We start from the raw sequence: 144,179 nt of genomic DNA on the forward strand, positions 1-144,179 counted from the left end.
TGAAGGGGAATATTTTCCGAATGCATTGTACATGCCCTTATACAAGTTATTAATAAAAAAACAGTGTGTCTTGTTCTGCTTCTATTAACTGCTCCTGCATTCGTCCCTTGTCATCAGCAACAGAGCATTAAAAAATTTTTTTAAATTCAACTACGCAAGTCAGTTAAGCTCTAATTGATTGGTGTCCCTATACCGGACAGTTGTTGTTAACGTGCGCCAATGTGACTAGATGTTGTTAATGTGCGCTAATGTGACTTGAATGATGTTGTAAGTAACTTTCCAGGGCTTATATGTGCAAAACGCTTAAATTATTGTTAATCCTACTGCATTGTCCAATTTACAATAGCTATTACAGTGAAAAAATACCATGGTGTTGTTTGAGGAGAGCATAACAACAAAAGCATTTTATCGCGGCAACTGGTTTGATACATTCACCTCTGAAGGTAAATCATGTATTTACATTCAGGGGCGGCAAGTGGTTAGAGTGTTGGACTAGTAACTTAAAGAATTAGTTCTTAACTGACTTGTCTAGTTAAATAAAGGAATAAATATTCTTGCTCTGATTTGTCATCCTGGGGGTCCCAGAGATAAAATGTACCACAGTTTTGTTTGATAAAATCCATTTTTATATTCAAATGTAGGAACTGGGTTCTACAGTGTGAACCCCTGCTGTTTCTGGACCCACAGCCACTGCGCCCGTCCATCTAGATGTGTGAAGGTTAGTGTCTTTTCTTGTAGAGAAGCTAATTATCCATCATGTATGTTCTTCCTGGTAGTGTGTAAACTTACATTTTTTATTACCATATAATTTTTGTATTTTCTCTGTAGTTATGTACTTGAAAATGCATCAATTGACCAATTCGGGACATTTGGGCAGACTTGATTTGTCAAGTTCTGACCTTAGTTCCTTTGTTTTGTAATAAATAGGCCACTATGTCTGAAGCCCATATGAAATCAAATCAAAATCAAATCAAATCAAATATATTTATATAGCCCTTCGTACATCAGCTGATATCTCAAAGTGCTGTACAGAAACCCAGCCTAAAACCCCAAACAGCAAGCAATGCAGGTGTAGAAGCACAAGCATATGATTTGATTATGTAAGGTGAGAGTCAGCCCTGGCAGGTGGATGGGTTAACCTGTGGCTGGGACAAACAGGTGCTGAGTGATATGAGTAATGGTGTTTCCCTTTATGCTCAGCCAAAATGCAAATCCCTGAGCAGGCTGAAATTGCATATTTACATGTGCATGATCGCATGTAAAAGGGTAGAATTTCTAGCCAAATAAAATGACTTCATGTAAACTCAACATAAAATTTGTGCTCAATGCACAAAGATTTGTGTATGTTAACTTAAGCTGCATTACTTGTTCAGCATTATAGGGTATGTAATTTTGTATACAACGTACAGTTGAAGTCGGAAGTTTACTTACACTTAGCTTGGAGTCATTAAAACTTTTTTTTCAACCACTCCACAAAATCTTCTTAACAAACTACAGTTGTGGCAAGTCGGTTAGGACATCTACTTTGTGCACAAGTCATTTGTCCAACAATTGTTTACAGACAGATTATTTCACTTATAATTCACTGTATCACAATTCCAGTGGGTCAGAAGTTTACATACACTAAGCTGACTGTGCCTTTCAAACAGCTTGGAAAATTCCAGAAAATTATGTCATGGCTTTAGAAGCTTCTGATAGGCTAATTGACATAATTTGAGTCAATCGGGGTGTACCTGTGGATGTATTTCAAGGCCTACCTTCAAACTCAGAGCCTCTTTGCTTGACATCATGGGAAAAATCAAAAAGAAATCAGCCAAGACCTCAGAAAAAAATTGTAGACCTCCACAAGTCTGGTTCATCCCTGGGAGCAATTTCCAAATATCTGAAGGTACCACGTTCATCCGTACAAACAATAGTACGCAAGTAGAAACACCATGTGACCACGCAGCCATCATACCACTCAGGAAGGAGATGCGTTCTGTCTCCTAGCGAAGAACATTCTTTGGTGGGAAAAGTGCAAATCAATCCCAGAACAACAGCAAAGCACCTTGTGAAGATGCTGGAGGAAATGGGTACAAAAGTATCTATATCCACTGTAAAACGAGTCCTATATCGACAAAACGTGAAAGGCCCCTCAGCAAGGAAGAAGCCACTGCTCCAAAACTGCCATAAAAAAGCCAGACTATGGTTTGCAACTGCACAAGGGGACAAAGATCATACTTTTGGAGGAATGTCCTGATGTCTGATGAAACAAAAATAGAATTGTTTGGCCAAAATGACCATTGTTATGTTTGGAGGAAAAGGGGGAGGCTTGCAAGCCAAAGAAAATCCTCACAACTGTGAAGCACGGGGTGGCAGCATCATGTTGTGGGGGTGCTTTGCAGCAGGAGGGACTGGTTCACTTCACAAAATAGATGGCATCATGAGGTTGGAAAATTATGTGGATATATTGATGCAACATCTCAAGACATCAGTCAGGAAGTTAAAGCTTGGTCGCAAATGGGTCTTCCAAATGGACAATGACCACAAGCAATCTTCCAAAGTTATGGAAAAATGGCTTTAGGACAGCAATGTCAAGGTATTGGAGTGGTCATCACAAAGCCCTGACCTCAATCCCATAGAAAATGTGGGCAGAACTGAAAAAGCATGTGCGAGCAAGGAGGCCTACAAACCTGATTCAGTTACACCAGCTCTGTCAGGAGGAATGGGCCAAAATTCACACAACTTATTGTGGGAAGCTTGTGGAAGGCTACCTGAAACGTTTGACCCAAGTTAAATAATTTAAAAGCAATGCTACAACATACTAATTGTGTGTATGTAAACTTCTGACCCACTGGGAATTTGATGAAATAAATAAAAGCTGATTAAATGACAGGAATTGTGAAAAACTGAGTTTAAATGTATTTGGCTGAGGTGCATGTAAACTTCCAACTTCAACTGTATGTATAATATTAGCACAGGTTGTCTAGATATGGGATTGGACCTATTCATTTTGCATCAGCATAATGGAATGTCTTTTTCTTCATGTTATATTGTACTTTTGAACTTAGATCCTTGTCTGTCACTTAGATTGCACAATGTTGTTCAAATATATGGGGGCTTGACTGTGGACAATCGTCTTAACTTGGCTAATAGTGTCATCTTTATGCAACATTCTGGCCCTGACAGTTCACACAAAAAAAACGTGGACCCACCTGATGTAAACTTTGGCTATTTGAAAGGCAGATTCATGTCAATTCAAAAGTCAATAAGGTTGTCGAATATAGGCTACTCTAGATGAGTGTCATCTTGTTTTGAGCACTCTTCACACCATAATGTTGGAGCCAAATCAGAATCCCTGGACAAAGGCACAGACGCTCATTCCTCCCAGATAACAACAAGCCACAGCAGGTACAATGACAACTCAATATCTTACCTTGTCTTGAAAATCCTCAGTCAATGTTATCATTTTGTAATAATAACATTGTCTATCCATGAGTATCAGCTTGCTTCCTGTGAGGATAAACTTATTTTACACTGTGTTAAACCTCTCTAGAGGTTACTACTTACCTCTTCTCTTGATTTTCTACTCTCCCCCTCTTTGTCTTAGAACACAGGTCTTCCTATTCTTCAGAGAATAAAGTAACAGAGGATATGCGGCAATGAAGGAACCAAACTCCTATTTTCACGACTCCCAGACTTAAATGAATATGATGGTCCTGGGTGTGTCCCACCTGTCTGCCAGTCTAACTGGGAACAGAGGTGTTCAACTGCCTCCTGGCCTGGTCACCAACAACTGGTACCTGTGGCTAGTGGCTGGCGGCCCTTCGGTCCAGGTGAAACAGGAGCTCTTCAACGTCAACCAGTCTGTCATGAATCTTCTACACACCACTATTGGTCACCAATGTCCTCTTCATCAAAAGTTTGATCATTCATTCGGACAGGGTACACTTTTGTCTTTGCTGAGTTTGGACCTGTTCCAGTGCTGCATCTGTGTGGAGCTCTACCTGGCGGGGATCTACCCTGTGGCCTCCTCAAGTACAGACCCCTGAGGTACAGGGATGCATGTGTGTGGAGCTCTACCTGGAGGTGATCTACCCTGTGGTCTCTCTCAAGTAGACCCCTGAGGTACAGGGCTGCATCTGTGTGGAGCTCTACCTGGCGGTGATCTACCCTGTGGTCTCCCTCAAGTACAGACCCCTGAGGTACAGGGCAGCATCTGTGTGGAGCTCTACCTGGCGGTGATCTACCCTGTGGTCTCCTCAAGTACAGACCCCTGAGGTACAGGGCAGCATCTGTGTGGAGCTCTACCTGGCAGTGATCTACCCTGTGGTCTCCCTCAAGTACAGACCCCTGAGGTACAGGGCAGCGTGTGTGATCATGGCATGGTTGATGACACTCGGCCTCTTCGGTTCAATGGGCGCTACCGAAGGCTGCATCGAGTTCAACGCTGGTATCTTCGCTGTGATTCTGTTCACTGATGTGTTCTGCAGTGTCTTCATACTGAGCGTGCGGTAAAAAAATTACTGTCACCTCATGCTCACAATTACGACCTATTCCTGACTGTTTTGCTTGGTTTCACAAGATCTAACCATAAAATATATATAACACAATTTTAACTTTGCAATGTCATCTCTTAACTTGTATTACATGCTGTATAGCCAGCCTGGTCTCATAGACTAGCCATAATGTAGTAAATAGGGCACACTCACATTAGTATGATATTTTACATTTTGTATAGTTACATAAGACAGAAGGTTACTTGATGGGACATTTGAGAAGTGTCTAACTTCATATTCATCATTGCCAGCATCAACATACTGTATGTGAAATTACTTATTTTTTTACATTTAAACCTTATTTAACTAGGCAAGCGCTACCAATGACATCGTCAGTGTGAATCACATGATTTTTACTTTACTTTAACTAGGCAAGTCAGTTAATTAAGTACAAATTCTTACTTATAATGACAGACCACCCCTGTCAACTGGGACAAAGCTGGGCTAACTGTGTACCACCCTACAAGACTCCCAATCATGGCAGGATGTGATACAGCCTGGACTCGAACCAGGCACTGTAATGATGCCTCTTGCACTGAGATGCAGAGGCGTTGCGCCACTCAGGAGCTGAATCACTTATGATTGGCATTGCCTACTAATTGGATACTAATTGTGTACTAAATACCTGATGATGTCATTGGAAATGCTTTTCTTCCTATATATTTCTTACTACAAAACAGAAACTCACAATTTTCACAATTAGAAATTTGGAGGTACTCTATACACTTCACAGCCTCTCATAATGAACCGTCCGTCCATTATCGAGAACCACATAGCAGATGTTTTAACAGGGTCATGAGCAATTGAGTTTTACAGGTATTTCCTGCACCTATCTAGCTCAAATTCTAGACTTGGGATTAAAACGAGTCTATAGAGTCCATAATGTGACACTGGACATTGTTTGGAGCATTTCCGACAACGCTAACACCTTTGTTGGCCGAAACTCAGATTTCTAACACCAGTTCGGGTTGCTCGGCAACAACACAGCAGCTTGCACCATACCATCAGTCATAATAAGTGTATGGAACAAACCTAGGCTACTGTATATAGCTAGCTATATGGTGGTATTCAAGCTGAGGTTAATCAAGAAAGACAAACTAATAATTGTATTAAATAGGTAGATAACATTACCTTTTAACCTATGGCAGAGGTTAAAAAGCCATAACACACACATTTTCTCAACAACAGGTTATTGTCAATAATATCAAAGGCTGCACTGAAATCTAACAGTACAGCTCCCACAATCTTCCTATTATCAATTTCTTTCAGCCAATCAACAGTCATTTGTGTCAGTGCAGTACATGTTGACTGCATTTTCTCTATAAGTATGCTGAAAGTCTGTTGTTAATTTGTTTACAGAGATATAGCAATGCATTTGGTCAAACACCATTGTTTCCCAAGAGTTTGCGAAGAGCTGGCAGCAAGCTGATAGGTCTGCTGTTACAGCCAATAAAGACTGCTTCCCTCCAGAGCTGAGGACAAACACTTTCCTATAGGCTCAGATTAAAGATATGACAGATAGGAGTGGCTATAGAGTCAGCCACCATCCTCAGTAGGATGGTAACTGACGTCTTTTTCCACCCATCTTTTAACCTATATCCAATGACATAGTTAACCGTTTTTGTTGATTGCACTTTGGATACACGTTAACGGACAACACCCAACTTTAAATCAAAACTAGACTTTGAACTGTGCCCAGTGGGAATGCCTAATTCTGGAGTTGATTCTGATCTTCAATATTTTTGTGTTTTAAAGGAAAACTACACAGAGAAAAAAAAAAGATTTTACTCAACATGTCAGTGGTTCTGGGACCCTTCAAAAATCAAAAAATCAAAAAGGATGTGGTTGTCAGAATTTCAAACATTATGTCCCTCCATATTATGGCTAATCCTTATACATGTCTATAAACATATGAATATTATTCAATAATCATTACCATGACTGAATGACAAGCTACTCCTTACTAGCCTACATAATATTACTTTATTACTGAATTATAACATACTATTAAAACAAACTACACATTTCACACATCAACTCTCTATATAGTATTATAACGCTAGCATTATTAACACTACAGATATGTAAATATAGTTTAGATCTTGATTAATGCATTTAATAAAAAACATTTCACTCTTTTGAAAAAGGGCGTGTGTGTAACGCTCAATGAGTGAAGAGGTGTGGAGTCAGGCGCAGAGAGCAAAAGGATGCGGGGAAAAACACGCTTTAATGTCCAGGGAAAAATAACATGAACAAAAATGGTAACAAAATAAGAAAATAAAGGACAGCGAGAAACCCGAAATACAAACATAAATCACTAACACAATACAGACGAACAAGCCCGCACAAACAGAAGCGGGCTGAACGAACTTAAATAACCCCACCCAACCAACCAAACAAGAAACAGGTGATACCAATAGACAAAACTAAACGAACACAGAACAAAGGATCGGTGGCAGCTAGTAGACCGGCGACGACGACCGCCGAGCGCCACCCGAACCAGAAGGGGAGCCACCTTCGGTAATATTCGTGACAGTGTGTTTAAACATAGAATGTATGTTTTTTAAATGAACATATCACATAGAGTTTACATGTATGTGAAAATCTATACTGTATTCACTGTGTGATTAGAGCTCCAGAATCCAAACAACAGACTAATACTATGTATGGCTGAAGTCCATATGATTTCATTATGGAAGGTGAAAGTGTCAGCACTTGCAGGTGGCTGGGTTAACCTGTGGCTGGGTTAGACAGGTGCTGAGGGATGATGCTTATTCAAAATGCAAATCCCTGAGCATGTTGAAATGTAATCTGTGTGTGTGTGTGTGCGTGCGTGTGTGTGTGTAACATATGCATTTAGGTCATCTGCGTTTTGTTCATGACTAGCTTGCTGTAAACGAATCATACAATGGTGCTCAATGTATCAATGCCCACAGATGTGTTTATGTAAAGAATGCAACACGTGACCTGTTAGGAAGATCACAGGACATTGGCTGAAATCACTCATACATGTAGCTGATGTTCCATCAGGTTGGACACAGCCTTCTGAAGGAGAGAGAAACACAAATATTGTGAATCAGGGTCTGACTTACCAAAACAATTAGGGTAGGTAATTTTACATTTTAACATCTCTGAGTATGTTTTCTCAGGCTAAATGTTTTACATCTCCTCTTCATGTTTCCGTTCAAACCTCCTGAGACAATGCACAATGCTTTGACTGACAAGAGACATCACAGTATGTTTTATGTATCTTTGCAACAGTATATTGCTTCAGTATTTTGCCAACAATATATTAAAACAAGTCATTCTGATCTTCAATATTTCTGTGTTTTACAAATAATCTACACACAGACACAAATAAACTAGATTTTACTCAACATGTTAGTGTTTTGGGGATCATTGGAAGCCTAAAGCATGTGGAAGTCAGAATTTAAAATCTAATGCTTTTCTCTCTATTTACTGACAACTCCTTATACATGTAAACTGAACAGAAACCATGACTGAATGACAAGTTACTACTTACTGGCAACTCCTTATACATGTAAACTGAACAGAAACCATGACTGAATGACAAGTTACTACTTACTGGCAACTCCTTATACATGTAAACTGAACAGAAACCATGACTGAATGACAAGTTACTACTTACTGAAACAACTCCTTATACATGTAAACTGAACAGAAACCATGACTGAATGACAAGTTACTACTTACTGGCAACTCCTTATACATGTAAACTGAACAGAAACCATGACTGAATGACAAGTTACTACTTACTGACAACTCCTTATGCAACTCCATGTAAACTGAACAGAAACCATGACTGAATGACAAATTACTACTAACTGGCAACTCCTTATACATGTAAACTGAACAGAAACCATGACTGAATGACAAGTTACTACTTACTGGCAACTCCTTATGCATGTAAACTGAACAGAAACCATGACTGAATGACAAGTTACTACTTACTAGCCTACATAATATTACTTACTATTACTGCAAATACATGTAACATAGCATCATAGCACATTACTATTAAAACTAACTACACATTTCACACATGTAAATTAACACTGAATGACTATATAGTATTATCACTCTAGTATTAACACTACAGATATGTAAACATAGAATGTATGGTTTTAAATGTATATATCACAAATGGTTTACCAGTAAGTTGAACAGAAACCTATACTGTGTTCATTGTGCAATAAACTGAACAGAAACCATGACTGAATGACAAGTTATCCAGCAAATCCAAACAACAGAAACTACTAATGTGTATGTCTGAGGACAGACTCCTATGATTTGATTATTTAAAGTGAAAGAAAAACCTCGAGTCCTTTCATGTAAAAGGTGTCTGACAAGTTAACCTGTGGAAACCTGGGACAGTAAACTACAGAAACAAGTTACTATTATCAACTCCTTATATGTAAAACTGAACAGAAACCATGACTGAATGACAAGTTAGGACAAAATGCACATCTCTGAACAGAAACCATGACTGAATGGTTACTAAGTTCCTTTTGTAAACTGAAACAGTGACTGTGTTTGTGTGCATGTGCATGTAAACTGAACAGAAACCATGACTGAATGACAAGTTACTATACTGGCAACCTTATGCATTTGAAAATCTGAATGTTACTACTTTTTGTTAATATGTAAATACGTACTGTAATACTGATTCCTTGCAAAATAATGTAATACTAATTAAAACATATTTAACTTGTTTGATGTAAACTGTAAGCAATCACATGAAAAAAATTAGTACTGTGATGATGGACAAATTCATAAATGTGGCTGGGAAACAGGTGCTGAATGACAGCTCTGCGGGTTGAAGTTCCTTTTTTGTGTGTGTGTGTTTGTGTGCATTATATGCAAAACTGAATCTGTGTTTTGTGTGTGTGTGTTGTTGTGTGTGTGTGTGTGTGTGTGTGTGTGTGTGTGTGTGTGTGTGTGTGTGTGTGTGTGTGTGTGTGTGTGTGTGTGTGTGTGTGTGTTTATGTAAATAATACAAATATGATATGTTAGGAAGAACAAAGGACTGAGAGTGCTGCTGAAACATGTAGATGATGTTCTACCACAGGTCGGACACAGCCTTCTGCAGGAGGACAACCACGAAAATAATAAGGAAAGGCTCTATTTTACCGTAAAAACAAGTCGGGTAGGTTATTTTACATTTTAACATGTTATGTTCAGCTAACCATTTTACTTCTCCTCTTCATGTTTTCATTCAGACTTTCTGAGACAATGCACAATACTTTGACTGACATAACAGTAGACATACGTATATCTAAGTGTTTTATGTATGTTTACATCACTATATTGCATCAGTTTTTTCAATATATTAAAACCTAAAGTGATGAGTCTTGTAATCTGCCCTCTCTCATTTCTCAGTGGGCCCAGATATTGTTTCACAAGGATGAATGACTCCTTCAGGAAATCACACTGACCTTGACAGATGGGATGTTTGCATAGACCAGGGCTATGTTGTGCCAAAGCTGTCCGGTGCTGTCCAGGCCCTGTGCTTCCTCCTGGGGATACCAGCTCTGGTCTGGTGCCTCTGGCTCTCTCTGAGTGGAAGTCTCTCTGGAGGTCTCAAACCCACCCAGGTCTTCCTATAAACCTCTTCACAGTGGAGCTGGTGTTCTGTGTCCAGGGTCTCCTTGAGGTGATCAGCTACCTATTCATCCCGAAGGCTACAATGTTACGTCAGACTGTGTATGTCCTGTATTACATCTCCTGGATCTGCAGGCCCCTGATCCAGAGCTGCATCTGTGTGGAGAGATACCTGGCGGTGGCACAACCTGTGGCTTTCCTCAAGTACAGACTCCGGAGGTACAGGGTGGCGTGTTCAACCATGGTCTGGGTGCTGTCTCTCGCTTTGCATGTTCTTTCTATCTCTTTATTTGGTTATGAAGAAACCTCAGGTTATGTGATCGGTAGTGTCTATTGCCTTGGAGTGGCTGTCATTTCTCTCTGCTGCTTCTTCATCCTGCGTGTGCTGAAGCAGCCTGGTCCAGGAGAGGTAGAGGGGGAAGAGGGAGAGAAGAATCAGGGGACAACAGACCCACATAAGAAGAGAGCTTTTGGGATCATCTTAACCAACCTTTGTGGTTATCTTGGCGAGCTCCATCCCAGTTGTCGTTGGTTACGCCACCCTGTCATATAGTCTTGACTACAACTGCAATGTCATCCCCATGTTGCAGATTGTCAACGTCTTCAGTGTCCTGGTCTCACCCCTGATGCACCTCTACAGAGAGGGAAGGCTGTCATGTCGAAGAGGGCCAGAGACACATTAGACTTACAGTTGCGGGCACTAAAAGCACAGGTTTTTTTGTGACCAACGAATGCTAGGACACGACAGAGCATTGTGTTAAATATGCATTGAATTATGACATTTCTGTCAATTCCGCTGCTCAGCAGTCTAACATCTTAGTTCCTGCAGCCGTTGTGAAAAAGAAGTAGATGTGGAAGACGTAGAATAATGTGTCATTTCTTATTTGATGAAGTTCTTGTTTTAACAACATTAGAGTTGTTGTTAACTAAAGCTGCATCACTTGTTTATCATTTATAGTGAATATTGTTTGTTTTATGTTCTATTAATTATACAAGTAGTATTAGGACAGGGTGGTTTGATAGGGGATTAGACCTCTTCATTTAGCATCAGCATTAAGTCATGACTTGTGTTCTTCTTAATGTTATATTCTACTTTGAACTGAGGGTCCTTGTCTGTCACTAAGATTACATAATGATATTTAAATGTATGGGGACTGACTGTGCATGAGACTTGGCTGATGGTGTCATTGTGACTTAACATTCTAACCCAGACAGTGTACACTCCTAGAAATACATTTGGGCTCCATCTACTCTGGAGATAAAATAAAGTGTGGACCCCCTGATGTAAACATTGGCTTTTTGAATGGCTGATGCATTTCAATTTAAATGTCTATACATTACTCAAATACAGTGTAGTCTAGTCTAGATGAGTTTCATCTTGTTATGAGAACTTAGCATACTGTAGATGCCAGATCATAACGCCTGGACAGAAGTATAGATGTCCATTCTTCCCTGATAAGAACAAGTTGCAGAAGGTACAGTGAAAACTATTGTATTGAAATGCCACAGTAACTTCAGTCAATAATGTAATAATGACATTGGCCAGTTCTATTCATTGACCTGTTTTCATACTGAGGGTACTAAGAAGGTCCACGGGATGGAGAGAAGGAGAGAAAGGTTGAAAAAGAGGAGGGAAGGAACCTGAGGAAGAGAAGAGCCTCCTGTAGCGTCCAGATCATCCTACGGACCTTGATACCATCCTACGATCGTCAGGGAAATCATTCAGGATCATATTTCTTAAAGACCACTCAGGTGTATTCTGACTCCAATTACTTTCTCGTTCAACATGTTGGTTAGCTTTACTCAGCCCCTCCTCTACCTCCACAGGACTGGGAAACTGACCTGCCATCTGGGGTTAAAAGAGAAGGATTACTGCACTGTAGGGGAATGTTTGTCTTGCATATATCAGGTTATCATTCTGTTCTATTTCCTTTAATCACATTGTTCCTGCTATCTAGAGGTTTTGACATGTGTAAGAAGTGGTTAATCATTCAAATAAACAGTGTGTGTAGAGAGAGCAGGGCAGAGCGGCTGATTGGTGCGTCTGTGAAATGTTGTATTTGTCGTATAGCTGTTAATTCATGTAAGTGGAAATTAGGGAGCTACATTGTGAGAATTTACTATCACCTCATGCTCACAATTCCAACCGATTCCTAAACTTTTTGCTTGGTTTGACAAATTGTAACCCCAAAAATATATACTACTATTGTTACTTCTATACTATTGAGTGGTGTTCTCTATCAAATTGTATTGCTGTTTGTTTTATAAGAAGTGTGGAATAAAGGAAATCTGATTGATTCAACAGTTCAGGTCCCTGTCTGTCACATACGATTACAGCATCTCATCAAACATGTATCGCCCGTCAGTGATGAATGCACCTGTATTGGCTCATAGCAGGATTTTAACAAAACATATGCTGAACAAAAAAATATAAACGCAACATGCAACAACTGCAAAGATTTGAGTGAGTTACAGTTGATAATGGGCTCCCGAGTGGCGCAGCAGTTTAAGGCATTGCATCTCAGTGTTAGAGAAGTCATTACAGACCCTGGATCGATTCCAGGCTGTATCACAACTGGCTGTGATTGGCAGTCCCATAGAGCGGCGCACAATTGGCCCAGCGTCGCCTGGGTTATGTTTTGGCCGGGTGGACAATCCTGCTGGTGGACATTCCTGCTGTCAGCATGCCAATTGCCAAATACTCCCTCAAAACATGAAACATCTGTGGCAATGTGTTGTGTCATGCTGTTTAAATCATCGTCTTGATATGCCACACCTGTCAGGTGGATGAATTATCTTGGCAAATGAGAAATGCTCACAGGGATGTAAACATATTTGTGCACAAAATTTGAGCTAAATAAGTTTTTGTGCATCTGGAACATTTCTGTGATCTTTGATTTCATTTCATGAAACATTGGACCATCACGTTACATGTTGCGTTTATATTTTTGCTCAATGTACAAACCCAGACAGGTGGTTAGTGTTGGACTAGTAACTTAAAGAATTAGTTCTTAACTGACTTGTCTAGTTAAATAAAGGAATAAATATTCTTGCTCTGATTTGTCATCCTGGGGTCCCAGAGATAAAATGTACCACAGTTTTGTTTGATAAAATCCATTTTTATATTCAAATGTAGGAACTGGGTTCTACAGTGTGAACCCCTGCTGTTTCTGGACCCACAGCCACTGCGCCCGGCCATCTAGATGTGTGAAGGTTAGTGTCTTTTCTTGTAGAGAAGCTAATTATCCATCATGTATGTTCTTCCTGGTAGTGTGTAAACTTACATTTTTTATTACCATATCATTTTTGGTATGTTCTCTATAGTTATGTACTTGAAAATGCATCAATTGACCAATTCGGGACATTTGGGCAGACTTGATTTGTCAAGTTCTGACCTTAGTTCCTTTGTTTTGTAATAAATAGGCCACTATGTCTGAAGCCCATATCAAATCAAATCAAAATCAAATCAAATGTATTTATATAGCCTTTTGTACATCAGCTGATATCTCAAAGTGCTGTACAGAAACCCAGCCTAAAACCCCAAACAGCAAGCAATGCAGGTGTAGAAGCACAAGCATATGATTTGATTATGTAAAGTGAGAGTCAGCCCTGGCAGGTGGATGGGTTAACCTGTGGCTGGGACAAACAGGTGCTGAGTGATATGAGTAATGGTGTTTCCCTTTATGCTCAGCCAAATGCAAATCCCTGAGCAGGCTGAAATTGCATATGTACGTGTGCATGATTGCATGTAAAAGGGTAGAATTTCTAGCCAAATAAAATGACTTAATGTAAACTAATCATAACATTTGTGCTCAATGGACAAAGATTTGTGTATGTTAACTTAAGCTGCATTACTTGTTCAGCATTATAGGGTATGTAATTTTGTATACAACGTACAGTTGAAGTCGGAAGTTTACTTACACTTAGCTTGGAGTCATTAAAACTTTTTTTCAACCACTCCACAAATTCTTCTTAACAAACTACAGTTGTGGCAAGTCGGTTAGGACATCTACTTGGTGCATGACAGTCATTTTGTCCAACAATTGTTTACAGACAGATTATTTCACTTATAATTCACTGTATCACAATTCCAGTGGGTCAGAAGTTTACATACACTAGGCTGACTGTTCCTTTAAACAGCTTGGAAAAGTCCATAAAATTATGTCATGGCTTTAGAAGCTTCTGATAGGCTAATTGACATAATTTGAGTCAATCGGAGGTGTACCTGTGGATGTATTTCAAGGCCTACCTTCAAACTCAGTGCCTATTTGCTTGACATCAATGGAAAATCTAAAGAAATCAGCCAAGACCTCAGAAAAAAATTGTAGACCTCCACAAGTCTGGTTCATCCTGGGAGCAATTTCCAAATGTCTGAAGGTACCACGTTCATCCGTACAAACAATAGTACCCAAGTAGAAACACCATGTGACCACGCAGCCATCATACCACTCAAGAAGGAGATGCGTTCTGTCTCCTAGAGAAGAATGTTCTTTGGTGGAAAAAGTGCAAATCATTCCCAGAACAACAGCAAAGAACCTTGTGAAGATGCTGGAGGAAACAGGTACAAAAGTATCTATATCCACTGTAAAACGAGTCTTATATTGACAAAACGTGAATGGCCCCTCAGCAAGGAGGAAGCCACTGCTCCAAAACTGCCATAAAAAAAGCCAGACTACGGTTTGCAACTGCACATGGGGACAAATATCGTACTTTTTGGAGGAATGTCCTCTTGTCTGATGAAACAAAAATAGAATTGTTTGGCCAAAATGACCATTGTTATGTTTGGAGGAAAAGGAAGGAGGCTGGCAAGCCAAAGAAAATCCTCACAACCGTGAAGCACGGGGGTGGCAGCATCATGTTGTGGGGGTGCTTTGCAGCAGGAGGGACTGGTTCACTTCACAAAATAGATGGCATCATGAGGTTGGAAAATTATGTGGATATATATAGCGGCCCTTCTGTCCAGCTGAAACAGGAGCTCTTCAACGTCAACCAGTCTGTCATGAATCTTCTACACACCACTATTGGTCACCAATGTCCTCTTCATCAAAACTCTTCATCTACCTGGTGGTGATCTACCCTGTTTTCCTCTCTCAAGTACAGACCCCTGAGGTACAGGGAGGCATCTGTGTGGAGCTCTACCTGGTGGTGATCTACCCTGTGGTCTCTCTCAAGTACAGACCCCTGAGGTGCAGGGCAGCATCTGTGTGGAGCTCTACCTGGCGGTGATCTACCCTGTGGTCTCTCTCAAGTACAGACCCCTGAGGTACAGGGCAGCATCTGTGTGGAGCTCTACCTGGCGGTGATCTACCCTGTGGTCTCCCTCAAGTACATACCCCTGAGGTACAGGGCAGCGTGTGTGATCATGGCATTGGTTGATGACACTCAGCCTCTTCGGTTCAATGGGCGCTACCGAAGGCTGCATAGAGTTCAACGCTGGTATCTTCGCTGTGATTCTGTTCACTGATGTGTTCTGCAGTGTCTTCATACTGAGCGTGCGGTAAAAAATTACTGTCACCTCATGCTCACAATTACGACCTATTCCTGACTGTTTTGCTTGGTTTCACAAGATCTAACCATAAAATATATAACACACTTTGCAATGTCATCTCTTAACTTGTATTACATGCTGTATAGCCAGCCTGGTCTCATAGACTAGCCATAACATAGTAAATAGGGCACACTCACATTAGTATGATATTTTACATTTTGTATAGTTACATAAGACAGAAGGTTACTTGAAGGGACATTTGAGAAGTGTTTAACTTCATATTCATCATTGCCAGCATCAACATACTGTATGTGAAATTACTTATTTTTTTACATTTAAACTTTATTTAACTAGGCAAGCGCTACCAATGACATCGTCAGTGTGAATCACATGATTTTTTACTTTTATTTAACTAGGCAAGTCAGTTAATTAAGTACAAATTCTTACTTATAATGACAGACCACCCCTGTCAACTGGGACAAAGCTGGGCTAACTGTGTACCACCCTACAAGACTCCCAATCATGGCAGGATGTGATACAGCCTGGACTCGAACCAGGCACTGTAATGATGCCTCTTGCACTGAGATGCAGAGGCGCTGCGCCACTCAGGAGCTGAATCACTTATGATTGGCATTGCTTACTAATTGGATACTAATTGTGCACTAATTACCTGATGATGTCATTGGAAATGCTTATCTTCCTATATATTTCTTACTACAAAACCGAAACTCACAATTTTCACAATTAGAAATTTGGAGGTACTGAACACACTTCACAGCCTCTCTAATGAACCGTCCGTCCATTATCGAGAACCACATAGCAGATGTTTTAACAGGGTCATTAGCAATTGAGTTTTACAGGTATTTCCTGCACCTACCTAGCTCAAATTCTAGACTTCGGATTAAAACGAGTCTATAGAGTCCATAATGTGACCATTGGACATTTTTTTGGAGCTTTTCCGACAATGCTAACACCTTTGTTGGCCGAAACTCAGATTTCTAACACCAGTTCAAATCAAATCAAATCAAATCAAATTTTATTTGTCACATACACATGGTTAGCAGATGTTAATGCGAGTGTAGCGAAATGCTTGTGCTTCTAGTTCCGACAATGCAGTAATAACGAACAAGTAATCTAACTAACAATTCCAAAAAAACTACTGTCTTATACACAGTGTAAGGGGATAAAGAATATGTACATAAGGATATATGAATGAGTGATGGTACAGAGCAGCATAGGCAAGATACAGTAGATGATATCGAGTACAGTATATACATATGAGATGAGTATGTAAACCAAGTGGCATAGTTAAAGTGGCTAGTGATACATGTATTACATAAGGATGCAGTCGATGATATAGAGTACAGTATCTACGCATGCATATGAGATGAATAATGTAGGGTAAGTAACATTATATTAGGTAGCATTGTTTAAAGTGGCTAGTGATATATTTACATCATTTCCCATCAATTCCCATGATTAAAGTGGCTGGAGTAGAGTCAGTGTCATTGACAGTGTGTTGGCAGTAGCCACTCAATGTTAGTGGTGGCTGTTTAACAGTCTGGCCTTGAGATAGAAGCTGTTTTTCAGTCTCTCGGTCCCAGCTTTGATGCACCTGTACTGACCTCGCCTTCTGGATGATAGCGGTGTGAACAGGCAGTGGCTCGGGTGGTTGATGTCCTTGATGATCTTTATGGCCTTCCTGTGACATCGGGTGGTGTAGGTGTCCTGGAGGGCAGGTAGCTTGCCCCCGGTGATGCTTTGTGCAGACCTCACTACCCTCTGGAGAGCCTTACGGTTGAGGGCGGAGCAGTTGCCGTACCAGGCGGTGATACAGAATGCTCTCGATTGTGCATCTGTAGAAGTTTGTGAGTGCTTTTGGTGACAAGCCGAATTTCTTCAGCCTCCTGAGGTTGAAGAGGCGCTGCTGCACCTTCTTCACGATGCTGTCTGTGTGAGTGGACCAATTCAGTTTGTCTGTGATGTGTATGCCGAGGAACTTAAAACTTGCTACCCTCTCCACTACTGTTCCATCGATGTGGATAGGGGGGTGTTCCCTCTGCTGTTTCCTGAAGTCCACAATCATCTCCTTAGTTTTGTTGACGTTGAGTGTGAGGTTATTTTTCCTGACACCACACTCCGAGGGCCCTCACCTCCTCCCTGTAGGCCGTCTCGTCATTGTTGGTAATCAAGCCTACCACTGTTGTGTCGTCCGCAAACTTGATGATTGAGTTGGAGGCGTGCGTGGCCACGCAGTCGTGGGTGAACAGGGAGTACAGGAGAGGGCTCAGAACGCACCCTTGTGGGGCCCCAGTGTTGAGGATCAGCGGGGAGGAGATGTTGTTGCCTTCCCTCACCACCTGGGGGCGGCCTGTCAGGAAGTCCAGTACCCAGTTGCACAGGGCGGGGCGAGACCCAGGGTCTCGAGCTTGATGACGAGCTTGGAGGGTACTATGGTGTTGAATGCCGAGCTGTAGTCGATGAACAGCATTCTCACATAGGTATTCCTCTTGTCCAGATGGGTTAGGGCAGTGTGCAGTGTGGTTGAGATTGCATCGTCTGTGGACCTATTTGGGCAGTAAGCAAATTGGAGTGGGTCTAGGGTGTCAGGTAGGGTGGAGGTGATATGGTCCTTGACTAGTCTCTCAAAGCACTTCATGATGACGGATGTGAGTGAGGGCGCGGCTGGGGATGCCGTCTGGGCCTGCAGCCTTGCGAGGGTTAACACGTTTAAATGTCTTACTCACCTCGGCTGCAGTGAAGGAGAGACCGCATGTTTTCATTGCAGGCCGTGTCAGTGGCACTGTATTGTCCTCAAAGCGGGCAAAAAAGTTATTTAGTCTGCCTGGGAGCAAGACATCCTGGTCCGTGACTGGGCTGGATTTCTTCCTGTAGTCCGTGATTGACTGTAGACCCTGCCACATGCCTCTTGTGTCTGAGCCGTTAAATTGAGATTCTACTTTGTCTCTGTACTGACGCTTAACTTGTTTGATAGCCTTGCGGAGGGAATAGCTGCACTGTTTGTATTCAGTCATGTTACCAGACACCTTGCCCTGATTAAAAGCAGTGGTTCGCGCTTTCAGTTTCACACGAATGCTGCCATCAATCCACGGTTTCTGGTTAGGGAATGTTTTAATCGTTGCTATGGGAACGACATCTTCAACGCACGTTCTAATGAACTCGCACACCGAATCAGCGTATTCGTCAATATTGTTATCTGACGCAATACGAAACATCTCCCAGTCCACGTGATGGAAGCAGGCTTGGAGTGTGGAGTCAGCTTGGTCGGACCAGCGTTGGACAGACCTCAGCGTGGGAGCCTCTTGTTTTAGTTTCTGTCTGTAGGCAGGGATCAACAAAATGGAGTCGTGGTCAGCTTTTCCGAAAGGGGGCGGGGCAGGGCCTTATATGCGTCGCGGAAGTTAGAGTAACAATGATCCAAGGTCTTTCCACCCCTGGTTGCGCAATCGATATGCTGATAAAATTTAGGGAGTCTTGTTTTCAGATTAGCCTTGTTAAAATCCCCAGCTACAATGAATGCAGCCTCTGGATAAATCGTTTCCAGTTTGCAGAGAGTTAAGAGCCATCGATGTGTCTGCTTGGGGGGGGATATATACGGCTGTGATTATAATCGAAGAGAATTCTCTTGGTAGATAATGCGGTCTACATTTGATTGTGAGGAATTCTAAATCAGGTGAACAGAAGGATTTGAGTTCCTGTATGTTTCTTTCATCACACCATGTCACGTTAGTCATAAGGCATACGCCCCCGCCCCTCTTCTTACCAGAAATATGTTTGTTTCTGTCGGCGCGATGCGTGGAGAAACCTGCTGGCTGCACCGCCTCGGATAGCGTCTCTCCAGTGAGCCATGTTTCCGTGAAGCAAAGAACGTTACAGTCTCTGATGTCCCTCTGGAATGCTACCCTTGCTCGGATTTCATATAACGCTAGTATTATTAACACTACAGATATGTAAATATATTTTAGATCGTGATTAATACATTTAATAAAAAACATTTCACTCTTATGAAAAAGGGCGTGTGTGTAACGCTCAATGAGTGAAGAGGTGTGGAGTCAGGCGCAGAGAGCAAAAGGATGTGGGGAAAAACACGCTTTAATGTCCAGGGAAAAATAACATGAACAAAAATGGTAACAAAATAAGAAAATAAAGGACAGCGAGAAACCCGAAATACAAACATAAATCACTAACACAATACAGACGAACAAGCCCGCACAAACAGAAGCGGGCTGAACGAACTTAAATAACCCCACCCAACCAACCAAACAAGAAACAGGTGATACCAATAGACAAAACTAAACGAACACAGAACAAAGGATCGGTGGCAGCTAATAGACCGGCGGCGACGACCGCCGAGCGCCACCCGAACCAGAAGGGGAGCCACCTTCGGTAATATTCGTGACAGTGTGTTTAAACATAGAATGTATGTTTTTTAAATGAACATATCACATATAGTTTACATGTATGTGAAAATCTATACTGTATTCACTGTGTGATTAGAGCTCCAGAATCCAAACAACAGACTAATACTATGTATGGCTGAAGTCCATATGATTTCATTATGGAAGGTGAAAGTGTCAGCCCTTGCAGGTGGCTGGGTTAAACTGTGGCTGGGTTAGACAGGTGCTGAGGGATGATGCTTATTCAAAATGCAAATCCCTGAGCATGTTGAAATGTAATCTGTGTGTGTGTGTGTGCGTGCGTTTGTGTGTGTAACATATGCATTTAGGTCATCTGCGTTTTGTTCATGACTAGCTTGCTGTAAACGATTCATACAATGGTGCTCAATGTATCAATGCAAACAGATGTGTTTATGTAAAGAATGCAACACGTGACCTGTTAGGAAGATCACAGGACATTGGCTGAAATCACTCATACATGTAGCTGATGTTCGACCGGGTTGGACACAGCCTTCTGAAGGAGAGAGAAACACAAATATTGTGAATCAGGGTCTGACTTACCAAAACAATTAGGGTAGGTAATTTTACATTTTAACATCTCTGAGTATGTTTTCTCAGGCTAATTGTTTTACATCTCCTCTTCATGTTTCCGTTCAAACCTCCTGAGACAATGCACAATGTTTTGACTGACAAGAGACATCACAGTATATTTTATGTATCTTTGCAACAGTATATTGCTTCAGTATTTTGCCAACAATATATTAAAACAAGTCATTCTGATCTTCAATATTTCCGTGTTTTACAAATAATCTACACACAGACACAAATAAACTAGATTTTACTCAACATGTTAGGGTTTTGGGGATCATTGGAAGCCTAAAGCATGTGGAAGTCAGAATTTAAAATCTAATGCTTTTCTCTCTATTTACTGACAACTGAATGACAAGTTACTACTTACTGGCAACTCCTTATCCTGAATGACAAGTTATACATGTAAACTGTAAACTGAACAGAAACCATGACTGAATGACAAGTTACTACTTACTGGCAACTCCTTATACATGTAAACTGAACAGAAACCATGACTGAATGACAAGTTACTACTTACTGGCAACTCCTTATACATGTAAACTGAACAGAAACCATGACTGAATGACAAGTTACTACTTACTGGCAACTCCTTATACATGTAAACTGAACAGAAACCATGACTGAATGACAAGTTACTACTTACTGGCAACTCCTTATACATGTAAACTGAACAGAAACCATGACTGAATGACAAGTTACTACTTACTAGCCTACATAATATTACTTTAATACTGAATTATAATACCATACTGTTAAAACTAACCACACATTTCACACATTAACACTATATAGTATTATCACTCTAGTATTATTAACACTACCGACATGTAGATCTTGATTAATACATTTAATTAAAAAATATTTAACTTGTTTGATTTCTGGTGTTTAAACATAGAATGTATGGTTTTAAATGAATATATCACATATGGTTTACCTGTAAGTACAAGCCTATATTGTATTCACTATGTGATTAGAGAGACATCCAGAATCCAAACGACAGACTAGTACTGTGTATGTCTGAGGCCCATATTATTTGATTATGTAAAGTGACAGACTCAGTCCTTTCAGGTGTCTGGATTAACCTGTGGCTGGGACAGACAGGTGCTGAGTGATGATGCTTAGGACAAAATGCACATCTCTGAGCGGGTTGAAGTTCCTTTTGTGTGTGTGTTTGTGTGCATGTATGTGCTTGCGTGCAACATACACGTTTTTGAATCTGTGTTTTGTTTATGATACGTTGTAATCTGATTCCTTGCAAAATAACGACTTGATGTAAACTAATCACACAATTGTGATCAATTCATAAATGCGCACAGCTCTGTTTATGGGTGTGTGTGTGTGTTGTGTGTGTGTGTGTGTGTGTGTGTGTGTGTGTGTGTGTGTGTGTGTGTGTGTGTGTGTGTGTGTGTGTGTGTGTGTGTGTGTGTGTGTGTGTAAATAATGCAACATATGATATGTTAGGAAGAACAAAGGACTGAGAGTGCTGGCTGAAACATGTAGATGATGTTCTACCAGGTCGGACACAGCCTTCTGCAGGAGGACAACCACGAAAATAATAAGGAAAGGCCTCTATTTTACCGAAACAAGTCAGGTAGGTTATTTTACATTTTAACATGTTATGTTCAGCTAACCATTTTACTTCTCCTCTTTATGTTTTCATTCAGACTTTCTGAGACAATGCACAATACTTTGACTGACATAACAGTAGACATACGTATATCTAAGTGTTTTATGTATGTTTATATCACTATATTGCATCAGTTTTTTCAATATATGAAAACCTAAAGTGATGAGTCTTGTAATCTGCCCTCTCTCATTTCTCAGTGGGCTCATATATTGTTTCACAAGGATGAATGACTCTTCAGGAAACCACACTGACCTTGAAAAATGGGATGTTTGCGTTGACCAGGGCTACGTTGTGCCAAAGCTGTCCGGTGCTGTCCAGGCCCTGTGCTCCTTACTCGGGATACCAGCTCTGGTCTGGTGTCTCTGGCTCTCTCTGAGTGGAAGTCTCTCTGGAGGTCTCAAACCCACCCAGGTCTTCCCTATTAACCTGTTTGCAGTGGAACTGGTGTTCTGTGTCCATGGTCTCCTTGAGGTGATCAGCTACCTATTCATCCCGAAGGCTATAATGTTACGTCAGACTGTGTATGTCCTGTATTACATCTCCTGGATCTGCAGGCCCCTGATCCAGAGCTGCATCTGTGTGGAGAGATACCTGGCGGTGGCACAACCTGTGTCTTTCCTCAAGTACAGACTCCGGAGGTACAGGGTGGCGTGTTCAACCATGGTCTGGCTGCTGTCGCTCGCTTTTGCATGTTCTATCATCTCTTTATTTGGTTATGAAGAAACCTCAGGTTATGTGATCGGTAGTGTCTATTGCCTTGGGTTGGCTGTCATTTCTCTCTGCTGCTTCTTCATCCTGCGTGTGCTGAAGCAGCCTGGTCCAGGAGAGGTGGAGGGGGGCAGAGAGGGAGAGAAGAATCAGGGGACAACAGACCCACATAAGAAGAGAGCTTTTGGGATCATCTTAACCAACCTTGTGGTTATCTTGGCGAGCTCCATCCCAGTTGTCGTTGGTTACGCCACCCTGTCATATAGTCTTGACTACAACTGCAATGTCATCCCCATGTTGCAGATTGTCAACGTCTTCAGTGTCCTGGTCTCACCCCTGATGCACCTCTACAGAGAGGGACGGCTGTCATGCCGTAGAGGGCCAGAGACACATTAGACTTGCAGTTGCGGGCACTAAAAGCATGTTTTATTTTGACCAACTAATGCTAGGACACGACAGAGCATTGTGTTAAATATGCATTGAATTATAACATTTCTGTCAGTTCCGCTGCTCAGTCTAACATCTTAGTTCCTGCAGCCGTTGGTGAAAAAGAAGTAGATGCGGCGAAGACGTAGAATCCATGTCTCTTATCTCTTATTTGATGAAGCTCTTCTTGTTTTAACAGCCCGTTATCATTAGAGTTGTTGTTAACTAAAGCTGCATCACTTGTTTATCTTTTATAGTGAATGTTGGTTTGTTTTATGAATTATTAATTTGTATTAATTATTAATGATACAGTTAGTACGGGGTGGCTTGATAGTGGATTAGACCTATTCATTTAACATCAGCATTAAGTCATGACTTGTGTTCTTCTTAATGTTATGTTCTACTTTCAACTGAGGGTCCTTGTCTCCCACTAAGATGACATAATGATATTTAAATGTACGGGGACTGACTGTGCATGAGACTTGGCTGATGGTGTTATTGTGACTTAACATTCTAACCCAGACAGTGTACACTCCTAGAAATACATTTGGGCTCCATCTACTCTGGAGATAAAATAAAGTGTGGACCCCCCTGATGTAAACATTGGCTTTTTGAATGGCTGATGCATTTCATTTCAATTTAAATGTCTATACATTACTCAAATACAGTCTAGTCTAGATGAGTGTCATCTTGTTATGAGAACTTAGCATACTGTAGATGCCAAATCATAACGCCTGGACAGAAGTATAGATGTCCATTCTTCCCCGATAAGAACAAGTTGCAGAAGGTACAGTGAAAACTATTGTCTTGAAATGCCACAGTAACTTCAGACAATAATGTAATAATGACATTGGCCAGTTCTATTCATTGACCTGTTTTCATACTGAGGGTACTAAGAAGGTCCACGGGATGGCAGGAAGGAGAGAAAGGTTGAAAAAGAGGAGGAAAGGAACCTGAGGAAGAGGAGAGCCTTCTGTAGCGTCCAGATCATCCTACAGACCTTGATACCATCCTACAATCGTCGGGGAAATCCTTCAGGATCATATTTCTTTGAGATCATTCAGGTGTATTCTGACTCCAATTACTTTCTCGTTCAACATGTTGGTTAGCTTTACTCAGCCCCTCCTCTACCTCCACAGGACTGGGAAACTGACCTGCCATCTGGGGTTAAAGAGAAGGATTACTGCACTGTAGGGGAATGTTTGTCTTGCATGTATCAGGTTATCATTCTGTTCTATTTCCTTTAATCACATTTTTCCTGCTATCTAGAGGTTTTGGCATGTGTAAGAAGTGGTTAATCATTCAAATAAACAGTGTGTGTAGAGAGAGCAGGGCAGAGCGGCTGATTGGTGCGTCTGTGAAATGTTGTATTTGTCGTATAGCTGTTAATTCATGTAAGTGGAAATTAGGGAGCTACATTGTGAGAATTTACTATCACCTCATGCTCACAATTCCAACCGAATCCTAACTTTTTTGCTTGGTTTGACAAATTGTAACCCCAAAAATACATACTACTATTGTTACTGCTATACTATTGAGTGGTGTTCTCTATTAAATTGTATTGCTGTTTGTTTCATAAGAAGTGTGGAATAAAGGAAATCTGATTGATTCAACAGTTCAGGTCCCTGTCTGTCACATACGATTACAGCATCTCATCAAACATGTATCGCCCGTCAGTGATGAATGCACCTGTATTGGCTCATAGCAGGATTTTAACAAAACATATGCTGAACAAAAATATAAACGCAACATGCAACAACTGCAAAGATTTGAGTGAGTTACAGTTCATAATGGGCTCCCGAGTGGTGCAGCAGTCTACTAAGGCACTGCATGGTGGTCACATACAGCGGCGCACAATTGGCCCAGCGTCGTCCGGGTTATGTTTTGGCCGGGTTAGGCCGTCATTCAACCGCTGGTGGACATTCCTGCTGTCAGCATGCCAATTGCATGGATCTGGAGAAGGTCTCAATGGAGGAGTGGGCCAACATCCCTGCTGCAGTGTGTGCAAACCTGGTCAAGAACTACAGGAAACGTATGATCTCTGTAATTGCAAACAAAGGTTTCTGTACCAAATATTAAGTTCTGCTTTTCTGATGTATCAAATACATATGTTATGCAATAAAATGCAAATGAATTACTTAAAAATCATACAATGTGATTTTCTGGATTTTTGTTTTAGATTCCGTCTCTCACAGTTGAAGTGTACCTATGATAAAAATGACAGACCTCTACATGCTTTGTAAGTAGGAAAACCTGCAAAATTGGCAGTGTATCAAATACTTGTTCTCCCCACTGTATATACCATTTTTTATTTTTTTATCCCCTTTTTCTCCCCAATTTCGTGGTATCCAATTGTTAGTAGTTACTGTCTTGTCTCATCGCTACAACTCTGGTACGGACTCGGGAGAGGCGAAGGTCAAGAGCCATGCGTCCTCCGAAACACAACCCAACCAAGCCGCACTGCTTCTTAACAGAGCGCGCATCCAACCCGGAAGCCAGCCGCACCAATGTGTCGGAGGAAAAGAGGAAACACCGTAAACCTAACCCAGAGTTTCTGGTGGCACAGCTAGCACTGTGATGCAGTACCTTAGGCCACTGTGCCACCCGGGAGGCCCATCCCAACCATTTCTATGTTATAAAGCACCTTTAGGTCAGTTTAAAAAAGTATTATTTGTACAGCATAAGTGTTAAGGTTTGATGTGATGTGTTTTAGAGCTCTAATGTTTTCTGTGTTGTGAGTTAAGTAGCCTACACCATAATGCAAATGTTTCTATCAATCACGAAAGCCCTACTGTAACTTCAGGGATAATAATGTTTGCTGTAATAATGATGTTATTAATCAGTTTAACATTGATATGGTAGCGTATGTAATGCTAGAGCAGCCCCTCCCCCTTGCATGTGTCACATCTATTTCTATGGGTACTGTTCATGACACAAACTGTTCACACACCTCTTGTTGGCTGAGAGAGACAACATTTTGCAGGTTTAAAACATTTCCTGCACTTTTACTCATTTTGCCATGCCTAATGTGTATACATGTGATACTTGAGTGTGTCAAACATTACAACAAACTCTATGGGCTAAATAACATAGCTAAAAACGTTAGCGTGGGGATTGAAAATGATTAAATTAAGTTAGAAAACGTAGGCATTTACATTTTTTGTCTCTTCATTAAACAGTTAGTGATGCTTAAAAGTTTTTTAAAAAATAATTTCAGTCAGTAGTTTTGAAAGTAACGCTCACAAGTTAAAACGGGTCTCTGAAAACTGTGCAGAATTGTGTGCAACGTCATGTATTTGGTATGATGCTAATCCTACGTCCTTCTGAAATGGTCCTGTCAAGGGGATGGAGAGAGAGGGGAGGAGGAGGAGAGAATTCAAATAAAGGGGTGGTGGAAGAAGAGAGCCTTCATCACCATGTTATAAATACAGAGCTCTGTACTTCAGCCCTTTGGATGGTTAAAGTGGATGGTTAAAGTGCAGACTGTCAGCTTTAATTTTAGGGTAAATTTCCCAATGAACAATGTGTCACTGTTCCAATACTTTTGGAGCTCACTGTATTTCCTGAATACGGTTACTCTCACCAAACATGTGTCTTTTTTCATCGGATTGTCTATGTCGAGGCGGACCCTGTTCTAGTGCTTAATAATGGCCCAATCGGCCATTATTCACATGTCTAAAACGGGATCCTGAACTAATAATGTGGGTGGTTATGTGTTGTTTTGGCATTTTGTTTTTCTTTTGAGTACTTTTGGGAAGTTTTGGGTAATTGCTTATGATATTTTTTTCTGGTTCTTTGAGGTTCTTTTGGGTATCTTTTTGGGGTTGTTTAAGGTACTTCTGGGTTGTTATGGGTACCCATTTGTGTTTGTTTGTGGTTGTTTTGGGAACTTTTAGGTTGTTTGGGCTTGTTTTGGGTGATTAGTAGAACCCAGGGAGGGTTCAAATAACAAAGCAAAAGGAATTCAGAATCATTTTGTCTTTCATGCTGTCTATGGCTGTAAACTACAGTATATCCCATTACTATTAGTTTTCCTCCTGAAAGATCATTTGCCTTCTATGGACTACCTCAGACATCAGTATGTCTGTTAGTTAGCATCAACATAACTATGATCTGTGGGTTGGTGCAGCCCCTCACCTACCTCCACAGAGCTGGAAAACTACCCGGCTGCCTAAGGGGTCAACGAGATGCTAACTGATATAGAACCTCCCCCACCCCCCTCTCTCTCCGTCTCCATTCCAGTTGCTAAAATCACAAATCCACATATCATCACAGAGGGATAAATAAACACCCACACACAGGTGTTCAGGCTGTTGATGGATTTGCCTAATAGACATGTGACTCCTCTCCGTCAGAAAGATGTAAAGTAAATGTGACACACCTCACAGGAGGGACAGGTTCCCACAACACAGGTATGACACACCTCACAGGAGGGACAGGTTCCCACAACACAGGTATGACACACCTCACAGGAGGGACAGGTTCCCACAACACAGGTATGACACACCTCACAGGAGGGACAGGTTCCCACAACACAGGTATGACACACCACACAGGAGGGACAGGTTCCCACAACACAGGTATGACACACCTCACAGGAGGGACAGGTTCCCACAACACAGGTATGACACACCTCACAGGAGGGACAGGTTCCCACAACACAGGTATGACACACCTCACAGGAGGGACAGGTTCCCACAACACAGGTATGACACACCTCACAGGAGGGACAGGTTCCCACAACACAGGTATGACACACCTCACAGGAGGGACAGGTTCCAGGAGGGACAGGTTCCCAACACAGGTATGACACACCTCACAGGAGGGACAGGTTCCCACAACACAGGTATGACACACCTCACAGGAGGGACAGGTTCCCACAACACAGGTATGACACACCTCACAGGAGGGACAGGTTGACACACCCCAGGAGGGACAACACAGGTATGACACACCTCACAGGAGGGACAGGTTCCCACAACACAGGTATGACACACCTCACAGGAGAGACAGGTTCCCACAACACAGGTATGACACACCTCACAGGAGGGACAGGTTCCCACAACACAGGTATGACACACCTCACAGGAGGGACAGGTTCCCACAACACAGGTATGACACACCTCACAGGAGGGACAGGTTCCCACAACACAGGTATGACACACCTCACAGGAGGGACAGGTTCCCACAACACAGGTATGACACACCTCACAGGAGGGACAGGTTCCCACAACACAGGTATGACACACCACACAGGAGGGACAGGTTCCCACAACACAGGTATGACACACCTCACAGGAGGGACAGGTTCCCACAACACAGGTATGACACACCTCACAGGAGGGACAGGTTCCCACAACACAGGTATGACACACCTCACAGGAGGGACAGGTTCCCACAACACAGGTATGACACACCTCACAGGAGGGACAGGTTCCCACAACACAGGTATGACACACCTCACAGGAGGGACAGGTTCCCACAACACAGGTATGACACATTTTGGTCTTGTTAATATCATGATATTAAGCTGTATGTTGTAATATGAATAGTTGATTTGTTGTACATGACTTGTGATTTAGTACACCCTGTTGAAGAGAAACTCGTATTGCGTTGTAGACTGTTTTTGGTACAATATCTACTTAAGCTGACTGTATGATGTTACGTTTATAATGTACCATTTTTTGCTGATACATTTAATATTATTACATTACTATTGTTACAAACTGCTAAAGATGACCTATTCTCATGTGTGGATTGGGTCTAGTATACAAAACTGTATGTCTTTGCAACATATATACAGTTTGTTTGTAGTTGAAAAGTTGTAAGAATATTAATTGAAAGGCAATGTTTTTATATTTTGTCATAATGTTGTACATTTCAGTTGAGAAAGATCACAGATCGAGGGGTGCTGTTGGCTCTTAGAAATTTGAAGCAGGGATACATGGGTCATTAGCCCGGTGAAAATGTTTCTCAGTAAATCATTTTCTGTATGAGAAGACAGTGTTTACATGTGATTAATGTACATTACATGACGGTGGTCCACCCTGTGGTTTTCCTGAAGTACAAACCCCTGAGATACAGAGTGGGGTGTTGTGGTGTAGTCTGGCTCTTAGTTCTGGTGTTCGGTGTAATAAACTACAAAATATTATCTGTATACAATAACTTGGGCATATTCCTGCCCGTACTGTCAATGGACTTGTTCTGCAGCCTCTCCATTCTCAGGGTTCTTAAGAAGCCCGGCCCGGGAGATGGAGGGAAGGAGAAAGCGGAGGGAAACCTGCAGAAGACGAGAGCTTTCAGGATCGTCTCCATCATGCTGGTGATGCTGCTGGTCAACTATGTACCAACGATCATCATGGCACCAATGATGCATCTATTTTCAGAGAAGGAAAACCTGTGTGAAATTAGCCCCACCCCTTGTCTCCTTCTCCATTATGGGAAGTTCTGTCCAGGCCCTCCTCTTCCTCCGCAGGGCTGGGAAGGTGCCATGTCTCTGTGCAGGCAGGGGTAGCGGGGAGAACAACTAGGATTGTAATAAAGGTAGACTTAGCATATTTGGCCAAATTCCACAGAATGACCCAATCGAGAGGCTTATCTTCTCAGCCCTTGTTGTCACGCAACTATCACATTGAGTGAAGCGAACGTGCATGCGTTCTGAGTGGGTACAACACAAGTTGTACCCATCGTGCCAACTCTGTAATATCTGTGGTTCCCATCGCTGCTCATATCACTGAGTCTACTTAACGTAAACAGCAGGAAACAGATGTAACTTTAACAGTAGCATGTTTCTGTGGATAACTACAGGGGAATAACATGATTATATGTGACGTTATGTAATTCATTATGAATGTAGAACATTATAATAATCACTTGATTATATGTAGCGACACTGGTGTTTGATAAGATGGCTATACTTTATTAACTGGTTTTGTTATCATTGTTTTATAATTTTACGTTAAATGATTTGACAGTTTAAGTCTATACAATCTAAATGAATCATTTCCTCACTACATGAGGTCTTCTTTATCGTAAGTAGTCTCATTATTCATGTTTGAACTACTCATGTCATGCTGATGTTTGGTGTATGTTTGATAATGATGAAATTAAATTGTGAGCTAGAGAAAGATCTAGAATCTGTCTCTTTTGTATTCCCTTTTGGAGCCTTTCTTCCTCAAGTTTCTTGTATGTTATTGTGGTAGTAACGTCCAGCACAGTATAATATAATAATACCGTGTTAAATATCACTGCCCTTTAGGCTACACTATATGATTACTAACAATACTGAATGATGACACGTGTATTTCAGGGTTAATATGGCATGAATTATTAACTAATACGCCTATTTACACACTTGTTTAAGTACTTCACTTGAATCTATTGCATGAGGATACTGTATCTTTACAAACACACACAAGTTTTTTTCTAGCAGTGATTTGCTTATTTGGCATCAATCTTTACTCAGTCAGAGAGATGCAAAATCTACACCTCTCACTCAGAAAGTCCTCCTGTGACATCGTTACTATATTTGTCTGGACACAACGATACTGAATGCTGATTGGTTAAAACCGTATACATGTATGCAACATGATGGTTTTATGAATGAATGTGTGAAGACAAAGATCAGCCTCAATATCTGTCTATATCAGTCTGGATGAGCCCCACAACTATTCCTGCTGTTATCCTTCTCTATTCAAAGTATTGTAGTAGTAGTACTAACAATCACAGGTAGATGGCGCCTAACGTCACACACCAAAACAGCAAGTTGTACCTCATCACTCAAAGTAAAAACAACTGAAACTCCTGACTGTAGGCCTATATTGTCTAATTCCATTGGGTTTGGTGATGTCAGCCCTTTAGTCACTGCACATTAGCCTAATAATATCAGCCTGACAAGTTGTCAGAAGGGGAAAATATATATTTGCATGGGATCGATCACACAGTGCTCTCTGCCGACTAGGCCAAAAGGCAGTATGCTTTAGTCCTTTTGATTAATGAGTAGTTCCTCCCTTTGCCTAATGGGTCAGTCCTCCCTTTGCCTAATGGGTCAGTCCTCCCTTTTCCTAATGGGTCGGTCCTCCCTTTTCCTAATGGGTCAGTCCTCCCTTTTCCTAATGAGTAGTTCCTCCCTTTTCCTAATGGGTCGGTCCTCCCTTTGTCTAATGGGTCAGTCCTCCCTTTTCCTAATGAGTAGTTCTCCCTTTGCCTAATGAGTCAGTCCTCCTTTTGTCTAATGAGTCAGTGTTCCTTTTGCCTAATGAGTCAGTCCTCCCTTTGCCTAATGGGTCAGTCCTCCCTTTGCCTAATGAGTCAGTCCTCTCTTTGCCTAATGGGTCAGTCCTCCCTTTTCCTAATGGGTCAGTCCTCCCTTTTCCTAATGGGTCAGTCCTCCCTTTTCCTAATGGGTCAGTCCTCCCTTTGCCTAATGGGTCAGTTCTCCCTTTGCCTAATGGGTCAGTTCTCCCTTTGCCTAATGGGTCAGTTCTCCCTGTGCCTAATGGGTCAGTTATCGCTTTGCCTAATGGGTCAGTTATCCCTTTGCCTAATGAGTCAGTGTGTCTTTTGCCTAATGAGTCAGTGTTCCTTTTACCTAATGAGTCTGTGTTCCTTTTGCCTAATGAGTCAGTGTTCCTTTTGCCTAATGAGTCAGTGTTCCTTTTGTCTAATGAGTCAGTGTTCCTTTTGCCTAATGAGTCAGTGTTCCTTTTGCCTAATGAGTCAGTCCTCTCTTTTGCCTAATGAGTCAGTCCTCCTTTTGTCTAATGAGTCAGTGTTCCTTTTGGCTAATGAGTCAGTGTTCCTTTTGCCTAATGAGTCAGTGTTCCTTTTGCCTAATGAGTCAGTCCTCCCTTTTCCTAATGGGTCAGTTCTCCCTTTGCCTAATGGGTCAGTCCTCCCTTTTCCTAATGAGTAGTTCCTCCCTTTTCCTAATGGGTCGGTCCTCCCTTTTCCTAATGGGTCAGTCCTCCTTTTGCCTAATGGGTCAGTCCTCCCTTTTCCTAATGAGTAGTTCTCCCTTTGCCTAATGAGTCAGTCCTCCTTTTGTCTAATGAGTCAGTGTTCCTTTTGCCTAATGAGTCAGTCCACCCTTTGCCTAATGGGTCAGTCCTCCCTTTGCCTAATGAGTCAGTCCTCTCTTTGCCTAATGGGTCAGTCCTCCCTTTTCCTAATGGGTCAGTCCTCCCTTTTCCTAATGGGTCAGTCCTCCCTTTTCCTAATGGGTCAGTCCTCCCTTTGCCTAATGGGTCAGTTCTCCCTTTGCCTAATGGGTCAGTTCTCCTTTTGCCTAATGAGTCAGTCCTCCTTTTGCCTAATGAGTCTGTGTTCCTTTTGCCTAATGAGTCGGTGTTCCTTTTGCCTAATGAGTCAGTCCTCTCTTTTGCCTAATGAGTCAGTCCTCCTTTTGTCTAATGAGTCAGTGTTCCTTTTGGCTAATGAGTCAGTGTTCCTTTTGCCTAATGAGTCAGTGTTCCTTTTGCCTAATGAGTCAGTCCTCCCTTTTCCTAATGGGTCAGTTCTCCCTTTGCCTAATGGGTCAGTTATCCCTTTGCCTAATGAGTCAGTGTTCCTTTTGCCTAATGAGTCTGTGTTCCTTTTGCCTAATGAGTCGGTGTTCCTTTTGCCTAATGAGTCAGTCCTCCTTTTGTCTAATGAGTCAGTGTTCCTTTTGCCTAATGAGTCAGTGTTCCTTTTGCCTAATGAGTCAGTCCTCTCTTTTGCCTAATGAGTCAGTCCTCCTTTTGTCTAATGAGTAAGTGTTCCTTTTGGCTAATGAGTCAGTGTTCCTTTTGCCTAATGACTCAGTCCTCTCTTTTGCCTAATGAGTCAGTCCTCTCTTTTGCCTAATGAGTCAGTCCTCTCTTTTGTCTAATGAGTCAGTGTTCCTTTTGGCTAATGACTCAGTCCTCTCTTTTGCCTAATGACTCAGTCCTCTCTTTGCCTAATGAGTCAGTCCTCTCTTTTGCCTAATGAGTCAGTCCTCCCAGAAAGCCATGAACAAACACACACCATTCTCTAAATGACTTCACGTTTTGTTATTAAGTTCATGCAGTTTTATGTTCTCAAAAAAATTGAAAGTTGCATGATGTTTCCACTTACCTGTGCTCTTGTCGATCAACCCAAACATTTTTTAAGTGCATATTTGGTTTATTCAGGTCTAGTTAGATGCAGCACCTTCTAGCTATTGTCATAATGTCATAGCAGCTTAAAAACAGGTGACAGTGCAAGAGAACACACCCATGGGACAAGCTGTAGGCCTACTTGCTGGGTCAACCAGGCTTCTTATGTAGACAATGTGTATGAATAAAACCACAAATGTTGCCGTATTCCACATTAAAACAAATCTAGCCTACTTTCAAATAACACACTTGAAATTGTCAGTCAATGTCAGTTGATCTGCTGCACCACATTCACACACAAGGCACGTCACTCACGTCACTCACGTCACTCACGTCACTCACGTCACTCACGTCACTCACGTCACTCACGTCACTCACGTCACTCACGTCACTCACGTCACTCACGTCACTCACGTCACTCACGTCACTCACGTCACTCACGTCACTCACGTCACTCACGTCACTCACGTCACTCACGTCACTCACGTCACTCACAGCTGCTGAGCTAACAATCCTCTCCTTCTAATTGTGTCTGTATGGTGTCTGTGTGGCAACTAGAATTCTTCAAAGACTTACAAATCATTAACTCTTTATTTGCACACTCAAGGAATAGTATACAGTTACAGCACTTAGACTTTATGTTTAACAGCATAACCGTGAGGCGGATCCTGAAGGGGACTTGAATAGGAGAACCAGTAAAACGGGTGGTAAGATCTGTCTACCTACATGTACGTATTACCTCAACTACCTTGACTAACCTGTGCCCCCGCACATTGACTCTGAACCGGTACCCCCTGTATATAGCCCCGCTATTGTTATTTTACTGCTGCTCTTTAATTATTTGTTATTCTTATCTCTTACTGTTTTGGGGGTATTTTCTTAAAACTGCATTTTTGGTTAAGAGCTCGTAAGTAAGCATTTCACTGTAAGGTCAAATCAAATACCTGTTGTATTCGGCGCATGTGACAATTACAACTTGATTTGATTACATTTTTCAAGCTCTGTGTACTTTTCCTCCAAGACAGGACACCAATTGTAGTTGAATGTGCTCGGAACCACAAAAGCCTTACCTCTCGTGATAACATTTAACAGGTGTAGCCTGTGTCTCGCAAGCCTAATGATATGTTATTAGACCTACACCGCCCGCCACTCTCTCAGTCAAGAGTAAACACATGTAATACGGTTGTGTGCGTCAAGGGGCCACCATCTCTGGGAAAATGCTACCTCAGTTATGGGAGTTTAGGCGAGAGAGTAAAGTGAGGTACTGCTAGAACAGTGCCATGAGTTAATCCTTACAAATCCTTTAGAGGATGTCAGACAGGTGTGGAAAAGGAGAGAGAGAGAAGAGAGAGAGAGGAGAGAGAGAGAGAGAGAGAGAGAGAGAGAGAGAGAGAGAAAGAGAGAGAGAGAGAGAGAGAGAGAGAGAGAGAGAGAGAGAGCGAGAGAGAGAAAGAGAGAGAAAGAGAGAGAATTAAACGCATACCTGAACCTGGTCGGCACACCTGTCTGGCTGGTTGGATTGGCTGAGGGAGGGAGGAAGGAACCAACTGTAAAGTCTGCAGTTACTCCATCATGATGACAACAACCTCAGTCTAACTCTGGATACCTGTTGTGAGCAGTGAGGAAAAGACAGAAAGTGAGAAAAGGGGAAAAGTGTGTAACAAGGAACAACAAGATAGAGGAGGGGAAGACTGACAGAAGACAGGACACTGGACATTATCCACTTGGAAGTCTCAAGGACCACAGAACAGGTACTAGGTCCATCTCAAAATGATAAAGTCCTAGCTAATAAGCAAGCGTTTTGCATATATTTTTATGTGGGCCAGTGCATTGTGTGTGTGTGTTTCTTCAATACTAGCCTATTGTACACCTGTCACATGATGGATCACAAGTGGGTTTGTCAGTGGTGCTTAGTTTGTAGAATTGCTACACTTTATCAGACTTGGTATGATAATATTACATTGGAGCTAGCTCATTTCCATTCTCTAAATATACACCAGGAGGAGCCATGTGAATCTGTGAAGAAAGCCTAAGCATATGTAAATGTGGGGAAAGTCTCAGGTGGAGACCCAAACTTAGTCCTGAAAAATGTAGAAGTACTGAGACCAGGAAGACGTAGCTACTTTGCATGTGTCACCTTCAATATCTAATTACATTAGGCCTCAACATAGATGTCACTTAAATATCTAGCTAACAATAGCTAGCAGTAGAGTAAACTCAAAAACACTGACTATTTCCTAGTACTATTCCACAGTAGGCCTAGCTCCTTCTAGCCAGCTAGATATTTCTCCCGTAGGTAGCTAAGTACAGTATATAGGCAGGGCTCCGAAATGAAGGGTGTCCTGTTGTCCCGGCGATGATAAAATGTCTGGAATGTCTGGGAAGATTCAAACACTCTGGGACAGTTCTGGGAGGATATATCTAAATTCATACAACTACTGTACATACAAAACACATAACAATAATACGCTGTCAATTAAAGCTAACGCAAGAGATTAGAACGTTCAGCTTAAAATGTTAATGAGCTGTTACTTCTGCACATTTTAAGCACAGCAATGCGCACTCAGCAGTAGGTTATGTGTCAATGTTCCAAAATGCAATTCATGGGAACACACTGTTCTAAAGAGCTACATTCAGGCTACACAGAATAGAAAAAAAAGGACTTCCGACTTCAGTGCTTTCAAATGAGTTCCGACATTGAGCGCGGCCTCCTGTGGTCGGATAAAAACAAATAATAATAAATAAAAAAAGAACATCATTTTTATTTAAAAAGATGTGCCTCTTGGGCCCCCTTATAGGCTCGATCCCAGCCCCTGACTCACAATTGATCAGTCACAATAATTTATTATGCAGTTTATTTGAATGTTAATAATCAGTTACCCAATCAAGGCAGGGCCAACCCCCTACCTCTTCTCCTCCCCCATCTGATGATTATCAGAGTGGCAGCAGGCAGCAGCAGGCTGTCTACACTCACTGAGAGCTCCTGAGTCTTCCTGTGGTTGGCGGTTGCAGTAAAAAAGTACTAATTATATACCACATACATACTGTACATATAATATATAACCCTTGAACTCAACTCTGGATCTCAAAGCCAGTTCCACTGCATTTGTTCATTGATCCCCTATAATTTATTGATTGTGGCTGGATCCGGCACCGACAGAGATGGCCGCCTCGCTTCGCGTTCCTAGGAAACTATGCAGTACTTAGTTTTTTAATGTATTATTTCTTACACTGTTACCCCAGGAAATCTTAAGTTTTATTACATACAGCCGGGAGGAACTATTGGATATAAGAGCAACATCAACTTACCAACATTACCACCAGGAATACGACTTTCCCGAAGCGGATCCTCTGTTTGGTCCACCTCCCAGGACAATGGGCCGCAGAAGGGGCAGACGGAGCGGTCTTCTGGTCAGGCTCCGTAGACAGACACATCGCCCACCAATCCCGAGTATACTACTCGCCAATGTCCAGACTCTTGACAACAAGGTAGACGAAATCCGAGCAAGGGTTACCTTCCAGAGAGACATCAGAGATTGTAACATTCTCTGTTTCACGGAAACGTGGCTCACTAAGGATATGTTATCGGAGTCGGTACAGCCACCTGGTTTCTTCACGCAGCGCGCCGACAGAAACAAACATCTCTCTGGTAAGAAGAGAGAAGGGGTGTATGCCTTCTGATTAACGAGTCGTGGTGTCATCATAACAACATACAGGAACTCAAGTCCTTTTGTTCACCTGACCTAGAATTCCTTACAATTAAATGCCGATCGCATTATCTACCAAGAGAATTCTCTTCAAGTATAATCACAGTCGTGTATATCCCCGCAGACACCTTGACGGCCCTGAAAGAACTTCAATGGACTCTATGTAAACTGGAAACCACATATCCCGAGGCTGCATTTATTATAGCTGGGGATTTTAATAAGGCTAATCTTAAAACAATGAATGAGCAACCCGGGCTGGCACATTTCTGGATCATTGTTACTCTAACTTCCGCGACGCAAGCAAAGCCCTCCCTCGCCCTCCTTTCAGAAAATCTGACCACGACTCCATTTTTGTTGCTCCCAGCCAGGTCTGCTCAGGTCTGTTCAACGCTGGTCAGACCAATCTGATTCCACACTTCAAGATTGCTTCGATCACGTGGACTGGGATATGTTCCGGATAGCGTCGGACAATAACATTGATGTAATTGCTGATTCGGTGAGCGAGTTTATTAGCAAGTGCATCGGTGACGTTTTACCCCCATCGACTATTAAAAGCTTCCCCAACCAGAAACTGTGGATTGATGGCAGCATTCGCGCAAAACTGAAAGTGCAAACTACTGCTTTAACTCAGGGCAAGGCGACCGAAAACATGACCAAATACAAACAGTGTAGCTATTCCCTCCGCAAGGCAATCAAACAAGATCAGCGTCAGTATAGAGACAAAGTAGAGTCACAATTCAACGGCTCAGACAAGAGAGGTATGTGGCAGGGTCTACAGTCAATCACGGACTACAAAAAGAAAACCAGTCCCGTCGCGGACCTCGATGTCTTGCTCCCAGGCAAACTAAATAACTTCTTTGCTCGCTTTGAGGACAATACAGTGCCACCGACACGGCCTGCTTCCAAAACCTGTGGGCTCTCCTTCACAGCAGCCAACGTGAGTAAAACATTTAAATGTGTTAACCCTCACAAGGCTGCCAGACCAGACGGCATTCCCAGCCGCGTCCTCAGAGCATGCGCAGACCAGCTGGCTGGTGTGTTTACTGACATATTCAATCAATCTCTATCCCAGTCTACTGTTCCCACATGCTTCAAGAGGGCCACCATTGTTCCTGTTCCCATGAAAGCTACGGTAACTGAGCTAAACCACTATCGCCCCATAGCACTCACTTCTGTCATCATGAAGTGCTTTGAGAGACTAGTCAAGGATCATATCACCTCCACCCTATCTGACACCCTAGACCCACTCCAATTTGCTTCCCGCCCCAATAGGTCCACAGACAACGCAATCAATCACACTGCACACTGCCCTAACTCATTTCAGCCCTCTCCTGTACTCCCTGTTCACCCATGACTGCACGGCTATGCACTCCTCCAACTCAAATATCAAGTTTGCAGACGACACTACAGTGGTAGGCTTGATTACCAACAATGACGAGACGGTCTACAGGGAGGAGGTGAGGCCCGCAGAGGGTGGTGTAAGGAAAATTATCTCACACTTAACGTCAACAAAACAAAGGAGATGATCGTGGACTTCAGGAAACAGCAGAGGGAGCTGCTCCCTATCCACATCAACGGGACAGTAGTGGAGAAGGTTGAAAGTTTTAAGTTCCTCGGCGTACACATCACGGACAAACTGAAATGGTCAACCCACATAGACAGTGTGGTGAAGAAGGCGCAACAGCGCCTCGTCAACCGCAGGAGGCTGAAGAAATGTGGCTTGTCACCAAAAACACTCACAAACTTTTACAGAGGCACAATCGAGAGCATCCTGTCGGGCTGTATCACCACCTGGTATGGCAACTGCTCGCCCACAACCGTAAGGCTCTCCAGAGGGTAGTGAGGTCTGCACAACGCACCACCGGGGGCAAACTACCTCCAGGACACCTACACCACCTCTCACAGGATGGCCAAAAAGATCATCAAGGACAACAACCACCCGAGCCACTGCATGTTCACCCCGCTATCATCCAGAAGGCGAGGTCAGTACAGGTGCATCAAAGCTGGGACTGAGAGACTGAAAAACAGCTTCTATCTCAAGGCCATCAAGACTGTTAAACAGCCATCACTAACAATGAGTGGCTGCTGCCAACATACTGATTCAAATCTCAAACCACTTTAATAATAACAAATTGGATGTAGTAAATGTATCACTAGTCACTTTAAACAATAGCACTTTATATAATGTTTACATATCCTACATTACTCATCTCATATGTATATACTGTATTCTATACCATCTACTGCATCTTGCTTATGCCGTTCGGCCATCACTCATCCATATATTTATATGTACATATTCTTATTCATTCCTTTACACTTGTGTGTATAAGGTAGTGGTTGTGAAATGGTTAGATTTCTTGTTAGATATTACTGCATGGTTGGAACTAGAAGCACAGGCATTTCACTACACTCGCATTAACATCTGCTAACCATGTGTATGTGACCAATAACATTTGATTTGATTTGATTTAGACCTGGGACACCAGGAAGGTGCAATTAATTATTAGGTCGAACAGAAAACCAGCAGGCTCCGGGCCTCGAAGGGTAAGAGCTAAGTACCCCTGATATGTAATATTAAGATAAATAATAGATACATAATATATTTCCTTTATTATTATATATATTTTTTTAAAGTATATTAAAAAAATCTCTGTCTTGGTCCCACCACAGCCTGGGCCCACCACTGGCCTGGGACCCCCAGGGGCTTCTGCCCTGGTAATCTCCTGCATTAATCTGGCCCTGGTCCCTTGTGTGTTGGCCTATATAGTAGTCTACCACATTTTGAGTTCTATCAACTTTAAGTCCTGTGTGACTGCGAGTCTTGTCCCACAAAATACGTGTCTTTGATAGCCAGCTCTGTACATTTATCTGCATCCAATAGATGATGGAAATGGAAGTATTATGTCATTGATTTCACGTTGCCTAGTCACCTGATAGTTGATGATAAGTAGTACTCAAGGTACAGATGCATGATAAGTGAGATGGCAAGTACCTGTGGATTTTCCTGCAAGAGAACATTAGTATGAGATAACACAGTGAAGGAAGTGAAGAAGTGCATTCTATTTAATTAAACCATGGAACCAATGGAAGTATTATGTCATTGATTTCACGTATGGCTTTGGGTGACCAAAGCCAATCATGTCATTCATGTCATGCATTTTATCAACAAATTCAAACACTACTAACTTATAAAACAAAAGGGCTGATTTGTCCCAAATTTTGATCAAATATTCTGACCTGTCACTTGCGATCACATTGCGCTTATGAAAATATATATAATATCGTGAGGATGTGGTAGCCTAAACCTACTGGTGATGGTAAACACATGTTCTTCAGTCATGTTTAAGATCTGACATGCCATGCAGCCCAGTGCAGCGCAAGACATGTCATAGGCCAATGGTTAACCAATCATATTTTTCAAATCCTGAAAGGCAAAATTCCAGGTAACCTTGGAGTGGAAAGTTATGCCTTACCAGTTTGCTTCTGAGGAAGAGCTGCAAAAGAAAGTAAGTAGCTGTATTAGGTGGAAATATAGAAGGTCATTTCGTCCAACTTCATTCAAAATATAGATGTTTTTCTTGAGACAATATGTGTGGGTATAGGCAGATGTTGTAATTGGAGGATGCATTTGGGCATATTCTATAATGAGATTCAATAGACTACATCTGTCCGTACAAACGTTGAGAAATGATGACGTAATTTAAATTTGTATTGCTCTCTTCCACCTTAAACCCCATGAGCTCTCTCTCTCTGTGTGTGTATGTGTGTGTGTGTGTGTGTGTGTGTGTGTGTGTGTGTGTGTGTGTGTGTGTGTGTGTGTGTGTGTGTGTGTGTGTGTGTGTGTGTGTGTGTATGAGTGAGTGAGTGAGTGCATATGGATATTTTACATGTGGCACCCCTAGTATTGCTACTGACATTAACCATAAACAAATGAAAGATAATAATAAGTACTAAGAACATGATTTACCCTGGGTGGTCATGACATAGGCTGGGTGGTCATGACTTAGGCTGGGTGGTCATGACATAGGCTGGGTGGTCATGACTTAGGCTGGGTGGTCATGACTTAGGCTGGGTGGCCATGACATAGGCTGGTTGGCCTTGACATTGGCTGGGTGGTCATGACTTCGGCTGGGTGGTCATGACTTAGGCTGGGTGGTCATGACTTAGGCTGGGTGGTCATGACTTAGGCTGGGTGGTCATGACATAGGCTGGGTGGTCATGACATAGGCTGGGTGGTCATGACTTAGGCTGGGTGGTCATGACTTAGGCTGGGTGGTCATGACATAGGCTGGGTGGTCATGACATAGGCTGGGTGGTCATGACTTAGGCTGGGTGGTCATGACATAGGCTGGGTGGTCATGACTTAGGCTGGGTGGTCATGACATAGGCTGGGTGGCCATGACATAGGCTGGGTGGTCATGACATAGGCTGGGTGGTCATGACATAGGCTGGGTGGTCATGACTTAGGCTGGGTGGTCATGACTTAGGCTGGGTGGCCATGACATAGGCTGGGTGGTCATGACTTAGGCTGGTTGGTCATGACTTAGGCTGGGTGGTCATGACATAGGCTGGGTGGTCATGACTTAGGCTGGGTGGCCATGACATAGGCTGGGTGGTCATGACTTAGGCTGGGTGGCCATGACATAGGCTGGGTGGTCATGACTTAGGCTGGGTGGTCATGACATAGGCTGGGTGGTCATGGCATAGGCTGGGTGGTCATGACTTAGGCTGGGTGGTAATGACATTGTCTAGGTAGTGATTTGTGAAAGTAACATTGTGTGAGCCCCAAATAGCAGTTTAGGTTACAGAGTGCAAACGAGTAAGTGAGGATTACTAGCAGTCTTATTTTGTGTTTTAAACATATTGCCTAATTATAGTGCATGTTTAAAGATGTTTCCTGTCAGGCAGAGGCTGTGGCCTAACAACAGCCTGAAGGCCTATTGATCCTTGTTTTCTCCAACCAGACCAGGTTGTTTTACCATGTTGCCATAGGCGACAGTATCAGCGCTGGTTGAGGTCTCCTCTGTGCTACCGGTCCTACTTCATTCCACCCCCTGTCTGATGTGACAGATACAGGCCTACTGTGTGAGCTAACGAGGGTAAACATCAGTCAGAGTGCACAGACCACATTCTTCTACATTATCTCACAGGCAGCCATGCTTGACTGAGACAAATGTTCCTCTGTGGAGGACACAGTCTGTGTGTGTGTGTGTGTGTGTGTTATGTAATACAGTGTTGACAGACATTACCTAAACAAAAGTGACATTTACACATACTCTCAATCCACCTAATACCTGGGAGCTCCTGTCCCCTAGCTGCAGAGATCCAGATAAGTAGCCCTACCAGCCAGCCTTAGCGTCTCACCGGCCCCAGCCTCCAGCCTCCAGCCCCAGCCCCAGCCCCAGCCCCAGCTTCCAGCCCCAGCCTCCAGCCTCCAGCCCCAGCCCCAGCCTCCAGCCCCAGCCCCAGCCTCCAGCCCCAGCCCCAGCCTCCAGCCCCAGCCCCAGCCAGGCTCCCTCTGGGCTGGGCAGATTCCTCTCAACAAACTTTTTAATGACACCTAACACTTGTGTTCTGTTGCCCCCTAGCTGCAGAGCTCCAGACCAGTAGCCCTACCAGCCAGCCCTACCGTCTCCCCTGCAGAGGTCCAGACCAGTAGCCCTACCAGCCAGCCTTACCGTCTCCCCTGCAGAGCTCCAGACAAGTAGCCCTACCAGCCAGCCCTACCGTCTCCCCTGCAGAGCTCCAGACAAGTAGCCCTACCAGCCAGCCCTACCGTCCCTGCAGAGCTCCAGACAAGTAGCCCTACCAGCCAGCCCTACCGTCTCCCCTGCAGAGCTCCAGACAAGTAGCCCTACCAGCCAGCCCTACCGTCTCCCCTGCAGAGCTCCAGACAAGTAGCCCTACCAGCCAGCCCTACCGTCTCCCCTGCAGAGCTCCAGACAAGTAGCCCTACCAGCCAGCCATACCGTTTCCCCTGCAGAGGTCCAGACCACTAGCTCTACCATTTTCCCCAGAATGGCTCTCTCCGGGTCGGGTGGCTTCCTCTCTGAGGATCAGTTCATCTGTTCTATCTGCCTGGATGTGTTCACCAACCCAGTCTCCACACCCTGTGGTCACAGCTACTGTCTGGACTGCATCTCCACCTACTGGGATGGTATGTATTGTGGCTTTGTATATACTGTACACTAGCTGAAATATAAGTGTTTACATAGGTCTATATACTGTAGACTACCTGAAATATAAGTGTTTACATAGGTCTATATACTGTGCACTACCTGAAATATAAGTGTTTACATAGGCCTATATACTGTACACTACCTGAAATATAAGTGTTTACATAGGCCTATATACTGTACACTAGCTGAAATATAAGAGTTTACATAGGTCTATATACTGTAGACTACCTGAAATATAAGTGTTTACATAGGTCTATATACTGTACACTACCTGAAATATAAGTGTTTACATAGGTCTATATACTGTACACTACCTGAAATATAAATGTACATAGGTCTATATACTGTAGACTACCTGAAATATAAATAGGTCTATATACTGTACACTACCTGAAATATAAATAGGTCTATATACTGTACACTACCTGAAATATAAATAGGCCTATATACTGTACACTACCTGAAATATAAATGTACATAGGTCTATATACTGTACACTACCTGAAATATAAATGTACATAGGTCTATATACTGTAGACTACCTGAAATATAAATGTACATAGGTCTATATACTGTAGACTACCTGAAATATACGTGTTTACATAGGTCTATATACTGTACACTACCTGAAATATAAGTGTTTACATAGGTCTATATACTGTACACTACCTGAAATATAAGTGTTTACATAGGTCTATATACTGTACACTACCTGAAATATAAGTGTTTACATAGGTCTATATACTGTACACTACCTGAAATATAAGTGTTTACATAGGCCTATATACTGTACACTACCTGAAATATAAATGTACATAGGTCTATATACTGTAGACTACCTGAAATATAAATGTTTACATAGGTCTATATACTGTACACTACCTGAAATATAAGTGTTTACATAGGTCTATATACTGTACACTACCTGAAATATAAGTGTTTACATAGGCCTATATACTGTACACTACCTGAAATATAAGTGTTTACATAGGCCTATATATTGTAGACTACCTGAAATATAAGTGTTTACATAGGCCTATATACTGTACACTACCTGAAATATAAGTGTTTACATAGGCCTATATACTGTACACTACCTGAAATATAAGTGTTTACATAGGCCTATATACTGTACACTACCTGAAATATAAGTGTTTACATAGGCCTATATACTGTACACTACCTGAAATATAAATGTACATAGGTCTATATACTGTACACTACCTGAAATATAAGTGTTTACATAGGCCTATATATTGTAGACTACCTGAAATATAAGTGTTTACATAGGCCTATATACTGTACACTACCTGAAATATAAGTGTTTACATAGGCCTATATACTGTACACTACCTGAAATATAAATGTTTACATAGGTCTATATACTGTACACTACCTGAAATATAAATGTTTACATAGGTCTATATACTGTACACTACCTGAAATATAAGTGTACATAGGTCTATATACTGTACACTACCTGAAATATAAGTGTTTACATAGGCCTATATACTGTACACTACCTGAAATATAAATGTTTACATAGGTCTATATACTGTACACTACCTGAAATATAAGTGTTTACATAGGCCTATATATTGTAGACTACCTGAAATATAAGTGTTTACATAGGCCTATATACTGTACACTACCTGAAATATAAGTGTTTACATAGGCCTATATACTGTACACTACCTGAAATATAAATGTTTACATAGGTCTATATACTGTACACTACCTGAAATATAAATGTTTACATAGGTCTATATACTGTAGACTACCTGAAATATAAATAGGTCTATATACTGTACACTACCTGAAATATAAATAGGTCTATATACTGTACACTACCTGAAATATAAATAGGCCTATATACTGTACACTACCTGAAATATAAATGTACATAGGTCTATATACTGTACACTACCTGAAATATAAATGTACATAGGTCTATATACTGTAGACTACCTGAAATATAAATAGGTCTATATACTGTACACTACCTGAAATATAAATAGGTCTATATACTGTACACTACCTGAAATATAAGTGTTTACATAGGCCTATATACTGTACACTACCTGAAATATAAGTGTTTACATAGGCCTATATACTGTAGACTACCTGAAATATAAGTGTTTACATAGGCCTATATACTGTACACTACCTGAAATATAAGTGTTTACATAGGCCTATATATTGTAGACTACCTGAAATATAAGTGTTTACATAGGCCTATATACTGTACACTACCTGAAATATAAGTGTTTACATAGGTCTATATACTGTACACTACCTGAAATATAAGTGTTTACATAGGCCTATATACTGTACACTAGCTGAAATATAAGTGTTTACATAGGCCTATATACTGTACACTACCTGAAATATAAGTGTTTACATAGGCCTATATACTGTACACTACCTGAAATATAAGTGTTTACATAGGCCTATATACTGTACACTACCTGAAATATAAGTGTTTACATAGGTCTATAAACTGTAGACTACCTGAAATATAAGTGTTTACATAGGTCTATATACTGTACACTACCTGAAATATAAGTGTTTACATAGGTCTATAAACTGTAGACTACCTGAAATATAAGTGTTTACATAGGTCTATATACTGTAGACTACCTGAAATATAAGTGTTTACATAGGTCTATATACTGTACACTACCTGAAATATAAGTGTTTACATAGGTCTATATACTGTAGACTACCTGAAATATAAGTGTTTACATAGGTCTATATACTGTACACTACCTGAAATATAAGTGTTTACATAGGCCTATATACTGTACACTACCTGAAATATAAGTGTTTACATAGGTCTATATACTGTACACTACCTGAAATATAAGTGTTTACATAGGTCTATAAACTGTAGACTACCTGAAATATAAGTGTTTACATAGGTCTATATACTGTACACTACCTGAAATATAAGTGTTTACATAGGTCTATATACTGTACACTACCTGAAATATAAGTGTTTACATAGGTCTATATACTGTACACTACCTGAAATATAAGTGTTTACATAGGTCTATAAACTGTAGACTACCTGAAATATAAGTGTTTACATAGGTCTATATACTGTACACTACCTGAAATATAAGTGTTTACATAGGTCTATATACTGTACACTACCTGAAATATAAGTGTTTACATAGGTCTATAAACTGTACACTACCTGAAATATAAGTGTTTACATAGGTCTATATACTGTACACTACCTGAAATATAAGTGTTTACATAGGTCTATATACTGTACACTACCTGAAATATAAGTGTTTACATAGGTCTATAAACTGTAGACTACCTGAAATATAAGTGTTTACATAGGTCTATATACTGTACACTACCTGAAATATAAGTGTTTACATAGGTCTATATACTGTAGACTACCTGAAATATAAGTGTTTACATAGGTCTATATACTGTACACTACCTGAAATATAAGTGTTTACATAGGTCTATATACTGTACACTACCTGAAATATAAGTGTTTACATAGGTCTATATACTGTAGACTACCTGAAATATAAGTGTTTACATAGGTCTATATACTGTAGACTACCTGAAATATAAATGTACATTTGTTTGTATGTACATGAGCCCAATACATGCAACAACTTACATCCATGCAACCTTATTGGTTGTTTCCTATTAGTAGGCCTATTTCATCACATCCCCATTCAGAGATCAAATGTATTCCGCCATGTGAATGAATGAAATGAACTGTAACTTGTTGTTGAAGGAGGAGGAGGGAAGACGTGTGTGTGCCCGCTGTGTAAGGAGAGCTTCAGGAAGAGGCCGGAACTTCACATCAACCGCACCCTGAAGGAGATCACCGAGCAGTTTAAGAAGATGGCGGACGGATTGGACCGGGGGGCCATGGTGTTTGAAGGAGGGATTGAGAGTCAAGGTTGGGGTGGCGGTGGAAATGAGGGGGTGTCATACGGGGTTGAGCGTCCTCCGGTCCCTCCAAGACCCCCAGGGATGGGTGTGATGCCTGGGGATTTGTTGTTGGAGATGAAGACCAGGTTCCAACGACCTTCGAACTCCAGAACCCCTCCGCCCGTCCTCCACCCCCACCCGCCCTCACCCTTCTCCTCCAACACCACCGCCCTCTCGTCCCCCCGCCCCTCCTGTTGTCCCACGCAGATACACCCTGAGCGGGCCGGCTGATTCCTCCACCGACGCGCCTCTCTGTCCTGAACACCAGAGGGGGCTGGAGTTCTTCTGCCGGACAGACCAGACGTGTGGGTGTGCCGTGTGCATGGAGGGAGAGCACCATGGACACCAGGTTATACCAGCCAAGAGAGAGTGGCTCATTAAGAAGGTAGGGAGAGGGACAGAGGTGGAGGAGCAGAGGTGTGTGAACTAATTCTGATGGAGATGTAGGGTACTCCAATTGCAATGCTACTACTGTAGAAATGAAAACATACTGTATTAACCAAAGCTATATAGTCAGTTTAATCAACTCTACACAAAAGAGACTGGGTGTTTGAAACATATTTAAATTGTGTTAATCACATGCTTCGAGGTAGAGGTAGATATGTACATACTAGGAATACGGAATAAGTACATTGCAGTATGTTGACTCCGGTCTGTTTCTGTATGCAGTCTCAGTTGGAAATCACAGAGGCAGAGCTGAGGGACATGATCACACAGAGAGAAAAGAAGGTGGAGGACATCAGGACATCACTGGAGAATATACAGGTGGGTGTCTGGAACACACACACACAGACACACACACACACAGACACAGCACACACACACACACACACACACACACACACACACACACACACACACACACACACAGTACACACACAGACACAGTACACACACACACACACACACACACAGACACACACACACAGACACAGTACACACACAAGGACACAGAACACACACACAGACACAGTACACACAGTACACAGACACAGACACAGTACACACAGAACACACACACAGACACAGTACACACACAAGGACACAGAACACACACACAGATACAGTACACACAGTACACAGACACAGAAAACAGTACACACAGAACACACACACAGACACAGTACACACACAAGGACACAGAACACACACACAGTCACAGTACACACAAACAGACCACACACGCAGTCACAGTACACACACACACAGTACACACACAGACACAGTACACAGTACACAGTACACAGTAAATCAAAATCAAAAATCAAATGTATTTATATAGCCCTTCATACATCAGCTGATATCTCAAAGTGCTGTACAGAAACCCAGCCTAAAACCCCAAACAGCAAGCAATGCAGGTGTAGAAGCACGGTGGCTAGGAAAAACTCCCTAGAAAGGCCAAAACCTAGGAAGAAACCTAGAGAAGAACCAGGCTATGTGGGGTGGCCAGTCCTCTTCGGGCTGTGCCGGGTGGAGATTATAACAGAACATGGCCAAGATGTTCAAATGTTCATAAATGACCAGCATGGTCGAATAATAATAAGGCAGAACAGTTGAAACTGGAGCAGCAGCACGGCCAGGTGGACTGGGGACAGCAAGGAGTCATCATGTCAGGTAGTCCTGGGGCATGGTCCTAGGGCTCAGGTCCTCGAGAGAGAGAGAGAGAGAGAGAGAGAGAGAGAGAGAGAAAGAGAGAATTAGAGAACGCACACTTAGATTCACACAGGACACCGAATAGGACAGGAGAGGTACTCCAGATATAACAAACTGACCCTAGCCCCCGACACATTAACTACTGCAGCATAAATACTGGAGGCTGAGACAGGAGGGGTCAGGAGACACTGTGGCCCCATCCGAGGACACCCCCAGACAGGGCCAAACAGGAAGGATATAACCCCACCCACTTTGCCAAAGCACAGCCCCCACACCACTAGAGGGATATCTTCAACCACCAACTTACCATCCTGAGACAAGGCTGAGTATAGCCCACAAAGATCTCCGCCATGGCACAACCCTAGGGGGGGCGCCAACCCAGACAGGATGACCACAACAGTGAATCAACCCACTCAGGTGACGCACCCCTTCCAGGGACGGCATGAGAGAGCCCCAGTAAGCCAGTGACTCAGCCCCTGTAATAGGGTTAGAGGCAGAGAATCCCAGTGGGAAGAGGGGAACCGGCCAGGCAGAGACAGCAAGGGCGGTTCGTTGCTCCAGAACCTTTCCGTTCACCTTCCCACTCCTGGGCCAGACTACACTCAATCATATGACCCACTGAAGAGATAAGTCTTCAGTAAGGACTGAAAGGTTGAGACCGAGTTTGCGTCTCTGACATGGGTAGGCAGACCGTTCCATAAAAATGGAGCTCTATAGGAGAAAGCCCTGCCTCCAGCTGTTTGCTTAGAAATTCTAGGGACAATTAGGAGGCCTGCGTCTTGTGACCGTAGCGTACGTGTAGGTATGTACGGCAGGACCAAATCAGAGAGATAGGTAGGAGCAAGGCCATGTAATGCATTGTAGGTTAGCAGTAAAACCTTGAAATCAGCCCTTGCTTTGACAGGAAGCCAGTGTAGAGAGGCTAGCACACAGTACACTGAACACAGTACACAGAACACACACACAGACACAGTATACACATACAGAACACACGTACAAACACAGTACACACACGCAGAACACACAGTCACAGTACACACACACACAGTACACACACAGAGACACAGTACACAAACAGAGACACAGTACACACATACATACCACACATACAGACACAGTACACACACACAGACACAGAACAAACACACAGTCACAGTACACACATACAGAACACACATACAGACACAGTACACACACACAGACACAGAACACACACACAGACACAGCACACTGTACACACACATACAGAACACACACACAGACACAGTACACAAACACACAGACACAGTACACATATACAGAACACACACACAGACACAATACACAAACACACAGACACAGTACACAGAACACACACAGACACAGTACACACAGAGAACACAGACACAGTACAGACACACAGAACACAGACACACACAGACATAGTACCCACACACACAGAGCGTACTTTGCAATTAATTTTTTCTCTCTCTCTCTCTCTCTCTCTCTCTCTCTCTCCCTCCCCTCTTTGTCTTTCCATCCTCTCACCCTGCCCCTCATCATCCCTCTCTCTCCCTCTCTCTCTCCCTCCCCTCTTTGTCTTTCCATCCTCTCTCCCTGCCCCTCATCATCCCTCTCTCTCTCCCTGCCCCTCATCATCTCTCTCTCTCTCTCTCTCTCTCTCTCTCTCTCCTCATCATCATCTCTCTCTCTCCCTCTCCCTCTCCCTCTCCCTCTCCCTCTCTCTCTCTCTCTCTCTCCCCAGGTGTGTGCGGAGCATGAGACAGCAGGCAGCATGCATGTGTTCTCTGCCCTGGTGAGCTCTGTGGAGAGGAGCCAGGCAGAGCTGTTGGAGGTGATAGAGATGTCACAGCGGGCTGCACAGCACCAAGGACAGACCCTCATCAGAGACCTAGAGCAGGTCTCTTTTTATTCGTTAATTTTATTTGAGTGAATGGTTTATTTCAGAGAGAATGGTTTATTTCATCAAGAGGACAATAATATCAATAGCAGCGAAGGCAGAGTTGACACAATATTATTAAAACTTAAATCACATGAAATGTGATGCATTGTACTAGATTTGGGTAAACAGCTCATTTACATCTTCAGTAGGTGATCAATAAAATACATTCATGCCGCTATCTTTTTTGCTACTGATATTGGTGATTGTTGTCTTTGTGACTGTGTTGCTGCAATGGTTGACAAACCAATTCCCTCTGGGATTATTAGTAATAAAGTATTTCTTGTCTTTTCTTTCCTATCATAGGAGATCTCTGAGCTGAGGAAGAGAAGCGCTACCCTCACCCAGCTAGCCCAGTCTGACGACTACGTACTTTTCTTCAAGGTTAGAGACTCTTTCTGTTCATCACATCTTTTTGTCTTTATTCATCCTTTTCAACAATTTCTACCTTTTTTGAAACCGTTTTTTCCTTTAGTTACCTTAGTTACAAGGTAAGAGGTACTTTTCCTTTCCATTCTCTTCATTTAAAATGATCTTGCTACTTGTTTTTTCTAATGAATTTATTCCTCCATTCTCTTTATTCCTCTTCTCAGACATTCTCCACCCCGCCTCAGACCAGGGATTGGTCGGATGCTGTTGTGACCTCTGACCTCACCTCAGGGGCGGTGCTTCTGACTGTCAATCAAATGGTGGAGCGGTTTCGGGAGGAGCTCAAGAGACTGCCGGAGATCTGTGAGTTATGGCTGACCGTTGTAGAACTCCTATACATTCTATCTATGAGTACTATCAGTTTCAAAGTGGGCAAAACTGGTTGAAATTACGTCAAGATTTTACCACTTTTGCTCGCTGGGTTGTTGCAAGTGACAAATAAAGAATATCACCAATACTGTAGTGTTGAGACGGTCTAATTTTACTTTATGAGCACTACTAGGCTACAATACTGTAGTGTTGTGACTGTCTAACTTACCTTCATGAACACTAATAGGCTACAATACTGTAGTGTTGAGACGGTCTAACTTTACTTTATGAACATGACTAGACTACAATACAGTAGTGTTGAGATGGTCTAACTTTACTTTATGAACACTACTACAATACTGTATTGTTGTGACTGTCTAACTTTACTTCATGAACACTACTAGGCTACAATACTGTAATGTCGAGACGGTCTAACTTTACTTTATGAACACTACTACAATACTGTAGTGTTGAGATGGTCTAACTTTACTTCATGAACACTACTAGGCTACAATACTGTAGTGTTGAGATGGTCTAACTTTACTTCATGAACACTACTAGGCTACAATACTGTAATGTCGAGACAGTCTAACTTTACTTTATGAACACTACTACAATACTGTAGTGTTGAGATGGTCTAACTTTCCTTCATGAACACGACTAGGCTACAATACTGTAGTGTTGAGACGGTCTAACTTTACTTTATGAACACGAAAAGGCTACAATACAATATGTAGAGGATGATGTAGACCATCGAATCTCAACTGGTGGGTCGTGACCCAAATTTAGGTCGCAAGCGGTTTTGAATGGGTTGTGTGTGTGTCAGCAAAATAAATAAAAAATGTAATAAAAAAATACTCCAGTCTGAACTTAAACAATTTAAACCAGGTAGAGAGTGTGAATAAATGATAATGAACTTACATTTTTTTTTAAATAATTTAATCTCTGAACAGTTTGTCTTCAATCACAGTATTTTCAATATAAAGCTATTAGCAGCACTATTTTGGTTGTTTTTGTTGTCTCAAACCAGTGAGTTTATTAACAATCTTCATCAAGAACATGGGCAAAATGTATTTATTGACAATGAAAGAGGTGGGAATGTTGTTCCCTTGTCATATAATTGCTATATTTAAAATCAATACAGAATTCAAAATAGTTTTTCAGATTATATTTTGCAGATTATTTTTCCCAATGCAAATATTGTGTCGTGACAGACAACCTGGTTAATTTGGGGTCCCAAGGCAAAACCAGTTGAGAACCTATAGACCCATACACTGCATTGTCTTTTGTTGGCCAGGTCTGCGTCCTCAACCTCAAACAGACCAATCCGTGGGGAGATATAGTCCAAGTAAGGTTTACACGCTCAAAGTACCATCCCATCTGTATCTTTTAGTGTTAATTATGATCTAAGATGTGTCTGATATTGATTAATGCATTCTCTTATGTTTGGCCAGGGTTGCGTCCTCAACCTCAACCAGACCAATCTGTGGGAAGATGTAGTCCAAGTATGATTTTCATTCATGTCTGTGTCACACTCAAAGTCCCAGCTCCTCCCATTCTGTGTGTCTAATAATCTACACGGTATTGATTTGATTGATTCTCTTTTGTTTGGCCAGGTTTGCTTTCTCAACCAAACCATGCTGTCGGAAGAAATAGTCCAAGTAAGTCCAAGATAACATTCATGTCTCTGTCACACTCACAGACCCAACAGATGTATAATAATTCATACAATAATTGATTTCCTGTATTCTATTTTGTTTGGCCAGATTTACCTTCTCAACCAGACCAGTCCCTGGGAAGAAGTAGTCCAAGTAAGATTTAATTCACGGCTGCTTCTGTCACACTCATCCCTTTCCATTTGTTTCTAATAATAACACTGTATTTGATTACATGATACTGTTTTGCCAGGTTTGCGTTCTCCACCTCCACCAGAACACTCTGTAGGAAGTCCAGGTTTGGATTCATTCCTGTTTCTTTCACACGCTCAGGCCCATTCCATATGTGTCAGTTACCAATGATACATAAAGTGTCTAATTAAGGTATAATGACCGAGAAGGCGGTGTTTGGAGGATAAATTGGCACAGGTGTTGTTAGGCCCGAGACAAATATATCCTCCAAACACCGGCTTCGAGGGCATTGTCACTTTTATACAACAGGTTACTAACATATTCAAATAACGATTGACATATTTTCATTAAAAGCATTAACTTGATTAATTTATTCAAACTATTTCATCCTTCCACAAGATATAAGCCGACACAGATCTAGGGTTGCTACCCAAGCCGGCTGGTCGTTCATTCTATCAGTTCGGTTGTCAGAGACGCGACCCAGTCGTTCAGTTCTGTATCTATGAATGCGATCCAGTCGTTCATTCTAAATGTTTCATTGCCATACTGGCTGGAAACTTCGTATCCCTTGCTTGCTAGCTTGCCAACTATGGCTATCTTACAGTCACGTCAAACACTGCATCCAGAATATCAACAGTAGCTGCATTAGCATTAGTTTAAGCTGTTTTCTAGTGACATTTATTTGGATACATCCACCACAATGAGCTAATGAGGCGCGATTTCGCCTGGCATCAGGACGCTGTTGTTCAGAGGAGCTAGCCAACAACACAATAACTTCAAATTGAAGCTGGAACAACTGCAAACTAGCTACACTTCGTCTCGTTTGACCTTTTTTCAATTGACATTTCTTGCTATACTGTATACCTAATGCCAGCTGATTCATGATTTAGACTGGCTGAGAAACGCTGCCTGTCTGTCTCATCCCGAATCCCAACACCTTCATTACCATGGGACAGCTGGAGATCCAATTTGAATATTGAAACAATGTTGAAAATGTCAGAGAGACCAACAGCAAGGTTTATACAAATCTCCGCTGTTGAAAACGAAATGTTAGTCTAAAAGAATGTCTAGATGCATTTTATAGTGGAGATAAAGTTCATAAAGTGCCTGGCTGGGCTGATGAGACAGTGGACTGCGCAGTCAGATGGAACAGAGTAAATAGGCATTTTAACGTGACAGATTTAGCCGGTGGTAACTTGTGGAATAGACACCGGCTGGAATGCGATTTTAACCAATCAGCATTTAGGATTAGACCCACCCATTGTTTTATTACACGTATTCTCTTTTGTTTGGCCAGATTGGCTTTCTCAACCTCAACCAGACCAGTCAGTGGGAAGAAATCCAAAACCAAGTAAGGCTTTGATTAATTTATTAACTCAAAGTCCCAGTCATGTGATAATACATACAGTATTTGATCAGGGGTTAGATGGTTTAACACCTCTCTCTCTCTCTCTCTCTCTCTCTCTCCAGAGGTGAGGAGAGTGCAGGAATATGCAGGTATGTACTTCCTTCTTCCTGTATCATGTTGTCTGTGTTCATGTGTCAAGCACATTCCTGCTAGTTATAGACACAAAACTGCTGATTGAACTCTTGATTGGTGATTGATGACTTTTTCTCCCTCTTTCTCTCTGCCTCTGTTCTCTCTTTCTCTCCCCCACTTATTCTCTCCCTCTGTATGTCTCTCTCTCTGCCCCCCCCTCCCCTTCTACCTCTTCCCTCCTCTCCCTCTCAGTGGACATCACCCTGGACCCCCTCACCGCCCACCCACGCCTGCTCATCTCCGACGACGGCAAGCAGGTGCGCTGCTGGGACCGCTACCAGCCCGTGGCGGACGGCCCCGAGCGCTTTGACCGTGTGGTCTGCGTCCTCGGGCGCCAGGCCTTCTCTTCGGGACGCCATTACTGGGAGGTGAGAACAGAAGCAGGGCTAGTTTCATTCCAACAGCCATCGGGCTGAAGAACAGTGGCTCATAATGGGGCCTGATAGATGGAGGGACTGTATGCCAGGGATGATGTGAATATACATGTGCTCACCTTCCAGTGTTGTTGTATTGCATGATGTTGTATTGTAGTGTATTGATTATGATTTTGGGTGATTTGTATTCGTAGGTGGAGGTGGGTGGGAAGACGGACTGGGACCTGGGCGTGGCTAGCCACTCCATCAACAGGAAAGGGAAGATCATAGTAAGCCCCGCCCACGGCTACTGGTTCCTGAGTCTCCGGGATAAGAAGGACTACGCATTCCGAACGGAACCGTCGACAGCGCTGGGCCTCAACCACAAACCCAACCGTATAGGGGTCTACATAGACTGTGATAAGGGACAGGTGTCCTTCTATAACGTGGAAGCTAAGATGCTCATCTATACATTCACCGACAGCTTCTCGGATGTCATTCATCCCTTCTTCAGCCCTTGCACCAATAAGTCTGGCAGGAACGAGGCGCCGCTCATCATTTGTCCTGTCTCGATGCCTCTGGTGGACTGAGATGGGTTTTAGTTTTTTTGTTCATTCCTAAAGGTAGTTTCCTTCCAGTCTGTCCTTGTTCAATGTTCTCCACTGAGCCAATTGGACGGGACTGGATAGGTCAAAGCAATATGGTGGAAGCTATAGCTGATGCGCCCAATATACCCAGATGTCTCATGTCAACATAGGGAAGGGAACAAGGCCAGAAGAGAGGGAACAATTTTCTGGAATGAAATACAGTCCCTTAGAACCATTCATAATGACCTCCTGTGTTCTATGGAGCTGACCAATGGATAATCTGGATACTGAGTCTGGATTGGACTGATCATTTTGACCAATACAACTCACTACAGTCCATCAGTCTGAGAATTAATGATTTCACCATCTGTCCTTATCACACGATGGATGAATCTGTCTATATAGGGTCATATGTGTCTCACATGGCTCCCTATTCACATATAGTCTGCTTCTTTGACCAGAGCCCCATGGGCCCTATGTATTGCATTACTATAGGGAATAGTGTGCTATTTGTGACATAACCACATTCATTACAAATAAAACATATTACTTGTACATTACAATCCAGTTTTTGAAAAATGTCCACAATAAACCAAATGTAAACTATGTGGACTGGGAGCCACTGAGTAAGACCAGAGACAAACAAAAAGACAAAGAATCCTTTATGAGCCAGTCATTTTATTCATCGTATTCTACAGAGTGGACAAAACTTTAAGAACACCTGCTCTTTCCATGACACAGACTGACCAGGTGAATCCAGGTGAACACTATGAGCCCTTACTGATGTCACTTGTTAAATCCACTTACATCAGTGTAGATGAAGGGGAGGAGACAGGATAAATATGGATTTTTAAGCCTTGTGACAATTCAGACATGGATTGTGTATGTGTGCCATTCAGAGGGTGAATGGGCAAGACTAAAGATTGGTGCCTTTGAAAGGGGTATGGTAGGAGGTACCGGTTTGTCTCAAGAACTGCAACGCTGCTGGGTTTTTCACGCTCAACATATTGGATAGCCTGGGGTGAATGAGACTGAATACTTTTTGGAAAACTATATTAGTGACAGAATATATTTGAATCATGTTGTAATAGGAGTTCAATTGGAGGCTAATCTAATAAATCATTGCATGAATTTTTCTAAAATAACCCTGACCTTGAGTTGTCCATCTTCTTGAACTTTCTAGTACAGTATTGTATAGGCTATTATATTATACCATGTTAGAGCCTATTAAATTAGCATGTTCAATAAGGCTACAAATAAAATATTTATCCAATTGTTAGCCTGCATTTCATTAAATCTGAAAGCAGGTATAGTGTCAATACCACAACTATCTAATAGGCAGAATAATTACAGTGTAAACGGGATGTTTACATGAGGAGTGTTGAAAAACCTCCCTCCCCGCGATGCCTGCATCCGCCAATGACTGCAGCAAAGGTCACCGAGAAAGCGACGTGCCAGGTATGGCTGTTGTAGACTGCGTCGGTCCGGAGGAGGAGAGCTGGAGAGGAGACTGAGTAGAGCCTCGGAAATAAGAGATCAGACAAACACAGCAAGCAGCATGCCGTTTGGGATGGTAACGCTTCCCACTGTCCGATACCATCATCACTAAGCACTGAACAAATCTCCAAAGCGGTAAGTGCTTCGATAGGTTTTTTAATTACAGTTTACGTTACACATTTTCATAAACGCTTTCTTGCAGCTGGGGGGAATCCAGTTCGGAGGTTCATATCGTATTGACATCTAACTGGGCGTAGGCTAGGCTATCTGCCGATCTGTCTGTCTGTCTCTCTCTCAGGCTGAATATATTCGATTTGATTTATGTCACAATGACAATATAACGAATATGTTGTTGTTGTCCAAATATATTCGTTGCAGTTTTGCCCATCCGTTGAAACGACAGCAAATGCAACTCTGCCTATGTTCCAGTTTTGATGCGCACTCCATCCAATGGGCATGCAGTGTGTGTGATCATCAACATGGAAATTGTAACATTAGAATAAAAACACTGGTGGGCTATGTGATTGAAAGGAACAGCATTGAATTGGCTATATATTCAATAAACAACCCAAGCAGCCTAAGGAACACCTGTTCGCAAGTATTTTGTAATTAGGCTAAAACCGGTCAAAAATGTCCCGGGCGGCGCACGTATCGATGTCCCTCCCTGTTGATGCGGTGGTGGCGGTTCAGGGCTGGGTCGTTCCCAACAGTGCCGCATTTGCATGTAGAACAGTGACAGTGTCAAATAAGGTAGAAGCCTACCAACCGCGATGCCTTTGCACAATGCGTCCAGGTCCCATTGATAACTGCAGTGGTGTAAAGTAACAAAGTAAAATCTACTTTGAAGTAGACTACTACTTCATTATTTTGGGGGGGATATCTGTACGTTACTTGAAGCCTACAACAGTGCATTTTGAAAGTTTTCAGACCCCTTGACACTTTCCACATTTTGTTAGGTTACAGCCTTTAAAAAAAAAATATATATATATTTTTACTCATCAATCTACGCATAATACTCCGCAATAATATAGAAAAAACACGTTTGAAAAGAAATTAAATCACATTTACATAAGTATTCAGACCCTTTGCTCGGTACTTTGTTGAAGTACCTTTGGCAATGATTACAGCCTTGAGTCTTCTTAGGTATGATGCTACAAGCTTGGCACACCTGTATTTGGGGAGTTTCTCCCATTCTTCTCTGCTGATCCTCTCAAGCTCTGTCATGTTGAATGGGGAGCGTCGCTGCACAGCTATTTTCAGGTCTCTCCAGAGATGTTCGATTGGGTTCAAATCCGGACTCTGGCTGGGCCTCTCAAGGACATTCAGAGACTGGTCCCGAAGCCACTCCTGCGTTGTCTTGGCTGCGTGCTTAGGGTTGTTGTCCTGTTGGAAGGTCTGGGGCAGGTTTCCGTCAAGGATCTCTCTGTACTTTGCACAGTTCATCTTTCCCTTGATCCTGACATCCCCACAGCATGATGCTGCCACCACAATGCTTCACCGTAGGAATGGTATTGGCCAGGTGATGAGCGGTGCCGAGTTTCCTCCAGACGTGACACTTGGCATTCAGGCCAAAGAGTTCAATATTTGTTTCATCAGACCAGAGAATCTTGTTTCTCATGGTCTGAGAGTCCTTTAGATGCCTTTTGGAAAACTACAAGCGGGCTATGTGCCTTTTACTGAGGATTGGCTTCCGTCTGGCCAATCTACTATACATGCCTGAGTGGTGGAGTGCTGCAGAGATGGTTGTCCTTCTGGAAGGTTCTCCTATCTCCACAGAGGATCTCTGTAGCTTTGTCATAGAGGTCCATTAGAGGTCGACCGATTATGATTTTTCAACTCCGATACCGATTATTGGAGGACCAAAAAAAGCTGATACTGATTAATCAGCCAATTTAAATTTAAAAAAATTATTTATAATAATGACAATTACAACAATACTGAATGCACACTTATTTTTACTGAATATAATACATCAATAAAATCAATTTAACCTCAAATAAATAATGAAACATGTTCAATTTGGTTTAAATAATGCAAAAACAATGTGTTGGAGAAGTAAAAGTGCAATATGTGCCATGTAAAAAAGCTAACGTTTGAGTTCCTTGCTCAGAACATGAGAACATATGAAAGCTGGTGGTTCCTTTTTGGTTCCTCCAAGGTAAGAGGTTTTAGGTTGTAGTTAATATAGTATTTATAGGACTATTTCTCTCTATACTATTCTATTTCATATACCTTTGACTATTGGATGTTCTTATAGGCACTATAGTATTGCCAGTGTAACAGTATACCTTCCGTCCCTCTCCTCGCCCCTACCTGGGCTCGAACCAGGAACACATCGACAACAGCCACACTCGAAGCAGCATTACCCATCGCTCCACAAAAGCCGCGGGGGGAATAACTACTCCAAGTCTCAGAGCGGGTGATGTTTGAAACGCTATTAGCATTTCAAACCCCGCTAACTAGCTAGCCATTTCACATCGGTTACACCAGCCATTAGGCTGATAGGCTTGAAGTCATAAACAGCGCTGTGCTTGCGAAGAGCTGCTGGCAAAACGCACGAAAGTGCTGTTTGAATGAATACTTACGAGCCTGCTGCTGCCTACCATAGCTCAGTCAGACTGCTCTATCAAGTCATAGACTTAACTATAACAGAACACACAGAAATACGAGCCTTTGGTCATTAATATGGTCGAATCCAGAAACTATAATTTCGAAAACAAAACATTTATTATTTCAGTGAAATACGGAACCTTTCGGTATTTTATCAAACGGGTGGCATCCCTAAGTCTAAATATTCTTGTTACATTGCACAACCTTCAATGTTATGTCATAATTACGTAAAATTCTGGCAAATTAGTTCGCAATGAGCAAGGCTAACCAAACTCTTGCATATACCCTGACTCTGTGTGCAATGAACATAAGAGAAGTGACACAATTTCACCTGGTTAATATTGCCTGCTAACCTGGATTTCTTTTAGCTAAATATGCAGGTTTAAAAATATATACTTCTGTGTATTGATTTTAAGAAAGGCACCGCATCGATTATATGCAACGCAGGACACGCTAGATAAACTAGTAATATCATCACCATCAGGTTTTCTTCCAGAATGGTCCTGTATTTGGCTCCATCCATCTTCCCATCAATTTGAACCATCTTCCCTGTCCCTGCTGAAGAAAAGCAGGCCCAAACCATGATGCTGCCACCACCATGTTTGACAGTGGGGATGGTGTGTTCAGGGTGATGAGCTGTGTTGCTTTTACACCAAACATAACGTTTTGCATTGTTGCCAAAAAGTTCAATTTTGGTTTCATCTGACCAGAGCACCTTCTTCCACATGTTTGGTGTGTCTCCCAGGTGACTTGTGGCAAACTTTAAACAACACTTTTTATGGATATCTTTAAGAAATGGCTTTCTTCTTGCCACTCTTCCATAAAGGCCAGATTTGTGCAATATACGACTGATTGTTGTCCTATGGACAGAGTCTCCCACCTCAGCTGTAGATCTCTGCAGTTCATCCAGAGTGATCATGGGCCTCTTGGCTGCATCTCTGATCAGTCTTCTCCTTGTATGAGCTGAAAGTTTAGAGGGACGGCCAGGTCTTGGTAGATTTGCAGTGGTCTGATACTCCTTCCATTTCAATATTATCGCTTGCACAGTGCTCCTTGGGATGTTTAAAGCTTGGGAAATCTTTTTGTATCCAAATCCGGCTTTAAACTTCTTCACAACAGTATCTCGGACCTGCCTGGTGTGTTCCTTGTTCTTCATGATGCTCTCTGCGCTTTTAACGGACCTCTGAGACTATCACAGTGCAGGTGCATTTATACGGAGACTTGATTACACACAGGTGGATTGTATTTATCATCATTAGTCATTTAGGTCAACATTGGATCATTCAGAGATCCTCACTGAACTTCTGGAGAGAGTTTGCTGCACTGAAAGTAAAGGGGCTGAATAAAAAAGTTTGAAATATCCAATAAATGTCGTTCCACTTCATGATTGTGTCCCACTTGTTGTTGATTCTTCACAAAAAAATACAGTTTTATATCTTTATGTTTGAAGCCTGAAATGTCGCAAAGTTCAAGGGGGCCGAATACTTTCGCAAGGCACTGTAAGAATGATGGAAGCAACTGTTTTCTTAGGTACCTTTCAATGCTGCAGAATCTTTTGTGTACCTTTCCCCAGATCTGTGCCTTAACACAATCCTGTCTCGGAGCTCTACAGACAATTCCTTCGACCTCATGGCTTGGTTTTTGCTCTGACGTGCACTGTCAACTGTGGGACCTTAAATAGACAGGTGTGTGCCTTTCCAAATCATGTCCAATTGAATTTCAATCAATTGAATTTATCACAGGTGGACTCCAATCAAGTTGTATAAACATCTTAAGGATGATGAATGACAACAGGATGCACCTGAGCTAAATTTCGAGTCTCATAGAAAAGTGTCTGAATACTTATGTAAATAAGGTATTTATGCTTTTCATTTTTAATACATTTGCAAACATTTCTAAAAACCTGTTTTCGCTTTGTCATTATCGGGTATTCTGTGTAGATTGATAAAAATGAAAATAAATAATATAGAATAATGCAGTAACGTAACAAAATGTGGAAAAAGTGAAGGGGTCTGAATACTTTCTGAATGCACTGTACTTTTTATTAGGCCTTATTGTCCCTGACACCAACAGTAGGCTAGGCTACTCGATAATCAAATGCTTAGCAGGACAAGGAAGAATGGTCCAATTCATACAGTTATCAAGAGAACATCCTTGGTCATCCATACTGCCTCTGATCTGGCGAACTCACTTAACACAGATGCGTTGTTTGTAAATGATGTCTGAGTGTTTGTAAATGGTCTGTTGGTCAGTGTTGGAGTGTGCCCCTGGCTATCCATTAAAAAAAGCTAATTGTGCCGTCTGGTTTGCTTTATATAAGGAATTTGGATGGATTTATAGCTTCTACTTTTGATACTTAAAGCTACAATATATAACTTTTTGGGTGACCCCAACCAAATGCACATAGAAATGTGAGTGATAGATATGTCATTCTCATTGAAAGAAAGTATAAGAAGTGGTGTATCTATTCTATGTGCTCCATTTCTATGGTTCCCATTCTTAAGTTTTGTTTTTGCGTCTTTTACTTTCCGTTTTGCACACCAGCTTCAAACAGCTGAAAATAAAATATTTTTGGTTATGGAAAATATATTTCACAGCAGTTTTCATGGTACAATGATTCTCTACTTGCTTGTTTTGCCACATAAACTGAAATTAGGCAAACTATTACAATTTTAGCAACCAGGAAATTATGGAGTTATTTCTGCATAGTGCATCTTTAAGTGTATTTAAAACCAGATAGTTTTAGATTTTTACTCAAGTAGTATTCTACTGGGTGACTTTCACTTCCACTTCAGTCATTTTCTATTAGGGTCTTTACTTTAACTCAAGGATGACAATTGGGTACTTTTTCCACAACTGGATAACTGTCGATGGTACATTAAGGCCGTTATAAATAGAATGGAATGAGCTTCTCTCTGTTCTGTGTTCTATTTCCTCCCCATTCTAGTTTAGGTTACATAACACTCAAGGCTATTCCCCCTCCAGTGTTTCCGTATTAGGGAGGATTGTGTGAATTAGGCTCGGTACCCAACTCCCAATGGTAAAACTGTAAGAAATGACTCTTTCTAATTTCTTCCTCTAATTCCACCTGGTAAGCTTTGGGGGCAGAGATAAGCTTCTTTAGTGAGCAGGTCAGGGAGTCGTTTAGCCGCGCCTTTGTCTGCAACACTGGACTGGACTCACAGCTGGGCGCTTCTAATGATATTGATAAAGCCGCAGTAGGATTAAATTTAAGGTCAAAGGTTATTGTTGACGTGCGGAACAGATGGCACCCTATTCCCCTATTGGACCTTGTTAAAAGAAATGCACTAGGGTACCATTTGGAACCTAGTCTAGGGCTCTATCCAGCGGATTGATACGCTACAGTACCAGAGTACTTTTGGGCAGAAGTTGCTACCTGGCACCGAGCTAAAGAAAATATACCACTTTACCATTATGACTTTGCCAGTGACACTTTAGTTTAATTGACTTTTACTTTAAGAATATCATAGAATTAATTAAGAAACTGTTGTTGAGGAGCTGTCACCTTTACAAAGAAATTGTGAATTGGTCTCTCTTTCTCTCCCTCTTTCACCTCACTCTTCCCCTCTTTCATTCCTCATCTGCTCCCCCCTTTTCTCTCTCCATCTCTCTTGTTCTCCCTCTCTCTCTATCTCCTTACATTGTTCCTTGTCATGTTCTCTGAAGGAGGGTAATGATGACATCACAAATTCAGACTGATACAGTGTGATCCATCATTCCTGGCCTGACGTTGACATGGCAACAGGCAGGAAGGGTGAGTCCTTGACTTCTCTGTGTGTGTGTTTGTTTGTCTGTTTCTGTCTGTCTGTCTGCAACTGATATCGCCCAAACATAAATTAATTAATCTGCCATTGTCTCTAAGTGAATGGATTTTCAATTCCCTTCCCGCTCTTTGTAAAGCCCTAATGCCATGTCAGACCTAAGTTCTACTGATGGACCAAAACACTAACTCTCTCCCTCTCTCTCCTGCTCTCTGTCTCACTCTCTCTCTCATAAAAGCGCAATGAAAACTTGCAGTCCTATACAGCTGCTTAGCCATGCATGAATGATATGTGTGTGTGTGTGTTCAGTATGTGCCTGTGTGTGTATTTCTGTCCCTGACCGAGTCACGCCCTTACTGCCTCTTCCCCAGGGTCGACCTCAAAGGGAGGAAGCGTGCGTTTCCCAGACGACGAGGATGCCATGGGCTCCCCTGTTCACCGTGAGGACAAAGCCAAGGATTCTTCCATCCCTGCTCTCCCAGAGCCTGATGGGAACTTCCTGGTTAAGGTGGGCGGGGTTTGGAATACGAATGCTCGAATTGCTTGTGCCAAGTTCAGTAGACAAACATTGTTGAACATTGCAGATTGAAATGTTATGAATAGAGCAGACATGATTCCTTATTCTACAGGTCATAGAGCCATGTTTGTTCTCCATAACATATTTCTACAACATTATGCCCTGCTGAATGCACCCCTGATGGGTACCTACATAAGAACTACTTAACACATTTCATAAGAAGTGTGTGAGTATTTAATAAGTGTTTATATAATTTATACTGTGTTTCTCCTCTCTCACACACACACTCTCTCACACTCTCTCTCTCTGTTCAGGTAGGGTTCCTGAGGAGTCTGCATCGTTATGAGATCGTTTTCACCCTCCCAGAGGTGCCTGTGCTGGGGAAAGATGTGTGCTCCCTCCCTTCCTCCTCATCACCGACTCCCAGACCCCTCCTCAAAGTCAACCGTGTCACACCCACATCAGAGGGTACGTTGGAGACCAGGGCCGTATGCATTAGGGCATGTCAAAGAAAACGTTAAACCGTTTTGCAATGGAAAATGAAAATGAGTGTTTGTTATTGGAGTCCAGCTATTCCCTTCCTGTTTCAATCAGTTTTAATACTGTTCGAAGCCTATTGAATGCGACCCATTATAGAAACTGAGATGATTGCTTCTGTGTTCCTTGTACAGGATCCAAATCGTCCAAATGGATATGAATTGAGTAAATGGATATATTGGTAAAGATGGGTGCAGTGTAGACCTGAAAGTGGCAGAAAACCACTAACAAGGCATATCTAATCTCCCATGTGCCCCTCTGCCAACAAACATGTTTGTACCATAACAAGACACTGTTTCTGTCATTACTGTAACCTACTATTACAGGAACTGGTATGTTATCAAACCTGTGAAACTTGAATGTCTGTCTGGATCACTGGCGAAGGTCTCCTTCCTTCTTCTACCTTTTCTCCCCCTCCATCCCCTGTCCCCAATTAATACTTGTCTGTCTGGATCACTGGCGAAGGTCTCCTTCCTTCTTCTACCTTTTCTCCCCCTCCATCCCCTGTCCCCAATTAATACTTGTCTGTCTGGATCACTGGCGAAGGTCTCCTTCCTTCTTCTACCTTTTCTCCCCTCCATCCCCTGTCCCCAATTAATACTTGTCTGTCTGGATCACTGGCGAAGGTCTCCTTCCTTCTTCTACCTTTTCTCCCCCTCCATCCCCTGTCCCCAATTAATACTTGTCTGTCTGGATCACTGGCGAAGGTCTCCTTCCTTCTTCTACCTTTTCTCCCCCTCCATCCCCTGTCCACAATGAATACTTGTCTGGCGCAAAGGCAACAATTTCCCTACCTCTTCCCCTTTTATCACCTATTCTACATTCTTTAGATCCGCTCTCCATCCCCTGTTCCCCTCCCAATGCCATCCGACCCATGGAGGGTGAGGCTCTGATCGGAATTACCAGAGGAATATAACCACCACCAGACAGTTATTACCAGAGGAATATAACCACTACCAGACAGTCGTTACCAGAGGAATATAACCACCACCAGACAGTCATTACCAGAGGAATATAACCACCACCAGACAGTCATTACCAGAGGAATATAACCACCACCAGACAGTTATTACCAGAGGAATATAACCACCACCAGACAGTTATTACCAGAGGAATATAACCACTACCAGACAGTCATTACCAGAGGAATATAACCACCACCAGACAGTCATTACCAGAGGAATATAACCACCACCAGACAGTCATTACCAGAGGAATATAACCACCACCAGACAGTCATTACCAGAGGAATATAACCACCACCAGACAGTCATTACCAGAGGAATATAACCACCACCAGACAGTCATTACCAGAGGAATATAACCACCACCAGACAGTCATTACCAGAGGAATATAACCACCACCAGACAGTCGTTACCAGAGGAATATAACCACCACCAGACAGTCATTACCAGAGGAATATAACCACCACCAGACAGTCATTACCAGAGGAATATAACCACCACCAGACAGTCATTACCAGAGGAATATAACCACCACCAGACAGTCATTACCAGAGGAATATAACCACCACCAGACAGTCATTACCAGAGGAATATAACCACCACCAGACAGTCATTACCAGAGGAATATAACCACCACCAGACAGTCATTACCAGAGGAATATAACCACCACCAGACAGTCATTACCAGAGGAATATAACCACCACCAGACAGTCATTACCAGAGGAATATACCAGAGGAATATAACCACCACCAGACAGTCATTACCAGAGGAATATAACCACCACCAGACAGTCATTACCAGAGGAATATAACCACCACCAGACAGTCATTACCAGAGGAATATAACCACCACCAGACAGTCATTACCAGAGGAATATAACCACCACCAGACAGTCATTACCAGAGGAATATAACCACCACCAGACAGTCATTACCAGAGGAATATAACCACCACCAGACAGTCATTACCAGAGGAATATAACCACCACCAGACAGTCATTACCAGAGGAATATAACCACCACCAGACAGTCATTACCAGAGGAATATAACCACCACCAGACAGTCATTACCAGAGGAATATAACCACCATGACAGTCTTTACCAGGAATATAACCACTTCATTACCAGAGGAATATAACCACTACCAGACAGTAATTACCAGAGGAATATAACCACCACCAGACAGTCATTACCAGAGGAATATAACCACCACCAGACAGTCATTACCAGAGGAATATAACCACCACCAGACAGTTATTACCAGAGGAATATAACCACCACCAGACAGTCATTACCAGAGGAATATAACCACCACCAGACAGTCATTACCAGAGGAATATAACCACCACCAGACAGTCATTACCAGAGAACACCACCACCAGACAGTCATTACCAGAGGAATATAACCACCACCAGACAGTCATTACCAGAGGAATATAACCACCACCAGACCAGAGGAATATAACCACCACCAGACAGTCATTACCAGAGGAATATAACCACCACCAGACAGTCATTACCAGAGGAATATAACCACCACCAGACAGTCATTACCAGAGGAATATAACCACCACCAGACAGTCATTACCAGAGGAATATAACCACCACCAGACAGTCATTACCAGAGGAATATAACCACCACCAGACAGTCATTACCAGAGGAATATAACCACCACCAGACAGTCATTACCAGAGGAATATAACCACCACCAGACAGTCATTACCAGAGGAATATAACCACCACCAGACAGTCATTACCAGAGGAATATAACCACCACCAGACAGTCATTACCAGAGGAATATAACCACCACCAGACAGTCATTACCAGAGGAATATAACCACCACCAGACAGTCATTACCAGAGGAATATAACCACCACCAGACAGTCATTACCAGAGGAATATAACCACCACCAGACAGTCATTACCAGAGGAATATAACCACCACCAGACAGTCATTACCAGAGGAATATAACCACCACCAGACAGTCATTACCAGAGGAATATAACCACCACCAGACAGTCATTACCAGAGGAATATAACCACCACCAGACAGTTATTACCAGAGGAATATAACCACCACCAGACAGTCATTACCAGAGGAATATAACCACCACCAGACAGTCATTACCAGAGGAATATAACCACTACCAGACAGTCATTACCAGAGGAATATAACCACCACCAGACAGTCATTACCAGAGGAATATAACCACTACCAGACAGTCATTACCAGAGGAATATAACCACCACCAGACAGTCATTACCAGAGGAATATAACCACCACCAGACAGTTATTACCAGAGGAATATAACCACCACCAGACAGTCATTACCAGAGGAATATAACCACCACCAGACAGTCATTACCAGAGGAATATAACCACCACCAGACAGTCATTACCAGAGGAATATAACCACCACCAGACAGTCATTACCAGAGGAATATAACCACCACCAGACAGTCATTACCAGAGGAATATAACCACCACCAGACAGTCATTACCAGAGGAATATAACCACCACCAGACAGTCATTACCAGAGGAATATAACCACCACCAGACAGTCATTACCAGAGGAATATAACCACCACCAGACAGTCATTACCAGGGGCAAACAAAGACCAAAGAGATCAATCCATCAGCTCCCATTTCAGCCATGAATCGATTCAGAGAGAGGAGACCAGAAGAAGAGATTATTTTGCATTGCTCCCCACCCCTCTCTTTTACACCTCTGCTACTCTCTGTTGTTATCAACTATGCATAGTCACTTTAATAACTCTACCTACATGTATATATGTATATATATATATGTGTCTCGCTATTGTTATTTTACTGCTGCTCTTTAGTTACTTGTTACTTTTATTTATTTTTCTTATTCCATCTGCATTGTTGGTTATGGGCTCATAAGTCAGCATTTCACTGTAAGGTCTACACCTGCACATGTGACCAATACAATTTGATTTGTTTCCCTGGCTTCATCCCAAATGTCCCCTTGTCACCCCATTCCCTATACAGTGCACTGCTTTCGACCAGCGCCAATACGGCAGGCCCATAGTCCTTTGGACAAAGGTAGTACACAATATAGGGAATAGGGCACCATTTGAATTTTAGGGGGAATGAATCTGAGCTCCCCTCTGGGCTTTCAGAGTGGCTTCCTGTAAGAGAACCCTGGGTTGTGTCACGGAGAGCAGCCTATTCTATTAACTTGAAACATTGAATGTTCCCTATAGGCCCTGATCAAATTAGTGTACTATATAGGGAATATGGTGGCATTTCAGACACAGATTTTATGGAATGTGGGGAAGCTATGGCGAATTACATTGAAGTAAATACTGGTTATAAATACTCAATAGACTACTGTCTCTCAGTCTAACGTTACTTCTGTCTGTCGGACGCCTTTTTGTCTCTGTTTTCATGTCACTCTTTCCCCGACCATTCCTGTCCTTTTATTATTAACTGTCTCCATCTTTCTCTCCTTCTTTCTGTCTTTCTTTTTTCTCTCCCTTTCTTTTTCTACCTCTGTCTGTCTCCCTCCCTCTCTCCATCCATTCCCTGTTTCCCTCCCTCTCTCCATCCATTCCCTGTTTCCCTCCCTCTCTCCATCCATTCCCTGTCTCCCTCTCTGTTCATTCCCTGTCTCCCTCCCTCTCTCCGTCCATTCCCTGTCTCCCTCCCTCTCTCCGTCCATTCCTGTCTCCCCTCTCTCCATCCCTTCCCTGTCTCCCTCTCTCTCCATCCATTCCCTGTCTCCCTCCATCCATTCCCTGTCTCCCTCCCTCTCTCCGTCCATTCCCTGTCTCCCTCCCTCTCTCCGTCCATTCCCTGTCTCCCTCCCTCTCTCCATCCATTCCCTGTCTCCCTCCCTCTCTCCGTCCATTCCCTGTCTCCCTCCCTCTCTCCGTCCATTCCCTGTCTCCCTCCCTCTCTCCATCCATTCCCTGTCTCCCTCCCTCTCTCCATCCATTCCCTGTCTCCCTCCCTCTCTCCATCCATTCCCTGTCTCCCTCCCTCTCTCCGTCCATTCCCTGTCTCCCTCCCTCTCTCCATCCATTCCCTGTCTCCCTCTCTGTTCATTCCCTGTCTCCCTCCCTCTCTCCATCCATTCCCTGTCTCCCTCCCTCTCTCCATCCATTCCCTGTCTCCCTCCCTCTCTCCGTCCATTCCCTGTCTCCCTCCCTCTCTCCATCCATTCCCTGTCTCCCTCCCTCTCTCCATCCATTCCCTGTCTCCCTCCCTCTCTCCATCCATTCCCTGTCTCCCTCCCTCTCTCCATCCATTCCCTGTTTCTCCTCTCTCTGTCCATTCCCTGTCTCCCTCCCTCTCTCCATCCATTCCCTGTTTCCCTCCCTCTCTCCGTCCATTCCCTGTCTCCCTCCCTCTCTCCGTCCATTCCCTGTCTCCCTCCCTCTCTCCGTCCATTCCCTGTCTCCCTCCCTCTCTCCATCCATTCCCTGTCTCCCTCCCTCTCTCCGTCCATTCCCTGTCTCCCTCCCTCTCTCCGTCCATTCCCTGTCTCCCTCCCTCTCTCCGTCCATTCCCTGTTTCCCTCCCTCTCTCCATCCATTCCCTGTTCCCTCCCTCTCTCCATCCATTCCCTGTCTCCCTCCCTCTCTCCGTCCATTCCCTGTCTCCCTCCCTCTCTCCGTCCATTCCCTGTCTCCCTCCCTCTCTCCATCCATTCCCTGTTTCCCTCCCTCTCTCCGTCCATTCCCTGTCTCCCTCCCTCTCTCCGTCCATTCCCTGTCTCCCTCCTCTCTCCGTCCATTCCCTGTCTCCCTCCCTCTCTCCGTCCATTCCCTGTCTCCCTCCCTCTCTCCGTCCATTCCTGTCTCCCTCCCTCTCTCCGTCCATTCCCTGTCTCCCTCCCTCTCTCCGTCCATTCCCTGTCTCCCTCCCTCTCTCCGTCCATTCCCTGTCTCCCTCCCTCTCTCCGTCCATTCCCTGTCTCCCTCCCTCTCTCCGTCCCTTCCCTGACTCCCTCCCTCTCTCCGTCCATTCCCTGACTCCCTCCCTCTCTCCGTCCATTCCCTGACTCCCTCCCTCTCTCCGTCCATTCCCTGTCTCCCTCCCTCTCTCTGTCCATTCCCTGACTCCCTCCCTCTCTCCGTCCATTCCCTGTCTCCCTCCCTCTCTCCGTCCATTCCCTGTCTCCCTCCCTCTCTCCGTCCCTTCCCTGTCTCCCTCCCCTCTCCGTCCATTCCCTGACTCCCTCCCTCTCTCCGTCCATTCCCTGTCTCCCTCCCTCTCTCCGTCCATTCCCTGTCTCCCTCCCTCTCTCCGTCCATTCCCTGACTCCCTCCCTCTCTCCGTCCCTTCCCTGACTCCCTCCCTCTCTCCGTCCATTCCCTGTCTCCCTCCCTCTCTCCGTCCATTCCCTGTCTCCCTCCCTCTCTCCGTCCATTCCCTGTCTCCCTCCCTCTCTCCGTCCATTCCCTGTCTCCCTCCCTCTCTCCGTCCATTCCCTGTCTCCCTCCCTCTCTCCGTCCATTCCCTGTCTCCCTCCCTCTCTCCGTCCATTCCCTGTCTCCCTCCCTCTCTCCGTCCCTTCCCTGTCTCCCTCCCTCTCTCCGTCCCTTCCCTGACTCCCTCCCTCTCTCCGTCCCTTCCTGACTCCCTCCCTCTCTCCGTCCCTTCCCTGACTCCCTCCCTCTCTCCGTCCCTTCCCTGACTCCCTCCCTCTCTCTGTCCCTTCCCTGACTCCTCCCTATCTCCGTCCCTTCCCTGACTCCCTCCCTCTCTCCGTCCCTTCCCTGACTCCTCCCCTCCCTCTCTAGATCCCTTCCCTGACTCTCTCTCCGTCCTTCGTCCCTCCCCTCCCTCCCTCTCTCCGTCCCTTCCCTGACTCCCTCCCTCTCTCCGTCCATTCCCTGTCTCCGTCCATTCCCTGTCTCTCTCCATCCATTCCTTGTTTCTCTTGGTCCATCTGCCATCTCCTGCTATCTCCCTCCCTCCCTCTAGGTGGGGTGAAGGTGACGTGTGAGTACACCACCCACCAGGAGGGGGTGCTACAGGAGGAGCTGACCCTGGTCAGCCGGGGGAAGAAAGACCAACGTCTGCAGGTCAGACTACAGGCCCGGGTCATGGGTGAGTTACTCCTGTGTGCCTGGTCATGTGTGGACACAGTCATACACACAGAAACACACACAGTGACACACATACTGATCATCTGGGCAGTAACCCTGTGTTAATAGGGGAAATATCTGCAGTTAGTTACCACTTACTTATGGTATTTACAGTAAGGCATACTGCTGATAAATGCTATTATGCAACAGCTATTATGCAACATGTACTATGTATGGCCTGTCAGTGTTAAAGGGTGGACAGCACCCCCTGGGGGACTAAGAGGTCTCTGCAACTTCCTCTACATCACACACTCACTATGATCCTTTACTCAGCAAAATAACAGTGACTCTTCCGCTCTCTTTCTCAATCTCCCTCCCTCCCTCTCTCTTTCTCTCTCTCGCCCTATCTCTTACCCACCAACCCAATCTACCCCACCCTCTCCCTCCTTCCCTCTCTCTTTTCCCTATCTCTCCCTCCATCCCCTTCTCCCTCTCTCTGTAGATCGTCACCATGGTACTCCTCTGCTGCTGGAGGGGGTGCGGTGTCTGGGGGCGGAGAAAGAAAAAAGGAAATGAGCCGTCCGTCCCTTTATATCTTCCCCCTCCTGTAGAGACCAGCCATCGTCCGTCACTTTATATCTTCCCCTCCTGTAGAGACCAGCCATCCTGTAGAGACCAGCCATCGTCCGTCCCTTTATATCTTCCCCCTCCTGTAGAGAGCCAGCCATCGTCCATCCTTTATATCTTCCCCCTCCTGTAGAGACCAGCCATCGTCCGTCCCTTTATATCTTCCCCCTCCTGTAGAGACCAGCCATCGTCCATCCTTTATATCTTCCCCTTCCTGTAGAGACCAGCCATCGTCCATCCCTTTATATCTTCCCCCTCCTGTAGAGACCAGCCATTGTCCATCCCTTTATATCTTCCCCCTCCTGTAAGAGACCAGCCATTGTCCGTCCCTTTATATCTTCCCCCTCCTGTAGAGACCAGCTGTCGTAGTGGAACAAAACCAGCACTTACCTGCACTTAGCCACACACATGCATGCACCCGTAGTGGCACACGCACACCTGAGGAGGCTGATGGGAGGTGCTATAGGGACGGCTTAGTGTAAAGACTGGAATGGAACATGTGGAACGGTATCAAACATATAGAAACCACGTTTGACTCCGTTCCATGAATTCCATTCCAGCCATTACAATGAGCCCATCCTCATATAGCTCCTCCCACCAGCCTCCTCTGACACACAAGCACACACACAAACTGCTTTTTTGTGATTAGCCCTGTAATGAAGACCAAGGTGTCCATGATCACTTATAGTTCCCCAAATGTAAAATGACACATTCCTCAGTGAGGGAGCCAATGTGTTTCCAACATCCACTGTAGGTCCATTATATAACCAGGCACTGCAGCTCCTTTGCTTCTCGTCCCTTCTGTCGTTCTGCAACAAGAGCCAAGCGTCAACCAGCCTTAAACGATCAGAAATATAATTTAACATTTTAATTGTGCACGTCAATATAACCTGTCATTGTATTAGGATTTACACTGAGTGGACAAAACAGTAAGAACACCTTCCTAATATTGAGTTGCACCCCCATTCACCCTCAATGTCACACATACATAATCCATGTCTCAATTCTCTCAAGGCTTAAAAATCCCTCTTTAGCCTGTCTACTCCCCTTCATGTACACCGATTTGAAGTGTATTTAACAGGTGACATCAATAAGGGATCATAGATTTCACTTGGATTCACCTGGTCAGTCTGTCATGGAAAGAGAAGGTGTTCTTAATGTTTTGTCCCCTCGTTGTACAGTATGTGTTCTGTGTGAGCGCCACCTTTGACCAACTATGTAAGAGTATGCCTTTTAGTCTGTGTCCTGCAAAACTGTCTCTGTATTGTACTAGATTCTCCTATATCTCTGTCAGTAAATAAAATATCATGTCAACTGTTAACCTGTAGATGTACACTATTGTTTTCCAGTGTTCTGCAATTCATTGTGTCCTACAGGATCCATATCATTTTCTTTGACTTATGATAAGGTATATTATATATATATATATATATATATATACACATTGTGGTTGTTGAAGACTAGTGGTGGTGTTCAAGTGTAGACGACAGCCACCAAGATAATGTAATGGAGATGGTGTCGGAGAGGGCAGAAACACTGGAATCGAGCCAGCACAGAACTGGTCCACTGGCTCAATTCCCAGACTCTTTGCCTTCATAAAAAAACAAGACAGTCGAGCTGAGAGTTGAAGACAGGTAGAAAACACAAACCACACTTCATAGAAGAAGCTCTTTTTTTTCTTTCTTATTTTATCTTACCGGAGTCAATAGGTTTTGCTTTCTACTTCCTAACATATTTTAGTCCAAGATACAAGTATCTGAAATATATATCCAAAGCTACCTCCCACAAACCCTGACTCTGCCCTTTGGTTTCCTTATATGGAGATCATGGGTAGGTCTAAAGTATGATCGGATATCAGCCTCCTCTTCAGACGCAGGCTCAGGATCTACTAGCTGTGAGCTACTAAATAGACCATGTTTCTCCTGTATTAGTAGCTTCTGGGGTTAAATTCGGCACCTCCTAGGTGCGGCCCAGAATACGTGGTTCATTGTCAAGAATACAGCGGGGAAACGGTTACTGATATTTCTGTGGCTGCACAGGATCTAAGAGCACACCTTTCAAACTGTGCAGATATGAGTGAAGTTAGGACTCTGAGTGGTAAGGTTCTGTTTAAAGTCTTGGATATATTCTGTTATTGTCTACACAAATGCTTTCTAAACTAAAAATACTGCTGTAATTAGTCTAATTATTACAAATGAATGCAGCCTAATTACGTTGAGCTCGTTATAATTATAATAATAATCGTACTGATTATTTCTCATGCAATAACTGAGATTCTGAATGTATAAATCAGACATACTCCGTGGGTGACGAAGGTCCAAGTTTACTCAATAGCATACTGAAATCAACTGATTTCCTGAAATCAAATGGCTCCTGAGGAAAAATCTTATTTGACGTAGCAAGTCTACAGTACACAGTTACAGTACACTCCCTGGTATATTATGTGTCTCTGGAATGCAGAAACACACGTTTTCATTCAGTCTACTCCATGTTCGATGAGGAGATAGGCAATGAATAGGTTTGTTTGCTTTTCATGGTAATGTTTGGGAAGTAAGCCATTGTCAAATAACCATGACACTATTCAAATCACAAGTTCATATGAGAAGCTGAAGTTCCGGGTAAGTATGACTCTCAAATGAAATGTACTGCATGTGCAACCACTGCTGAGTCATCGAGGGGAGGTGTCTGATCTTGTATCCCTGGACCATAGGAGAGAGTAACCAGATTACCGTTATCCTCTTTGGCTATTGTAGAAACTGTAGCTTTCTACTGCATGGGAATGCACATGTGTCACCCAGTCTGCCTATTGAAGGTGACACAATATGATACGCCTTTTCTACAAACAACATAACTACCACGTTTGGGAAACAATACATTTCCTACGAGAGTATCCCAAGTGGTTTCTATACAGAGGAGAGGTATTAGTCTGTTGTGGTCATATAGGAATGTGTGTTTACTAGACCTGGTTCTCTATGATTTGGACAAGAAGTCCGGTACATTGCTTCCGCTTGTTTCAATGCTGAGAGTTTCAGAAAGGGAATGAAGTTAGCGGGAGATTTTGATACATGGTTAAAGAGCATTTGACATTTGAGTCATTTATCAGATGCTCTTATCCAGAGCGACTTACAGTTAGTTAGTGCACTCATCTTATTAAGACAGCAAGGTGAGACAACCACATATCACAGTCACAGTAAGTACACTTATCCTCAATAAAGAAGTTACTGCTAAAGAGCGGTTTTTCGGATCTTTCCTCTCACCCCTCTCGCTTCGTTTTCTTTGTCAGGAACCTGAATGCTGGTGTGGAGACAGGATGAGTGACACCACTGTATCGCCTGAGGGTGCAGAGAGTGGGAAGAGTGAACATGTCCGCCAATGGCTGCATAGTAGTCCCACCGCCCCACAGGAGTATAATGAGGACGTTGCAGGGTCAAGTCTTCTCTGCCCTGGTAAACAGGGCTTGGTGGCCCAGGAGGAGAGAGCAGAGTCACCTAGCTGTCTGTCAATGAAGAGTGATCACTCAATGGGTCAGCCAATCAACTTCCACAGAGGACAAGAGACAAAAGAGACAAAAGGTTTGGGCCTGTATTCACAGTCTCAGAGTAGGAGTGTTGCTATAGGATCAGCTTTGCCTTTTAGATCATAATGAATAATATTATATGGACAGAGGGGAACTGATCCTCAATCAACACTACTACTGTGAGACACTTTAGGCCTTTTCGCACTGCAATGTTCTTAGCCCTGGGCTAAGACTGACCCTGGGCTAACTTATCCTGTGTTCACACTAACATTTGTTAATCCTGGGCTAAAATTCACGGATCCAGGCAGCAGACAGATCATGACGTCATTTCATTGCTTTAACAGGACCGGGACAAAGTGAGGTGAAAAGTTCATTCTAACCCCAGATAACTTTTGACCCCTCAACATTATCGATCACCACTGAACTGACAGTTTTAATTAACAGAAAACCTAGGAATGCACTCACTGTTAGCTAAAAATGCCTACATAGGAACTGTTTTTGTTTAGCCATAGCAACCAATGTTTTCTTATGAACTCACCGATGAAAGTATATTTTTTTGTCAGGTTTTTGTCCTCAGATGGAAGGATGAAATAGTATAAATGTACTTATTAAAATAGCGTGCAGAACTCATCACAAGCATATGAAAATGAAGTGAAAATGCAGCTATTGTGATTGGACAGTGAAATATTCTATGCGTTTTTCTTGACCCCCGTTTCACACGGGCTATTTTGGCACCGGGTTTCTGGGTCTAGTCCTACAAAGTTGGACCTAACCCTGCTCCGGAGCAAGGCCAGGTAGCCCTGGGCTAAGGTTGGTGCTAGAATGTGCAAGTGTGAAGACTTGCATAGCCCTAGGCTAAAATCTCAATAAACCCAGGGATAAGGAGACTCGTGCAGTGTGAACACTGCATGTGGATGAATATGGGTCCCGATTTCCAACTGTCTTTACAAGCTATGTTATAGGGTTAGGGTACTGACTGTATATTTCACAGGGAGGGTGCAGAGTCACCTACATCCAGCTGTGTGTCAATGAGGAGTGACCGCTCAATGGATCCACCGATAAACTACAAGAGAGAGTTTATTCCCAATCGCAGGTCATTTATGATTTTCATAATGAGGACGTTGCAATGTGTCAATACGTCCAACAATCGACAAAAGACAAAAGGTCTGGGCCCGTTTTCACAGTCTCAGAGTAGGAGTTTTGATTAGCATCAGTTTTGGTCAGCATCAGTACTGATTAGCTTCAGTTTTGATTAGCATCAGTTATGATTAGCATCAGTACTGATGAGCTTGAGTTTTGATTGGCATCAGTTATGATTAGCATCAGTACTGATTAGCTTCAGTTTTGATTAGCATCAGTTATGATTAGCATCAGTACTGATTAGCATCAGTTTTGATTAGCATCAGTTTTGATTAGCATCAGTACTGATTAGCATCAGTTTTGATTAGCATCAGTACTGATTAGCATCAGTTTTGATTAGCATCAGTTTTGAATATTATTTTGCATATGGTTTGATGACGGTTGACTGACCGAAAGCTCAGCCACAATTAAATAAATAGATTTTCATCTGTCTGGAAAAGTGCAGCGACTTTTTCCTGTTTCTCCAGTTTAGCATTTTGACTCTAGCACCCTCACTAAATTGGTTTGGGTGTGTGGTAGATTCTGCCTATTATCTATTAGATCATAATGATGTAGGGGGACTTGATCCTAGATCAGCACTCCTACTCGGAGACACTTTTGAATATGTGATTTCTAATAGACATCTTGCAGATCGGTAAAAGCGACTGTACATAAGCATAGGATTGATTAAAAACACACCTCAATTATTTTGTTTGCAGGGAGGGAGCAGACTCACCTACACCCAGCTATCTGTCAATGAAGAGTGACCAGTCAATGGGTCCATCTTCAAGGTCATTTATGATTTTAATTAATAGATGATTTTTTAAATAATTTAAAGTATCTAAAGTGGGTCATGTGGGAATTTTTTACTATAAAAAAATCAACAAAATTAAAATGCACAATACCTTGCATGTATGTATAAAAAAAACACATTTGAGGTGATCCAAAACATCAATTTGTTTAATTTCAAATGAATGTATTTGCACCTAATGTATTTCCACCACTTGTAGGATGATGACATCAGACACAACACAACTGTCCATTGGTGGAGTGCATGCAACAATGGTATGTTTGCAAGTTTTAAGCTGAAACTCTATGTATGCATAGTAAATGTATATTCAGTGGATTGTTCTTAGTTTCAATAATAATAAGCAATTGGCATTGGTGATTTGGCAAATAAAAAATATCAACTATATGTGCAGGTACAGTAACTGTTAATTGGTTTAAAAAGAAATACAACTGCCTATGGTGATGATCGTTTTTATTTCTTGGGTTCTCAGCATACTGAACATCATGGCATGAACAGAGTCAGCAACCTCAGAGAATTCCCACAGAGAATCGAAGACTGGACGAAGGAGCATGTGAAAGAGTGGCTAATTAGTAGCCTCAAACTCCCTGAGGTCGCAACAAAACTTTATGAACAGGACGTGTCAGGAGCTAGCCTGGTTTGCATTGAGAAACAGGACTTGACTGATTTCGGTGTTAAGTTTGGGCCTGCGATTCAAATCATAAAAAATGTAGAGATACTGAGAAACGACTTGGAGAGTGTAGGGAGAAGCATGAGATCCCCTGAGAGTGATCCCTTCAGAAGACAGGAGAGATTTAGATTTAAAGCCATACCAGAAGCTAGGATGGGGTCACATGAGGAAACTCTGGATTCTGACAGTGTGAAATCGGAGTCGGTGGCTCCAAGTCTAAGCTCATCATGGACATCAGTGGAAGAACTGAGACATTCTGGTTCAGATGTTGCATCCCCCATTCTACTGCCAATGGTAGAGTCGGAATCCATTCCAGCTTATGGAAATATGGAGGACAATACGAAACAAAGTGAGACGTCCATCTCATCATTTGACCACTTAAGAGAAACTGCTCCAAATCTGGAGAAGAGAATATGTCCCCCACGTCCCTTTGACCAAAACGACCTATCGTTCACATACATACAAAATGATACCCTCCCCCCTGAATCCGGTCCAAGCAATCTCATTGACCCGGTACATGAGTACAAGCTCCTGCCAAGCACAGAGGAAGCCAGTGAGATAGATATTCTGGAAAAGTTCAGCAATGAAGTGTTTCGTTTTTCCGCAGCCTGCATGAACTCTCGCACCAATGGGACCATTCATTTTGGGGTGACAGGCGGGCACGGACACATGCATGGACAGGTGATTGGGCAAAACCTGCCATCATTCAATATGTATACAGACAGGTTTGACATGCATCTCAAGGAACACTTTGGAGAAGAAACAAATATCGCAAGAGCATGCATCAGACCTCCAAAATTCTTTCAGGTTCAACGTCTAGATGGTGCGACTTCAGACAAGTGGGTGATAGAAGTTGATGTTGTCCCAAGTTATTCACAGACTCAAGAGAAGCTTTTCTATACCTCAATAATATCTGAACAAAATGGAGAAGAATACAAAACTGAATGTCTATTTATTCGACAAGGTCCAAAGAGCATCAACATTCTTGCAAACAATAATCCCAGAAGTCTACAGGAGAAGATGAGAGGTTTGACAGAGGAAGTCAAATGTTGGTCATCAGCACGTAAGTCAAAAGAGGAGAGCAACTGTCAGCAGATAACCCAAAACCAAAACCACCAAGGTCAGAGGCTAAAACAATTGATAACTCATGGGAGAGACACACTTGAAAGCTCATTGCAAGTTATAGTTGTCACAAACAAGTGCCACCCCAGTCTTCATGAACATTTGGGGTTTTTGAAGGAGATGAAGTTGTTTGCAGTGCTGGAGTTTGACCCAGAATCTGACATGAACGGGACATGCAGTTTCTACAGAACAGATCGCATAGCGAATCTTCATTACCCTCGAATGTACAATACTAATGACAATGTCTCCACTGTTATCGGAAAGCTGAACTTGTTTAAGCAGACAAGCTGGGTCTTTTGTAATGGTCGAGCAAATGAGGTCAGTGAAGCAGACAGACCTTTCAGTACCAGTGAATGGCTGAAGAAACGTGCTGGAGAAATCAGCGATATGGTTTCATTTCTCTGCAATCCAGACGTCTTGTCGAAAGACAGATTACTTGTGGTGTTCATGCTTCACTCAGGAGTCACTGACATCTCAAGCCCTATACTTGAGGCCTTTTGTGCCATCTATCGCACTCTTGAGGGTGAGGATAATATGCTCTGCATATGCAAAGATTCAAATGTATTCAGTCAATGGAGAGACATGATAAACACTCGCTGCAAAGTGGATATTACTAGTAAATGTATCTACGAATTGAGCCTGACTGAAATCGACTGCACCATCAGGAAAATCAAAGAACCCCAGACACGGTCCTCTAGGAGATATCTGCCATCTTCTGGCTCCAGTTCAGTCCTCCTGACACAAAAAGACGAAGAGCTGATGACCGTACTTGATATACTGAGTGAAAATGAATGTGAGAACACTGAAATTGAAACCAAAGACACTTTTGAGGAATTCAAGACCAACACGGAGGAGGACTTTTACAGAGGCGGACAAGTGACTTGGTGGAACTTCTACTTGTCCGAGAGGCCAGGTTGTCTGCCATTCATCAAACGTGACAAGTATGAGGATCTTCACAACCTGATCACACCTACAGAGGGGTACACATCACCATGCATAATAATAAACCTCTTCCATCATCCAGGATGTGGTGGAACAACACTGGCCATGCACGTTTTGTGGAACTTGAGATGTAAATTCAGATGTGCTGTTCTGAAAAACACCACAGCACAGAACAGTGAGATCGCAGTCCAAGTCACACACCTGCTGACCTGTGGCAAAGAGAAGCAGTTGAGTTATTCTCCTGTTCTACTCTTGGTGGACAACTGGGAGGACGTTGAAGACCTACAGAGATGCATACTAAGTGCAGCCAACGAGAAGAAGAAACCTGACACTCTGATGGTCATCATACTGAACTGTGAGAGATCCCAGATTCCAGCAGAGAGCTCCAGAAACAGCCGACTTGACAATGTGTTCATGATCAACAAGCTCTCCACCAAAGAGCAGAGCTTCTTTGAGGTGAAACTGAAAGAGCTCAAAGGTCACCATCAAAAACCTGAAACGTTCTACGCCTTCATGATCATGACAAACAATTTCAGTGAGAAGTACATCAAGAATCTGGTGTGCAACACCCTGAAAGACCTTGACACCTCCAGAAAAGAAGGACAGCTATTTTCACTCTTAGCTTTGCTAAATACATATGTGAACGGCTCCTACATGGCCCTGTCCCTATGTGAGGATTTTGTGGGGATTAGGAATGCTCTGTGGGGAAAAGAGACACTTGAGGACAAAATGAACCCATACTCCACGCTACTGATGCGCTTCGACATTGAAGAGCACGGCACTTATCAGGCAGTTCGGTTTCTACACCAAATGATTGCAAGTAATTGCCTCAAAGTCCTCACCGGAAAGCACAAGCTTCAACTGGGGAAATAACAACCAGTCTGTTACACTGTGACTTGCTGTACAAATCTGGCATGGGTAAGGACATCCTGGTTCAAAACATCCAAAGTATGCTGATCACGCGGCAACGAAAGGAACTTGGACATGACAAAGATACACTCTTCTCTCCTTTGATTGAAGACATACAGACGGATGAGGGAATCAGCCAAATCAAAGAAGTTCTTGTAAGAGCAACAATGAGATTTGACAAAAACGCAACTCTGCCACAAGCTTTGGCAAGGCATTTCTATCTGAAAGAGAAGGATTATATATCTGCTCTGCAATGGGCCAAGGATGCACAGCAGAAAATGTACAATTCTTACATTGCAGACACATTGGGACAGGTGTACAAAAGCCACCTGAAATATGAAATTGAACGTGCTGAGGAGCTCACTCCAGAAGGGTTAGACAAATGCCTAAAATTAGCATTTCAAGCCACCAAAGCATTCAGAGATTCACAGGAACTCGCAAAGAAGGATGAGACAATGGATTCCCTTGATCTGCCCAACAGAAAGAGGCAACGAACCTACAACACATCTGGGTATGTCGGTGAAATGGAAGTTTCAATTATTGTTTTTGATATCATCAAAGATATTCCTTTCTTCAACAAAAGTGACGCACTCCAGCGAGACAAAATGCTGCAGTTCCTCAAAAACCACTTGCCAGTGAGTGATTTTCATGAAACAACAAACAGTACAAATGATCAATTCATTGCTGTTCTGTCAGACCACGAGAAATTCTTGGTCTCTTTGAAGCCACGGCTGAAGGAGATGTTCCGTTTTTTTGAGAACTACTTCACATACCTGAAGCCAAGGTCAATTGAGAAGGAGACAGCAGAGGACAGAAACAAACGGAAAGTATCAGAGCTCTTCAAGAAGTACATTCACATCTTCTGTTCCTCCGGAGAAGAGAGAGCCTCTGAAAGGGCCAGTAAACCAAAACTGAGTCTCCGGCAGGAGATAGAGGAGCAGCGGAACTATTTGGAGCAAAAGCGAGCAGATTCATTTGCTGGTCTTCTCCAGTATCTGAATGAGAAGAATGGGAATCAAATTGAATTAATTCTGAAGAAATGGCAGTTCATTGTTCAAAATTCTACACGGAAACTCATGGCTGACCGGATCAATTTCATCCTTGCAAACATTGTTCTTCACTGCATTAAGCAAAGCTCAACATTGCTGAAGAGGTACGAGGAGCTGGTCTCCCTTCTCAATGAGGCACTGCAAGACGAGGGAACCCATTCAAACTGCACAGAGCTGTACTACCTCTCAATGTTGCTGATGTGGCCAAGAAAGGACAACCTGCTTGAGAGCACCACAACGTTCAAAAACATTGGCACGTATGTCACTTCATCGAAGAAATCTTTCCATCGTCGCTTCTCCCACATATTTCCGGCGAAGAGTTGCATCGCACATTTCTACCTCGGGAAATCAAGAGGACTGAGGAGAATAATTCACAAAGGCAGGCTTGATCAGTTGCTGTACAAAGAGGGACCCAAAACATCACACAAGAAGGCCTCATCCAAAGATAGACCCCCAAACCCGCATCAACTGTGGCAAAGTGGAGCAATATGGAGGGATCCTGAGATACAAAACCTGTTACAACGGGTCAAAGGGAAAACGGAAAACGGTGACATTTATGTTTACTACGGGGGCAATCTGAAAATCTCAGTGCGTCCAGTATACCTTGGTGGAGTCCGGAGTGGATGCAGTACGGAGGAGGTCTCCTTTTACCTTGGATTCACCATGGAGGGACCCGTGGCTTATGACATAAAGTATGAAAATGACCAGTAAACAGCTTACCATCAGGCAGACTGAGGAAGGGATGCAAGCGTTTGCACTTAGGGAAAGGAAAGGCTTCCATTGAAGTTATATAGGCCTAGAGGGTTTGACTGGGGTGAATGTCTGTGAACCAGGACAGAATCACATTAAGTAAGATACCAGTGTGCTCTTGTCACTGTGTGAGGAAACCCAACCTCAACCACCTGGAAATAATCAAAGCAGAGAGAACAGGTGTCGGGTGACATTCAACAATGAATCATTCATGCTTTTAGAGGTGAAACAATGACAATCAATCTTGCATCAGAATGGATTGTAATGTCTCTAAGTCCCTGTCATTGTATCTCTAAGTCCCTGTCATTTTATCTCTAAGTCCCTGTCATTTTATCTCTAAGTCCCTCTAATTTGGTTTCTAAGTCCCTCTAATTTGGTCTCTAAGTCCCTGTAATTTTATCTCTAAGTCCCTGTAATTTGGTCTCTAAGTCCCTCTAATTTGGTTTCTAAGTCCCTGTAATTTTATCTCTAAGTCCCTGTAATTTTATCTCTAAGTCCCTGTAATTTGGTCTCTAAGTCCCTGTAATTTTGTTTCTAAATCCCTCTAATTTGGTCTCTAAGTCCCTGTAATTTTGTTTCTAAGTCCCTGTAATTTGGTTTCTAAATCCTTGTAATTTTGTCCCTAAGTCCCTGTAATTTGGTCTCTAAGTCCCTCTAATTTGGTCTCTAAGTCCTTGTAATTTTGTCCCTAAGTCCCTGTCATTTTTCTCTAAGTCCCTGTAATTCTGTCTCTAAGTCCCTCTAATTGTAACATACAGTACTATACAGTAGCAGACCAATGAACAAGGATTGTAGACCTATAAACCATTTGCAACTATTCAATGCTTTAAACATGTTTTATGGTTTTGCATTGTGTTTATTGAAACTACGGAATGATTATTGTGTTACAAGGCATATTGACTTTCTGCAAGTTATGTATCTTCTTCAGATGTTTGTCTAAATACATTCAATTGCGTGGTTATTTGAAATTATATGCTACATTATTTACAAGAGAAAAGAGATGAGGAGAAAACCTATTGTCAATGTTTGTTAATGGAATAAAGAGAATTGCATACTATATATATATACAGTATATACCTGTATATATTTGAGGATATTTTTTCCCCTGAATGTTCTGTAAAACAATTATGATTCTATAAAAAAATGTTACCTGCATGTCTTGCACCCTACTGAAAATATTTTAATATGTGACACTTTTCAAATCAAATCGTATTGGTCACATACACATGTTTAGCAGATGTTATTGCGGGTGTAGCGAAATGCTTGTGCTTCTAGCTCCGACAGTGCAGTAACATCTAACAACATATACCCAAAACACACAAATCTTAAGTAAGGAATGGAATTAAGAATATATGCAGATATGGACGACCAATGTCAGAGTGGCATGGACGTAGATACAGTAGAAAAATATAGAATTAAGCAATAAGGCACGGGGGGGTGTGGTATATGACCAATATACCTCGGCCAATATACAATTTTGAACCTGGTAGTGTGCCAAATGAATATTCATAACCTACAGTAAAGCACTGTTTGATTATGTTGTTGTTGTGTTTAATTTACCAGAACCTGTTTCATGTGCCACTGGCTTTTCTATATCTTACCATCTGCCAATGTTCAGCTGGAAAACTATACAAAATGGCCATCCCTGGAATATACTTTTCCTGATCAGTAGGAATGTTATTTTCAAATAGAAACACAGCAGGCAGATAGAGACTATCTGTCATGATTTTATTAATTTGCTACAAAAAAAAAGGATTTTGCTGTTTTAGTCACTGAAATACAGTTTGTCAGAATAACTGGTCTGACACCACCCTCTACTGGACCAACACAAATCACACACTGTCAGTGTGGGGCCGATTACGTGTTAACTAGGTATTCTTGTGATTATTTTTTTTATACAATAGGGTCGCCCAAAGAAGTGTGTGAGATGCTGATTGTGAGAATGTAGACTTTCTCTCAGTCAAGCTGTCCAATACAATAACGGTTGTTGTAGACAACATGTAGTGTCCATATGCTTGTGTAATTACTGTATCTGTCTGTCTGCCATTTTCTCACATTACAACGTAATTAACTTCCAAAACCAATGTAAAGTAAAGGGTTCCCAAAAGTTTCCAAAACTATAGCCCAACAGACTTAGCTAGCTACTGCTACTCCTTTATAGCCGCACGACAGCAAGCAAGATATAGTAATAAACAATTATTCTAAAGGGAGCTAGATAGCTAAGAAAGTAGGCTATTTACCGGATATCTAAATGAACGCAAACCAACGCAAGGTTCGCTATTATGAAGGCATTTCTTTATAAAACATAACGAATAGCAAACGTTTGGCGTGGCTTTATGCAATGGTTGCGTAAACCGCGGATAATGTTCTTCATTTTTCCAATTTATTATAATTGTAGTATTCCCCACAATACTCATGGTTAAACAACCTACAGTAAACTGTCACGTTCATGTACTGGTAATTTGAGCTAAGTCCTGTATGTCAGGATGGCCGAGCGGTCTAAGGCGCTGCGTTCAGGTCGCAGTCTCCCCTGGAGGCGTGGGTTCGAATCCCACTTCTGACATTTATTTTTGTAATGTAGATGCAATATGCCTTTCTTTGTAACATATTTATATTCAACAGGAAATGAATGTCAGAAAATGTTGTTCAGTCTTATAACACTTTGACCCAAAAATTAAAGGTACAGATGAACCATTTAACTTCTTTAAGGTTTTTGTTTCCTTACATTGAAAGCAGTCTATGACTCAAATCAAATCAAATCAAATTTTATTTGTCACATACACATGGTTAGCAGATGTTAATGCGAGTGTAGCGAAATGCTTGTGCTTCTAGTTCCGACAATGCAGTAATAACGAGCAAGTAATCTAACTAACAATTCAAAAAAAAACTACTGTCATACACAGTGTAAGGGGATAAAGAATATGTACATAAGGATATATGAATGAGTGATGGTACAGAGCAGCATAGGCAAGATACAGTAGATGATATCGAGTACAGTATATACATATGAGATAAGTATGTAAACCAAGTGGCATAGTTAAAGTGGCTAGTGATACATGTATTACATAAGGATGCAGTCGATGATATAGAGTATAGTATCAACGTATGCATATGAGATGAACAATGTAGGGTAAGTAACATTATATAAGGTAGCATTGTTTAAAGTGGCTAGTGATATATTTACATCATTTCCCATCAATTCCCATGATTAAAGTGGCCGGAGTAGAGTCAGTGTCATTGACAGTGTGTTGGCAGTAGCCACTCAATGTTAGTGGTGGCTGTTTAACAGTCTGATGGCCTTGAGATAGAAGCTGTTTTTCAGTCTCTCGGTCCCAGCTTTGATGCACCTGTACTGACCTCGCCTTCTGGATGGCAGCGGGGTGAACAGGCAGTGGCTCGGGTGGTTGATGTCCTTGATGATCTTTATGGCCTTCCTGTAGCATCGGGTGGTGTAGGTGTCCTGGAGGGCAGGTAGTTTGCCCCGGTGATGCGTTGTGCAGACCTCACTACCCTCTGGAGAGCCTTACGGTTGAGGGCGGTGCAGTTGCCATACCAGGCGGTGATACAGCCCGCCAGGATGCTCTCGATTGTGCATCTGTAGAAGTTTGTGAGTGCTTTTGGTGACAAGCCAAATTTCTTCAGCCTCCTGAGGTTGAAGAGGCGCTGCTGCGCCTTCCTCACGATGCTGTCTGTGTGAGTGGACCAATTCAGTTTGTCTGTGATGTGTATGCCGAGGAACTTAAAACTTGCTACCCTCTCCACTACTGTTCCATCGATGTGGATGGGGGTGTTCCCTCTGCTGTTTCCTGAAGTCCACAATCATCTCCTTAGTTTTGTTGACGTTGAGTGTGAGGTTATTTTCCTGACACCACACTCCGAGGGCCCTCACCTCCTCCCTGTAGGCCGTCTCGTCGTTGTTGGTAATCAAGCCTACCACTGTTGTGTCGTCCGCAAACTTGATGATTGAGTTGGAGGCGTGCATGGCCACGCAGTCGTGGGTGAACAGGGAGTACAGGAGAGGGCTCAGAACGCTCAGAACTGTGAATGAGTCACTGCAATACACACTATGATTTGGTAAACTAACCTCTGCACTGATTTTGCAACATGTATAAATGCAAAGAGAATAGTTAAGCATAGTGTTGTGCCAATAAATTATATATATACTAGATGACTTATAGGGGGCGCTGTGTTGAAGCCAACATGCCTCCATCTTGGCACTCCCCTTGTTTGTAATTCATATTTTGGAAGCTATAGAAATGCATTTATTAATGTCTACATTTGTTTTTGCCACATGTATTATATTACAGACACCTAAATGCATACTTTACAATTATATTATGTGAGGTAAACATACATATAAAAAATCTATATATAAAAACATTTTTCAAAAAATATATATTTATTATATTACTAATGTTACTATGCCCAGTACAACAAAAAAATACTTAAAAACATGTCATTTTGTCCTGAAACATTTAAAGCTGCAAAAGGTCACTTTTTTGGGTGACCCTACAAAATTCAGACAGAAATTTGAGTTATAGATCTGTCATATCATTGAAATCAATCCTAAGAAGCTTAGATCTATGCTATGTGCACAATTTCTATTCTTCCCATTCTTAACTTTCATTTCTGCATGTTTTACTTTTGATTTTGTTCACCAGCTTCAAACAACTGAAAATACAATATTTTTGGTTATTGAAAACATATTTCACAGCTGTTTCGATGGTACAATGACTCTCTACGCTATACTTGCTTGTTTGATCACAAACTTATATTAGGCAAACTATTAGAATTATTGCAACCAGGAAATGGCAGAGAAATTTCTGCATAATGTACCTTTAAAATGATCTAGGCTATTATGATGTTTTGAAGCCATTCATGCACTTTTCACATTGCATGTACACACATACATAGCTAATTCAATTAATAAATTAAATAAAAAGTCACAGTAACTTAGCCCAGAGTTTAAATTCTACAATCAGTGTTTATTCATGGATGCAAAGGGAAGCCAGGCTTCCCCCGCAATAAACACACAATTATTTATCCTTGTCTCTCTGTTTTTCATACTTTTCCTTCAATTTGCAGGAGGCTGAATGTATCTCACCAGAGAAAGCATCAGAGTGAGCGAAACAAAGGCCATCTTGCTCTGTATGTGTAGCCCGATTATCGGATGCTGTCTTGACAAAAAGAGTATGACATTGTTGCCGCCCGTAGCATTGGATGCAAGGGAAGCCAGCAAGCATTTGGCCTCCCCTGATTAAAAAAATAAATAAAAAATGATAACCAATCAGCGTTGAGCTAAACTGAGTGAGCTCAACTGTGAATGGCTCTAGCACACAAAAAAAGGAAGCCAGTTAAGGATTTATTTATTTTCAAAGACACAACTAGGTATATCAGACTTACGGTTGTTGCACCGACAAAACTGGGAAGTGGAGAAATATTAAACGTATGGAGATTAACAGTAGTGTTCTGACAAGCACACAAATGACACTGTAATTTAGCCCATTCCTTGTCTGGAATGATAATTGTGGTAACCCGTAACAAAAATCTAATAAATAAGGTAGAACAGCCCAAATCAGTTTCCATCACCGTATTGTACAGTGAATTGAAGACTAAGTACTCAGCAGTCATGTTTGGGTTTTGGAATGCTGTCAAGCTCTTACCAGGTCTAGTGTTCCCAACCAGAGCAATCCGGGTCTCTTTTGGATCAGAAGGAAATGTTGCTACTGTAGAGAGAAGTGTGATGTTGATGTTCTTTCTGTTTGGGCATCTTATAGAACATATTTTCAGTCTCACATTGCTTCATAGACTTACATTATTGGTCTATAAAATACAAACTCTAAGCAAATTAACAATGTCATTATCTACAGGTAACTTCCTAAATAAGCCTAAAGACTAAGTTTCCACATTAGGCAAATAGGGCAGCAGTGTCTTGCTGCCTTGGGTAGAGCACCAGTTGAAAAAGTGTAATGTAATCGATATTGTGTGGGACACATAGAGAGACGATGTCTAAAAAAAAAAATCTACGAGAGAGAAGCAAGGAAAAGGCATCTGAAAGAATGTTGGGGAGAGAACCAACTTCCATGTAAGTTCTCTGACTTTTTCAGAAACTGGATACAGACATCATTGTCCTCCTTGCTTGTCTGCTCTTCTATTTTACCAAGGATAATCCAACCATAAAGCCATGGGTTCACTTTTAGTATGGGGAAAAACAACCAGATTTGAATCAACACCATCTACGAGAAGCTTGGAATGCGCTAGAATTTGGCTTGGTCAGGCTTATATTCATTTACAGGTTAGGATACAACCTCACAGTTTCATGCAAAGAGTAAAAGTCATTTCCAGAGGGGCAATTCAACGGAAACAGAACTACGCTTTGACTCTTAGAAAAAAACTGTTTTTTTTTCACTTAGAAAATGTATGCCAAACAAAAACAATTGAAATCAAAGTTGAACAAACCACATAACCCGCTGAACAAGGGCTACTTTAAACAATGTCTACTGAAAAATGTACAAAAACGAATTTAGTGGAAGAACTATCATTTCAAGATCTTTCTTTCTTTTTACTATTTGCTACATTGTAGATAAATAAGAAAGACATCAAATCTATGAAATAACACATGGAATCATGTAGTAACCAAAAAGTGTTATACAAATCAAAATATATTTTAGATTTTAGATTCTTCAAAGTAGCCACCCTTTGCCTTGATGACTGCTTTGCACACTCTTGGCATTCTCACAACCAGCTTCATCTGGAATGCTTTTCCAACAGTATAGAAGGAGTTCCCACATATGCTGAGCACTTGTTGGCTGCTTTTCCTTCACTCTGCGGTTCAACTCATCCCAAACCATCTCACAAGTGGGTTGAGGTCAAATAGCCCTTACACAGCCTGGAGGTGTGTTGGGTCATTGTCTGTTGAAAAACAAATGCTTGTTAAGTGTGCCTTGGATTCTTAAATAATCACTGACAGTGTCACCAGAAAAGCACCACCACATTTTTAAAATTTAACCAGGTAGGCCAGTTGAGAACAATATCTCATTTACCTCATTTACATTTATCTCATTTACTACTGCGACCTGGCCAAGATAAAGCAAAGAGTGCGACAAAACAACAACACAAAGTTACACATGGGATAAACAAGCATACAGTCAATTACACAATATAAAATATGTATAAAGTGTGTGCAAATGAAGTAAGGAGGTAAGGAAATAAATAGGCCATAGTGGAGAAGTAATTACAATTTAGCAATTAACACTGGAGTGATAGATGTGCAGATGAGGATGTGCAAGTAGAAAAACTGGTGTGCAAAAGAGCAGAAAAACAAAAACAAATACAGGGATGAGGTAGGTATATGGTTGGATGGGTTATTTACAGATGGGCTGTGTACAGCTGCAGCGATCGGTAAGCTCCTCTGACAGACGATGCCTAAAGTTAGTGAGGGAGATTTAAGTCTTCAACTTAAGTGATTTTTGCAATTTGTTCCAGTCACTGGCAGCAGAAAACTGGAAGGAAAGGCGGCCAAAGTAGGTGTTGGAAATGCGGCCAAAGTATGTGTAATGATTCTAAAAAGGAACACATGGATTAGACATTTATTTTTGTACTGTGGCCTTTATTTTATAAAAGTAACATGTAGAGTTTTGTTGGTATTTGATGGTAGTCAATTTAGCAACAAAATAATTATGACAGAAAAACAGACTCGCACAAATTTCAGACTTGAGTTTCCATAATGTAAAATGTATCAACCCCTTCAAAAATGTCCATTAATTAAAATCCACATTATATTTCACATTTCCTGTTGCTGTAGGAATATTTTCCTGTTGTAGCAAACTTGCTCAAATTAAGATCTGTACAGGCAATGCTCACAGATTATTTTGTGCATTCCATAAAGTACAGCTTTGTGTCAAGAAGTGTGAAACTTAAAAATGTAGCCGTTCCTCAAAATGTGACAATGTGTGGTACATGAAGACTTAGACCTATTTTAAAAAGGTAACAGCCGTGTCCATTTAATCCAACAGAACTCCAACCACAGACACAAAAGGAGGTCTGCATTGTTCTGGTCGGGAAGACTGAAGCTGGGAAAAGTGCATCAGCTTTAGAATCAAGGGTTTCCTCTAATTCTCTGACAAAAAAACTGTGAAAAGGAAAAAGGGAAGGTGGATAGGCAAAATGTAGCTGTTATTGACACCCCAGGGTTGTTACATACTACATTATCCAATGAAGAGGCACTGAACAAGATCACTCTGTGCATCTCTCTCTCTCTGCTCCTGCTCCCCATATGTTCCTGGTTGTGATCAAGCTGGGAAGATTCACTGAAGAGGGGCAGAAAAACGTGGAGATGATTCAGAGATTCTTCGGTGATGAAGCATCGAAATACACCATGGTTGTCTTCACACATGGAGACCTTCTTGATGGTGATGGTGTAACAATTGACAACTTCCTGGGTGAAAATCCAAGTTTAGGAAGTTTAGTTTTCAAATGCAATGGGGGATATCATGTCTTCAACAACAAAGATAGAACTCACTCCCGGGTCACTGAGCTCCTTGAGAAGATAAACAATGTGGTGAAGGTGAATGGAGGAAGCCACTACACCACTGAGATTTTCCAGGAGGCTGAGAGAGTGATTGAAGAGGAGAAGAACAGGATCCTGAGAGAGAATGAAGAGAAGATACACAGAGAGGAGGAGAAACTGAAGAAAGACAAAATGAAACAAGAGGCTCACGAGAAAGAGCTTAAAGAGGAGAATGAGAGGATCCTGTATTGCATAAACCTGTCCAATCCTCTCAGATCTCCACCTGGCTTACAGGAAGGGGCTAGTTAGGGGTTGTTTCTGGACAGGGGCTCTGTTGTTTCTACTAGAACCCTTCCTCTACATGCAAGGCTCTTCTGATTAGTGTTGTTACTGTAAGTATCATCATTGGGAATTACCAACTTTAATAAACTGTCATGAAGATTATTTGTGTTATTTAAAGAACATGCCCTGAATCATCTGACACGTCCTCCACCATCCCTCCCTTCTCCTTCCTCCTTTCATTCTCCACCATCCCTCCCTTCTCCTTCCTCCTTTCATCCTCCACCATCCCTCCCTTCCCTTCCTCCTTTCATCCTCCACCATCCCTCCCTTCTCCTTCCTCTTTTCATCCTCCACCATCCCTCCCTTCTCCTTCCTCCTTTCATCCTCCACCATCCCTCCCTTCTCCTTCCTCCTTTCATCCTCCACCATCCCTCCCTTCTCCTTCCTCATTTCATCCTCCACCATCCCTCCCATTTTTTCTGGTTGTGTCTAGTGGGTCTAGCTAATATGTATGTTTCTAGGAAATTACCAGACTCTTTTAAGGTGTAATATTGTGAGTATTTCAAGTGAGATGTTACACACACACACACACACACACACACACACACACACACACACACACACACACACACACACACACACACACACACACACACACACACACACACACACACACACACACACACACACACACACACACACACAGTTAACCAATGTATTTCCTTTTTACATTACCCTAAATCAAGGCTTTCGTACTATCACACAAAAACCCTTAACTCAACCCTTTCACCATCACTGCACAACCAGAGTCAAATATAACCATATTTTTCTTCTTCTTCAGTAAACTATTTGTTTTCCACTTTGACCCAGAAAAGAAGTGCCCTCCTTTCCCTTATTGAACATTATCACATGGAACTACAGTGTAACTGCATCCTCGTGTAATGTTTAATGAGTAGAACCAAATATACTCTATCACAGTGTATATCTCTATCTAGTGGAAACTATGGAGAACTACAACATGTATGTATTTTAAACATAGTCAGTGGGCGTGTGTGTGTGATTGGGGAGTTTGTGGTGTATACAATACAACACTGGTGGTTGTATTGAGAGTAACAAGGGAGAATCTAGAAGCGGGTTATTTTTATTTGAACCATTATTTAACTAGGCAAGTCAGTTAAGAACAAATTATTATTTACAATGACGGCCTACCAAAAGGCAAAAGGCCTCCTGCGGGGACGGGGCCTGGGATTAAAAATATATACAAATAAATACAATATAAATATAGGACAAAACACACATCACAACAAGAGAGACACAACACCACATAAAGAGAGACCTAAGACAACAACATAACAAGGCCGCAACACATGACCACACAGCATGGTATCAACACAACATGACATCAAAATGGTAGCAACACAACATGGTATCAGCGCAAAAACATGGTACAACCATTTTGGGGCAAAGTCAACAGCACAAAGGTCGAGAAGGTGGAGGCAACAATACATCATACAAAGCAGCCACAACTGTCAGCAAGACTGTCCATTATTTTATTAATTTGAGATCTTATATATTGGTTGTTGACCTAGAGCCATTTGATTTTTGCAAGTGCTGCTGGTTTATTCACTCACTTTCTAAACTATGAATCCTTCTATTTGATTCCTACTAATGATTTTTTCCCATGAGTCCTGATCAAAAGTAGTGTACAAAAGGGAGTTGTTGGTCGTCCCCAGAGTTTAATGTGTGTTTGTCTCCATCTGCTGACCCGGAGGACCCAGACAGACCAGGCCACTGTGACTCACATGCCTCTCCATACTCTTAAATGGCTTCCTTTCCTCATACCCGTTCCTTCTAAGAGAATCTATACATGACCAGACTAGGAAAAACTCCAGGCCTTAGTTAAAGAACTGGAGATTTTCCTAGTCAGGTCACATGGTCAGGAAAAGGTCCCGGCCATATTCATATCAACTGGGGACTTAAAAAGGTTTACGACTATTTATTACATTTTTTATTTCACCTTTATTTAACCAGACAGGCTAGTTGGGAAGAAGTTCTCATTTACAACTGCGACCTGGCCAAGATAAAGCAAAGCAGTTCGACTCATACAACAACACAGATACACATGGAGTAAAACAAACATACAGTCAATAATACAGTAGAAAAAAGAAAAGAAAAAAGTCTATATACAGTGAGTGTAAATGAGGTAAGTTAAGGCAATGAATAGGCCATGGTGGCGAAGTAATTACAATATAGCAATTAAACACTGGAATGGTAGATGTGCAGAAGATGAAAGTATTTCACCTTTATTTATCAGTAGACATGCAAAGGAGCAAGATAAATAAATAAATACAGTATGGGGTTGAGGTATTTACAGACGGGCTATGTACAGGTGCAGTGATCTATATGGCTATAGCTATTAACATTTATAACCAGTTCATCTAGCTAGTGATCTGTAGGAAAGGAGGAGGAGGAAAGATAAACCAAAGTATTGGGGTGTAGCCAGTCTCACTCAATTGTGCTGGCCAGAGAATATCTTTATTACTAAACTGATTAAACACCATGATTTACAGAGTCTGGACAACAGTATGACCATGGAACGGCCGAGACAGGGAGTGACATGCATGAAGAGTCTTTTCTTTTTTGGAGGGTGCTGAGAATGTTGTTGATCAATTTCACCATAGTGCTTAAACCTGTCCACTCCTCTCAGATATGCCAATTGCGCGCCTCCCTATGGGACAACCAATCACTGCCGGTTGTGATACAGTCTGGAATCGAACCAGGGTCTGTAGTGACACCTCTAGCACTGATGCAGTGCCTTAGACTGCTGCGCCACTCAGGAGCCCAAAGGGGGAACAATATATGTGTCACCGGCCTCTAGGAGTGATTGAACTGCCTCATTACGCACATCTGGTTCCCATTCCTCCCTGATTAGTATTGTTATATATGTGCCCGCTGTTACCCATTGTCCTTGTTGATTATTGTTCCAATGGCCGTTGGTCATGTGAGTACCTGTGCGTTGTTGTTTTGGCTTTCGTGCTGCTTGAATTGTGCATGTATGATTACAGGTCTCGTTCCATGTTGTATCATTGTGCACTTGTGTTTTCGGGTCTTGTCCCGTTAGTCATTATCCGGCGCCGACAGAGATGGCCGCCTCGCTTTGCGTTCTTAGGAAACTATGCAGTATTTTGTTTTTATTAATGTATTATTTCTTACACTCTTACCCCAGGAAATCAGAAACAAACATCTCTCTGGTAAGAAGAAGAGTGGGGGTATGCCTTATGATTAACGAGTCGTTGTGTGATCATAACAACATACAGGAACTCAAGTCCTTTTGTTCACCTGACCTAGAATTCCTTACATTCAAATGCCGACTGCGTTATCTACCAACAGAATTGTCTTCAATTATAATCACAGCCGTGTATATTCCCCCCAAGCAGACACCTCGACGGCCCTGAAAGAACTTCATTGGACTCTATGTAAACTGGAAACCTGAGGCTGCATTTATTGTAGCTGGGGAATTTAACAAGGCTAATCTGAAAACAAGGCTCCCTAAATTTTATCAGCATATCGAATGCGTGACCTGGGCTGGAAAAATTCTGGATCATTGCTACTCTAACTTCCGCGACGCATACAAAGCCCTCCCTCGCCCTCCTTTTAGCAAATCTGACCACGAATCTATTTTGTTGCTCCCAGCCTACAGACAGAAACAAAAACAGGAAATGCCCATGCTCAGGCCTGTTCAATGCTGGTCCGACCAATCTGATTCCATGCTTCAAGATTGCTTCGATCACGTGGACTGGGATATGTTCTGGATGGCGTCGGACGACAACATTGATGTATATAATAATTCAGTGAGCGAGTTTATTAGCAAGTGCATCGGTAACGTGGTACCCACGGTGACTATTAAAACCTTCCTCAACCAGAAACCGTGGATTGATGGCAGCATTCGTGCAAAACTGAAAGCGGGAACCACTGCTTTTAATCAGGGCAATGCGACCAGAAACATGACCGAATACAAACAGTGTAGGTATTCCCTCCGCAAGGCAATCAAACAAGCTAAGCGTCAGTATAGAAACAAAGTGGAGTCGCAATTCAACGGCTCAGACACGAGACGTATGTGGCAGGGTCTACAGTCAATCACATCGCACAGACATCGCAATCACACTGCACACTGCCCTAACCCATCTGGACAAGAGGAATACCTATGTAAGAATGCTGTTCATCGATTACAGCTCAGCATTTAACACCATAGTACAATTTGGCTTGTCACCAAAAACACTCACAAACTTTTACAGATGCACAATCGAGAGCATCCTGTCGGGCTGTATCACCACCTGGTATGGCAACTGCTCCGCCCACAATCAGTTTGCCCTCTGGAGTGCCTTATAACTGCCCTCCAGGACACCTACACCACCCGATATCACAGGAAGGCCAAAAAGATCATCAAGGACAACAACCACCCTAGCCACTGCCTGTTCACCCCGCAATCATCCAGAAGGCAAGGTCAGTACAGGTGCATCAAAGCTGGGACCGAGAGACTGAAAAACAGCCTCTATCTCAAGGCCATCAGACTGTCAACTTCTCTGGGATATGTGGGACGGTAGCGGTATGTGGGACGGTAGCGACCTCACCAAGAGCCAGTGAAATTGCAGGGCGCCAAATTCAAAACAACAGAAATCTCATAATTAGAATTCCTCAAACATACAAATATTATACACCATATTAAAGATAAACTTCTCGTTAATCCAGCCACAGTGTCTGATTTCAAAAGGCTTTACGGTGAAAGCACACCTTGCGATTATGTTAGGTCAGCGCCTAGCCACAGAAAAACATAAAGCCATTTTCCAAAGAAGGAGAGGTGTCACAAAATACAGAAATAGCGTTAAGATTAATCACTAACATTTGATGATCTTCACCGGATGGCACTCACAGGACTCCATGTAGACAATAAATGTGTGTATTGTTCGATAAAGTTTATCTTTATGTCCAAACACCTCATTTGAAATTGGTGCGTTATGTTCAGAAATGCATTGTCTCAAACAAACATCCGGTGAAAGTGCAGAGAGCCATATCAAATTACAGAAATACTCATCATAAACATTAATAAAAGATGCAAGTGTTAAACACACAATTAAAGATACATTTCTCCTTAACTTCTCTGCGCACAGATCCCGTTAGTGGGATTAAATTAGACAACATACAGCCACAGTGCTACATAAATAGTCATATTAAACATTCCTGATAATAGAAGTGGCTCACGTGGTTCAAAAGTCTAGAATCTTGATAATCCAACTGCGTTGTCAGATTTAAAAAAGGATTTACTGCGAAAGAATACGATGCGATTATCTGAGGACAGAGCCCCATACCAAAATACTATTTCAACCAGCACAGGCTTAACAAAATCACAAATTGCAATAAAATGAATCGTTCACCTTTGACAATCTTCCTCTGGTTGCAATCCCAAGGCTCATTGTTACACAATGAATGGTCATTTGTTTGATAAAATCCATTTTTATAGCCTTAAAACATACAAATTATTCTATCACTATGTAAGGCTACTATTTAAATGATTTCACTGACAACCTGAATGATTAACAATATTAGGTTGTTGACACATTTGTTTCTTTACATACATAAATGGACACAAAAAAAGGCAGTGTATAACAACATTTCCCATCATACATTGCTTCTGAAATGCTGCCCAAGGCTGTAGCAGAGAAACAGTGGTTATACAAGAAATCCCGTGACTGACTAGAAAGGGACTCAGTGATCTATGATTTATCATGCAGTGGAGAGCATGGTCTTTTGTCCGAGTAGATGTGCAAGCATTGCATTGCATCAACTAATGGTTGCGTGCAAGTCATCCAGATGGCACTATTATGATGTGGTAAACTGAAATATGAAATACCTATCCGGGTGTTGTAAGATCATGGCTGCGGTCCAAACACTTAAAAGACACACCGTCGTCCACTTACCCTCGCCTTATGCCCTTGGGGTATCGCAGTCGCCATTTTGGAAGGTGGTCCAAATTATTAGCCAAGCAAGGGAAGTTTACAACGTAAGACCCTCAGCCCGCGTTTTTAGTCAGCTTTGTGAGTGTACAATTATGTTCACTCCCGGGCCTGAAACTCCCCATAATTCAATTCGCAAAGATTGTACATCCGCTATGAAAAGACGGCGAAAACTTAAAAACATCAATAGAGAAGTCAACATACAAGTGTAAGTCAAAACGAATGCAAATAAGTATAAATCACCCGCAGCCCATGTGTGAGTCAGCAATGTTGTGCAGGAACTCAAACCAGGGTTGACAAGAAATCACCTGACTAAAAACAGAAACCTTCCAAGATCACGTCATGAAGTACAACTTGGCATGTTATAAAACGGCAGCTGCATCGCCCTTGTATATGTATGATACCCAACTCAGCAGGCATTCAAAGGTAAGGACATCTATAAAGTTACTATTACAAGATACAAGCCTGAACCACATTCTTGTTGCATGTTTTCATATAAAAAAAATGGGTGTTCTTTACATTTTGACATTCAAAAATCGAGTATGACAAAGTTTAATATCTGTGACACTTTTGGAAAGACTGCATATGCAGTTTATTTTAGACAAAGCTATATGTAATATGTTTAATGTAACAAGAGTAACTAATGAATACATGTCATGTGTAAATATAGTGATGCTGACATTATGATGAAGGTGTTATGATGTAGGCATTATGCACATTCCTAAAACAGAACTAATATGGACTTAAATATCTAATACACATTCTGTACTTATAAAAGCTGCACTATAAAAGCTCTCTAACCCTTTTAAAACTAAAATCCTTTATTGAAACCATAACAAAGTGTCTTCCCTGCCCCCGTTTCCCTAAAGACTAAGGGATGGGACTGGAGAAATATAACCACTCTCAAATTCATAGACAGGGCTATGGATGGACTGATATCAAATGTATAGTTGTAACCATGTTTTGAGGCTATACAGTGTTTGTTTACATTGTTTACAAACATTTGTGTGAAACAAGCTTTGATTTAATCAGATCAAGCCCTAACCAGTGATGCCCTGCATAGATGATGATTTGGCGGTGTAACTGTTAGAGCTGTCAAATGGTGAGGAGCTGCTCTTGTGAGCATTGTCAGGAAGCCACACCCATCCAGCTCGTGTTACACCTCGATCACACCGACAGGTCTTGTATTTTGGTACACCAGAAGTGCATTCATTTCCAATGGAATTTTTTATTTGACCTTTATTTAACTAGGCAAGTCAGTTACGAACAAATTCTTATTTTTAATGACGGCCTAGGAACAGTGGGTTAACTGCCTGTTCAGGGGCAGAACGACAGATTTGTACCTTGTCAGCTCGGGGATATGAATGCTGCGTTTGCCTTGCAGTATTGTTTTGCAGAGGCAGTTACAGTGCGTTCTATGTGGTGCATATGTTGGAATTACCGAATGTATGCGTCAAAATGTATGGGTAGACGGCTTGATAGAAACTGTATGGGTAGACGGCTTGATAGAAACTGTATGGGTAGACGGCTTGATAGAAACTGTATGGGTAGACGGCTTGATAGAAACTGTATGGGTAGACGGCTTGATAGAAAATGTATGGGTAGACGGCTTGATAGAAACTGTATGGGTAGACGGCTTGATAGAAACTGTATGGGTAGACGGCTTGATAGAAACTGTATGGGTAGACGGCTTGATAGAAACTGTATGGGTAGACGGCTTGATAGAAACTGTATGGGTAGACGGCTTGATAGAAACGGTAGCAGAAGGTGAATGTTGAACTTTTGTTGCACACATATCCAGATGATGATGCTTGTGTCACTTTACGGAACTACTGTCGGTGTGATCAAGCCGTTAGAAGTTCAGAACGAGAAAGTGTAGGCTATATACAAATAATGACAGTCAAATTGAAAATCATTAAACGAAATAATTAGAATTTCTATCAGCCTAATTGAGATGGAGATTACATCTCACATTTCAGTGTTCGAACATATAAGCCTGGCTGCATGGGATTGCTCTTAATGCGACTCTGTGCAGCTAATGGTAAGGTCCGCTTTAATATAATGTGGGGTTATGATACTGGTGGTTTGTCGACACCCTCTTGAGGATAGCGTAAACAAAAAACTTTCTCATTTTGTCTGTCATAGTTGAAGTGTACCTATGATGAAAATTACAGGCCTCTCTCATCTTTTTAAGTGGGAGAACTTGCACAATTGGGGGCTGACTAAATACTTTTTTCCCCCACTGTACACTATATATACAAAAGTATGTGGACACCCCTTCAAATGAGTGGATTCAGCTATTTCAGTCACACACGTTGCTGACAGGTATATAAAATCGAGCAGAAATGAATACATACTGTATATAAACATTGGCAGTAGAATGGCCTTACTGAAGCGCCCAGTGACTTTCAATGTGGCACAGTCATAGGATGCCACCTTTCCAATAAATCAGTTTGTAAAATTTCTGCCCTGCTAAACCTGCCACGGTCAACTGTAAGTGCTGTTATTGTGAAGTGGAAATGTCTAGGAGCAACAATGGCTCGGCCACAAAGTGTTAGGCCACAAAAGCTCACAGAACGGGATTGCCAAGTGCTGAAGTGTGTCGCATGTAAAAAAATATATATATATAATTCAAAAAGGTCTGTCCTCGGTTGCAACACTCACTACTGCGTTCCAAACTGCCTCTGGAAACAACATCCACAAAATAACTATTCGTTGGGAGCTTCATGAAATGGGTTTCCATGGCCGAGCAGCCGCACACAAGCCTAAAATCACAATGCGCAATGCCAAGTGTCGGCTGAAGTGGTGTATGTTTTGTTTTTTGTTTGGCATAAACTGAAACAAAAACGGATTCGAAGACTATTTCTGTTACCGTGGAATTGACCCTCTGGAAATGACTTCATGCACTCCAAGCTGTCTTTTTGTCCTTTCCATGAAACTGTGAGGTTGTATCATAACCTGTAAATGCGTGGAAACCTGATTAAGCCAAACTCTTGTGCATTCCAAGCTTCTCGTAGATGGTGTTGATGAAAATCTCCTAGTAGTTTTTTCCCATACCAATAGCAACACACCACTTTATGGTTGGATCATTCTTGGTAAGATAGTAGAACAGACCAGCAAGGAGGACAAAGATGCCTGTATCAGTTGTTGCATTTATAATGGTCTGTGTACCCTTTTGAAGTGCATTTTTAAGATGAAGGCATACTATTGTCTGCCTCTTCCTAGTCCCATTCCAGCATTCAGACCACAGACTCATCAGTTGTAGCATAGATTCATTGGCATACACCTTCTGTGTTGACATTTTGAAAAACTCCTGTTTGTTATTAGGGTTTCTGAGAAATTCAGAACTTACATGGAAGCTTGGTTGTCTCCCCAACTTTCTTTCAGATGTAATTTCCTTGCTTCTCTCTTGTTCAGTCTTTTAGACTCTTTGTATGTGTCCCACACATTATGGATTCTATTGAAACTTTTCAACTGGTGTTCTACCCAAGACAGTAAGACACTGAGATATTTACCAAATGTAGAAACTTGGTGGGTAGGCAAGGAATGGACAATGACAGCTCTGTCAATAGTGTTTCCTTTATTTTGGAGGTTATCTGTAGATAACAGCTATTTTTTAATTTTTTTGTAGACAAAATGTAAGACTGAAAATGTAGCTTCAGTTCTGTAAGACCACACTTATTTCTACAGATCAACATCAGACTTCTCTCTACAGATCAACATCAGACTTCTCTCTACAGATCAACATCAGACTTCTCTCTACAGATCAACATCAGACTTCTCTCTACAGATCAACATCACACTTCTCTCCTCTACAGATCAACATCACACTTCTCTCTACAGATCAACATCAGACTTCTCTCTACAGATCAACATCAGACTTCTCTCTACAGATCAACATCAGACTTCTCTCTACAGATCAACATCACACTTCTCTCCTCTACAGATCAACATCACACTTCTCTCTACAGATCAACATCAGACTTCTCTCTACAGTTCAACATCACACTTCTCTCCTCTACAGATCAACATCACACTTCTCTCTACAGATCAACATCACACTTCTCTCTACAGTTCAACATCACACTTCTCTCCTCTACAGATCAACATCACACTTCTCTCTACAGATCAACATCACACTTCTCTCTACAGTAACATTTCATGTTTATCCAACAGAGACGCTGATTGTTCCGGTTGGGAACACTAGACCTGGGAAGAACTTGACAGCGCTCCAAAACCCAAACATGACCGGTGAGAACTTACTCTACATTTCTCTGTATGTAGGCTACAAGAAGACAGAGATGGAAACTTATGAATACATTTACAAAAATGTGTTTAGTTTTTTATGGGTTTGCACCAAATAATTATGCTTTGTTAAATTATTAATATATTTTAATTAAATTAATGCATGATTGTAGCTTCATTTATGGATAATGTCATTGTTAATTTGGTTACAGTTAATATTCTATAGATCATCAATGTAGGTCTAAGTTATGTGAGACTGAACATGTTTAGTAGCTGTTCTGTAAGGTGACCAAACAGAAAGAACATCAACACCAGACTTCTTTCTACAGTAACAACATTTCCTTCTTATCCAACAGAACAAAATAAAAAGGTCCGGATTGTTCTGGTTGGGAAGACTGGAGCTGGGAAGAGCGCAACAGGAAACACCATCCTGGGGACAAAAGCTTTTAAATCCAAAATGGCCTTTATTTCTGTGACATCAACATTGGATAAGAAAAAAGGAGAGATGAGAGGGCAAAGTGCAGCTGTTATCGACACACCAGGCTTGTTTGAAACAAAGTTAACACGAGATAAGGCACTGAAAGAGATATCACAGTGCCTGCTTTTCTCCGCTCCTGGTCCCCATGTGTTCCTGGTTGTTCTCAAGCTGGGAAGATTCACTGAAGAGGAACAGAAAACTGTGGAGATGATTCAGACATTATTTGGTGATGAAGCATCCAAATACACCATGGTTCTCTTCACACATGGAGACCTTCTTGATGGTGTAACAATAGAAGACTTCCTGCATGGAAATCCAGATCTGGAACGTTTAATTGCCAAATGTAATGGGGGATATCATGTCTACAAAAACAAAGATCAGAATCCCTCCCGGGTCACTGAGCTGCTTGAGAAGATTAACATGATGGTGAAGATGAACGGAGGAAGATACTACACCACTGAGATGTTCCAAGAGGCAGAGAGAGAGACTGAACAAGAGAAAGAGAGGATCCTGAAAGAGAATGAAGAGCTGAGATGCAGAGAGATGGAGGAACTCAAGGCAAAGTTTGAAGGAGAAAAGCTGACGAGGAACCAAGAAGGTGAAGCTAGAGAGCAAGCTGAAAATGTAGTTTTAGTTCTGTAAGATCATACTTATTTATACAGATCAACATCACACTTCTCTCCTCTACAGATCAACATCACACTTCTCTCCTCTACAGATCAACATCACACTTCTCTCCTCTACAGATCAACATCACACTTCTCTCCTCTACAGATCAACATCACACTTCTCTCCTCTACAGATCAACATCACACTTCTCTCCTCTACAGATCAACATCACACTTCTCTCCTCTACAGATCAACATCACACTTCTCTCCTCTACAGATCAACATCACACTTCTCTCCTCAACAGATCAACATCACACTTCTCTCTACAGATCATTATCACACTTCTTTCCTCTACAGACCATTATCACACTTCTCTCCTCAACAGATCAACATCACACTTCTCTCTACAGATCAACATCTGTTACTGTAATTTAATTATGCCAATGTGCTTTCATTAATTGAAAGCCCTTAATCTATTTTATGGGAATTTGTAAGATTTCTTGTTTGCATAAAATAGACGCAGACCAGTCTTTCAATAATAGGTAATAGAATTTATTATCGGAGCGCGCTCCCACTTAATAACGTGCAGCAGTTTATATACAGATAATGACGTCATTTCATTGCTTTAACAGAATCCCCCTCCCCCTCCTCTCGACCGGGACAAAGGTGAAAAGTTCATTCTAACTTACTAACATACCCTCAGATAACTTTTGACCCCTCAACATTATCGACCACCACTGATTTGACAGTTTTAATTAACAGAAAACCTAGGAATGCACTCACTGCCTTATCTAAAAACCCCAGAGCCATGTTTCTGTAGGTTCAACCATAGGCTAACGACCTTATGTGTTTTCACAGTCCACAACCCATTCGTTTCTTCCTAGTTGGAATGGTGTTCATTAACTTTTTATTACTCCTTGTCCGTGTCACACAATCCCTTCTTATGAACTCATATTGTTAATCACTTATAAAACAGAGTATAAGTTTACTTAGTTACAATTCTATTTAAAATGGGGATATTGTTTATTCATTTATCCATAATAAATTCAACATCACACTTCTTTCCTCTACAGATCAACATCACACTTCTCTCCTCTACAGATCAACATCACACTTCTCTCCTCTACAGATCAACATCACACTTCTCTCCTCTACAGATCAACATCACACTTCTTTCCTCTACAGATCAACATCACACTTCTTTCCTCTACAGATCAACATCACACTTCAATCCTCTACAGATCAACATCACACTTCTTTCCTCTACAGATCAACATCACACTTCTCTCCTCTACAGATCAATATCACACTCCTTTCCTCTACAGATCAACATCACACTTCTCTCCTCTACAGATCAACATCACACTTCTCTCCTCTACAGATCAACATCACACTTCTCTCCTCTACAGATCAATATCACACTCCTTTCCTCTACAGATCAACATCACACTTCAATCCTCTACAGATCAACATCACACTTCTCTCCTCTACAGATCAACATCACACTTCTTTCCTCTACAGATCAACATCACACTTCTTTCCTCTACAGATCAACATCACACTTCTCTCCTCTACAGATCAACATCACACTTCTTTCCTCTACAGATCAACATCACACTTCTCTCCTCTACAGATCAACATCACACTTCTCTCCTCTACAGATCAACATCACACTTCTCTCCTCTACAGATCAACATCACACTTCTCTCCTCTACAGATCAATATCACACTCCTTTCCTCTACAGATCAACATCACACTTCTCTCCTCTACAGATCAACATCACACTTCTCTCCTCTACAGATCAATATCACACTCCTTTCCTCTACAGATCAACATCACACTTCTTTCCTCTACAGATCAACATCACACTTCAATCCTCTACAGATCAACATCACACTTCAATCCTCTACAGATCAACATCACACTTCTCTCCTCTACAGATCAATATCACACTCCTTTCCTCTACAGATCAACATCACACTTCTCTCCTCTACAGATCAACATCAATCTTCACTCTACAGATCAACATCACACTTCTATCTACAGATCAACATCACACTTCTCTCCTCTACAGATCAACATCACATTTCTCTCCTCTACAGATCAACATCACACTTCTCTCCTCTACAGATCAACATCAATCTTCACTCTACAGATCAACATCACACTTCTATCTACAGATCAACATCAAACTTCTATCTACAGATCAACATCACATTTCTCTCCTCTACAGATCAACATCACACTTCTCTCCTCTACAGATCAACATCAATCTTCACTCTACAGATCAACATCACACTTCTATCTACAGATCAACATCACACTTCTCTCCTCTACAGATCAACATCAATCTTCACTCTACAGATCAACATCACACTTCTATCTACAGATCAACATCAAACTTCTATCTACAGATCAACATCACATTTCTCTCCTCTACAGATCAACATCACACTTCTCTCATCTACAGATCAACATCACACTTCTATCTACAGATCAACATCACACTTCTCTCTACAGATCAACATCACACTTCTCTCTACAGATCAACATCACACTTCTCTCTACAGATCAACGTCACACTTCTACAGTAACATTTCATGTTTATCCAACAGAGACGCTGATTGTTCCGGTTGGGAACACTAGACCTGGGAAGAACTTGACAGCGCTCCAAAACCCAAACATGACCGGTGAGAACTTACTCTACACTTCACTGTATGTAGGCTACAAGAAGACAGAGATGGAAACTTATAAATATAAAAAACAAAACTAATTTACAAAAATAAGTTTAGTTTTTTTATGGGTTTGCACCAACTAAAATGTTTTTTAAATTATTGATAAAATTTCATAAACTGAATCTATGATGGTCGCTTAATTTATGGATAATGTCATTGCTAATTTGGTTACAGTTTATATTATATAAACCATCAATATCTAAGAAGCAATGTGAGACTGAACATGTTTAGTAGCTGTTCTGTAAGGTGACCAAACAGAAAGAACATCAACACCAGACTTCTTTCTACAGTAACAACATTTCCTTCTTATCCAACAGAACAAAATAAAAAGGTCCGGATTGTTCTGGTTGGGAAGACTGGAGCTGGGAAGAGCGCAACAGGAAACACCATCCTGGGGACAAAAGCTTTTAAATCAAAAATGTCCTCTACTTCTGTGACATCAACATGTGAAAAGAAAAGAGGAGAGGTGGGAGGGCAACATGTAGCTGTCATCGACACACCAGGCTTGTTTGACACCAAGTTAACACAGGAGGCGGCACTGAAAGAGATCTCACAGTGCCTGTTTTACTCCGCTCCTGGTCCCCATGTGTTCCTGGTTGTTCTCAAGCTGGGAAGATTCACTGAAGAGGAACAGAAAACTGTGGAGATGATTCAGACATTATTTGGTGATGAAGCATCCAAATACACCATGGTTCTCTTCACACATGGAGACCTTCTTGATGATGTAACAATTGAAGACTTCCTGCATGGAAATCCAGATCTAGAAAGTTTAATTGCCAAATGTAATGGGGGATATCATGTCTTCAAAAACAAAGATCACAATCCCTCCCAGGTCCCTGAGCTCCTTGAGAAGATAAACAAGATGGTTGAGATGACTGGAGGAAGTCATTTCACCACTGAGATGTTCCAGGAGGCTGAGAGAGTGATTGAAGAGGAGAAGAACAGGATCCTGAAAGATAACGAAGAGCAGAGACGCAGAGAGATGGAAGAACTGAAGGCAAGGTTTGAAGGAGAACGTCTAAAAGAAGAAGTAGAGAAGCTGAAGAGAAAACAGGAAGGTGAAGCTAGAAAGAACGCTGAGAATACAAACCGCTTAAGGACAGGTGCCGGAATCGGAGCGATTGTGGGAGTAGTTGGAGGCCCAATCGGTATGGCAGTTGGTGCAGCATTGGGAGCTTCAGTGGGAGCTGTAGTAAATGCATGTAAATTTCAATGAGAGTCCATAGCTAACAGTGCTGTACCTTCTACAAGTTGTTTGACTTTATTACTTGATATTTAAAGCTTCCTCTATATACACCAAGTATACCAAACATATACCAACCAAGCTCTTCAGCCAAGCTAGAGAACACCAGACATGAATTCACAATTTACAGGATAGGACGCTTGCACATGTATACTAGTCGTAACTACTTACAGCATGAACATAAAGATAGATCTGGGTATTATACTAGTCGTAACTACTTACAGCATGAACATAAAGATAGATCTGGGTATTATACTAGTCGTAACTACTTACAGCATGAACATAAAGATAGATCTGGGTATTATACTAGTCGTAACTACTTACAGCATGAACATAAAGATAGATCTGGGTATTATACTAGTCGTAACTACTTACAGCATGAACATAAAGATAGATCTGGGTATTATACTAGTCGTAACTACTTACAGCATGAACATAAAGATAGATCTGGGTATTATACTAGTCGTAACTACTTACAGCATGAACATAAAGATAGATCTGGGTATTATACTAGTCGTAACTACTTACAGCATGAACATAAAGATAGATCTGGGTATTATACTAGTCGTAACTACTTACAGCATGAACATAAAGATAGATCTGGGTATTATACTAGTCGTAACTACTTACAGCATGAACATAAAGATAGATCTGGGTATTGCACATTTGAGAGCACAGAATTGAATAGTTCCCTCAGTAAAGGTGAAAGTTAAGTGTATTTCTGCCTGTCAAGCTAAAAAGCTATATGCTACTGTAAGATTAATTTACAGTCACAGCTCACATTGCTGTCTCAGAAGCATGATGAATGGAGATGAACTATTTAACTATTGTTATTCATGTCATAGTTATTTCATCACACAATAAAATGAAGGTCCACTGAAAATTCCTCCCTATCTCCTTAACTGCTTCCTTTCCTTGCTATAATCTAACTAGTACAGGGCATAGGGAGATGGAGATACAAGGTATGCAAAGGGAACATTGGACAATATAATGTATTTAGCTGGATAGAACCCCACTGGACTATTTACACTGAACACTTGGAGAAAGACATCTATATGGTCTTCTTACTGTAGAAACAAGTCATGAGAGATGGAAAGAATTGTGTTACACCACAAGGCACATTCAAAGGAAGACTGCAGATGTAAATTAGATGTTAGCTAAATCATTGAAACGCATCACCACTTCTCACTTCGGAGACTTGTGTTTTGTCGTGCATTGTACCTGTTCAACTACATTTAATAGATATATTTTACTGTCATTGTAGCCTACATTTAAGAATGATACTTGTATGTGAATATTTAGCTGTTTTGTGATCACTGGAAAAGGGGGTTGTAATTGAGTTACATTTTTTTAGGAGTAACAGACTCCTGATAAAGATGTGAGGCACTCACAAATCAAGTGTTACCTATACATATAGGTAACACTCACAATGGACACATTTCAGCCATCAAGCAGTTGTCATAATGTAATTGTTTACTTAATCCATGTGTTAATTCTGTTTAGTCTTAGTCTTAGGACCTCACAGAACCATGGTTCTTCATAATTGAAAAAAAGCCTCATTATCCTCTATGCACCACAATCTATGTATTCCCTCATGTTGCATAAACTTAGAAACTTGATGCATTACGGATGCATTAAGTCAACAGGGAGGGAAATTAGTTCCAATGCAAAGACATTTTCTATAAAATCATGTGACTTAGGCTGCTAAATCACACTCGAAGAGATGGCAGCATAACAGGAAGGAGAGACCTAAAGGAGAGGTAACATTTCTGAGGAAGAGGTGAGAAATATATATGGTTGTCACGAGAATTTTTATCCCAATGTTGTGAACTCAACCATCACTTAAGCTTTGAATAATTCCCAGGGGTTGTAAATACCTGGTTAATGAAGAATTAGACAAAGTCCCAGTCTGCAATAGGTCAGAAATTTATTCAGAGAACGTTCTGAAAATCATACAATGCACATTTGGTAATATACCTCACATTTGGTCATCAATGCCCCTCCTCTTCTCCTAACCCTATCAATACCTTTTACAAGTATTCTCCTACACATCCATTGCTTATCATATCCTGCCACATGTTACACAATCTACTGCGAACCTAACGGCTTCTCTCCCCCCTGGGTAGGGAGACCTCTTTCCCTGTTATCAGTTTCACAGTGGTCACAAGTTGTCTGCCACAGTTCCTTATCTGTTAACAGTTCCTTTTTTCCTATGCACACACTGTCTCTCCTATACTGCTAAATGGAAAAGTCTTAACTTGTCCTATGCACACACTGTCTCGCCTATACTGCTAAATGGAAAAGTCTTAACTTGTCCTATGCACACACTGTCTCGCCTATACTGCTAAATGGAAAAGTCTTAACTTGTCCTATGCACACACTGTCTCGCCTATACTGCTAAATGGAAAAGTCTTAACTTGTCCTATGCACACACTGTCTCTCCTATACTGCTAAATGGAAAAGTCTTAACTTGTCCTATGCACACACTGTCTCGCCTATACTGCTAAATGGAAAAGTCTTAACTTGTCCTATGCACACACTGTCTCGCCTATACTGCTAAATGGAAAAGTCTTAACTTGTCCTATGCACACACTGTCTCGCCTATACTGCTAAATGGAAAAGTCTTAACTTGTCCTATGCACACACTGTCTCGCCTATACTGCTAAATGGAAAAGTCTTAACTTGTCCTATGCACACACTGTCTCGCCTATACTGCTAAATGGAAAGTCTTAACTTGTCCTATGCACACACTGTCTCGCCTATACTGCTAAATGGAAAAGTCTTAACTTGTCCTATGCACACACTGTCTCGCCTATACTGCTAAATGGAAAGTCTTAACTTGTCCTATGCACACACTGTCTCGCCTATACTGCTAAATGGAAAAGTCTTAACTTGTCCTATGCACACACTGTCTCGCCTATACTGCTAAATGGAAAAGTCTTAACTTGTCCTATGCACACACTGTCTCGCCTATACTGCTAAATGGAAAAGTCTTAACTTGTCCTCTGCACACACTTTCTCGACTATACTGCTAAATGGAAAGTCTTAACTTGTCCTATGCACACATTAAAGAATTCTCGTCTTATGTTCCAATTTCAGAACATTTCCTACCTGCAGCAACACTGGCGGATATTGCTGGAAATACCAGTAAAAACACTGTACCTCCATTGCATCTCCAAACAGCAGGGACCTTCCCATTTGGCTCTGTTCAAAAGTAGTGCAAAATATAGGGAATAGAGTGTCATTTCAGACACAACCAGTCAGTCAGTCTCAACAGGAACAATCAGCCTTATAAAACCAAGAGTGCAGCATACAGTAATGGTGTGTCACAAAAAGGTATCTATTGTTGGGTTAGCTGTCACTCAAACTTTAACTGATTAACATTCTGACATGTCTTAAATAGTATGTTGTTCAGCCAGAGTCCACCTAGTGTCTTCTCACTGTCACTAGAGTCCTCCTGTCCTGCCTATATTCACATTACTGAATGTTAAGAGTAGTACTGAAGTTACACATATATACACTGTGTAATATACTGCATTGTGTGGGGAGATATAGGTAACAAGTTACAGTATTGGGTTGTGGGTATAATCATCCAAGGAACTCTGAACAAATTCCTCAGATAATTGTTATACTAACATGTTTTCAATACCAATTATTAGTAGACATATTGGTTATTAGTCAACTTGCTTTTGTCTTGATTCGTTTTCTACTGATTAATAACAGGATCTAACAAATGCGGTTTGAAATGACCAAATGATTTAAATGGAACACAATGTACTATGAGTATTGTGCAAGTTGGCATATGTTCTTATTCAATTCAAAATAAACATAGATCTTTTTCTACTCCGAAGTATTGTTGCGTTGTGTTATTCTGAATTGTGTCCATACTTTTTTTTATTAGTCATCTCAGGGATCATACTCATTCATGTACAGTACCAGTCAAAAGGTTGCACACACCTACTCATTCAAGGGTACTTCTTTATTTGTACTATTTCTACAATGTGGAATAATAGTGAAGACATTAAAACAATGAAATAACACATACAGTTGAAGTCGGAAGTTAAAATACACTTAGGTTGGAGTCATTAAAACTCGTTTTTCAACCACTCCACAAATTTCTTGTTAACAAACTATAGTTTTGGCAAGATAGTACAAGGACATCTACTTACTTTGTGCATGACACAAGTAATTTTTTTCATATTTGTTTACAGACAGATTATTTCACTGTATCACAATTCCAGTAGGTCAGAAGTTTACATACACTAAGTTGACTGTGCCTTTAAACAGCTTGGAAAATTCCAGAAAATTATGTAATGGCTTTAGAAACTTCTGATAGGCTAATTGACATAATTTGAGTCAATTGGAGGTGTACCTGTGGATGTATTTCAAGGCCTACCTTCAAACTCAGTGCGTCTGGAAAACAAGTTTTAATGACTCCAACCTAAGTGTATGTAAACTTCTGACTTAAAATGTACATCTAAAGCACATACACACTGAAAACAGACTTCCATCTCCAAACAGGACTGAATTATGAATGTACTCTGTAGCTAACCACTCCTGGTATGTCTTCATATAACGAATAGTTTTAAAGGTTTCATTGTTGCCTTTCTGGAACAATCTGACACTGGTGAATAAAATGTAGGCTACTTGATGCCTTTAAAACATTGCTTTTCCATTTTCCCACTTTTTTTGACCAAATATGAACATCTTTTTTATTCACATTTTGTACACTTGATTTGAGTTTTGCCACTTTTTACGCCATACTTTTGATCATTTCAGTGCAAAGTGTCTTTTGTGCAAAACCCAATACACAGTAAGTCAAGTATTTAACTCACAATCAATTAAAAAATAACAGGAAGGCATCTTGTAAAAAAATATTCTAGTCTATACAAAATGAAGTACTTTCATAGTACTGATTGTTATTTATTTTAACTGAGAACACATTCTCATTTACAGCAACAACCAGGGGAATAGTTACAGGGGAGAGGAGGGGGGTGAATGAGACCGTTGTAAGCTGGGGATGATTAGGTGACCATGATGGTATGAGGGACAGCTTGGGAATTTAGCCAGGAGACCAGGGTTAACACCCCTACTCTTAGGATAAGTGCCATGGGATCTTTAATGACCTCAGACAGTCAGGACAACTGTTTAACGTCCCAGCCGAAAGATGGCACCCTACACAGAGCAGTGTCCCCAATCGCTGCCCTGGGGAATTGGGATATTTTTTAGACCAGAGGAAAGAGTGCTTCCTACTGGCCCTCCAACACCACTTCCAGCAGCATCTGGTCTCCCATCCAGGGACCAACCAGGACCAACCCTGCTTAGCTTCAGAAGCAAGCCAGCAGTGGGAGGCAGGGTAGTATGCTGCAACCAGGACCAACCCTGCTTAGCTTCAGAAGCAAGCCAGCAGTGGGAGGCAGGGTGGTATGCTGCAACCAGGACCAACCATGCTTAGCTTCAGAAGCAAGCCAGCAGTGGGAGGCAGGGTGGTATGCTGCAACCAGGACCAACCCTGCTTAGCTTCAGAAGCAAGCCAGCAGTGGGAGGCAGGGTGGTATGCTGCAACCAGGACCAACCATGCTTAGCTTCAGAAGCAAGCCAGCAGTGGGAGGCAGGGTGGTATGCTGCAACCAGGACCAACCCTGCTTAGCTTCAGAAGCAAGCCAGCAGTGGGAGGCAGGGTGGTATGCTGCAACCAGGACCAACCCTGCTTAGCTTCAGAAGCAAGCCAGCAGTGGGAGGCAGGGTGGTATGCTGCAACCAGGACCAACCCTGCTTAGCTTCAGAAGCAAGCCAGCAGTGGGAGGCAGGGTGGTATGCTGCAACCAGGACCAACCCTGCTTAGCTTCAGAAGCAAGCCAGCAGTGGGAGGCAGGGTGGTATGCTGTAACCAGGACCAACCCTGCTTAGCTTCAGAAGCAAGCCAGCAGTGGGAGGCAGGGTGGTATGCTGCAACCAGGACCAACCCTGCTTAGCTTCAGAAGCAAGCCAGCAGTGGGAGGCAGGGTGGTATGCTGCAACCAGGACCAACCCTGCTTAGCTTCAGAAGCAAGCCAGCAGTGGGAGGCAGGGTGGTATGCTGCTGGCAATAACAACAACTATAAGGAAGAAAATATGACTGTAAAATAGTGTACATATTATTAACAAATGTGTATATTTCATTATTTGTACGTGTTTGTAAGCACTATAAGCATTACAATTTTAAACAATTGACATGAAAGAAGTAAAGTAACATTTATACACATTTACAATGTTTTTTTCATCAAAGTTTAGTCAACATAAATACTTAAGCAAACAAGTTGTTTTCTGTAGGCTTTGTAAGACAGCCATTTGCAATATGCAAGCATATTTAAAAAAAAGAAGATTTTTTTCCCAGCAATAGTGGGTGTAGTAGTAAGAGCCACCGTGATATGACTATCAAGGTTGTTCAAGTAGTTAGCAGAATAGAATAATTGAGAAATTTAACAAGGTCGTTCCCTCTGAAGACTGATTTTACATGGTGCATGATGTTTGAAAGGTTCAGTCATCTGTAAATGTTCTTATGTGTACAATAACAATTTCATGGACTGTGTCATTACTGAGGGACTGACATAGTATAGAGTATAGGCAGTTCATAATCCATTTAATGCATTCTAATGATGTTGTCATGGTTCCACCTGTCAGCAGAGGGCGGCAGAGACCGTCCTGGTGACAACCACACTCTAGTGTGTCCTATTTACTCATAATGATTTCCCTGTTAAGGTAGCTGTGTTTTCTGTTGGTGTTTGCAGAAGCTGGAAGAGTTTTTTCCCAGTGTTACTGTGATCCTTTGTTTACTGTTTCTCAGTGAAGTATTATGTTGATTCTTAATCACTGATTCCTCGTATGGTCTCTTCTCTGCGCCTGGGTCCAAGCTCACCATGACACAGAAGTCAAATAGAGTCTTACGTCTTTGTTATTTTACCACAGAAAAAAATGCCTGTGACAAAGAGAAATGGCAACATTTTTCAACTTCATATTCCTCTCCAGCACCAACCCAACATCAACATCTGTGAAAATGGTTCTGTTTTGTCGTAAAAATAGAGGAAGAAATTGTTTCCAATGACATTGATAAAATCACAGGATGCACACTGATGATGTCACTCTCTCTAAACAGTCCATAGGCTTACATCTGCAATAGCCAACTCTCTCTTAAATAACAACTGTACTTACAATGAGAGACAGAACCGTACAGCTGATAGTCAACTAATGTTTTATATGGTCTTTAACAGCTGACTATGACTGCCGCTCTCCACTGACTTCTACATATATTTTAAGTTTTCTATATTGTAGACTGTAGAATGCAAGTGTCATTAAAACTGACCATGGCCATTTACCGTGGCAAATTAAGGGGATGAATCATATTATTCCAGCCACTAGACGGCACTTGAAATTAAACCATGAAAAAACTTTGAAGTTATTCTTGAAGCACAGACAGAGGGTGAAAGTTGGCCTTGATGGAAAAAGACCTTGAGAGACATACTACCTGGTAACACTGGAGGGCAGTCAAAGAACAGTAGACATTAACTCTTATCTCCTCTCACAATTTACAGGACAGGATGTTCAGAAATGTCCTTTAGCATTACTACTAACAGCATGAACATAGGTTTTGCTTGTGACTCTCAGTGACGACCATAAAGGTCGACCTGGGTATGGCTCACTTTGGGGTCCAGAATGTTAAACCTCTTATCGGGAGCATTATGAATGACGAAACACAAATAGTTCATATTAATTTCATAATTACAGGTAACAAAAATACAAATGCAACATGTAAAGTGCTGGTCCCATGTTTAATGAGCTGAAATAAAAGATCCCAAAAATGTACATTAAATTCTCTGGCAACAGCTCTGGTGGACATTCCTGCAGTCAGCATGCCAATTGCACCCTCCTCAAAACTTGAGACATCTGTGGCATTGTGTTGTTTGACAAAATTCCATATTTTAGTGGCCTTTTATTGTCCCCAGCACAAGGTGCACCTGTGATATGCCACACCTGTTCGGTGGATGGATTATATTGGCAAAAGAGAAATGCTCACTAACAGGGATGTAAACAAATGTGTGCACTACATTTGAGAAAAATACAATTTTTGTGCTTATGGAAAATGTCTGGGATGTTTTATTTCAGCTCATGGGACCAACACTGAACATGTTGCATTCATCATTTTGTTCAGTATATACACATCTACTGTATAAGAATTTATTATGGGTTATTTCTGGGAAAAAAAATTCTGTAGTAAAATATGTTCATCATACAGTATTCAAAGGACTGTATATACTTATTCAAACCAGTTGTTTTCATATTTGTAATCAAGTATTATGCATTTAGTCTTTCATGTCTTTGAACTGTGAAAGGTTAATGTGCAACAGTAACATGCTCAAATGTTGTCTGTTGTTGGGGTCACCTGTCACATCTACTCCCGCTGACCCGTTCCGGCACTCAACATCGCACTCAACACCACTGGTCCTGGCAACCCATCTTTACGCACACCTGGCAACCCATCTTTACGCACACCTGTGTCTCATCATCAGTCACACCTGGACCAGTGATGACAACTTAGCAATTTTGTTGCTAGATTTAGCAACTTTTCAGACTACCCTGGCAACTTCTTTTCAAACAGCACCTAGCAACAAATGTAGCTACTTTTAAAAATGTATTTTGAACTTTTGGCAAATTTTGAAAAGTGACTCAAATGCTAAAATGCATGCACTTTGCCTCTAAATGACATACAACGATTTTCTCGGTCACACACTCAGTCACAACATACGTGCCTGGCTGAAAAAATGCATTGTGAGTGACGTCAGCAGCAGGCGCTCAGCTCGTGCACCGGCAGCAGCCGGCCAGCAGCAATTTCCGCAAATTACAAGTCATTGTTGGCTGACAACAGCAGCAATAGTACGGGTTCGACGAGCCAAACCCAATGAATATAGTTGGTCATGAATGTTTGATCTTGAACAGAACTTACAACATCAATCAACATGTCTCAATCAAAATTGTACAGCCAGAAGTACAGAAAAGAGTGGGAGTCCGTACCTGAACAAATGTCAAATCATATTTTTTTCAGAGATGGCCAGTCAATTTGAGTAACTTTATTATGTATTCCACATAATGACGCAGTTTTACGTTATCACGCAATGACATCACAATGTCATTAAGCAACTTTTAGCAACAAATCAACCTGCCTCTAGCAACTTACCCTGAAAAGTAGTTGGCAACACTGACCTGGACTTCATTACTCCATTGATTACTTACCGTTTATTTTCTTTTGTCATAAGGGAGTATTGTTTGTGTTTCCATGTCAGACGCTTCTCTAGATTTGTATTGTTCCATGTTTTGCATTTGGCACCCAGCTCTTTGTCTCAAGAGTCCAGTCTGCCTTTCACAGCCCTTATTGTAAAGACAACATTGTAAAGACAAGTCCTTTTTCCAAAATTGATTTAGGTACATTTTTGTGAAGGGGTATGAGAGTTGTGATATGGGTCATTTAATAGTACAATCATTTAAGGGATCAATACATTTCTATGTTGCTTCCCCAGTATCTGCATGAACCACCAGGCCAAGTGTTTTGGTTGACCCTGCTGGACAGAAAGAGGAGGAGGAATCGGAACACGCTGTATTCAGGTCTTAGTTATTCCATTGTACTGGATCTAATACATATTAACATTTTACATTCATACATTCATAAGTGTAATAATTTTTTATGACATACTGTGAAAATTCTCTTGGCTGCTGGCTCTGTCACATTCAGACATGTGCAGAGCAGGCTGAAAGGGGAAGAGTAGCTCTTGACTTGAACCACAGCGGCTTTCTGTAAAGAGAGAGTCATCCAAAAGGCAAAGACACACCCCTTGACTTTCAGTTGGCATTGTTGACCTGTATGTATTCTCTCCTGATTGGCTCTGTGGTGCACAGTCTGGCAGTCTGACTAAAGTGCCAGAGGTATGAGGAGAGACATCCTCCTTTGTATTTATGGGAATTTATATTTCCTAACACTTTGGATCCTATTCTTGGACAGTTAGAAGACACAATGCATCAATGCAAAATGACTAATTACTGTACATGAGTAACCTCAACCTTGTGGGTCTGTGGGTGTTTGGGCCAATACAGTGCCAACTTAATTCTACCACTGACTAGTCTCATTCCCCTATGAACGGGGACACAGGGCAATAGTTTTTAATCTAAACCAGACCTTCTTTACTGGAGTACACTAAACCCTAATTGGGGCTCTTTTCTTGACACACAACAGCAGTTTACCAGATAAGAAGTGAAGAAGATCAAAAAGTAGATTGTTGTAAGTGTGTATTACATCCTGTGCTGGCCCCATTGTCATATCCATTCTGGATTCTGAGTGGTAAAAATTATAGCTGAAAAATGCCTCTTTGTATGTGTTTACTGTATGTGGGAATGTCTTATGTCCGTCCTACATGTAGTGTTGGTACATGGAATATTCATCAACTGCATACATCATAAATTGCTATTGCAAATAGAAGTATTATGTTCAACAACTGACATTTTCAGATATTATTTTGACAAACACACTTTAACACACTTTGGTGATTACAATTCATTCTCTCTTGTTCTAAATTTGGTTGGCACTGTCATCTGTGATATGACTTTATTTAAGTACCTACTGATGAAACTGTGACTTAATAGTTATTTCTTAAAGTCTACAAACGCTCTACATTTATTCAGTCTGTGAGGGTTGGGTCCTGTATGCTACTTTTATTCAGTCTGTGATAGGGTTGGGTCCTATATGCTACATTTATTCAGTCTGTGATAGGGTTGGGTCCTATATGCTACATTTATTCAGTCTGTGATAGGGTTGGGTCCTATATGCTACTTTTATTCAGTCTGTGATAGGGTTGGGTCCTATATGCTACATTTATTCAGTCTGTGATAGGGTTGGGTCCTATATGCTACATTTATTCAGTCTGTGATAGGGTTGGGTCCTATATGCTACATTTATTCAGTCTGTGATAGGGTTGGGTCCTATATGCTACATTTATTCAGTCTGTGATAGGGTTGGGTCCTATATGCTACATTTATTCAGTCTGTGATAGGGTTGGGTCCTATATGCTACTTTTATTCAGTCTGTGATAGGGTTGGGTCCTATATGCTACATTTATTCAGTCTGTGATAGGGTTGGGTCCTATATGCTACATTTATTCAGTCTGTGATAGGGTTGGGTCCTATATGCTACATTTATTCAGTCTGTGATAGGGTTGGGTCCTATATGCTACATTTATTCAGTCTGTGATAGGGTTGGGTCCTATATGCTACTTTTATTCAGTCTGTGATAGGGTTGGGTCCTATATGCTACTTTTATTCAGTCTGTGATAGGGTTGGGTCCTATATGCTACATTTATTCAGTCTGTGATAGGGTTGGGTCCTATATGCTACATTTATTCAGTCTGTGATAGGGTTGGGTCCTATATGCTACATTTATTCAGTCTGTGATAGGGTTGGGTCCTATATGCTACTTTTATTCAGTCTGTGATAGGGTTGGGTCCTATATGCTACTTTTATTCAGTCTGTGATAGGGTTGGGTCCTATATGCTACTTTTATTCAGTCTGTGATAGGGTTGGGTCCTATATGCTACTTTTATTCAGTCTGTGATAGGGTTGGGTCCTATATGCTACTTTTATTCAGTCTGTGATAGGGTTGGGTCCTATATGCTACTTTTATTCAGTCTGTGATAGGGTTGGGTCCTATATGCTACTTTTATTCAGTCTGTGATAGGGTTGGGTCCTATATGCTACTTTTATTCAGTCTGTGATAGGGTTGGGTCCTATATGCTACATTTATTCAGTCTGTGATAGGGTTGGGTCCTATATGCTACATTTATTCAGTCTGTGATAGGGTTGGGTCCTATATGCTACATTTATTCAGTCTGTGATAGGGTTGGGTCCTATATGCTACATTTATTCAGTCTGTGATAGGGTTGGGTCCTATATGCTACTTTTATTCAGTCTGTGATAGGGTTGGGTCCTATATGCTACTTTTATTCAGTCTGTGATAGGGTTGGGTCCTATATGCTACATTTATTCAGTCTGTGATAGGGTTGGGTCCTATATGCTACATTTATTCAGTCTGTGATAGGGTTGGGTCCTATATGCTACTTTTATTCAGTCTGTGATAGGGTTGGGTCCTATATGCTACTTTTATTCAGTCTGTGATAGGGTTGGGTCCTATATGCTACTTTTATTCAGTCTGTGATAGGGTTGGGTCCTATATGCTACTTTTATTCAGTCTGTGATAGGGTTGGGTCCTATATGCTACATTTATTCAGTCTGTGATAGGGTTGGGTCCTATATGCTACATTTATTCAGTCTGTGATAGGGTTGGGTCCTATATGCTACATTTATTCAGTCTGTGATAGGGTTGGGTCCTATATGCTACTTTTATTCAGTCTGTGATAGGGTTGGGTCCTATATGCTACTTTTATTCAGTCTGTGATAGGGTTGGGTCCTATATGCTACTTTTATTCAGTCTGTGATAGGGTTGGGTCCTATATGCTACTTTTATTCATGTCCTGTAATGGTTCAGTGCCTATAATTTAGGCTGTGTGTAGAATGGGGCATAAAGGAAATGGTCTCTAATAGATTATAGTGAGAAGGAAAACAGCATTCAAATGGCTTTATTAGTCAGCCGGCCCGCCTGGTTCCTTGTGCGGGATTAATTATTGTGAGCGTCTGTTTGGTGTACTTGTGTGCACGTCTATGGGTTTCGTGTTTTCCCATTTTTGTGGGTTTTCCTGGACAGTTTAAATCCCCCTGTTTGGGGCGTTTGTTTGTTCATTACGCCCTGTGTTTTTGTGAGGGTTGGCTTATGTTCGCCGTTTCTCAGTGCATTAAAATAGCTCTCCCCTGAACTCTCTGCTTCCTGCGCCTGACTCCTCACCCACTACACTCAGATCGTTACCACCATGCAGCAGGACACCTTCAGCTGTGGGGTCCTTCTAATGGAGGTTTGATGGTTATATTTTCAATAATGAATGGTTAGCTGTTTATGTGACAATTAGGTCAAAAACCATATTTTATTGCAGAGAACTTCCCCAACATCCCCTCCCAAATTATATAGAACCTTCACAAAAACACATGGAGCAACTGCGAAAAGAAATGTCTGAGGATATACTAAAAACGTATGGTATGTAATGACATTTATTCAAAGTAAATGTACATTTGTGTTTTTCTGTAGTCGTGTGGGACAGCCATATGTTCAGTTCATGCCTATGATTTCACAGTTCAACAAAGCCAACAACTGCTTCATGTGTGCCACTGCTAAAGAATCTGGATGTGGCCCAAAGACTGACTAGGTTAGTCACTTTATTTAACAGGTTTATAATCTTTTGACAACAATGACGGCATGTAAGACAATTTATGATATAACACAATGGATGGCTGGCTAATTCGTCATTCTGCATTGATATTATTTATGTGTTACACTTTGTTTTGTTTTGATTGAAGGTTTTGCATGCCAACGGTGGTTCCATGTGCTGTGCCGAGGAATGAAGACAAAAGACTTCAACAGAGTAAAGAACACAAACTGGAAGTGCAGTCTTTGTTGTTGAAAATGTATACTATACCCCATCCACACTGAAGAGGCTCTGACATGTACATCAACCAGGGTTAATGTATGCTCTACCCCATCCACACTGAAGAGGCTCTGACATGTACATCAACCAGGGTTAATGTATGCTCTACCCCATCCACACTGAAGAGGCTCTGACATGTACATCAACCAGGGTTAATGTATGCTCTACCCCATCCACACTGAAGAGGCTCTGACATGTACATCAACCAGGGTTAATGTATACTATACCCCATCCACAATGAAGAGGCTCTGACATGTACATCAACCAGGGTTAATGTATACTATACCCCATCCACACTGAAGAGGCTCTGACATGTACATCAACCAGGGTTAATGTATGCTCTACCCCATCCACACTGAAGAGGCTCTGACATGTACATCAACCAGGGTTAATGTATGCTCTACCCCATCCACACTGAAGAGGCTCTGATATGTACATCAACCCGGGTTAATGTATGCTCTACCCCATCCACACTGAAGAGGCTCTGACATGTACATCAACCAGGGTTAATGTATGCTCTACCCCATCCACACTGAAGAGGCTCTGACATGTACATCAACCAGGGTTAATGTATGCTATACCCCATCCACACTGAAGAGGCTCTGACATGTACATCAACCCGGGTTAATGTATGCTCTACCCCATCCACACTGAAGAGGCTCTGACATGTACATCAACCAGGGTTAATGTATGCTCTACCCCATCCACACTGAAGAGGCTCTGACATGTACATCAACCAGGGTTAATGTATGCTATACCCCATCCACACTGAAGAGGCTCTGACATGTACATCAACCCGGGTTAATGTATGCTCTACCCCATCCACACTGAAGAGGCTCTGACATGTACATCAACCAGGGTTAATGTATGCTATACCCCATCCACACTGAAGAGGCTCTGACATGTACATCAACCAGGGTTAATGTATACTATACCCCATCCACACTGAAGAGGCTCTGACATGTACATCAACCAGGGTTAATGTATACTATTCCCCATCCACACTGAAGAGGCTCTGACATGTACATCAACCAGGGTTAATGTATGCTCTACCCCATCCACACTGAAGAGGCTCTGACATGTACATCAACCAGGGTTAATGTATGCTCTACCCCATCCACACTGAAGAGGCTCTGACATGTACATCAACCAGGGTTAATGTATGCTCTACCCCATCCACACTGAAGAGGCTCTGACATGTACATCAACCAGGGTTAATGTATGCTCTACCCCATCCACACTGAAGAGGCTCTGACATGTACATCAACCAGGGTTAATGTATGCTCTACCCCATCCACACTGAAGAGGCTCTGACATGTACATCAACCAGGGTTAATGTATGCTCTACCCCATCCACACTGAAGAGGCTCTGATATGTACATCAACCAGGGTTAATGTATACTATACCCCATCCACACTGAAGAGGCTCTGATATGTACATCAACCAGGGTTAATGTATGCTATTCCCCATCCACACTGAAGAGGCTCTGATATGTACATCAACCAGGGTTAATGTCTGCTATACCCCATCCACACTGAAGAGGCTCTGACATGTACATCAACCAGGGTTAATGTATGCTCTACCCCATCCACAATGAAGAGGCTCTGACATGTACATCAACCAGGGTTAATGTATGCTCTACCCCATCCACACTGAAGAGGCTCTGACATGTACATCAACCAGGGTTAATGTATACTATTCCCCATCCACACTGAAGAGGCTCTGACATGTACATCAACCAGGGTTAATGTATGCTATTCCCCATCCACACTGAAGAGGCTCTGACATGTACATCAACCAGGGTTAATGTATACTATACCCCATCCACACTGAAGAGGCTCTGACATGTACATCAACCAGGGTTAATGTATGCTCTACCCCATCCACACTGAAGAGGCTCTGACATGTACATCAACCAGGGTTAATGTATGCTCTACCCCATCCACACTGAAGAGGCTCTGACATGTACATCAACCAGGGTTAATGTATACTATACCCCATCCACACTGAAGAGGCTCTGACATGTACATCAACCAGGGTTAATGTATGCTATACCCCATCCACACTGAAGAGGCTCTGATATGTACATCAACCAGGGTTAATGTATGCTATACCCCATCCACACTGAAGAGGCTCTGACATGTACATCAACCAGGGTTAATGTATGCTCTACCCCATCCACAATGAAGAGGCTCTGACATGTACATCAACCAGGGTTAATGTATGCTCTACCCCATCCACACTGAAGAGGCTCTGACATGTACATCAACCAGGGTTAATGTATACTATTCCCCATCCACACTGAAGAGGCTCTGACATGTACATCAACCAGGGTTAATGTATGCTATTCCCCATCCACACTGAAGAGGCTCTGACATGTACATCAACCAGGGTTAATGTATACTATACCCCATCCACAATGAAGAGGCTCTGATATGTACATCAACCAGGGTTAATGTATGCTCTACCCCATCCACACTGAAGAGGCTCTGAAATGTACATCAACCAGGGTTAATGTATGCTCTACCCCATCCACACTGAAGAGGCTCTGACATGTACATCAACCAGGGTTAATGTATGCTCTACCCCATCCACACTGAAGAGGCTCTGACATGTACATCAACCAGGGTTAATGTATGCTCTACCCCATCCACACTGAAGAGGCTCTGACATGTACATCAACCAGGGTTAATGTATGCTATACCCCATCCACACTGAAGAGGCTCTGACATGTACATCAACCAGGGTTAATGTATGCTATTCCCCATCCACACTGAAGAGGCTCTGACATGTATATCAACCAGGGTTAATGTATGCTATACCCCATCCACACTGAAGAGGCTCTGACATGTACATCAACCAGGGTTAATGTATGCTCTACCCCATCCACACTGAAGAGGCTCTGACATGTACATCAACCAGGGTTAATGTATGCTATTCCCCATCCACACTGAAGAGGCTCTGACATGTATATCAACCAGGGTTAATGTATGCTCTACCCCATCCACACTGAAGAGGCTCTGACATGTATATCAACCAGGGTTAATGTATGCTGTACCCCATCCACACTGAAGAGGCTCTGACATGTACATCAACCAGGGTTAATGTATGCTATTCCCCATCCACACTGAAGAGGCTCTGACATGTACATCAACCAGGGTTAATGTATGCTATACCCCATCCACACTGAAGAGGCTCTGACATGTACATCAACCAGGGTTAATGTATGCTCTACCCCATGCACACTGAAGAGGCTCTGAAATGTACATCAACCAGGATTAATGTATGCTATACCCCATCCACACTGAAGAGGCTCTGACATGTACATCAACCAGGGTTAATGTATACTATACCCCATCCACACTGAAGAGGCTCTGATATGTACATCAACCAGGGTTAATGTCTGCTCTACCCCATCCACACTGAAGAGGCTCTGACATGTACATCAACCAGGGTTAATGTATGCTCTACCCCATCCACACTGAAGAGGCTCTGATATGTACATCAACCAGGGTTAATGTATGCTCTACCCCATCCACAATGAAGAGGCTCTGACATGTACATCAACCAGGGTTAATGTATGCTATTCCCCATCCACACTGAAGAGGCTCTGACATGTACATCAACCAGGGTTAATGTATGCTGTACCCCATCCACACTGAAGAGGCTCTGATATGTACATCAACCAGGGTTAATGTATGCTATACCCCATCCACACTGAAGAGGCTCTGACATGTACATCAACCAGGGTTAATGTATACTATACCCCATCCACACTGAAGAGGCTCTGATATGTACATCAACCAGGGTTAATGTATGCTCTACCCCATCCACAATGAAGAGGCTCTGATATGTACATCAACCAGGGTTAATGTATGCTATTCCCCATCCACACTGAAGAGGCTCTGATATGTACATCAACCAGGGTTAATGTATGCTATACCCCATCCACACTGAAGAGGCTCTGACATGTACATCAACCAGGGTTAATGTATGCTATACCCCATCCACACTGAAGAGGCTCTGATATGTACATCAACCAGGGTTAATGTATGCTATTCCCCATCCACACTGAAGAGGCTCTGATATGTACATCAACCAGGGTTAATGTATGCTCTACCCCATCCACACTGAAGAGGCTCTGACATGTACATCAACCAGGGTTAATGTATGCTATACCCCATCCACAATGAAGAGGCTCTGATATGTACATCAACCAGGGTTAATGTATGCTATTCCCCATCCACAATGAAGAGGCTCTGATATGTACATCAACCAGGGTTAATGTATGCTATTCCCCATCCACAATGAAGAGGCTCTGATATGTACATCAACCAGGGTTAATGTCTGCTCTACCCCATCCACACTGAAGAGGCTCTGACATGTACATCAACCAGGGTTAATGTATGCTCTACCCCATCCACACTGAAGAGGCTCTGATATGTACATCAACCAGGGTTAATGTATGCTCTACCCCATCCACAATGAAGAGGCTCTGACATGTACATCAACCAGGGTTAATGTATGCTATTCCCCATCCACACTGAAGAGGCTCTGACATGTACATCAACCAGGGTTAATGTATGCTGTACCCCATCCACACTGAAGAGGCTCTGATATGTACATCAACCAGGGTTAATGTATGCTCTACCCCATCCACACTGAAGAGGCTCTGACATGTACATCAACCAGGGTTAATGTATGCTGTACCCCATCCACACTGAAGAGGCTCTGACATGTACATCAACCAGGGTTAATGTATACTATTCCCCATCCACACTGAAGAGGCTCTGATATGTACATCAACCAGGGTTAATGTCTGCTCTACCCCATCCACACTGAAGAGGCTCTGATATGTACATCAACCAGGGTTAATGTATGCTCTACCCCATCCACACTGAAGAGGCTCTGACATGTACATCAACCAGGGTTAATGTATGCTCTACCCCATCCACACTGAAGAGGCTCTGACATGTACATCAACCAGGGTTAATGTATGCTCTACCCCATCCACACTGAAGAGGCTCTGACATGTACATCAACCAGGGTTAATGTATGCTCTACCCCATCCACACTGAAGAGGCTCTGACATGTACATCAACCAGGGTTAATGTATGCTCTACCCCATCCACAATGAAGAGGCTCTGACATGTACATCAACCAGGGTTAATGTATGCTCTACCCCATCCACACTGAAGAGGCTCTGACATGTACATCAACCAGGGTTAATGTATGCTATACCCCATCCACACTGAAGAGGCTCTGATATGTACATCAACCAGGGTTAATGTATGCTATTCCCCATCCACACTGAAGAGGCTCTGACATGTACATCAACCAGGGTTAATGTATGCTATACCCCATCCACACTGAAGAGGCTCTGATATGTACATCAACCAGGGTTAAAGAGAAAGTTAACACTGTGAAATGTTTTGTACTTATTTGAAGTAAAGTGTCTGTTGGCGGAGATCTTGGGTTGTGCCATGGCGGAGATCTTTGTGGGCTATACTCAGCCTTGTCTCAGGATGGTAAGTTGGTGGTTGAAGATATCCCTCTAGTGGTGTGGGGGCTGTGCTTTGGCAAAGTGGGTGGGGTTATATCCTTCCTGTTTGGCCCTGTCCGGGGGTGTCCTCGGACGGGGCCACAGTGTCTCCTGACCCCTCCTGTCTCAGCCTCCAGTATTTATGCTGCAGTAGTTTGTGTCGGGAGGCTAGGGTCAGTTTGTTATATCTGGAGTACTTCTCCTGTCCTATTCGGTGTCCTGTGTGAATCTAAGTGTGCGTTCTCTAATTCTCTCCTTCTCTCTTTCTTTCTCTCTCTCGGAGGACCTGAGCCCTAGGACCATGCCCCAGGACTACCTGACATGATGACTCCTTACTGTCCCCAGTCCATCTGACCGTGCTGCTGCTCCAGTTTCAACTGTTCTGCCTTATTATTACAACGACCATGCTGGTCATTTATGAACATTTGAACATCTTGGCCATGTTCTGTTATAATCTCCACCCGGCACAGCCAGAAGAGGACTGGCCACCCCACATAGCCTGGTTCCTCTCTAGGTTTCTTCCTAGGTTTTGGCCTTTCTAGGGAGTTTTCCTAGCCACCGTGATTCTACACCTGCATTGCGTGCTGTTTGGGGTTTTAGGCTGGGTTTCTGTACAGGACTTTGAGATATCAGCTGATGTACGAAGGGCTATATAAATACATTTGATTTGATTTGATTTGTGAGGCACAGCCTGTAAAAAAAAATCATATTTTTCTTGTGAAATTATTTTTTGCCTTCTCTCTGACTCGCTCACAAAATATAGTACATTCATTGCAGAAATATTATTTAATACTCTTTTGCTGTATTACTTTGTTTTTGAATTAGTGTTGTTGCTTGTACCAGGGCGCATTTATGCATTTGTTGACATGCATCCAAGGATACCTTGACTTGCATTGCATACTCTCACTGCAGAAACATTTTCTCATGAAAACGTGTGACTTATAGTTAGAGAAAATGATTTGTGCAACCGTGCCCTTCTACAAGCAGGAAACCAGTTGTGGAAGAACCAGAAATGTAGCATGTCTGTTTGTTATTAAGCCTAGAAAATTACTCTGTCAATTATCTTGTCATCTTTTTGGCTAACCACATTGGAACACTAATCTTTAAAGACATGAACTGGCAGAACAGGTTTAAGCTAAGTATTGTGTCATTGTTTTCAGGAAGGTCTACCAATGGCAAGGACGGGAGAGGTGACAGGAGAGACAGGATGAGGGACAGGAGGGGTGTTGGGAGAGACAGGAGAGGTGATAGGAGAGACGGGATGGGGGACAGGAGGGGTAATGGGAGAGACAGGAGAGGTGATAGGAGAGACGGGATGGGGGACAGGAGGGGTAATGGGAGAGACAGGAGAGGTGATAGGAGAGACAGGATGAGGGACAGGAGAGGTGATAGGAGAGACAGGATGGGGGACAGGAGAGGTAATGGGAGAGACAGGAGAGGTGATAGGAGAGACAGGATGAGGGACAGGAGAGGTGATAGGAGAGACAGGATGGGGGACAGGAGGGGTAATGGGAGAGACAGGAGAGGTGACAGGAAAGACAGGATGAGGGACAGGAGAGGTGATAGGAGAGACGGGATGGGGGACAGGAGGGGTGATAAAAGAGACAGGAGAGGTGACAGGAAAGACAGGATGAGGGACAGGAGGGGTGATGGGAGAGACAGGAGAGGTGATAGGAGAGACAGGTTGAGAGACAGGAGGGTAATGGGAGAGACAGGATGTGGGACAGGAGGGTGATAGGAGAGACAGGTTGAGAGACAGGAGAGGTGATAGGAGAGACAGGATGGGGACAGGAGGGTAATGGGAGAGACAGGAGAGGTGATAGGAGAGACAGGATGAGAGACAGGAGGGGTAATGGGAGAGACAGGAGAGGTGATAGGAGAGACGGGATGGGGGACAGGAGGGGTAATGGGAGAGACAGGAAAGGTGATAGGAGAGACGGGATGGGGGACAGGAGGGGTAATGGGAGAGACAGGAGAGGTGATAGGAGAGACAGGATGAGGGACAGGAGGGGTGATGGGAGAGACAGGATGTGGGACAGGAGGGGTGATAGGAGAGACGGGATGTGGGACAGGAGGGGTGATAGGAGAGACGGGATGGGGGACAGGAGGGGTGATAAAAGAGACAGGAGAGGTGATAAGAGAGACAGGATGGGGGACAGGAGGGGTGATGGGAGAGACAGGAGAGGTGATAGGAGAGACGGGAGGGGTAATGGGAGAGACAGGAGAGGTGATAGGAGAGACGGGATGAGAGACAGGGGGGTGATAAAAGAGACAGGAGAGGTGACAGGAAAGACAGGATGAGGGACAGGAGGGGTGATGGGAGAGACAGGAGAGGTGATAGGAGAGACAGGTTGAGAGACAGGAGGGGTGATAGGAGAGACAGGATGGGGGACAGGAGGGGTGATAAAAGAGACAGGAGAGGTGATAAGAGAGACAGGATGGGGGACAGGAGGGGTGATGGGAGAGACAGGAGAGGTGATAAGAGAGACAGGATGGGGGACAGGAGGGGTGATGGGAGAGACAGGATGTGGGACAGGAGGGGTGATGGGAGAGACAGGAGAGGTGATAGGAGAGACAGGTTGAGAGACAGGAGGGGTAATGGGAGAGACAGGAGAGGTGATAGGAGAGACAGGATGGGGGACAGGAGGGGTAATGGGAGAGACAGGAGAGGTGATAGGAGAGACGGGATGGGGGACAGGAGGGGTAATGGGAGAGACAGGAGAGGTGATAGGAGAGACGGGATGGGGACAGGAGGGGTAATGGGAGAGACAGGAGAGGTGACAGGAAAGACAGGATGAGGGACAGGAGGGGTGATGGGAGAGACAGGAGAGGTGATAGGAGAGACAGGTTGAGAGACAGGAGGGGTAATGGGAGAGGCAGGAGAGGTGATAGGAGAGACGGGATGGGGGACAGGAGGGGTGATAAAAGAGACAGGAGAGGTGATAAGAGAGACAGGATGGGGGACAGGAGGGGTGATGGGAGAGACAGGATGTGGGACAGGAGGGGTGATGGGAGAGACAGGAGAGGTGATAGGAGAGACAGCAGGGGTGAGAGGAGAGACAGGAGGGGTGAGAGGAGAGACAGGAGAGGTGATAGGAGAGACAGCAGGGGTGAGAGGAGAGACAGGGGGTGAGAGGAGAGACAGGGGGTGAGAGGAGAGACAGGAGGGGTGATGGGAGAGACAGGAGAGGTGATAGGAGAGACAGCAGGGGTGAGAGGAGAGACAGGAGGGGTGAGAGGAGAGACAGGAGAGGTGATAGGAGAGACAGCAGGGGTGAGAGGAGAGACAGGGGGTGAGAGGAGAGACAGGGGGTGAGAGGAGCGAAAAGGGGGTGATATATGGGACAGGAGGGGTGATAGGAGAGACAGAAGGGGTGATAGGATAGACAGGAGGGGTGATAGGAGAGACAGGAGGGGTGATAGGAGAGACAAGAGGGGTGATAGGAGAGACAGGAGGGGTGAGAAGAGAGACAGGGGGTGAGAGGAGACACAGAAGGGGTGAGAGGAGAGACAGGGGGTGAGAGGAGAGACAGAAGGGGTGAGAAGAGAGACAGGGGGTGAGAGGAGAGACAGGGGGTGAGTAGAGACACGGGGGTGATAGGAGAGACAGGAGGGGTGATAGGAGAGACAGGAGGGGTGAGAAGAGAGACAGGGGGTGAGAGGAGAGACTGGAGGGGTGAGAGGAGAGACAGAAGGGGTGATAGGAGGGACAGGAGGGGTGGTAGGAGAGACAGAAGGGGTGATAGGAGAGACAGGAGGGGTAGTAGGAGAGACCGGAGGGGTAGTAGGAGAGACCGGAGGGGTGAGAAGAGAGACAGGAGGGGTGAGAGGAGAGACAGGGGGTGAGAGGAGAGACAGGAGGGGTGAGAAGAGAGACGGGGGTGAGAGGAGAGACAGGGGGGGTGAGAGGAGAGACACGGGGGTGAGAGGAGAGACACGGGGGGTGAGAGGAGAGACAGGAGGGGTGATAGGTAAGACTGGAGGGGTGATAGGTAAGACTGGACGGGTGATAGGAGAGACAGGATGGGTGATAGGATTGACAGGAGGGGTGATAGGATAGACAGGAGGGGTGATAGGTAAGACAGGAGGGGTGATAGGATAGACAGGAGGGGTGATAGGTAAGACTGGAGGGGTGATAGGTAAGACTGGACGGGTGATAGGAAAGACAGGAGGGTGATAGGATAGACAGGAGGGGTGATAGGATAGACAGGAGGGTGATAGGATAGACAGGAGGGCGATAGGATAGGCAGGAGGGTGATAGGACAGACAGGAGGGTGATAGGAAGACAGGAGGGGTGATAGGATAGACAGGAGGGGTGATAGGATAGACAGGAGGGGTGATAGGATAGACAGGAGGGGTGATAGGATAGACAGGAGGGGTGATAGGATAGACAGGAGGGGTGATAGGTAAGACAGGAGGGTGATAGGATAGACAGGAGGGGTGATAGGTAAGACAGGAGGGGTGATAGGATAGACAGGAGGGGTGATAGGATAGACAGGAGGGGTGATAGGTAAGACAGGAGGGGTGATAGGATAGACAGGAGGGTGATAGGTAAGACTGGAGGGTGATAGGTAAGACTGGACGGGTGATAGGAGAGACAGGATGGGTAATAGGATAGACAGGAGGGGTGATAGGTAAGACAGGAGGGGTGATAGGTAAGACAGGAGGGGTGATAGGAAAGACAGGAGGGGTGATAGGATAGACAGGAGGGGTGATAGGATAGACAGGAGGGGTGATAGGATAGACAGGAGGGGTGATAGGATAGACAGGAGGGGTGATAGGATAGACAGGAGGGGTGATAGGTAAGACAGGAGGGTGATAGGATAGACAGGAGGGGGTGATAGGATAGACAGGAGGGGTGATAGGATAGACAGGAGGGTGATAGGATAGACAGGAGGGGTGATAGGATAGACAGGAGGGGTGATAGGTAAGACAGGAGGGGTGATAGGATAGACAGGAGGGGTGATAGGTAAGACAGGAGGGGTGATAGGATAGACAGGAGGGGGATAGGTAAGACAGGAGGGGTGATAGGTAAGACAGGAGGGGTGATAGGTAAGACAGGAGGGGTGATAGGATAGGCAGGAGGGGTGATAGGATAGACAGGAGGGTGATAGGATAGACAGGAGGGGTGATAGGATAGACAGGAGGGGTGATAGGATAGACAAGAGGGGTGATAGGATAGACAGGAGGGGTGATAGGATAGACAGGAGGGTGATAGGATAGACAGGAGGGGTGATAGGATAGACAGGAGGGTGATAGGATAGACAGGATGGGTGATAGGATAGACAGGAGGGGTGATAGGATAGACAGGAAGGGTGATAGGATAGACAGGAGAGGTGATAGGATAGACAGGAGAGGTGATAGGTAAGACAGGAGGGGTGATAGGTAAGACAGGAGGGGTGATAGGTAAGACTGGGCGGGTGATAGGATAGACAGGAGGGGTGATAGGTAAGACTGACGGGTGATAGGATAGACAGGAGGGGTGATAGGAAAGACAGGAGGGGTGATAGGATAGACAGGAGGGGTGATAGGAGAGACAGGAGGGGTGATAGGTAAGACAGGAGGGGTGATAGGTAAGACAGGAGGGGTGATAGGTAAGACAGGAGGGGTGATAGGATAGACAGGAGGGGTGATAGGTAAGACAGGAGGGGTGATAGGTAAGACTGGACGGGTGATAGGATAGACAGGAGGGGTGATAGGTAAGACTGGACGGGTGATATGATAGACAGGAGGGGTGATAGGTAAGACAGGAGGGTGATAGGTAAGACTGGACGGGTGATAGGATAGACAGGAGGGGTGATAGGTAAGACTGGACGGGTGATAGGATAGACAGGAGGGGTGATAGGTAAGACAGGAGGGGTGATAGGATAGACAGGAGGGGTGATAGGTAAGACAGGAGGGGTGATAGGATAGACAGGAGGGGTGATAGGTAAGACAGGAGGGGTGATAGGATAGACAGGAGGGGTGATAGGTAAGACAGGAGGGGTGATAGGATAGACAGGAGGGGTGATAGGATAGACAGGAGGGGTGATAGGATAGACAGGAGGGGTGATAGGATAGACAGGAGGGGTGATAGGAAAGACAGGAGGGGTGATAGGATAGACAGGAGGGGTGATAGGATAGACAGGAGGGGTGATAGGATTGACAGGAGGGGTGATAGGTAAGACAGGAGGGGTGATAGGATAGACAGGAGGGGTGATAGGATAGACAGGAGGGTGATAGGATAGACAGGAGGGGTGATAGGATAGACAGGAGGGGTGATAGGATAGACAGGAGGGGTGATAGGATAGACAGGAGGGGTGATAGGTAAGACAGGAGGGGTGATAGGATAGACAGGAGGGGTGATAGGATAGACAGGAGGGGTGATAGGTAAGACAGGAGGGGTGATAGGATAGACAGGAGGGGTGATAGGATAGACAGGAGGGGTGATAGGTAAGACTGGACGGGTGATAGGATAGACAGGAGGGGTGATAGGATAGACTGGAGGGGTGATAGGATAGACAGGGGGTGATAGGATAGACAGGAGGGGTGATAGGTAAGACAGGAGGGGTGATAGGATAGACAGGAGGGGTGATAGGATAGACTGGAGGGGTGATAGGTAAGACAGGAGGGGTGATAGGATAGACAGGAGGGTGATAGGATAGACAGGAGAGGTGATAGGATAGACAGGAGGGTGATAGGATAGACAGGAGGGGTGATAGGTAAGACAGGAGGGGTGATAGGATAGACAGGAGGGGTGATAGGATAGACAGGAGGGGTGATAGGATAGACAGGATGGGTGATAGGATAGACAGGAGGGGTGATAGGATAGACAGGATGGGTGATAGGATAGACAGGAGGGGTGATAGGATAGACAGGAGGGGTGATAGGATAGACAGGAGGGGTGATAGGATAGACAGGAGGGGTGATAGGATAGACAGGATGGGTGATAGGATAGACAGGAGGGGTGATAGGATAGACAGGAGGGGTGATAGGATAGACAGGAGGGGTGATAGGATAGACAGGAGGGGTGATAGGATTGACAGGAGGGGTGATAGGTAAGACAGGAGGGTGATAGGTAAGACAGGATGGGTGATAGGATAGACAGGAGGGTGATAGGATTGACAGGAGGGGTGATAGGTAAGACAGGAGGGGTGATAGGTAAGACAGGAGGGGTGATAGGTAAGACAGGAGGGGTGATAGGATAGACAGGAGGGGTGATAGGATAGACAGGAGGGTGATAGGTAAGACAGGAGGGGTGATAGGATAGACAGGAGGGGTGATAGGATAGACAGGATGGGTGATAGGATAGACAGGAGGGGTGATAGGATAGACAGGAGGGGTGATAGGTAAGACAGGATGGGTGATAGGATAGACAGGAGGGTGATAGGATTGACAGGAGGGGTGATAGGTAAGACAGGAGGGGTGATAGGTAAGACAGGAGGGGTGATAGGATAGACAGGAGGGGTGATAGGTAAGACAGGAGGGGTGATAGGATAGACAGGATGGGTGATAGGATAGACAGGAGGGTGATAGGATAGACAGGATGGGTGATAGGATAGACAGGATGGGTGATAGGATAGACAGGAGGGGTGATAGGACAGACAGGATGGGTGATAGGATAGACAGGATGGGTGATAGGATTGACAGGAGGGGTGATAGGATAGACAGGAGGGGTGATAGGATAGACAGGAGGGGTGATAGGATAGACAGGAGGGGTGATAGGTAAGACAGGAGGGGTGATAGGATAGACAGGAGGGGTGATAGGATAGACAGGAGGGGTGATAGGTAAGACAGGAGGGGTGATAGGATAGACAGGAGAGGTGATAGGATAGACAGGAGGGGTGATAGGATAGACAGGAGGGGTGATAGGATAGACAGGAGGGGTGATAGGTAAGACAGGAGGGGTGATAGGATAGACAGGAGGGGTGATAGGATAGACAGGAGGGGTGATAGGTAAGACAGGAGGGGTGATAGGATAGACAGGAGGGGTGATAGGATAGACAGGATGGGTGATAGGTAAGACAGGAGGGGTGATAGGATAGACAGGATGGGTGATAGGATAGACAGGAGGGGTGATAGGATAGACAGGATGGGTGATAGGATAGACAGGAGGGTGATAGGATAGACAGGAGGGGTGATAGGTAAGACAGGAGGGTGATAGGATAGACAGGAGGGGTGATAGGATAGACAGGAGGGGTGATAGGTAAGACAGGAGGGGTGATAGGTAAGACAGGAGGGGTGATAGGATAGACAGGAGGGGTGATAGGATAGACAGGAGGGGTGATAGGTAAGACAGGAGGGGTGATAGGTAAGACAGGAGGGGTGATAGGATAGACAGGAGGGGTGATAGGATAGACAGGAGGGTGATAGGTAAGACAGGAGGGGTGATAGGATAGACAGGAGGGGTGATAGGTAAGACAGGAGGGGTGATAGGATAGACAGGATGGGTGATAGGATTGACAGGAGGGGTGATAGGATAGACAGGAGGGGTGATAGGTAAGACTGGTCGGGTGATAGGTAAGACTGGACGGGTGATAGGAGAGACAGGAGGGTGATAGGATAGACAGGAGGGTGATAGGGAGGGCCAGAGGAGGGACAGGATAGATAATGGCAGGGACAGGAGATGTGAAATCACATGATTTCATGAGAAATATTTCTACAGTGAGGGTGTGTAATGCAAGTCGAGGTGTCCTTGGATGAATGTCAACAAGATGCCTACACCAACATTGTTAAAAACCCACACAAAGGTTCCATCTAACTGAAGTGTGGGGTAACATTAAATAAATGCTCCCCACTGCTGTACATCGTTATACATAGAATTTAAAGGAAAAAGCGCATTAGAAAAAACATCACCTATACCTTTCTATTTCAAATCATTTAGTTCAGTTCCCATCTTTGTTCACCAAAGGCTGCTCACCAGACAGATACACTTTGCTGTTCATGTTTGAAGTGAAGATCTGTCAGTCTCAAGCCCTGTGTGAGAGTACTAGTAGTAGTAGCAATAATAGTAATAGTAGTAGTAGTAGTAGTCATTTCTATACTCATGTAAGGATACTAAAGAGACAGTTTGAGAGTGGGTCTTCCCATGCTATGCTAGGCTATCGATAAACTTACACAAATGCTTGTCTTGCTTTGGCTGTAAAGCATCATTTCAAAATCTGAGATGAGAGTGTGATTAACAAAAGGCTAAGCTGTGTTTCACTATATTTCATGAATATTAATATTTTCGAGTAAGATTTTTTGTCCGTTGCGTTATGCTAATTAGTGTAGTTGATGACTTAGAATGGAGTGGATTAAATTCCTATAAAGCATTGGTCAGGGATGATTTTAACTGTAAAACTAACAGTAAGTAAGATTTGTATCGGGTATACCGTCCATATAATCTAATGTAGTGAAAGTTTAAGACAAAAGTATCTATGTTAGTGTTGGCGGCACTGGGTCACAGATCTAAGTAAGACATTTCGAGGTAAGTAAGTTTGGGTCTGTAATGACCCAAGGTATCTATGGCCATTACCAATGTAAACTATCTAACAGTAAGACCTAAAAGTAAAACTGGTTGATATACAGTAGCCGGAAAACGTAATATAGAAGGCGAAATAAAGTAAAGTAAGTTACGTTAGTCTAGGACTAACGGGAGTAAGTGAGATTAAGTATGATAACAGTAGAGTACACCCATAGAAAGTGAGAATACATATTAGAAAAGCAATATAGTAATTGAGTATGCATAACAGTAATTGAATAAACATGGGTGGTAAATCCTCAAAGGAGGTCCCGGAATTAACCGGGGATGAGAGGTAAATCTAATGGAGAAAAACTATGAATTTGAGAGACGTCTAGATGCAATTAAAATTAGAAATATTAGAATGAATGATAAAGTAGATACATAAGACATGTTTAGATAGTCAAGGGAAACAGCAGGTCGAGGGTTAAATACCTGGCTGTCTGAAGCCCGGAAAAGAAGGCAAGAAGGCAAGTGTAGAGAAAGAGAGAGAGAAAGTTTCAAGAAGGATATCAGCAGGGGAAAAATGATGTGCGTGTGAGATAGGTTTATTGACCAGTCAAAAGTCATAAGAAGCGGTAACTCGTATATGTGTGAGACCTAATAACTTGTCAAAAGTCACAATAGTAATTATTCCTACATTCTGAGAAGGAGAAAGAGAGACAGAGACGAGGAGAGCAAGATAGAGAGAGAGACAGAGAGCAAGATAGAGAGACAGAGAGCAAGACAGAGAGAGAGACAGAGACGAGGAGAGCAAGATAGAGAGAGAGACAGAGAGCAAGATAGAGAGAGAGAGAGCAAGATAGAGAGAGAGACAGAGAGCAAGATAGAGAGAGACAGAGCAAGACAGAGAGAGAGACAGAGATGAGGAGAGCAAGATAGAGAGAGAGACAGAGAGCAGGATAGAGAGAGAGACAGAGAGCAAGATAGAGAGACAGAGAGCAAGACAGAGAGAGAGACAGAGAGCAAGATAGAGAGAGAGACAGAGAGCAAGATAGAGAGAGAGAGAGCAAGACAGAGAGAGAGACAGAGACGAGGAGAGCAAGATAGAGAGAGAGACAGAGAGCAGGATAGAGAGAGAGACAGAGAGCAAGATAGAGAGACAGAGAGCAAGACAGAGAGAGAGACATAGAGCAGGATAGAGAGAGAGACAGAGAGCAGGACAGAGAGAGAGACAGAGAGCAAGATAGAGAGACAGAGAGCAAGACAGAGAGAGAGACAGAGAGCAAGATAGAGAGAGAGACAGAGAGCAAGACAGAGAGAGAGACAGGGACAAACACCAAATTGAGACTCTGCACGCAGAATTCTGCAAAAATATCCTCCGTGTACAACGTAGAACACCAAATAATGCATGCAGAGCAGAATTAGGCCGATACCCACTAATTATCAAAATCCAGAAAAGAGCTGTTAAATTCTACAACCACCTAAAAGGAAGCGATTCACAAACCTTCCATAACAAAGCCATCACCTACAGAGAGATGAACCTGGAGAAGAGTCCCTAAGCAAGCTGGTCCTGGGGCTCTGTTCACAAACACAAACACACACTACAGAGCCCCAGGACAGCAGCACAATTAGACCCAACCAAATCATGAGAAAACAAAAAGATAACTACTTAACACATTGGAAAGAATTAACAAAAAAACAGAGCAAACTAGAATGGTATTTGGCCCTACACAGAGAGTACACAGCGGCAGAATACCTGACCACTGTGACTGACCCAAAATTAAGGAAAGCCCTGACTATGTACAGACTCAGTGAGCATAGCCTTGCTATTGAGAAAGGCCGCCGTAGGCAGACATGGCTCTCAAGAGAAGACAGGCTATGTGCTCACTGCCCACAAAATGAGGTGGAAACTGAGCTGCACTTCCTAACCTCCTGCCCAATGTATGACCATATTAGAGAGACATATTTCCCTCAGATTACACAGATCCACAAAGAATTTGAAAACAAATCCAATTTTGAAAACTCCCATATCTACTGGGTGAAATTCCACAGTGTGCCATCACAGCAGCAAGATTTGTGACCTGTTGCCACGAGAAAAGGGCAACCAGTGAAGAACAAACACCATTGTAAATACAACCCATATTTATGCTTATTTATTTTATCTTGTGTCCTTTAGCCATTTGTACATTGTTAGAACACTGTATATATATATAATATGACATCTGTAATGTCTTTACTGTTTTGAAACTTCTGTATGTGTAATGTTTACTGTTAATTTTTGTTGTTTTTCACTTTATATATTCACTTTGTATGTTGTCTACCTCACTTGCTTTGGCAATGTTAACACATGTTTCCCATGCCAATAAAGCCCTTGAATTGAATTGAAATTGACAGAGAGCAGGATAGAGAGAGAGACATAGAGCAAGACAGAGAGAGAGACAGAGAGCAGGATAGAGAGAGAGACAGAGAGCAGAGGAGAGAGAGAGACAGAGCAAGATAGAGAGAGAGACAGAGAGCAAGATAGAGAGAGAGAGACAGAGAGCAGGATAGAGAGAGAGACATAGACAACGAGAGCGAGACAGAGAGCAGGATAGAGAGAGAGAGAGACAGAGAGCAGGATAGAGAGAGAGACATAGAGCAAGATAGAGAGAGAGACAGAGAGCAGGATAGAGAGAGAGACAGAGAGCAGGATAGAGAGAGAGACAGAGAGCAGGACAGAGAGAGAGACATAGAGCAAGATAGAGAGAGAGACATAGACAACGAGAGCGAGACAGAGAGCAGGATAGAGAGAGAGACAGAGAGCAGGATAGAGAGAGAGACAGAGAGCAGGATAGAGAGAGAGACAGAGACAACGAGAGCGGGAGCTGAGAGAAAGTTTCAAGCTAGACACAGGGATACCAAAGATGTTATGGTTAAAATGAGTGACAGATGTGGGATTTATTAAAGGAGTTCTACCTGTAACTGTTACTCCTGAATGATTTGATTGACCTAATTGAAGGCAGTATTTATTGAAACCAGAAGTAATAGCAGGGATTATGCCTATGTTTAATTAAAAATTGATAATGATGTTATTATTGGAGGAGAAGAAGTTGGGTTGTTTTTTCTACTTGTCCATGTTTTTAGTCCGAAAGGCTCCTCCACCCTTAGTGGGAAAGAGAATGGTGCTGGATTTATAAAGATTAAATAGAAGTAGTATTTTAAGAGTTTCCTGCGTCCCTGATTCTAGTACTCTCCTAAATTTTGTAAATTAGCTTTTCTTACATCTTAGTTCACCCAGATAGTTAGGGTGGTTTGGATTCCAAGTTTTATAATCCCTTAGGTAGTTAGCTGTTGTTAGCTGTGGATTATATTTAACACTATAAAGCTGTAGTTAGCTGTTGTTAGCTGTGGATTATATTTAACACTATAAAGCTGTAGTTAGCTGTTGTTAGTTGTGGATTATATTTAACACTATAAAGCTGTAGTTAGCTGTTGTTAGCTGTGGATTATATTTAACACTATAAAGCTGTAGTTGGCTGTTGTTAGCTGTGGATTATATTTAACACTATAAAGCTGTAGTTAGCTGTTGTTAGTTGTGGATTATATTTAACACTATAAAGCTGTAGTTAGCTGTTGTTAGCTGTGGATTATATTTAACACTATAAAGCTGTAGTTAGCTGTTGTTAGCTGTGGATTATATTTAACACTATAAAGCTGTAGTTAGCTGTTGTTAGTTGTGGATTATATTTAACACTATAAAGCTGTAGTTAGCTGTTGTTAGCTGTGGATTATATTTAACACTATAAAGCTGTAGTTAGCTGTTGTTAGCTGTGGATTATATTTAACACTATAAAGCTGTAGTTAGCTGTTGTTAGCTGTGGATTATATTTAACACTATAAAGCTGTAGTTAGCTGTTGTTAGTTGTGGATTATATTTAACACTATAAAGCTGTAGTTAGCTGTTGTTAGCTGTGGATTATATTTAACACTATAAAGCTGTAGTTAGCTGTTGTTAGCTGTGGATTATATTTAACACTATAAAGCTGTAGTTAGCTGTTGTTAGTTGTGGATTATATTTAACACTATAAAGCTGTAGTTAGCTGTTGTTAGTTGTGGATTATATTTAACACTATAAAGCTGTAGTTAGCTGTTGTTAGCTGTGGATTATATTTAACACTATAAAGCTGTAGTTAGCTGTTGTTAGTTGTGGATTATATTTAACACTATAAAGCTGTAGTTAGCTGTTGTTAGTTGTGGATTATATTTAACACTATAAAGCTGTAGTTAGCTGTTGTTAGCTGTGGATTATATTTAACACTATAAAGCTGTAGTTAGCTGTTGTTAGTTGTGGATTATATTTAACACTATAAAGCTGTAGTTAGCTGTTGTTAGTTGTGGATTATATTTAACACTATAAAGCTGTAGTTAGCTGTTGTTAGCTGTGGATTATATTTAACACTATAAAGCTGTAGTTAGCTGTTGTTAGTTGTGGATTATATTTAACACTATAAAGCTGTAGTTAGCTGTTGTTAGTTGTGGATTATATTTAACACTATAAAGCTGTAGTTAGCTGTTGTTAGTTGTGGATTATATTTAACACTATAAAGCTGTAGTTAGCTGTTGTTAGCTGTGGATTATATTTAACACTATAAAGCTGTAGTTAGCTGTTGTTAGCTGAGGATTATATTTAACACTATAAAGCTGTAGTTAGCTGTTGTTAGTTGTGGATTATATTTAACACTATAAAGCTGTAGTTAGCTGTTGTTAGCTGTGGATTATATTTAACACTATAAAGCTGTAGTTAGCTGTTGTTAGCTGTGGATTATATTTAACACTATAAAGCTGTAGTTAGCTGTTGTTAGCTGTGGATTATATTTAACACTATAAAGCTGTAGTTAGCTGTTGTTAGTTGTGGATTATATTTAACACTATAAAGCTGTAGTTAGCTGTTGTTAGTTGTGGATTATATTTAACACTATAAAGCTGTAGTTAGCTGTTGTTAGTTGTGGATTATATTTAACACTATAAAGCTGTAGTTAGCTGTTGTTAGTTGTGGATTATATTTAACACTATAAAGCTGTAGTTAGCTGTTGTTAGCTGTGGATTATATTTAACACTATAAAGCTGTAGTTAGCTGTTGTTAGCTGAGGATTATATTTAACACTATAAAGCTGTAGTTAGCTGTTGTTAGCTGTGGATTATATTTAACACTATAAAGCTGTAGTTAGCTGTTGTTAGCTGAGGATTATATTTAACACTATAAAGCTGTAGTTAGCTGTTGTTAGTTGTGGATTATATTTAACACTATAAAGCTGTAGTTAGCTGTTGTTAGCTGTGGATTATATTTAACACTATAAAGCTGTAGTTAGCTGTTGTTAGTTGTGGATTATATTTAACACTATAAAGCTGTAGTTAGCTGTTGTTAGCTGAGGATTATATTTAACACTATAAAGCTGTAGTTAGCTGTTGTTAGCTGTGGATTATATTTAACACTATAAAGCTGTAGTTAGCTGTTGTTAGCTGTGGATTATATTTAACACTATAAAGCTGTAGTTAGCTGTTGTTAGTTGTGGATTATATTTAACACTATAAAGCTGTAGTTAGCTGTTGTTAGCTGTGGATTATATTTAACACTATAAAGCTGTAGTTAGCTGTTGTTAGTTGTGGATTATATTTAACACTATAAAGCTGTAGTTAGCTGTTGTTAGCTGTGGATTATATTTAACACTATAAAGCTGTAGTTAGCTGTTGTTAGTTGTGGATTATATTTAACACTATAAAGCTGTAGTTAGCTGTTGTTAGCTGAGGATTATATTTAACACTATAAAGCTGTAGTTGGCTGTTGTTAGTTGTGGATTATATTTAACACTATAAAGCTGTAGTTAGCTGTTGTTAGCTGTGGATTATATTTAACACTATAAAGCTGTAGTTAGCTGTTGTTAGCTGTGGATTATATTTAACACTATAAAGCTGTAGTTAGCTGTTGTTAGCTGTGGATTATATTTTTTTGGGAGAAATTTAACACTATAAAGCTGTAGTTGGCTGTTGTTAGTTGTGGATTATATTTAACACTATAAAGCTGTAGTTAGCTGTTGTTAGCTGTGGATTATATTTAACACTATAAAGCTGTAGTTAGCTGTTGTTAGCTGTGGATTATATTTAACACTATAAAGCTGTAGTTAGCTGTTGTTAGCTGTGGATTATATTTAACACTATAAAGCTGTAGTTAGCTGTTGTTAGCTGTGGATTATATTTAACACTATAAAGCTGTAGTTAGCTGTTGTTAGCTGTGGATTATATTTAACACTATAAAGCTGTAGTTAGCTGTTGTTAGCTGTGGATTATATTTAACACTATAAAGCTGTAGTTAGCTGTTGTTAGCTGAGGATTATATTTAACACTATAAAGCTGTAGTTAGCTGTTGTTAGTTGAGGATTATATTTAACACTATAAAGCTGTAGTTAGCTGTTGTTAGTTGTGGATTATATTTAACACTATAAAGCTGTAGTTAGCTGTTGTTAGCTGTGGATTATATTTAACACTATAAAGCTGTAGTTAGCTGTTGTTAGTTGTGGATTATATTTAACACTATAAAGCTGTAGTTAGCTGTTGTTAGTTGTGGATTATATTTAACACTATAAAGCTGTAGTTAGCTGTTGTTAGCTGTGGATTATATTTAACACTATAAAGCTGTAGTTAGCTGTTGTTAGTTGTGGATTATATTTAACACTATAAAGCTGTAGTTAGCTGTTGTTAGTTGTGGATTATATTTAACACTATAAAGCTGTAGTTAGCTGTTGTTAGTTGTGGATTATATTTAACACTATAAAGCTGTAGTTAGCTGTTGTTAGCTGTGGATTATATTTAACACTATAAAGCTGTAGTTAGCTGTTGTTAGCTGAGGATTATATTTAACACTATAAAGCTGTAGTTAGCTGTTGTTAGTTGTGGATTATATTTAACACTATAAAGCTGTAGTTAGCTGTTGTTAGCTGTGGATTATATTTAACACTATAAAGCTGTAGTTAGCTGTTGTTAGCTGTGGATTATATTTAACACTATAAAGCTGTAGTTAGCTGTTGTTAGCTGTGGATTATATTTAACACTATAAAGCTGTAGTTAGCTGTTGTTAGTTGTGGATTATATTTAACACTATAAAGCTGTAGTTAGCTGTTGTTAGTTGTGGATTATATTTAACACTATAAAGCTGTAGTTAGCTGTTGTTAGTTGTGGATTATATTTAACACTATAAAGCTGTAGTTAGCTGTTGTTAGTTGTGGATTATATTTAACACTATAAAGCTGTAGTTAGCTGTTGTTAGCTGTGGATTATATTTAACACTATAAAGCTGTAGTTAGCTGTTGTTAGCTGAGGATTATATTTAACACTATAAAGCTGTAGTTAGCTGTTGTTAGCTGTGGATTATATTTAACACTATAAAGCTGTAGTTAGCTGTTGTTAGCTGAGGATTATATTTAACACTATAAAGCTGTAGTTAGCTGTTGTTAGTTGTGGATTATATTTAACACTATAAAGCTGTAGTTAGCTGTTGTTAGCTGTGGATTATATTTAACACTATAAAGCTGTAGTTAGCTGTTGTTAGTTGTGGATTATATTTAACACTATAAAGCTGTAGTTAGCTGTTGTTAGCTGAGGATTATATTTAACACTATAAAGCTGTAGTTAGCTGTTGTTAGCTGTGGATTATATTTAACACTATAAAGCTGTAGTTAGCTGTTGTTAGCTGTGGATTATATTTAACACTATAAAGCTGTAGTTAGCTGTTGTTAGTTGTGGATTATATTTAACACTATAAAGCTGTAGTTAGCTGTTGTTAGCTGTGGATTATATTTAACACTATAAAGCTGTAGTTAGCTGTTGTTAGTTGTGGAGTTGTGGATTATATTTAACACTATAAAGCTGTAGTTAGCTGTTGTTAGCTGTGGATTATATTTAACACTATAAAGCTGTA

At 42.3% G+C, this 144,179-nt stretch overlaps 6 protein-coding genes, 1 long non-coding RNA gene, 1 other non-coding gene and 1 pseudogene across 14 annotated transcripts; 8 read left to right on the top strand and 1 right to left on the bottom strand.

The window, feature by feature from the left end:
• The first annotated feature begins 20,440 nt into the window (after nucleotides 1-20,440).
• On the top strand, nucleotides 20,441-25,128 carry LOC121844969 (G-protein coupled receptor 20-like). 3 transcript variants are annotated; one of them, XM_042315536.1, is made up of 3 exons: nucleotides 20,441-20,640; nucleotides 22,119-22,248; nucleotides 22,482-25,128. In XM_042315536.1, exon 3 carries the CDS (start codon nucleotides 22,507-22,509, stop codon nucleotides 23,386-23,388), a length of 882 nt encoding a protein of 293 aa, XP_042171470.1. In that variant the 5' UTR covers nucleotides 20,441-20,640; nucleotides 22,119-22,248; nucleotides 22,482-22,506; the 3' UTR covers nucleotides 23,389-25,128. The 3 variants fall into 3 exon arrangements, with proteins under 3 accessions (XP_042171470.1, XP_042171468.1, XP_042171469.1); XM_042315534.1 differs by having other exon boundaries at nucleotides 22,119-25,128; XM_042315535.1 differs by having other exon boundaries at nucleotides 22,173-25,128.
• Nucleotides 25,129-34,983: 9,855 nt separating this feature from the next.
• LOC121844972 (probable E3 ubiquitin-protein ligase TRIML2) lies at nucleotides 34,984-56,680 on the top strand. 3 transcript variants are annotated; one of them, XM_042315539.1, is made up of 17 exons: nucleotides 34,985-35,287; nucleotides 42,835-42,891; nucleotides 43,232-43,403; nucleotides 47,192-47,776; nucleotides 48,061-48,156; nucleotides 50,789-50,944; nucleotides 51,290-51,367; nucleotides 51,577-51,715; nucleotides 53,019-53,069; nucleotides 53,176-53,226; nucleotides 53,338-53,382; nucleotides 53,488-53,532; nucleotides 53,630-53,674; nucleotides 54,866-54,919; nucleotides 55,039-55,065; nucleotides 55,301-55,476; nucleotides 55,677-56,680. In XM_042315539.1, the coding sequence occupies exons 4-17, from the start codon at nucleotides 47,714-47,716 to the stop codon at nucleotides 56,049-56,051; spliced, it is 1,401 nt and encodes a 466-aa protein (XP_042171473.1). In that variant the 5' UTR covers nucleotides 34,985-35,287; nucleotides 42,835-42,891; nucleotides 43,232-43,403; nucleotides 47,192-47,713; the 3' UTR covers nucleotides 56,052-56,680. The 3 variants fall into 3 exon arrangements, with proteins under 3 accessions (XP_042171475.1, XP_042171473.1, XP_042171474.1); XM_042315541.1 differs by lacking the exons at nucleotides 53,019-53,069; nucleotides 53,176-53,226 and having other exon boundaries at nucleotides 34,984-35,287; XM_042315540.1 differs by lacking the exons at nucleotides 34,985-35,287; nucleotides 42,835-42,891 and having other exon boundaries at nucleotides 43,032-43,403.
• Nucleotides 56,681-56,980: 300 nt separating this feature from the next.
• Nucleotides 56,981-72,686, top strand: si:ch211-151p13.8 (UPF0687 protein C20orf27 homolog). 3 transcript variants are annotated; one of them, XM_042315542.1, is made up of 6 exons: nucleotides 56,981-57,680; nucleotides 63,843-63,930; nucleotides 64,309-64,445; nucleotides 64,769-64,922; nucleotides 71,921-72,046; nucleotides 72,527-72,686. In XM_042315542.1, exons 2-6 carry the CDS (start codon nucleotides 63,912-63,914, stop codon nucleotides 72,598-72,600), a joined length of 510 nt encoding a protein of 169 aa, XP_042171476.1. In that variant the 5' UTR covers nucleotides 56,981-57,680; nucleotides 63,843-63,911; the 3' UTR covers nucleotides 72,601-72,686. The 3 variants fall into 3 exon arrangements, with proteins under 3 accessions (XP_042171476.1, XP_042171478.1, XP_042171477.1); XM_042315543.1 differs by lacking the exon at nucleotides 56,981-57,680 and adding an exon at nucleotides 61,801-61,840; XM_042315544.1 differs by lacking the exon at nucleotides 63,843-63,930.
• A 4,041-nt stretch (nucleotides 72,687-76,727) lies between these two features.
• Nucleotides 76,728-81,866, top strand: LOC121844970 (sterile alpha motif domain-containing protein 9-like). Its single transcript, XM_042315537.1, has 4 exons — nucleotides 76,728-77,261; nucleotides 78,007-78,078; nucleotides 78,298-78,352; nucleotides 78,568-81,866. Exons 1-4 carry the CDS (start codon nucleotides 77,197-77,199, stop codon nucleotides 81,700-81,702), a joined length of 3,327 nt encoding a protein of 1,108 aa, XP_042171471.1. The 5' UTR covers nucleotides 76,728-77,196; the 3' UTR covers nucleotides 81,703-81,866.
• LOC121844971 (sterile alpha motif domain-containing protein 9-like) lies at nucleotides 81,744-84,594 on the top strand. Its single transcript, XM_042315538.1, has one exon. The coding sequence runs from the start codon at nucleotides 81,744-81,746 to the stop codon at nucleotides 83,496-83,498; it is 1,755 nt and encodes a 584-aa protein (XP_042171472.1). The 3' UTR covers nucleotides 83,499-84,594.
• Nucleotides 84,595-86,017: 1,423 nt separating this feature from the next.
• On the top strand, nucleotides 86,018-86,100 carry trnal-cag. Its single transcript has one exon. It is a non-coding gene; the product is annotated as a tRNA-Leu (tRNA).
• LOC112234793 lies at nucleotides 86,024-92,592 on the top strand (annotated as a pseudogene).
• A 9,808-nt stretch (nucleotides 92,593-102,400) lies between these two features.
• Nucleotides 102,401-108,836, top strand: LOC112234795 (GTPase IMAP family member 8). Its single transcript, XM_042315545.1, has 4 exons — nucleotides 102,401-102,590; nucleotides 102,941-103,660; nucleotides 106,289-106,363; nucleotides 106,726-108,836. Exons 1-4 carry the CDS (start codon nucleotides 102,584-102,586, stop codon nucleotides 107,622-107,624), a joined length of 1,701 nt encoding a protein of 566 aa, XP_042171479.1. The 5' UTR covers nucleotides 102,401-102,583; the 3' UTR covers nucleotides 107,625-108,836.
• Nucleotides 107,244-109,764, bottom strand: LOC121844973. Its single transcript, XR_006082251.1, has 3 exons — nucleotides 109,529-109,764; nucleotides 107,499-107,595; nucleotides 107,244-107,357 (listed from the first exon to the last, which is right to left on the bottom strand). It is a non-coding gene; the product is annotated as an uncharacterized LOC121844973 (long non-coding RNA).
• Nucleotides 109,765-144,179: the final 34,415 nt, after the last annotated feature.

This window comes from Oncorhynchus tshawytscha, unplaced genomic scaffold (assembly GCF_018296145.1).
Source record: "Oncorhynchus tshawytscha isolate Ot180627B unplaced genomic scaffold, Otsh_v2.0 Un_contig_4141_pilon_pilon, whole genome shotgun sequence".
NCBI classification, from domain to species: domain Eukaryota; kingdom Metazoa; phylum Chordata; class Actinopteri; order Salmoniformes; family Salmonidae; genus Oncorhynchus; species Oncorhynchus tshawytscha.

What these genes read in the sequence shown, in the direction of transcription:
- LOC121844969 (XM_042315534.1), top strand. Translation starts at nt 22,447, where the DNA reads ATGAGTCTTGTAATCTGCCCTCTCTCATTTCTCAGTGGGCTCATATAT.
- LOC121844972 (XM_042315539.1), top strand. Translation starts at nt 47,714, where the DNA reads ATGGAGGGAGAGCACCATGGACACCAGGTTATACCAGCCAAGAGAGAG. An exon ending in ACACTCTGTAGGAAGTCCAG is followed by an intron (nt 53,675 to 54,865) that starts GTTTGGATTCAT and finishes TTGTTTGGCCAG; the next exon opens with ATTGGCTTTCTCAACCTCAA. An exon ending in CGGGACGCCATTACTGGGAG is followed by an intron (nt 55,477 to 55,676) that starts GTGAGAACAGAA and finishes TTGTATTCGTAG; the next exon opens with GTGGAGGTGGGTGGGAAGAC.
- si:ch211-151p13.8 (XM_042315542.1), top strand. An exon ending in ATGGGAACTTCCTGGTTAAG is followed by an intron (nt 64,446 to 64,768) that starts GTGGGCGGGGTT and finishes CTCTCTGTTCAG; the next exon opens with GTAGGGTTCCTGAGGAGTCT. An exon ending in TGTCACACCCACATCAGAGG is followed by an intron (nt 64,923 to 71,920) that starts GTACGTTGGAGA and finishes CCCTCCCTCTAG; the next exon opens with GTGGGGTGAAGGTGACGTGT.
- LOC121844970 (XM_042315537.1), top strand. Translation starts at nt 77,197, where the DNA reads ATGAGGAGTGACCGCTCAATGGATCCACCGATAAACTACAAGAGAGAG. An exon ending in TCAATGGGTCCATCTTCAAG is followed by an intron (nt 78,079 to 78,297) that starts GTCATTTATGAT and finishes CACCACTTGTAG; the next exon opens with GATGATGACATCAGACACAA. An exon ending in GTGGAGTGCATGCAACAATG is followed by an intron (nt 78,353 to 78,567) that starts GTATGTTTGCAA and finishes TTGGGTTCTCAG; the next exon opens with CATACTGAACATCATGGCAT.
- LOC121844971 (XM_042315538.1), top strand. Translation starts at nt 81,744, where the DNA reads ATGGGTAAGGACATCCTGGTTCAAAACATCCAAAGTATGCTGATCACG.
- LOC112234795 (XM_042315545.1), top strand. An exon ending in GCTGACGAGGAACCAAGAAG is followed by an intron (nt 103,661 to 106,288) that starts GTGAAGCTAGAG and finishes TTTATCCAACAG; the next exon opens with AGACGCTGATTGTTCCGGTT. An exon ending in CCAAAACCCAAACATGACCG is followed by an intron (nt 106,364 to 106,725) that starts GTGAGAACTTAC and finishes CTTATCCAACAG; the next exon opens with AACAAAATAAAAAGGTCCGG.